The 136,597-nt window shown below is 39.2% G+C and overlaps 4 protein-coding genes across 6 annotated transcripts; 2 read left to right on the forward strand and 2 right to left on the reverse strand.

Annotated features, from left to right (window-relative positions):
• The first annotated feature begins 40,878 nt into the window (after nt 1-40,878).
• Nucleotides 40,879-68,979, forward strand: LOC106087341 (elongation of very long chain fatty acids protein 7-like). Its single transcript, XM_059368499.1, has 7 exons — nt 40,879-41,166; nt 45,766-45,846; nt 45,924-46,086; nt 47,466-47,602; nt 62,652-62,814; nt 67,854-67,990; nt 68,767-68,979. Exons 1-7 carry the CDS (start codon nt 40,879-40,881, stop codon nt 68,965-68,967), a joined length of 1,170 nt encoding a protein of 389 aa, XP_059224482.1. The 3' UTR covers nt 68,968-68,979.
• An 8,623-nt stretch (nt 68,980-77,602) lies between these two features.
• Nucleotides 77,603-87,910, reverse strand: LOC131994270 (uncharacterized). The gene is made up of 2 exons (XM_059360949.1): nt 87,461-87,910; nt 77,603-77,831 (listed from the first exon to the last, which is right to left on the reverse strand). The coding sequence occupies exons 1-2, from the start codon at nt 87,558-87,560 to the stop codon at nt 77,695-77,697; spliced, it is 237 nt and encodes a 78-aa protein (XP_059216932.1). The 5' UTR covers nt 87,561-87,910; the 3' UTR covers nt 77,603-77,694.
• Nucleotides 87,911-91,211: 3,301 nt separating this feature from the next.
• On the reverse strand, nt 91,212-106,846 carry LOC106087346 (molybdenum cofactor biosynthesis protein 1). Of its 3 annotated transcripts, XM_059360238.1 has the most exons (7): nt 106,805-106,846; nt 105,835-106,035; nt 105,651-105,753; nt 95,530-95,697; nt 94,776-95,456; nt 92,022-92,091; nt 91,879-91,966 (listed from the first exon to the last, which is right to left on the reverse strand). In XM_059360238.1, the coding sequence occupies exons 1-6, from the start codon at nt 106,829-106,831 to the stop codon at nt 92,036-92,038; spliced, it is 1,236 nt and encodes a 411-aa protein (XP_059216221.1). In that variant the 5' UTR covers nt 106,832-106,846; the 3' UTR covers nt 91,879-91,966; nt 92,022-92,035. The 3 variants fall into 3 exon arrangements, with proteins under 3 accessions (XP_013107814.2, XP_013107815.2, XP_059216221.1); XM_013252360.2 differs by lacking the exon at nt 92,022-92,091 and having other exon boundaries at nt 91,212-91,966; XM_013252361.2 differs by lacking the exons at nt 92,022-92,091; nt 106,805-106,846 and having other exon boundaries at nt 91,212-91,966; nt 105,835-106,390.
• Nucleotides 106,847-119,864: 13,018 nt separating this feature from the next.
• On the forward strand, nt 119,865-129,642 carry LOC106087347 (uncharacterized). The gene is made up of 3 exons (XM_013252363.2): nt 119,865-120,165; nt 123,957-124,165; nt 129,324-129,642. The coding sequence occupies exons 1-3, from the start codon at nt 119,978-119,980 to the stop codon at nt 129,491-129,493; spliced, it is 567 nt and encodes a 188-aa protein (XP_013107817.1). The 5' UTR covers nt 119,865-119,977; the 3' UTR covers nt 129,494-129,642.
• The last annotated feature ends 6,955 nt before the right edge of the window (nt 129,643-136,597 follow it).

The raw sequence follows: 136,597 nt of genomic DNA on the forward strand, positions 1-136,597 counted from the left end.
ATCCTCCACGAATTTGAAAAAAGGATTTTTGAGCAGTTCCTTGAACGTTTAACATAATCACACCTAGTTTGGAATAAGTTCTAAATTATCAATACAATAATGTGTGTTGTTGAAAATTTTACTTAAGCTATAGCATGTTTTTCATTGGCCGACATAGACATGAGCTACGTTTCGTGCGTTTAAGGTTGATAAGTAAAAAACCTTTAAATTCAGCTGGGCTAAATCTTATATATCCTCTATCGTAGATTGCCAGCAGATGCTAAAAATGGATAAATAGGAGGTCATAAAAAGGAGACCAAATGGAATTTCTTTTGAAAGTGCACGAGAAGAAAAATCCCAAGATGGGCTAATATGGCACCTTTATCAAATGATATACTGCACTGGACGAACGGGCCATCTCCGCAGTGCCTTCTTTAACGCTCCTTTATATTTTATTTGAGCTGTATATTGCACTGGAGGCCACCGTAGCATAGAGGTTAGCATGTCCGCCTATGACGCTGAACGCCTGGGTTCGAATCCTGGCGAGACCATCAGAAAAAATTTTCAGCGGTGGTTTTCCCCTACTGATGCTGGCAACATTTGTGAGGTACTCTGCCATGTAAAACTTCTCTTCAAAGAGGTGTCGCACTGCGGCACGCCGTTCGGACTCGGCTATAAAAAGGAGGCCCCTTATCATTGAGTTTAAACCTGAATCGGATTGCACTCATTGATATGTAAGAAGTTTGCACCAGTTCCTTAGTGGAATGTTCATGGGCAAAATTTGCATATTGCAATGATCGATATATAAGTCCTGTGTTGGTAGAGTTTTAATATGGGGACATTTCGCACCGAATGTGGATATCGAATTAGTGACATAGAAGCGCAGAGGTAAGCAAGTCCACCAATGATGCTAAACGCATGAATACAAATCCTGGCAACAACATTGAAAAAAAATTTAAATGGTGGTTATCTCCTCCTTATATAGGCGGCATTTGAGAGCTACTATGCCATGCATAGAAGTTATGTAAAAAGGAGGTCCTTTACCATTGAGCTTACACTTCAGACGGACAGAACTCATAGATATGTGAGAAGATGGCCCCCTGTTCTTTAATGAAATGTTTATGGGCAAATGTTTGCTCTAATCCCTTATACCTTTCTTTGGACTCTTATATTGTAGTGGGTAAAAAATATGTCCGGTTTGGGGGGTATTTGGGGAGTGAGTGCGTCGCCACTCAGACACTTGGCTCTAAAATTAAATATAAGCTTCGTGCTATACTCTCAAATACTTTTTATATGAGCCCAATATTACAATAGTCGATAAAAAAACGTCCTGTTTCCTTATTGCCTTACATTGACGTGATTCGTCTGCATATCCATTTAAAGGGCAGTGCTTTTTGGGGTTAGGATGATACCTCAGACATTCCACCTAAATATGGATGTCAAATTCGTGCTTTAATCCCAAAAACCTTTCTTTACTCCCGTAAACCTTTCATTTGAGTCCTATAAAGCCATGATCGGCTAATGTGCCCATTTTAGGAGTTTTTGGGGGTCGAGACACCTCCCATTACATGGACTTCTTTTTTTGACATATTCGTAATCTACTCCCAAATGCAATTCAGTTGGGTCCCATATTGTAATGATCGTAAAATTTAAGGAGGTTTTGGGGTTAGGGCGCCTCCCCCCCACCCCCAGTTACTTGGCCCCTATTTTTTAATACGAAATTTGCACTCTACTCTGGAATACCTTTTATTTGAATCCCATATTTACTCTATCGGTCCACTTTTATTTTTTGGTAGAATTTTTGGGGTAAAGGGGAGGGTCCACCCACTTCCGATATCACAAAATTATATCGCCTATGTTTAGTTCCAGACAAGCCTACACAATCTGTGAAAATTTCAAGATAATTGGTTCAGACTCATGGAAGGAAAGGGGGCGAACCCTCTTCTTACCCCAAAAGTACTGCCCAAAAATAAGTCTAGATTAAGCCACATAGTTTGGGAATGCTCACAGCCCCCTTTTTGTGACCATCTATCATTCGTTGTCCTTCGGGCCTGGTTCAGAAAACTTAGCTTACATGTCGCTAGAGGCATACCCACAGATTCCAGTGTTCCTGGAGTGTGTAAGGTAGTTCCTAGTATCGAAAGCTCGTCTGCTTTAGAATTCCCTGGGATATCTCTGTGGACCGGCACCCAGAACAGATGAATTTTGAACTGTTAGGCCATCTCGTTGAAAGATCTGCGACAGTCTAGGGCGGTTTTTGTGTTCAGAAATACGTTCGTCCAAGGAATTAATGGCAGCCAGGCTGTCTGAGAAGATATTTATGTGGAAGTGGTTCAACCTTGGTAATATGGGTATTAAATGAAAGGTATTAGCGAGTAGATTATGAATATGTCTAAAAATTTGACTCTGGAAGGACCTACGGGATCTTCAGAACTGTGAGCCTTGTTAACATGGGCTATATGGGTAACAAATAAAAGGTATGGTCGAGTAGATTACGAAAGTGGAAGAAATTATAGTCAAATGGATCCAAACAACGAGCTACTATTGTCGTTGGCGCAACCCAGGGATTACCGCGTGGAGGTGACAATCAGATTTTAATCCCTTTCGGAGTATATTTAATGTGGACTTCCTTTACAAACACAATGTGATGTCTATGATGATCTATACGGATATGATTGGATTTGGAACATTTTCGGTTCGAACATTGGCGGCCTAGGGCAACCCACTGTTCTAAATCTCTTTTCCAAATATAGTCAAATCTAGACTATATGCGATACGAACAACGGGCGGCCTATGGAAACTCCCTATTTGAAATTTCACCAAAATAGTGCAATAAATGGAGCTTTAAAGGGCTTAAGATCGCAAATGGGCATCAGTCGCTAAGGCAGTTTTATTTAAAACGGTTCCATTGGGAACCACTTTGAGTACCGTTGTCCTGACGTTTAATCTTACTCACTGTTGTAAATTTCAGCGAAATCGGTTGAAAATTGCGACTGTAATGAAGCGTTAGACCCTTTACCGGTGAATTGGTCTATATGACAGCTATGTCTGAATAAATCCGATTAGAATAATATTTTACAAGGATTTCGAGGGGCTTTATATAACTCAATGTTTCAAATTCGGACGAATTCGGGTAATAAATGGGAAATCGGTCTATATGGCAGCTTTATATAAATATGATCTGAATTGAGCCATACTCGGCAGAGAACTGCATGAGACCCAAAATTTGGCACTCAATAGCCACTTTGACGAAAGCAATTGTCTGTATCGCATGCCACATAAAAACAAAGTTAGCTACAAACACACGCACATATAAAATAGAGTGAGAGCGATGCGCCAACGGTTTAGTAATCGTTCAGTAGATGTGATCAATTTGGTCGACGGACATCGTATGTTGGTTGCAAATGATCATCACTCAGTTGAGTGTCATATGAAGTCTAAGCAAGCAGAGGAATAAGATATTAAGTTTTGAGGAGCTGCATAGATATACTCCGTTGTTTTTATATCCTACACCACTACTGTGGTACAGGGTATTATAACTTAGTGATTATACCGATCGACTATAGATCGTTTCGGATCATACTTGGCATGGATGGTGAAAGTCTTTACCCAAGTCTTTGCTTCAAATTTTAGCCAAATCGGATGAAAATTGAGGCTTTTAGGGGCTCAAGAAGACAAATCCGGGGATCGGTTTATATGGGGACTATATCTGTTTATAGACCGTTTCGGATTATACTTGGCATGATGGATGTTGGAAGTCTTAACCCAAATCTTTGCTTCAAATTTTAGCAAAATCAAATTTTAGTCGACCGGTTCTAGGGGGTCAAGAAGTTGAGGGTTCTAGACGCTCAAGGAGTCAAAACGGGGACCGGTTTATATGGGGGCTATATCTGTTTATAGACCGTTTCGGATCAAACTTGGAATGGATGGTGGAAGTCTTAACCCAAGTCTTTGTTCCAAATTTCAGTCACATTGGATAAATATTGAGGGTTCTAGGGACTCGAGAAGTCAATTTGGGGATCGGTTTATATGGGGGCTATATCTGTTAATAGACCGTTTCGGATCATACTTGGCATGGATGGTAGAAGTCTTAACCCAAATCTTTGCATCAAATTTTAGCCAAATCGGATGAAAATTGAGGCTTCTAGGGGCTCACGAAGTCAAATTCAGGGATCGGTTTATATGGGGGCTATGTCTGCTTATAGACCATTTTGGATCATATTTGGCATGGATGGTGGAAGTCTTAACCCATGCCTTTGCTTCAAATTTCAGCCAAATCGGATGAAAATTGAGGCTTCAAGGGGCTCACTAAATCAAATCCGGGAACCGGTTTATTTGGGGACTGTATCTGCTTACAGACCGATTCGGATCATACTTGGCATGGATATTGGAAGTCTTACCCCAAGTCTTTTCTTCAAATTTTAGCCAAATCGTATGAAAATTAAGGCTTCTAGGGGTTCAAGAAGTCAAATCCCGGGATCGGTTTATATGGGGGCTATATCTGTTTTTTGAGTATGATCCTATACTTGGCATGGATATTGGAAGTCCTAACACAAGGCCTTGTTCCAAAGTTCAGCCAAATCGGATGATAATTGAGGCTCCAAGGGACTAAAGAAGTCCAATCCGGGGACCGGTTTATAAGTTCAGATTTGGATATAGCCTATGGGGGGCCATTTCCAATTCTCAACGAACTACATGAGAAGTGTCAGTGCTAAATTTTAAGCGGCTAGCTTTACGGGTTCGACCTCTAAAGTGATTTCGACAGCTGGATGGACGGACATGGCTAGATCGACTCGAGATGTCGAGACGATCCACGACTCCACTTTATGGAGTCGTAGAGGCCACCGTAGCGCAGAGGTTAGCATGGCCACCTATGACGCTGAACGCCTGGGCTTGAATCCTGGCGAGACCATCAAAAAAAATTTCAGCGGTGGTTTTCCCCTCCTAATGCTGGCAACTTTTGTGATGAACTATGCCATGCAAAAACTTCTTTCCCAAGAGGTGTCGCACTGCGGCACGCCGTTCGGACTCGGAGGTTTCTTATCATTGAGCTTAAAACTTGAATCGGACTGTACTCATTGGTATGTGAGAAGTTTACCCCTGTTCCTTAGTGGAATGTTCAGGGGTAATATTTGCATTTTTGCATTTGCCTGGGGTCGTAGATCAATATTTCGAGATGTTACAAACGCAATGACTAAATTAGTATGCCCCCATCCTATGGAGGTGGGTATAAACACAAAGGGACGTTCAAATGTACATATCGTTAAACTGAACCAATAAAATTGTTATTTTAATGTCTGATTTATTTGAATTTTGATTTACGTCGTTCCGGTTTCTTACAACCAAAAACGATGTAAATCTAGGTATTACTGTATACCCCCTACCCCATGGTGATGGCTATAAAAGTGTTTAACAAGGTCAATTAAAAGCATGATATTGGTGGCATTGCAAATAAGCTTATAAAAAATTAAAAAGTGCAAAATATTGCAATCTTGTGTTATAATAGCTTGCCAAAATCCAATCTGCAGTGGCCTCGATTAAAAGTTCATCAACTCAAGAGTCATAAACTCAACTCTTTCTGGATTGCCTTAATAAAAAAAAAATAAAAGTGACTTTAATGACCTCCAGGAGATTGTTGGCTGCAGACATTTTTATACCCTGCACCATAGGATGGGGGCATACTAATCAAGCCACTTTGTTTGTAACACCTCGAAATATTGATCTGAGACTCAATAGGGTATGTATATTTTTTATCGTCTCGACATTTTGAGTCGATGTAGCCATGTCGGTAGGTCCGTCCTTTCGTCTGTCTGTCCGTCCGCCGGTGGAAATCAGAATAGCAGTCGAATGGGTGAAGCTAGCTACTTGAAATATTGCACCCAAACTTCTCAGTGATGTAGGTAAGGTTTAAGTGGCAGTGTGCCATCAGACTCACTTAGAGTTTATTGTCCATTGTGATACCAAAGGAACAGAAGAAGTAAGATGCCTTCTTGTTCCCACCGTTGAACAATCCAGATCGCTTTAAAAAGCCCAATAGCTTGCGAATGTTCACATCCGTTAAATCAAACATGGGCTCGAAGAAATGAGAACCTAAAGTAGAACCCCTTCTGACTACCAGGGCGGGACACACACAGAAGGTGTTCTATAGTCTCTGCTTCTTCAATGTCCTTACAGCTTCTCCAAAAGTCGTTGCTGCCAACCTTCAGTCGGTCAGCATGTTTTCCGATTAGACAGTGACCTGTCATGACGGACATAAGGACTGAGACGTCTGTTCTTGCCAGTGACAGCAAAGCGTTAGACCTCTTCAAGTCTAGATTAGATCACAACGTTTTGGAATTCTCACAGCCCGATCTTTGTGACCATCTATCATTCGTTGTCCTTCGGGCCTGGTTCTGAAAACTTAGCTTACATGTCGCTAGAGGAATACCCACAGATTCCAGTATCCCTGAAATGTGTAGGGTAGTCCCTAGTCTCGCAAGCTCGTCCGCTTTACAATTCCCTGGGATATCTATGTGGCCCGGCACACAGAACAGGAGAATTTTGAACTTTTCAGCCATCTCGTTGAGAGATCTGCGACAGTGGAGGGCGGTTTTTGTGTTCAGAAATACGTTCTCCATGGATTTAATGGTTGCATGGCTGTCCGAGAAGATATTTATGCCAATCGTCGTAATGACATTATATCTTAGCCATTCCACCACTTCCTTAATTGCAAGGATCTCCACTTGATACAATTTGCAGAGGTCGGATAACCTTTTCGATATGACCAGTTCTAGATCTTTAGAGAACACCTGGCCGTTTAGTTTAGAACCATCCGTATTAAAGTCAATGTAACTTCTATTACCAGATTTATCGTAGTTTCAATCGGTTCTATCAGGAACAGGTAGGGTGTAATCCACATTGCCTGAAACATCGCATATTGTATCAAGGATAACACAGTGTCCGTAGCCGCCACATGACGAAAGAGAAAGCTCCCTTAGCCACAATGTCCAGAGACATTAGATGAAGCATTAAATTCAGTGCATCACATGGTGTCGTCCTCAGTGCGGCTGTGCGGCACAAACAAGCCCTCCTTTGGATGTGAGTTGAGTATTGAACAGTAGGTGGACTTTTGAAGCGCTGTCCACCAGACCACAACACCATATAGCATTATATACCCAATGCCTAGCACGCGGTCTAAGCCCCTAACTTTTGTTAATGGCTCTCTTGCAGGTGTATAGGGCAAGAATTGCCGTTCTTGCCCATTCCAAAATGTTGGATTTGAAGTTCAATTTCCTGTTCAGCAAAACACCCAGGTATTTTGGGCTTTCTGTTAAAGGAACATTCCAAGTTCCAAGTGCCACTGTTGGCAAGTATTTTGGGCTTTCTGTAAATGGAACATTCTCTCCTCCCAAGGAGACATGTGCTACTGTGGGTCACTTGTATCTCCTGCTGAATAGAACTACTTCTGTATTGAACGGATTTATACCAAGACCACTTACGGTAGCCCACTTCGTTGTTGCACGTAGAGCTTCCTGAAGTATATCTCTTAGAGTGCTGGGAGACTTTCCCCTTACCGCAATTGCCACGTCATCAGCATACGCGACCAATTTTAGGCCTTCTTCTTCCATAGGCAATAATATATTGTTAATGGCTATACTCCACAGTAGAGGAGACCATACACCTCCTTAAGGTGTTCCTTTGCTGACCCATCTTATTAGATCCACAGATCCCAAGCCTAACGTAATGCATCTTTTAGTAAGTCAGTTATTAATAAACTATCTTAGAGTTGATGCCTAGAAACTCCAACTTCTCCATGAAGTTGCCACTGCGCCATTAAATCATCGTAACAAACAGTGCCTTTATCAAGCAGTTGGTTCAGTCGAGTGGAGTATGCCGCTTCCATCTGTTGTGTTGACAGCTTTTCAATGTCCAGCTTCCGTACAGTGCCAGATCGTACTTTCCTCGCCATGTCGAGTGCGAACCTTTGCTGCAACAAGGTAATGATCCGAATCTATATTCGCTCCATGGATCGATCGTACATCTAACACGCTGGATGAATGCCTTCCATCTATCACAACGTGATCAATTTGGTTTCTCGTGTTTTGATCAGGTGACAGTCATGTGGCTTTGTGATAATTTCTATGTTGAAATCTGGTGCTACTAACTACCATGTTTTTTTCCGCGGCGAAATCTATCAGCCTCAACCCATTACTGCAAGTTATCTCATGGAGGCTAAACTTTCTGACCGTTGGGCAAAAAATGGCTATCTTTGCTTTAAAATCTCCCAGAACGATATCATGGGCGGGGCAGTGGTCATATTCTCTCTCTAGGCGCTCGTAGAAAATATCCCTGGTCTGCTCGTCCTTGTCTTCGGTCGGGGCTGATGTTGAAGAATTTGGCTTTTATTGCGGATAGTGGCTAGCCTCTCATCCACCGGAGTAAAGCTGGAGACAATGTGTTTCAGTCTCTGACAAACCACAGCCAAATGCATGCCTCGTGTTATGGCACCTGTCACCATTTGGTGTTGTAGTGACGCCAATCACCTTCAGCATCCGTGCCAAGTATGGTCAAGTTCGATCAACAGCTTGACATGCTCCCATAGTACCTATTTCTCAATTTGATTTCTTGAGTAACTATGGAATGCAATTCTTATTCATTTACAAAAAACTTGACAAATGTGATCCATGGTGGAGGGTATGTAAGATTCGGCACTGCCGAACTTCGCACGCTTCAACTTGTTTGCTTCATTTTGTCGTTTTTTTGCATTTTTTGCGCAACGTAAATGTCCACCCGCAAACTTGTGGCGACCTTCAATAACTTTCTCCTTCAATTGATGAGTCCTCTTTGTGGTCGACATTTTTCGCAAAATCCTATTTGGCCAGTGGTGGCATCGTTAAGCTTCCGTTTAACCACATCCAACTTTGATGTGTCTTAATTATCTTTGGAATCGGGTTTTCACATAAAAGCCGCAAAGGAAGAAAAAAAAAACCAAAAGAAAAAGAAAAACTCTTCACTTTTTCTCTTTTGACTTTTTGCCAATTTGTCATATTGAAATTTGCTTTTAGCACTCAATAAGAAGCAAACAAAGGCAATGCAAGAAATTCCACAGCTGGCAGATAAAAGGAGAAGCTGAAAGAATGTGGTCAAAATGGAACTGCAGAAATTTGGGTTCTTTTATTATCGCCCACTCACTACTCGCATGGATCTAAGCTAAAATTCGCAAGCGCTTGAATGACAGAAGAAGAATTTTAATTAAGTCCCTAACGCTGTATGATTGCATTTCTTCTATTTTTTCCGGCAATGTTCAATTTGTGGGTTTTTCATATGCGATGTGGTCGAGAGAGAAGGTGTAGTGGTCACTATGGGAAGTTTGGGCAAAGGAGCAAAAACCAAATGCAAAAAGGATTCGAGCTTTGGTATCCAAACCATTATGGATACACAAGGATCCATACAATGATCCATACAAGGATCCATACAAGGATCCATACAAGGATCCATACAAGGATCCATACAAGGATCCATACAAGGATCCATATGAACCACTTGACGTCTGATTATTGCCTTTGCTGAAGGAGTTCTATACAAGTGTGATGTTTTATAATAACATCTGCCACAATAGTGGTGTAGCGTAAAAAAAATTGAATACCACTAAGGACTTGCTTTGAGCAACAAAAGAGGAAACTGAAAATCCAATGACACGATTTGTACAAATGCAAACTATCGCAATTGACAGCAAATAAAAACCACACAAAATGCAAGTACCATGCACAGACATTAAATGGAAGGATGCCTGTTCCAAAGGACATGTGTGCTGTGAGTTGTTTGGATCTTTTTTTTTGTTTTGTTTTTTAGTTAAGTTGAAACCAAAAGTTTTTCCACAATTTCTAGGGAATAAATGCCACTTGCCCTACATGACACACAAACAAATATTAGTTGGCAAAGGTTAAGCTATGCTGTTGTGGTGTGTGTGAGGTGGTGTGGCTTTAGAATTGATGGATTTTTTTGTTAAAAGGCTAGGGGATATAAATAAATATATATGTTGGACACACAAAGAACCACAATCCTCTAGAGATTAACGAAACTTTCATTTAAAAATAAAGAAAATCAAGTTGTGAGTTTGAGCGAGCCAAATACCACCTATTTCGAAAGAATAAAAACTCTAAATCCATAGAAAAACAGGGGAACCGATGAAAAATATACAAAATTTTATTCATGATGAATATCGTTCAAAATTTCATCAAAAATCCATCAAAATTCGAATTTTCATTAACAAAACTTTAAAATGGCTATATCTGCTAAACTATGCATCCTAGAGGGAAATGGACTATAGTTTGTGACTCCACGAAAAATTTCAAAATTTCATCAAAAATCCATCAAAATTCGAATTTTCACTTATAAAACATTTAAATGGGTGTATTTCCTTAACTATGCATCCTAGAGGGAAATGGGCTTTAATTTGTGATGGGCTTTAAAATTCGAATTTTCACTTACAAAACTTTTAAATGACTATATCTCCTAAACTAAGCGTCCTAGAGGGAAATGGGCTATAATTCGTGACTCCATCCAAAAAATCAAAATTTCGTTGAAAATTCATAAAAATTCGAATGTTCACCTCGAAAACTTTAAATGGCTGTATCTCCTTAACTATGTGTCCTACAGGGAAATAGACTATAATTCGTGATTCCATTACAAGAATTCCAAATATCATCGAAAATCCATCAAAATTCGAATTTTTTAAAATGGCTGTATCTCCTAATCTATGCGTCCTACGGGGAAATGGGCTTAAATTCGTGACTCCATCCAAAAATTCAAAATTTCGTCGAAAATCCATCAAAATTCGAATTTTCACTTTAAAAACTCTAAAAAGCTGTATCTCCTTAACTATGCGTTCTAGAGGGAAGTGGGCTTTTATTCGTGACTCAATCAAAAAATTCAAAATTTCATTGAAAATCCATCAAAATTCGAATTTTCACTTAGAAAGCTTTGAAATGGCTGTATCTCCTAAACTATGCGTTATAGAGGGAAATGGGCATTAATTCGTGACTCCATCGAAAAATTCAAAATTTCGTCGAAAATCCACTAAAATTAGAATTTTCGCTTACAAAAATTTAAAATGGCTATATCTCCTAAACTATGCGTCCTAGAGCGATATGGGCTTAATTCGTGACTCCATCAAAAAATTCAAAATTTCATGGAAAATACATCAAAATTCGAAAATTCACCTCGAAAACTTTAAAATGGCTGTATATCCTTAACTATGCGTCCTAGAGAGAAATGGGCTTTAATTCGTGACTCCATCCAAAAATTCAAAATTTCATCGAAAATCCATTAAAATTCGAATTTTCACCTCGAAAACTTTAAAATGACTGTCTCGTAAACTATGCGTCCTAGAGAGAAATGGGCTTTAATTCGTGACTCCATCCAAAAATTCAAAATTTCATCGAAAATCCATCAAAATTCGAATTTTCACTTACAATAATTTTAAATGGCTGTATCTCCTAAACTAAGCGTTCTAGAGGGAAATGGGCTATAATTCGTGAATCCATCCAAAAAATCGAAATTTTATCGAAAATCGATCAAAATTTTAATTTTCACTAACAAAAATTTTAAATGGCTGTATCTCCTTAACTATGTGTCCTAGAGGGAAATGGTCTTTAATTCGTAACTACATCAAAAAATTCAAAACTTCATCGAAAATCCATCAAATTCGAATTTTTACTCACAAAAATTTTAAATGGCTGTATCTCGTAAACTATGCGTCCTAGAAGGAAATTGAATTTAATTCTTGACTACATCATAAAATTCAAAATTTCATCAAAAATCCATAAAAATTCGAATTTTTACTTAAAAATTTTTTAAATGGCTGTATCTTCTAAACTATGCGTCTTAGAGGGAAATGGGCTTTAATACGTGACTCCATTAAAAAATTCAAAATTTCATCGAAAATCCATCAAAATTCGAATTTTCACTTACAAAAATTTAAAAGGGCTGCATCTCCTAAACTATGCGTCCTAGAGAGAAATGGGCTTTAAATCGTGACCCCATCCAAAAATTGAAAATTTCATCAAAAATCCATGAAAATTCGAATTTTCATTAACAAAACTTTAAAATGGCTATATCTCCTAAACCATGCGTCCTAGAGGGAAGTGGGTTTTAATTTGTGACTCTATCCAAAAATTCAAAAATTTCATTGAAAATCCGTCAAAATTCGAATTTTCACTTACAAAAATTTAAAAGGGCTGTATCTCCCAAACTATGTGTCCTAGAGGGAAATGAGCTTTAATTCGTGACTCCATCAAAAAATTCAAAATTTCATAGAAAATCCTTCAAATTCGAATTTCCGGACTTCGCAACATCTCGATTTGTTTAAGCTCACGTCTTTTTATTTCTCCCTTGATGTATGGTTCGTTGCGGCCTCCACTCCAATTTACAATTTAGCACTCCAAATTATTTTATTATGGTTTACCTATTCTTATAGGTTAAAAAATGCCTTTATCTTTTATTGAACCACAAAACTGTAAACTGCAATTTCTAACAAAACATTCAAGGACAAAAATTACCATAGTCAATTGCATGGTCATGGTCATGGCAAAAATTCTAGCCAAAGAATAATGGCCTAGTATTTGTTGTTTAACCAAATGACTTGGACTTTTATTGTTCGATCTACTAAAGCAGCCATAATCAAATGGATTTCAATAAATTATAACCCCCCTAGGCCCCATTTCACCATCACGTAGATAAATTCAACAGGTGTCAATTAGTATTCAATGGAATGACAAACTGTATTGGCTACTGAGCATGAAAGCAAGCATACACACCGACACCCACACCCACACAGGCACACACACACACTAAGGCCACAAGCAACCAAAATAAAGACATATCATTGGGAAAGTGAATTCCTTACCTCGAAATGTATTTATGAGGATATGTGGGTGATTGAGAGTGAATAAGAGTGTGGGGGGGTAAATGGGGGTATGAGCTTGTTGGCATGCGAGTGCCATGAGAAAAGTGGAAACATTTTATATCCTGTCAGCTTTAACATTGTCTGCTTCTGCTTCTGCTTCTGTCTCTCCCCAAACCATAACTTAGTACAAAAACAAAACCTACTACGGCATTTTTGCTGCTTGTTTGCCATGCGAGGGAGAGATGTCAGTGATTGGTGTTCCCCTTTGCCGCTGCTTCTGCTGCAGCTGTTGTAAGGAAACAATGAATTGTGGAAACGGAAATGCTTTTATCACAATGGGAAATACAATGGCAGTGAATTGCATGGCTGAATCCATAGTTGCAGGCATACAGCGAACCATGGACCAGTGCAAATTTGAGGGTCTGTTTCAAACCATTTGCGTTATTGGTGAGAGCCCTTGCTATAAATAAGGACTTTAAGGAGATAAAATGTTTTATTGCAGACGATAAAAACGCCCTTTGGAGGAAAAAAGGATATTGACTGTGACATTGAAAGCTCTTCAAGCAGCAATTAACTGATTTTGTTTAAGTCTCCAATTCAAGCAATTTGAACAAATTTAAAAAAATAACTTTTGCTGTAACTCGTAATAGGTCATTATTCTTGAAAGACAAGTAAAAGCGTGCTTAGTTGGGCCGGACAATCGGGCAAAAATTGGGCTCAAGAAGTCAAATCGGTAGATCGGTTTCTCACGAATAAATGATTCTATGTTGTCTACCAATGCGTCATTTGAAGCGGGCTTGTCTGTATAGACATGAGCTTTAACATAGCCCCACCAAAAATAGTCGAAAGGCGTTAAATCGCACGATCTAGGCGGCCAATGGGTCCCGAACGTGAAATGAAATGTTCACCGAACTCACCTCTCCATAACTCCATTGTTACGCATGCTGTGTGGCATGTGGCACCGTCTTGTTTAAACCACAAGTCATGCAAGTCAAGCTCTTGCATTTTGGGCAAAATAAGGTTGGATTACGATTAGCATAATCTTTGAAGAAGTACGGTCCAATGATGCCACCAGCCCATAAACCGTACCAAACTGTGACTTTTTCTGAATGCATTGGTAGCTCTTGCAATGCTTCTGGCTGATCTTAACTCCAAAATCGACAATTCTGCTTATTTACGTACCCATTGAGCCAAAAATGTGCTTCGTCGTTGTGACCAGTACCAGGTGGTCCTAGTACTAAGAAACTGGATTAACCATATGCTAAGGAACAGGTGGATAAAGTGCGGGTCCCATGACGTAAAGATAAGGGAGAAAGTGACACAGGGCACGCCAAAGGGGGGCATTTTATCGCCACTCCTATGGGTGACCTCCATAAATGACCTATTACGGATGCTGACTGAGGAGGGATTTGAACCCGTCTTCTATGCAGACGATGTTATAATACTTCTTAGCGGTAAGGATCCGAACCAGCTATGCCGAAGGGCCGAATGACTGGGCTAGACCCATATGACTGGGCTAGACCCAGAGGCCTCAATGTTAACCCAGAGAAGACTGAAATATGCCTGTTCACGAGGAAGACGAAGGTGGGCCAATTTACCGCACCACGTTTCCTCAATAAGACGATTTCGATATCTGACAAGGTCAAATACTTAGGTGTGATCTTGGACACGAAACTGAATTGGAAGTGTCACATTCAGGAGCGTATTGAGAAGGCTCACAGATGTTGGCCACTATGTAGACGGGCCGTAGGATCGAAATGGGGCCTGAATCCGAGCATAGTCCACTGGCTCTACAGGAGCGTAATAAGACCAATACTTACTTTCGCCTCAGTAGTTTGGTGGACTGGCGTAGAGAAAAAGTGCAACATAAAGACCATACAACAGTGCAACATAATGACCATACAACAAATGAGGACCACGCCCACTAGGGCACTGGAGACTATTTTAGATATCCGATCCATTGATATACAGATTAAGTGTGATGTAGCCACTGCGGCTATTAGACTTAAGGCGATGGAATAATGGATTGAGAATGAGAGCAGTTCATACCATAACGGTATAATCGAGGCGACGATAGGAAACATGGAAGGATGGGAAGAGGTTTCTGATCGGGTACCTGAGACGACACTTGAGGTTTAGTGCGAGGCACTGTTGACAGCTGCACAGTCTTGGATTGACAGAACCCTAGTATTGTCACCTGGAAGATCATGTTTCACGGATGGATCAAAACTAGGGGACAGAGTGGGCTGGGGCGTCTACATTGAGAACCCAGATACTGAGATCTATTTTAGACTGCCTGACCATTATACGGTCCTGCAGGCAGAGATCCGGGCAATAACGAAATGCGTGAGGTGGTGTCGTGTTAACGCGAGGACGTCGAACAGTTAACAGGCCATAAGGGCAATAACAAGCAGAACGGTAAGATCACGAACAATCTTGGAATGTAAGAAGGAAATGAACTGACAACTGCCGTCGACAAACTTAGTTAACCCGAAGCCTTTCGGGTCGACACTGTAACACTGTGGAACAGCGAAACAGTCGGTAGGACGGCGAAAATTCTATGGGGTGATCTGTATCGTGAGGGGGCGAGGCTATTACCGAAAGAAAGTAAGAAGGAGGTCAGTTGTCATAACAGGACACACAGGACTACGAGCTTACATGTTTAGGGCATGTGGGGAAAATGATGAGAGGTTGAAGCATTTCCTATGTCATTGCTATGTCATCGAGGTTACTTTTTAGCCTGCTGACGCTGGCTAGAACAGACGTCTCAGTCATTCCATTCGTCATGACAGGTCACTGTCTAATCGGTAAACATTCTGACGTGTAACTACTTCTGCTGAAGTTGTAAGGACGTCGAGCAATAAGAGACTGTACGTAGAATATTTACTGTGTGTGTGTCCCGCATTGTCAGTCGTTCAAGGAGTTCAACTTTAGGTTTTCATATCTTTGTGGATCTGTCTGATTTAGCGGGTGTGAACATTCCAAAGTAAGTGTGACTTTTAAACCGATCTGGATGGTTCAACGATAGGAACTAGAAGGCATCTTCCTCCTGCTGTACCTGTGGTATCACAGTGGACTAAAACGTCTAAGTGAGTCTGATGGCAGACTACCATATAACCCTAACCTAATCTAAGGCCCTAAAAACATATCGACAATGCCTCCACTTCAACCAAAGAAAAACAAATGAATAAATAAAATTTTCGCAGTATGTGGTGGAATGTGATTTTTACAATGCACAATGCATATTTCGTTACAAACTAATAAAGTTGTAGTAAATAGCCTTTACGCTGCAAATGAAATTTGCGAAGCACGTTTGTGATTTCAAACGAAACGAAAACATCAACTTTAAACGAGAGAAAGCTAAAATATTTCAATGCTGAGTGGCAATTGCTATCTTGAATGCATTAAAACAAGCCACAAACATCAAAAATGACTTCTTCGAGATTGGTGGTTGGTTGTTTTCATGAGATCTAAAGACAGCAAGGATTCAAAATTTTGTCTGTGGAGAAATTTTTGCTAAAAAATTTTCTCTAAAGACAAAATTTCCATGAAATTTTCTTTGAAGACCAAATTTCCATGAAATTTTCTCCAAAGACAAAATTTCCATGAAATTTTCTCTAACGACAAAATTTCCATGAAATTTTCTCTAAAGACAAAATTTCCATGAAATTTTCTCTAAAGACAAAATTTCCATGAAATTTTCTCTAAAGACAAAATTTCCATGAAATTTTCTCTAAAGACAAAATTTCCATGAAATTTTCTCTAAAGACAAAATTTCCATGAAATTTTCTCTACAAACAAAATTTCCATGAAATTTTCTCGAAAAACAAAATTCCCACAAAATTTTTTCTAAAGACAAAATTTCCATGAAATTTTCCCTAAAGACAAAACTTCCATGAAATTTTCCCTAAAGATGAAATTTCCAGGAAATGTTTAAATTTATTTCATTGCATTTTCTTAATTAGAGAACATTTTCGCAAGACATAAAATTAATAGGGTTTCTGTTAAAAATAAAATTTCCATGAAATTTTCTTAGATCAAACTCATTTTGCCATTGCTCGTGCCTCCTGTTGCCCAAAACAGTTTTTGAATCATTTCCTGTTTCGCCCACAAAGAAAATCTCGTTAAACCATCTAAAAACAGTCGATGACCTTTTAGATAAATCTCCAAAAATATTACATTAAAAATTTTCAACGAGGAAAACAAAAAGCTTTGGCATATCATTTACACCCAAAACCCTCGCTACTTTATGCAAAAAAAATATGCGTTTCCTTCCACTGGGAACTTCACCTCCATGTAAACGTGTTTTGCAAATCAAGGTGACCTTAATAGAGAATTAAAATAAAAATCCCAGATAATGTCCTTCAAATCCATTCAAAGTTGCTAAAATCAACACATCAATAATGCAAAAAAAAAAACGGGATGAAAAAGATATTCAAAAGATTGATTCATACAAAACCAAACTTGGCTCTAAGTTTGTCACTAATTTTATTGGCGCCTATTTGGTCCATTTGCCTCGAAAAAAAAAAAATAACAGCACAACACACAAAGAAAATATTAAAGCCAGTCGGCCGGTCGACCTATGGCTTTGTGTGCCAATTCCAATCAGCAGAGCAAATAACCATTGACCCCATTTTCTGTCAATGGGTCCCATTCCAATGGCACTTGAATAGCGTTCATCATTCACTGTTTGAATTTGTCACTAACGCCTGAAAGTATGCTTCAAATGTTGATTTCTACTCGTTTGGTTCGAATGCTTTTGAAATGTTAACGAAATGTAAAAACGCCCATTAAAATAAATACAACACAGTTTATTTTTGAAAGTGTCAATCTATAGAATCACCTTGTATAAAAAAAAAAAAAAAAAAAACAGAAAAAGAATTATCAGAATTCCTGCAAAGGTGAAAAGTTAAAGCAATAATAAGGTAGTAAAAAATTGCTAAACTCAAATATGAGAGTTAAAGAAGGTTAAAGAAATTGAGGTAAAAGAACTTAACAAACGAAAATCTGACTTTTAACTTTGACCAGTTGACAATATGGTTCTCAAATGAAAGACCATTTTGAGGAGAGTGCATGAGTAACATCTCGAGGAATGTTTTATTTTTGGCAATAACCCTTTTATGTTACGTTAGGTAAGGTTAAGTCGAACAAGTAAAAGCGTGCTAAGGTAGGCCGCGTCGAATCTTATGTACCCTCATGGCATGGATGGCATCTGTCAAGCTCTTTGCCCGGTAACTCTTAACAGGCAAACAAAGGATAATGGTTAAAAATTTCTATGCTTGTGGAGCTATATCAGATTATGGACCGATTCGGACCATACATGGTTTGGATATTGGAGACCATAGTAGAAGTCATTGTGCAAAATTTCAGCCATATCGAATAGATATTGCGCCCTGTGGGGGTTCAAGAAGTTAAATCCGGAGATCGGTTTATATGGGAACTATAACAGGATATAGACCAATTCACACCATATTTGGCACGGAGAAGTCTTTGGACAAAATTTCAGCCATATCGGGTAAGAATTAGAGCTGGCAAACTATCGATATTCGCAACATTCGATATTTTCGATAGTTTTAATAATAAATATCGATAGTATCGATACTATAGTTAATTTCCCATCACCTATATTGCAAACTAAAATGAGAAGTAAAAATCAGGAGATAGATTTATAAAGAAGCAATATCACTGCACAGACCAAATAAAACCAAAGGTTTATAAAGTCAATTGAAAGTCACGAGAGAAATCATTGTACAAAATGTTAGTCTAATTGGATAAGAATTGCGCCATCTATAGCCGCAATGTATTTTAAACAATTCGAATTTTTTATTGGGTTGCCCAAAAAGTAATTGCGGATTTTTTAAAAGAAAGTAAATGCATTTTTAATAAAACTTAGAATAACTTTAATCAAATATACTTTTTTTCTAAAGTAAGCTAAAAGTAACAGCTGATAACTGACAGAAGAAAGAATGCAATTACAGAGTCACAAGCCGTTGAAAAAATTTGTCAACGCCGACTATATGAAAAATCCGCAATTACTTTTTGGGCAACCCTATATTTTTGTTTAGTTTTCCAAAAATTTCACTTTTGCGATAGTATTCATCGGAAAAATATCAATCGATATTCAGTCAAAAAATTAAATATCGATAGTGCCAAGATATTTAGCCAGCTCTAGTAAGAATGCGCCATGTAGGGGCTTAAGAAATGAAATCGGGAGATTGGTTTATATGGGAGCTATTTCAGGTCATGCATTGACTCAGACTATATCTGGCACGTATGTTGAATGGCATAGGGGAAATGGTTGTAAAAAATTTCAGAAAAATCGGATAATAATTGCGCCCTTTAGTGGCTCAAGAAGCCAATATCCCAGATCGATTTATATGTCAGTAACATCAGGCTATGGACCAATTTGAATCATGTTAAGCACAGTTGTTGGAAGTCATAACAAAACCTATCATGCAAAATATCAGGCAATGCGGATAAGAATTGCGGCCTCTAGTGGCTCCAGAAGTCAAGATCCAAGATTGGCTTATATGACAACTATATCAGGTTATGGACCGATTTGAACCATACTTAGTGCAGTTGTTGGAAGTCATAACGAAACACGTCATGCCAAATTTCAGCCAAATCGGATAAGAATTGCGCCCTCTAGTGACTCAAGAAGACAAGATTCGAAATCGGTTTATATGGCAGCTATATCAGATTATGGACCTATTTCCACCATACTTAGCACAGATGTTGGAAGTCATAACGAAACACGTCATGCCGAATTTCAACCAAATCGGATAAGAATTGCGCCCTCTAGTGGCTCAAGATGCAAGATCGGTTTATATGGCAGCTGTATCAAAACATGGACCGATATTGCCCATTTACAATCCCAACCGACTTATACTAATAAGAAGTATTTGTGCACAATTTCAAGCGCCAAGCTTTACTCCTTCGAAATTCAGCGTGCTTTCGACAGACAGACGGATGGGCGGACATGGCTAGATCGACTTAAAATGCCATGACGCTCAAGAATTTATATGCTTTATGGGGTCTTAGACGAATATTTCAATGTGTTACAAACGGAACGACGAAATTAGTGTACCTCCATCCTATGGTGGAGGGTATACAAATCGGGACAAGCAAATCAGGATAGAAGCAATATCAATGCACAACCCGAAAAAAACCATATCTAATAAATTCAGTTGGAAGTCTAAGAGAAATCAATGTAGAAAATTTTAGCTCAATGAAAATTGAATGGATGAAACTTGCGCCCTCTATTGGCGCAATGTGTGTTATAAAAAACATTCAGCGTCGGATCGCTTATTTTTGTTAAATTTTACAAAAAATTATACTTTGCCGATAGTATCGATAGGAAAAATATCAATCGATATTCAAACAAGAAAAAAAATATCGATAGTATCAATAGTGTCATCGATATTTTGCCAACTCTAGCTGACGTTCCAATCATCGAGCTGACGCATACGCTTTATCAGCGTTTCGCCTCCAGTCTTAAATAGTTCAGCGGTCAACCCATCGGCTCCTGCTGCCTTATTGTTTTTCAGTGGGGTCGCTGCTACTTGGACCTCATTCTGACTAGGAGGTAAAAATGCTATACCATCAGCAGGGATAAGTTCTACTGACCTCCTTCTTACTTTCTTTCAGTAATAGCTTCGTCTTCTCACGATCTGCATTCCGCCATAGGATTTTCGCTGTCCAACCGATCGTTTCGCTGTTCCACAGTGTTGCATGCGCATTCGTCGCCCACTCCCTTAACTCGGACTGCGTCGACCCGAAAGGCTTCGGGTTTACCAAGTTTATTGACGGCAGTCCTCTGGCCTGCACCGCCAAATTGTCTGCCATTTCATTTCCCCGTACTCCGTTATGACCCTGTACCCAAACGATGCGGATTTTGCCATCCTCAGAGAAAGCCTGTCGGTAAAGATGTTCACACTCGACGTCCTCGCATTAGCACCACACCACCTCATGCATTCCATGATCGCCCGGATCTCCGCCTGCAGGACCGTATTATGGTCAGACAGTCTTAAACAGATCTCAGTCCCTGAGTTATCAATGTGAACCCCAGGCCCACTCTGTCCTCTAGCTTTGATCCATCCGTGTAACATGATCCTCCAGATGGCAATACTAGGATTCCGGAAATCTAAGACTGTGCCGATGGCAGCAGTGCCTCGCACTCGACTTCAAGGTTCATCTCAGGTATCCGATCGGAAACCTCTTCCCTTCTTTCCAGGTTTCCTATAGTCGCCTCGATTAAACCGCAATGGTATGAGCTTCTCCCATCCTCAATCCATTCTCCCATCGCCTTAAGCACAATGGGTCGGGTACCTAGAATAGTCTCTAGTGCCCTAGTGGGCGTGGTCCTCATCGCTCCGCCTACGCCAAGACAACATGTTCTCTGAACCTGTTGTATGGTCCCTATGTTACACAATCTCTCCATAGCAGTCCACCAAACTACTGAGGCGTAAGTAAGTATTGGTCTAATCACGCTCCTGTACAGCCAGTGGACTATCCTCGGATTCAGGCCCCATTTCGAGCCTAGGCCCTGTCTACATAGTGCCCAACGTCTGTGAGCCTTCTCAGTACTCTCCAGAATGTGACACTTTCAATTAAGTTTTCTGTCCAAGATCGCTCCTAAGTATTTGACCTTGTCAGATATCGAAATCGTCTTATTGAGGAAACGTGGTGCGGTAAATTGGCCCACCTTCGTCTTCCTCGTGAACAGGCATTTTTCAGTCTTCTCTGGGTTAACATTGAGACCTCTGGGTCTAGCCAAGTCATATGCCATATGCAAGACCCTTTCGACCATTCTGCATAGCTTGTTTGGATCCTTACCCCTGAGAAGTATTATAACATCGTCTGCGTTGAAGACGGATTCAAATCCATCCCCAGCCAGCATCCGTAATAGGTAATTTATGTGGTCACCCATAGGAGTGGCGATAAAATGCCCCTCTGTGACGTGCCTTGTACCACTTTCTCCGATATATTCATGCCATGGGATACATAATTGATACACCTGTTCCTTAGCATATGGTTTATCCAGTCTCTCTAAGGACCGGGCCCACCCGGTCCTTAGAGAGGACCTTTGGCCTTTGGAGTCACATAGCTTGCCTTGCCGGGCTTGGGTATAAACACCACCCTTGCCTCCTGCCAGGCTTTCGGAGTATATGCAAGTCCTAGGCACGCCGTGAAAATTTTGGCCAGATGAGGCGCCAGATAGTCTGCCTCTCTCTGTAGTAATGCCGGAAATATTCCATCAGTTCCGGGTGACTTAAATGGTTAAAAGCTCCTCAAGGCTTCATTTGCCAAAAATTCTATAATGATAAGCCTCCGATCAACCACATTATTCCAAGATTCCGGTGTTTCCGTGAGTCCCGTCGTATCCTGTCGAAAATGGTTTTTCATCAAAAGCCTCAACAAGTCCTCCCTTGTCTCTGCTCTCAATCCCATGTCGTCTACTAAAGTTTCAGTTTGGACATGAGTTTTTGAGAGAAACTTTTTCATCTAGGCGGCGTCGTTAACGCTATCGCTCTGTTCGCAGAAAAGCTTGTAGGAGGCACGTTTTGCCACTTTGATCCTCTTATTGTATTCTTTGAGCCGTGTGTAATACACATCCCAATACACTTCCGATATTTTACTATGTGCTCTGTTTTAAAATCTGCGGACCTCTTTCGAAATGTTGCAAATCTCCCCGGCCAACCAGGGTTCTTCTTGGGCTAATTTCCTCTCTCGAAGAGGACAAATATATTCAAAAGACCCCACCAATGCAGTCGTAATCATGTTGACATTTTCGTCAATGTCTTCTATTTTTGGACAATTTAAAGTATCTTTGCCCTAGGCTTCTTCTGAAGACTTTCGAATTCTGTCCAGTAGGTTTTCACCTTATGCCGAAAGCTTTTCGGATTCGGCGCTGGTCGTGGTATTCGTAACTAGGCAAGGTAATCTTTATGTGGACAACTTTTTTTATAAAAAATCTATTTCAACGAACCTCTCTTGAAACAGAACTCCGTGGATTTTTTTTAACAACAACTTAAAACCTTTTCCTTTATTGAGTGCCAACATTACTTGTCTGCAAAAGCCATGAAAATAAGTTGACAAAACAAAACCACAACACACCTCACCACACCATCTAAGAGTAGTTTCTGTGGGTTGGTCAGAGGGTGGGGACCTTGTATTTAATGTAAAGTCTTCCTTCTTCTTGCGTAATAATTTACCCGTCAAAAGCTTTAAATCCCTTAAGACCGCATAACCTTTAATTAGTCTAATGTCTAAGACCATTTATTTTGCTAAGCATTTAAGCATTCTTTATGCGGAAAGCAGCCAAGATATTTAAATGAGAATTATTTTGCGTAACGAGCCCCTTTATCTATCATGTAGACATTGCGTCTGGTAAAAAGGTGTGCTCGACTTATGTATGTACATTGTACATACAATACATTAAAGGGGTTTAAACCTAAGACATAGGAGGAGGGAGTAAAACAAAAATGAGGTTAAATTTAAGTACTAATGGCAACTGAATGGGTGACGCACAGGGGTATAGAATCGAAAAAAAAACAAAAAAAAACTCAGCGGTTTGAGAACGTGTAGAGATTACTCTTTGAGCGGTTAAAACTGAGGTGTGAACTAGAGCTGACACCTTATCGATGGCACTATCGATTTTTTATTTTTTGTCTAAATATCGATTGATCGTTTTCCTATCGATACTATCGGCAAATTTAAATTTTTTTGCAAAATTTAACAAAACTGTGCGCTCCGACACTGAACGTATCCTATAACATTGCACCTATAGAGGGCGCAGTTTTCACCTGATTGGACAAAGATTTTGTACAATAATTTCTCTGATGACTTCCAACTGACTTTATGAATATCTGAATATCGATTGATATTTTTCCTATCGATACTCTTGGCAAAATGATTTTTTTTGCAAAATTAAACAATACTGTGCGCTCCGACACTGAACGTATGCTATAAGATACATTGCGCCTATAGAGGGCGCAGTTTTCATCTGATTGGGCCAAGATTTTGTATAATGATTTATCTCATGACTTCCAACAGACTTTATTAAAATTTGGTTTTATAAGGTCTGTGCATTTATATTTATTCCATTTCCTGATTTTTATACCCTGCACCACAGGATGGGGTATACTAATTTCGTCGTTTCCGTTTGTAACACCTCGAAATATTAGTCTTAGATCCCATAAAGTATAAATATTCCTGATCGTCACTACATTGTAAGTCGATCTAGCCATGTCTGTCCGTCCGTTTGTAGAAAACACGCTAACTTTCCAAGGAGTTAGGCTAGGTGCCGGAAATAAGTACGCATAAGTACTTCTTATTAATGTAGGTCGGTTGGGATTGTAAATGGGCCAAATCGGTCCACGTATAGATTTAGCTCGGATACAAACCGATCTCCTGAATATACTTCTTGAGTCTCTAGAGGGCGCAATTCTTATCCGATATGAAATTTTGCATGATGACTTTTCCTTTGACCTCTAACCGATACACCAAGTATGGTTCCAAACGGTCCAAAATCTGATATAGCTCCCACATAAATCAATCTCCCGAATATACTTCTTAGGCCGCTAGAGGGCGCAACTCTTATCCGAATTGGCTGAAATTTTGCACGTTGGTACATCTATGACATCCAATAGATGTACCAAGTTTGGCTCCAATTAATTCTTAACCTGATAAAGCTTCCATATACACGGATCTCCCGAATATACTTTTTGAGGCTCTAGAGGACGCGATTTTTATCCTAAAATATAAAAAAACCCATGAGGATTTCTTGTTATGACCTCCCATTATGAGAGATGGGTTTCTACCGGGTAAATACCCAATAAATACCTTTTTAGGGTATTTATAATTTTGCAGATATCTTGGATATAAAATAATTTTCGAAAAAATTTTGGATGACTTCGTGTTCTTTGTATATAAACCTGACTTTCTGATCTCATAAAGTCGGATTTAAGTTATATATAGCCTATATAGCGGTTACCGATCTCCAGACTTAAAGTCTTGAGGCAATAAATTGGTAATTTTTCAACCGATTTCGATGAAATTTGGCACAATGAGTTCTGGTAGACCCCTATTTATTTCTGTGAAGTGCAGTTCAGGTCGGACTATATTTGGATATAGCTGCCATATAGACGGACAACCCGATCTCCCGATATAGGGTACAGAGGCCATAAAAATCCATTTATTATCCGAATTCGATGAAATTTGGCACAGTGTGTTCCGATAGACCCCTACCCATTCCTGTCACATGTGGTACAGATCGGACCATATTTGGATATAGCTGCCATCTAGACCAATCTCCCGATAAAGAGTATTGAGCCATTTTTCATTCGATTTTGATGAAATTTGGCACAGCAAGTTCCGGTACCCCTTCAAACCTTTTGTTGAATATCGTCCAGATCGGACCTTCAGGTGCTGATGACGGATGGTAGGTCATTAAGATGCAGTACGAATAGAATCGGCTCTATATGACTTCGCTGAGGGACCCCTCATGAGGCAAATATAGGACGGGATTAAATTCCTTTATAAACCACTTGCTGAGTCCTATAGGATAAATATGATGATACCCAGTTCAAAAGGGAAGGTGGAAACCCCAATTTGTCAAGTTTGAAAATCAGAAGGTCATGACTTATCTTATCGAAGGCTTTACTAAAATCAGTGTATATCGCATTGACCTGACACTGTATAGAGAAAGCCTCAAAAATGTGAGGCATAAATTCCAGGAGGTTAGTAGACGTTGGTCTTCCTTTAATAAATCCATGTTGAGACACTGAAAATACAGAGCTTAGCATATGAACGATCCTACTCGTCACCAATTTCTCAAACAGTTTTGGAATAGCACAAAGTTTTGCTATTCCTCTATCATTTTCCACGTTACCCCTACTTTTTTCACGTAATCAACACGCAGGGGATATGCAGTGCATTGCGTTGACAATTAGGAAAGTTAAGGGTTGGAAGGGGGAAAGAGGGAGTGGTGTTTATTGATATTAGTCTTAAATTTCTGAACGTCAATGTCGGTGGGAAAGACATTAGCCGGAAGTCGATTCTACATACGAATGGTTCGGCGAAAAATTAATTTTCTCGGCAATACATGGTTCGGTCGACTGGCCAATCAATTACAAACGGGTGTGAGTTCCTGGCAAGTCTTGTATTCTTGGTTAACATCCTAACGTCAGGGATAAGAAGACGAATATCCCTGGAGCACACGCCATGAAAATAACGATAGAGTAATCGATCGCTACCCACATTTCGATGATGTTCAAGAGAAGCAATAGAATTGGATATCCTACTGTCCCCAATCAACACCATCGCTCTCCGTTGAACCCGGTCAAGTAGCTCCAAGGATGATTTTGGAGCTCTTGCCCATATATGAGACTTATATGATGTAGGTAGTATAGATATTGAGAAAATTAGAACAGGTGAAATATTTCTTGCACCGCTTAAGAAAGCCCAAACACTTGAATGCTACTTTCGACATTTCGAATAAGTGTCTTGACCAACGGACATCACATTGTATCTTCATGCCCAGAACATCAAGAGCATCTGACTGTTCAATATGTCGTCGACAGATATCGACGATTGTAGTGGGCCAGTGAATCGCTTGTGAGATAAGAAACAGCACTGCGTCTTCTGTGCGTTAAAGTCTACTCTGTTCATTCTTACCCAGTCAGAAAAGGTAAACAAACCCTGGGAGAGCGTCTGATCCATAATGCCCCTCCTGTGCACAATTTCTTGAGGACTCGGCCTATGGTCGAATGAATATGAATGACGCAGACTACTGTAATCGGCAAATTAGTAGACTGGATTCGAAGTCTGACCCCAATAAATCGTCAATGAAAATAAAAAAAAGGGAAGTGGAAGGGACAGAGCCTTGTGGCACACCTGCGGTCAATATATACTCATCTGATGAGAACCCATCTACAATAATTCGTATAGTGCAATCTCTGAGAAAGCTCGATATAAATCGAACGAATTTATTACCGACTCCAAAAGCGACAAGCTTTGATAAAAGTGCACCGTGCCAGACCCTATCAAATGCCTTGGAGATATTCAGAGCCACGACCTTACTCTCACCAAACTGGTGGATAGGGCGACTCCATCGTTCCGACAAAAATGCCATTAGGTCTCCGGTAGAACGATTTCTGCAGAACCCATACTGTCTGTCGCTAAGAAGGCCATTGGACTCTAAGTATCTGACAAGATGATGGTTAACCATACTCTACATAACCTTGGAGAGCGCGGTAATTTGCAGGGTTGTTCGCCCCACCTTTCTTGGAGATGGGCTGAACGTTCGCAACCTTCCAACACGCCGGGAAAACACCCGTAAGGTAAGCAAGGTTGAAAAGGTTGCGCAGTGGACGAGCAAGCGTCGAAGAATATTTACACAGGACAAGTGTTGATATACCGTCCGGGCCCGAAGATTTATTAACGTCGAGATGCGCAAGGACCCTTTTAACTCCACGTGTTCGAAATAAAATCTGAAGCATCGAACTAGGAACATCATCAATCACGGGGAGTTGTTGATTGCTAAACGGCAAGGAAGAATTTCCTGCAAACATTTCAGCCAGTAGTTTAACCTTATCAATCGGGTCAGTGAATACCAGATCATCCTTAACAAGAGTTGGCATTGCCGATGGGTTGCCCTTTACTCTTTTTACGAATGGCCAAAAGCTCTTGCTTCCCCTCGGAGAAGCAATAACTTTGGCACGAAGACGCTGTTCGTAAAGAAACTTTCCTTGTCTAAGTACTCTGGCACACAAAGTTCTTGCCTTTTTGCGCAGCATTTCGCTATTGGCATTTTTGTTCAGACGCCAAGTCCTAAATGCATCCTCTTTTGATCTGACAGCATCTCTGCATGCCCACTTTAACCAAATTTTATCTTTTGATTTAACCGATAAATTCTTAGTCGGAATGAACGATCTCTTTTCTACAATATTAATATTACTTCTTGCACCATTTCGGCAGCAGCATTTACGTCACCGTTTAGAAAACAAAGTTTCCAATTAAAATGTTTAAAATCCTTTCTTATGAAGTGGGATAATACAGCTATCTTCCCACAGAGCAGGAAAACTTTCAGAGGATAAAGAGTAGTTGAATACATCCGTTAAGGGAACATGCCACAAAGTCGCACACTGCAGATGGGATTCCAGCTGGATCTGTATGGAAATCACGCTTGCACGTACGAAGTGCATTTAAGACCTCACATAAGTCAATCTCATGTTAGATATCGTGTTGAAAGTGTTTACCGCAAAAGGATACGCTGTGTCAAGCGACACATCCCTAATGTAGATGGTCTCGGCGAATAAATTCGCAATCTCAGCTATGTCAGAAAATTCAGTATTAAGATATTTAAGGGTGTTAGGAAGGCTAGTGCATTTCCTTTTGGAATTGATGAAACTAAAAAATTTCTTATGGTTGGCGTTAAGGTTATCTCTCATGCGATCCAAATATCTTCCATAGCAATCGTTACTAAAACACTGATACCTATATCGAGCATTAATATATCTTGCGTAATTTACGTTAGAGTTATCTTTTTAAACTTCTTAAAAGATCTGTTTCTGCAGTTTCTCAGGCTTCTTAAATCTTTGCAAGAACAGGGAGGACCGGAGGTAGAGTCACTCATTTGAGTGATTGGCATGAATAGTGTGAAATACTAACGCAATGTGTCGTAGAATGAGGACAACCAGATCAAGATATGTACATATAGCGAGGGCCAAGCGACTTAAGATAAGGAATTGCAAAGAATCGAGAAGTCTGTGCACTTGAAATTGTATCCAGTTTCCTTCAGATTTCTCTTTAATTGTCAATATTAATGGACGCCGTAAACGTGTGTTGATAGGTATCTTCAGGAGTAATAAAAGGCACCGTTTCAGAGATATCAACGTCTAATGAGTTAGAAAAAATCTGATCCAACAATTTACCATACATATTCTGAACGTTGTTACGTTGTTTTAGACAAGCTACAGAAAAAGTATCAAAAAACTCTTCATAAGCACCCAAGTTAGAAGGAATAAGTGAATAATCTTCTGAATCCGTTGACCAGCATACACGTGGAATGTTAAAATCGTCAAAAAGTAAAAAAACATGTTGGCTAAGCTTCAGGATCAGACCCGAAGGGCAACAAATTATAGATGGTCACCAAGGAAAAGGTTGTGAACATTCCAAAAATATGTGGCCTAATCTAGACTTGAAGAGGTCTATCGCTGGCAAGAACTGAGGTCTCAGTCATGACAGATCACTATCTGATCGAACAACATGCCGATATGATAAACTGAAAGTTGCAAATAACGAATTTTGCAGTAGCTGTGAGAACGTCGAGGAAGAAGAGACTATAGAACACCTTCTTTGTGTGTGTCCCATATTGGAGTTCCACTTTAGGTTATCTTTTCTTTGAGAACCTGTCTGATTTAGCGGATGTGAACATTCGCAAGTTGTTGGGCTTTTTAAAGAGATCTGGAGAGTTCAACGGTAGGAACTAGAAGGCAACTTCCTTCTTCTGTTCCTGTGGTATAACAATGGAAGAAAAAGTCTAAGTGAGTCTAATGGCAGAGGGGATGTGAACATGCGCAAGTTGTAGGGCTTTTTAAAGAGATCGGAAAAATTCAACGGTAGGAAGTAGAAGGCGTTTTCCTTCTCCCGTTCGTGTGGTATAACAATAGACGAAAAAATCTAAGTGAGTCGAATGGCAAACTGTCACTTAAACCTAAGATATCTCGCATTTGTATTAGAAATTCTTTTAATGGCTGTCCTTGACATTAATTTAGACCAAAACTCCATTAAAAAAACAAGAATATCCAACTCAAATGCAAGTTTGATTGCTAGAAAGCCCAATGGGGGTTTTTTTAACAATATTTTTAATTTCTTTTGTTTTTTCTTTTATGAGCAAAGGTGTTAAATTTAAAACATTTGTATAGAAATGTCATCCATACAAATCAAAATTGACAGGTTTAGTTAAAAATGTCACAATTATAAAGGTCACAAATGAGTCGCAAATCCGTGCATACAAAGTTTTGAATATTAAAATTGCTTGAACCACTGCCTTATAAATATTCATGCATGCATGCATTTCATTTAGTCATCGAAGTGATGTGAGTTTATGGAAATGAATTGGTTCAAATTCGCAACAACGACCGTAGTTGTGGTTTGAATTTATTATCCTGTGCCTCAACTTGATCGGCTAATTTATGAATTTTGCCAAAGAAATATCAATGGCATCAGAATGCGATGTCCGCAATTAAATGTTTAGTTTATTAACAAACTAAAATCGAGAATGGCTGCACTTGCAAGGCATTCAACTAGGAATTGGAACAAATGACAACAAGTTATTGACCTAACGATCAATGAAAATGTGTGGTTCTAGCTCTGAAATGGCCAGTTTTGTAGGAATTTAAGTTTTGTCGTGGCAAAACTTCAATTTCCATGTGCCATTTGGATTCAAGTTTAAATACTACAAAATAATTGGTCATGAACTTTAGGCCCAACAGACAGATTGTTAGAGAATAACACTACCCTACTGATCCCCCCCATCAGCTTTCACTCCAGTTTCATTTTTTGTTGTTTCCCTAAAATTTGAGGTATGAATAAACATGACTTTCCAGCGGGACAATATTTTTTCATTTTCCCACAACATGACCTAGCCAATATGAGCGTTTTTTTTTCATATAACAAAAGTTCATCTATCTATCGACTCTCTCATTCAAATGCTGGCGTACATTGGCTGTCCATGTAGCGGTTAAAGATTTGGTAGCAAATATCTCGATAAGATCCATAAATTATTGCAGCAGTCTTCAATGTGAGGACCCGACAACGCTCCTCAAAGAAAAATATCCGTAGCTCGGAATAGGTACTACCTATTACGAAAAAATCTTAAAGCCTTTTTGCAGTAGGCTCATAATGGACTCCAAAGACTCAAAAGATAAAATTTGGTTTAGCCGGGAATGTAGAAATGCTGTCAGATCAAAAGAGGATGCATTTAGGACTTGACGTCTGAACAAAAATGCCAATAGCGAAATGCTGCGCAAAAAGGCAAGAACTTCGTGTGCCAGAGTACTAAGACAAGAAAAGTTTCTTTACGAACAGCGTCTTCGTGCCAAAGTTATTGCTTCTTCGAGAGGAAGCAAGAGCTTTTGGTCATTCGTAAAAAGAGTAAAGGGCAACCCACCCGGAATCCCAACTTTTGTTAAGGATGATCAGGTATTCACTGACCCGATTGGCAAGGCTAATCTACTAACTGAAATGTTTGCAGGAAATTCTTCCTTGCCGTTTAGCAATCAGCAACTCCCCGTGATTGATAGTGCACCTAGTTCGATGCCTCAGATATTCTTTCGAACATGTGGAGTTAAAAGGGTCCTTGCGGATCACGACGTTAATAAATCTTTGGGCCCGGACGGTATATCAACCTTTGTAAGTGTTCTTCGACGCTTGCTCGTCCACTACGCAACCTACACAACCTTGCTTGCCGTGCGGATGTTTTCCCAGCGTGTTGGAAGGTTGCGAACGTTCTGCCCATCCCCAAAAAAGGTGGGGCGACCAACCCTGCGAATTATCGGCCAATTGCGATATGCTCCGCGCTCTCCAAGATTATGGAGGGTATGATTAACCATCATCTGGTCAGATACTTAGAATCCAATGGCCTTCTTAGCGACAGACAGTATGGGTTCCGCAGAAATCGTTCTACGGGAGACCTAATGGTATTTTTGTCGGAACGATGAAGTAGCTCTATCTACCAGTTTGGTGAGAGTAAGGTGGTGGCTATGGATATCTCCAAGGCATTTGATAGGGTCTGGCACGATGCACTTTTATCAAAGCTTGTCGCTTTTGGAATCGGTAATAACTTCGTTCGATTTATATCGAGCTTTCTCAGAGATCGCACTATACGAGTTGTTGTAGATAGGATGGGATCATCAGATGAGTATACATTGACCACAGGTGTGCCAAAAGGCTCTGTCCTTTCCGCTTCCCTTTTTTTTATTTTCATTGGCGATCTATTGGGTCAGATAGACGAATCCAGTCTACTCTTTTGCCGATGACAGTAGTCTGTGTCATTCATATTCATTCGATCATAGACCGAGTCCTCAAAAAATTAAGGACAGGAGGCGCATTATGGATGAGATGCTCTTCCAGCATTTGTTGGCCATTTCCGAGTGGGGTAGAATGAACAGAGTAGACTTTTAAGCACAGAAGACGCAGTGCTGTTTCTTGTCTCACAAGCGATTCACTGACCCACTCCAATCGTCCATATTTATCGGCGGTATATATTTAGCAGTCAGATGCTCTTGATGTTCTGGGCAGGAAACACGTATTCGAAGTGTCGAAAGAAACATTCAAGTGTTTGGGCTTCCTTTAGCGGTGCAAGAAATATTTCACCTCTTCTGATCTTCTCAATATCTATACTACCTACATCCGGCCGAGGATGGAATATAAGTCTCATATATGGGCAGGAGCTCCAAAATCATCCTTAGAGCTACTTGACCGGATTCAACGGAGAGCGATGGTGTAGATTGGGGACAGTAGGGTATCCAACTCTATTGCTTCCCTTGAACATCGTCGGAATATGGGCAGCGTTGTATTGCTCTATCGTTATTTTCATAGCGTGTACTCCAGGGATATTCATCTTCTTATCCCTGACGTTAGGATGTTCACCAAAAATACAAGACTTGCAAGGAACTCACACCCGTTTGTAATTGATTGGCCAGTCGACCGATCCATGCATTACCGAGAAAATTCATTTTTCGCCCGAACCATTCGTATGTGGAATCGACTTCCGGCTAATGTCTTTCCCACCGACATTAAAGTTCAGAAATTTAAGACTAATATCAATGAACACTACTCCCTCTTTCCCCCCTCCAAACCTTAACTTTCCTAATTGCCAACGCAATGCCAGTTGGCCAGTTGGTTTTACGGAAACTTATCGGATTCGACGCTGGCCGTGCTATTCTCAACCTAATGTAGCGATGGTCAGAGATGGAGTATTCCATGGAGACCCTCCAATTCTGAACCTCATCGATTAGATTTTCCGAACATATTGCCACATATAAAACCTGCTCCTGCGGCCCAATCTTTGAAGCCACAGTCCTCCAGACCATGAAGACTCAGGGGCCGTGTGCGCTTCCTTCATACCTGTACCGATTTTGTCTCCCTCCGCAGGACACTGTCTGTAGTCTCCATTGCGGGAGGGCTAGCTTGGTTTTTCCAGAGTACTTAAAGGGGAGCTTTTGCTGTGCTCTTCAGGAGGTCACCGTAGCGCAGAGGTTAGCATGTCCGCCTATGACGCTGAACGCCTGGGTTCGAATCCTGGCGAGACCATCAGAAAAAATTTTCAGCGGTGGTTTTCCCTCCTAATGCTGGCAACATTTGTGAAGTACTATGCCATGTAAAACTTCTCTCCAAACAGGTGTCGCACTGCGGCACGCCGTTCGGACTCGGCTATAAAAAGGAGGCCCCTTATCATTGAGCTTAAACTTGAATCGGACTGCACTCATTGATATGTGAGAAGTTTACCCCTGTTCCTTAGTGAAATGTTCATGGGCAAAATTTGCATTTGCAACAATAATACGGTGCTGCAGGAAGAGATCTGGGCGATCACGGAATGCGTGAGGTGGTGTGGTACGGGGAACGTCGAGTGTGAACATCTTTAAGGATAATAAAATGGCCATAAGGGCAATAACAACCAGGACGGTTAAGTCACGATCAGCCTTGGAGTGTAAGAAGGAGATTAACGCCTTCTCTGAGGATGGCACAATCCGCATCGTTTGGGTACTGGGTCCTAACGGAGTAAGGGGGAATGAAGGGACAGATGATTTGGCAATGAAGGCCAGAAAACTGCCTTCGATAAACTTGATTAACCCGAAGCCTTTCGGGTCCACGCAGACCGATTTAAGGACGTGGGTGACAAACGCGGGTGTTACATTGTGGAACAGCGAAACTGACGGTAGAACGGCGAAAGAAAGGGGTGATCCGGACCTTAGGAGGACGAGGCTATTACTGAAAGGAAGTAAGAGAGAGGTCAGTATAGCTATTGGTGCCCTAACACGACACATAGGACTACGAGCTCACTCATGCAAAATCGGTGCGGCAAGTGACAGCATGTGTAGGGCATGTGGGGAAGGTGATGAGATGTTGGAGCATTTCCTATGTCATTGCCCGGCTTTCGCGGCTAACAGACACCGGTATTTAGGTGGGAACACGATACCAGACATGAACCATCTTAGGGGCGTGTTATGAAAACCAATTAAGGATTTTATATGTAGCACAGAATTGCTAACTTAAAATTTTCTTTTTCGAGGTTACTTTTTAGTTTTTAGAGCGCACAACAAGCCGATTATTGGCTAAGGTGTATGTCTATAGTGGCATGGGGCAGATTAATATCTGCACCCTCTTTTCAACCTAACCTAATGTGTGATGTGTGGCTACGTCCTGTTGAAATCACATGTCGTTCAGGTCCATATTTTCCAATTCAGGCCAAAAACAGTCAGTGAACACGGCGCGGTAGCGTTGTCCATTCGCGGTTATGACGCCACCGGCATTCAAACAGCATCAATCTGTTATTTTTTGTGAATGAAGAATGAACACTTCATTCTTTAAAGCACATGTGGACTTTAACTGACCAATAACGCATATTGACGAACCCATAAAGCCAAAAATGAGTTCCGTCACTGAATATGATTTTAAGGTAATGACGCTCTTAAAATAACGGTACCCGACTCCGTTTTCTGTAGTAAATTTTTATGATTTGCAGACGTTGTTCGTTCGTCTACTTTACCATGATGAAAATGTTGAATTTACTGAATAAATTAATAGTGACAGTTCGATGATTAGATTAAAAGTTGTCAAATCCGTATTAAGAAACCCTTTTTATACTTTATTGAATCACAGATCAATATATCGATGAGTTACATACGGAATGACGAAATAAGTATGCCCCTATGGTGGAGGGTATAAAAATTATACCACCCTTTCTTCAATATAAATTAGTGAATATCTAACCTGCACTTGTTTGGGGCCACTTGAACTTAGTAACCATTTAATAACCATTACGATCATTTACAAGACAAAGTGTCTACTGATATATAAATGATGCAAATTTAAATAACCAGTTTAACAAATTAAATAACCCGCTCTTTTGTTTGATATCAACTTGTGGCTTGGTCACAAAAAAAAAATTAAATATTATCATATGTAAATATTTGAATATGTTGGAACACTGAAAAGAATTTATTATAACCTTTACCATAGTATGAGAGGTATACTAACTTCGTCACTTAAGTTGTAAGACTACGAAATAATGTAATGTATCCTATGAAGTACAGGGTGATTTTTTAACTTTGGCCTTTTTGGCAACACTGGTTTAAACAGCTCACGCACGTTTCGTATATTGTTTCACTGTCAAACATCTTCAGTTTGGTCTATAATTCAACCATGAATCGTCTTATTATCAAAATGCATGCTCTGTTAAGAAAGTTTCTCATGTTCAAATTGTGTCCAGCGACGAAGCTCATTTTTGGCTCAATGGGTACGTAAATAAGCAGAATTGTTGATTTTGGTGTGAAGATCAGCCAGAAGCATTCCAAGAGATACCAATGCATACAGAAAAAGTTACAGTTTGTTGCGGTTTATGGGCTGGTGGCATCAATGGACCGTACTTCTTCAAAGATGTGAATATCAGCCAGAAGCATTGCAAGAGATACCAATGCATACAGAAAAAGTCACAGTTTGTTGCGGTTTATGGGCTGGTGGCATCATTGGACCGTACTTCTTCAAAGATGATGCGAATTGTAACGTAACTGTGAATAATGAGCGCTATTTTGGAGGGAAGATCAGCCAGAAGCATTGCAGGAGATACCAATGCATACAGAAAAAGTCACAGTTTGTTGCGGTTTATGGGCTGGTGGCATCATTGGACCGTACTTCTTCAAAGATGATGCGAATAGTAACGTAACAGTGAATGGTGAGCGCTATTTTGGAGTGAAGATCAGCCAGAAGCATTGCAAGAGCTACCAATGCACCCAGAAAAAGTTAAAGTTTGTTGCGGTTTATGAGCTGGTGGCATCAATGGACCGTACTTCTTCAAAGATTATGCGAATCGTAACGTAACAGTGAATGGTGAGCGCTACCGTGAGATGATATCCAACTTTTTTTTTTGCCCAAAATACAAGAGCTTGCCTTGCATGACATGTAGTGTCACATGCCACACACGTGTCACAATGGACTTATTGAGATGCGAGTTCGCTGAATATTTTATTTCACGTTCGGGACCGGTTAATTGGCCTCCTAGATCGTGCTATTTAACGCCTTTAGACTGTTTTTTGTGGGGCTATGTTAAAGCCCATGTCTATACAGTTAAGCCCGCATTGGAAAACATAATGGAAGCATTTATTCGTAAGATACCGGACGAAATGTGTGGAAAGAGTATGCCAAAATTGGACTAAGCGAATGGACCATTTGAGGCACAGTGATGGTCAACACTTGCATGTAATCAAATAATAATTTGCATCAAATAAAGATTTCATGCATTTTTCTGTATTATATGTGATTTTTTTTTTTTTTTTTTGAAAAACTTTCCTATAGCTTTTAAAAAACTATCCTTTATATGTATTTGGATAAGAATTTTTCCTTTACAAGTTCAAGAAATCAAAGCAACAGATAGGATATATGGGAGTATATCAGGTTATTAACCATACTTGGATTAGAAGTTGTTCATAACTTAAGTCATCGTACAAAAATTTAATCAGTTATAAAAGCCATTTCAGGTTATGGACTGATTCGGATCATTTTAGTGGAAGCCAAAACAGAAGTCATCCTGGAAAAATCAGCCAAATCAGGAATGAATTGCGGCCTCTTGAGGCTCAAGAAGTAAAATGGGGAGATAGGTTTATATGGGAGCTCTAAGTAAACATCGACCTATTCGGTTGCCCAAAAAGTAATTGCGGATTTTTCATATAGTCGGCGTTGACAAATTTTTTCACAGCTTGTGACTCTGTAATTGCATTCTTTCTTCTGTCAGTTATCAGCTGTTACTTTTAGCTTGCTTTAGAAAAAAAGTGTAAAAAAAGTATATTTGATTAAAATTCATTCTAAGTTTTAATAAAAATGCATTTACTTACTTTTACAAAATCCGCAATTACTTTTTGGGCAACCCAATATTTGGCCCAAAGGATTTTATCTTAAAAAACATTTGGCTCACATCGAAATGCGGAAATTTCGGATCCTACAAAGTATATATATATCCCTGATCCTCGTAAAATTCTAAGACTATTTGACTATGTCCGTCCGTCCGTCTCTTTTTATAACTCTACAGCTTTAAAAAATTGAGATATGGAGATGATATTTTGCACAGATTCGTATTTTTTCTACACGCAGGCTAAATTCTTGAACGGGCCAAATAGGACCATATTAGAATAGAGACCAATCTGTCATTTCAGGGTCTTAAGCCAATAAAATGCGCAATAACTATCTATCCGTCTGGCCGTCAGTCTCTTGCAATCATGCAACAGCCTTCAAAAATTAAATATTGAACCTTAATTTTGAGATATTCGTATTTCTTCAACACGTAGGTTAAATTCTTGAACGGACCATAATTGAATATAACTGCATCCATACAAAAGTTGGTACCCAACGCGCTCATTTCAGTACGATACGGTATTGATAGTAAATCACTACCGTATGGTAACAAATTAATACCGAATGGAGTATAAAAAGAAAAGTACCGTTTGGTACTGGCCTTATTACCGAAATGGTATTGGTTTTAATATTAATTTGTTACTGGTTTTAGTACCAAACCGCTATTGAACATTTCACCCCCTTTCACCACTCGACCAATGTAAACAAGTAAAAAGGCAGGGCCGAACTTTGAATGCTCATCACCTCGGGTATATATGCAAACCACCTTTCGTCATTATCCGGTGAAAAATGCATAATTGCAGCTATATCGAGATATGGTCCGATTTGGACCGAACTCGCACGGACATTGAGTGGTCTAATAAGTACAAGTCATTGTTCATTTTTGTAGAACAAAATATTGGTTTTATTGGTAGCTATATCCAAATATAGACCGATCTGAACCAAATAAGATACGCATGTCGAAAAGCCTAGCATAAGTCACTGTGTCAAATTTCAGCGAAATCGAATTATAATTTCGCCTTTTAGGGGGCCAAGACTTTAAATCGAGAGATCGGTCTATATGGCAGCTATATCCAAATCTAGACTGATCTGGGCCAAATTGAAGAGGGATATCGAAGGCCCTCACACAACTCACTGTCCCAAATTTTGCCAAAATCGGATAATAAATGTGGCTTTTATGGGCGCAAGACCTTAAATCGGCGCATCGGTCTATATGGGGGCTATATCAAGATATCTCATCTTCGAACTTAACTTGCATATGGACAAAAAAAAGAATCTGTGCAAAGTTACAGCTCAATATCTGAATTTTTGAAGACGGTTGCGTGATTTCAACAGACAGACGGACGGAAATGGTTAGATCGTCTAGATTTTTACGACGATCAAGAATATATATATTTTATAGGGTCGGAAATGGATATTTCGATGTGTTGCAAACGGAATGACAAAATGAATATACCCCCATCCTTCGGTGGTGAGTTGTTGAAGCCTCCCATCATCCAACCAGAATAGGGTCCAGATCGGACTTTATTAAAATATAGCTCCTGCTATAGGCCGATCTGTCGATTAAGGATCTTAAGCTTATAAAAGCCTCATTTATTATACGATTTGGCTGGAATTTGAGACGGTGAGTTGTTTTAAGAATCTCGACTTCAACCAGAATATGGTCCATATCGAATCATATTTAGATACAGCTGATATATATCAAGATCTGCTGATTAAAGGCCTGAAGCTTATAACTGCTGTATTTATTAACCGTTTTCGCTGAAATTGGGAACAGTGATTTGTATTTAGCCTACCGACATCAAAACTGCAAAATTTCCAGATCGGACCATATTTAAATATAGCTGTCATATAGACCGATCTTCCAAATTCGGGTCTTAGTCCCATAACAAGTAAAATCCTTAAAGTTCGGCCGGGTCGAATCTTATGTACCCTCTGGCACCCTCGGACCATACTTGGTTTGGATGTTGGGGACCAGATCGGACCATATTTAAATATAGCTGTCATATAGACCGATCTTCCAAATTAGGGTCTTAGTCCCATAACAAGTAAAATCGTTTAAGTTCGGCCGGGTCGAAGCTTATATACCCTCTACCACACTCAGACCATACTTGGTTTGGATGTTGGGGACCATTATAGAAATCATTGTGCAAAATTTTCAGCTAAATCGGATAAGAATTACGCCTTTTATGGGCTCAAGAAGAAACATCGGGAGATCGCTTTATATGGGAGTTAAATCAGTTTAAGGATCGGTTCAGACGATAAGGTAATAGAAGAAGACATTGTACAAAATTTCACTCTCTAGAGGCTCAAGAAGTCAAGATCCGAAATTGGCTTATATGGAAACCGTTATGAACCGATATAGTTTATACTTGGCATAGTTGTTGGAAGGCAAAACAAAACCCCTCTTGCAAAATGTCTAACAAATCGGATAAGAATTGCGCCCTCAAGAAGTCAAGATCTGGGAACGGTTTATATGGGAGCTATATCAGCTTGTGAACCAAAATTGACCATGCTTAGCAAAGTTGTTAAAAGCCATAACAAAACACCTCATGCAAAATTTCAGACAAAGCGGATAAAAATTGCGCCCTAGAAGGGCTCAAGAAGTCAAGATCCGAAATCGGTCTATATAGCAACTATATCAAAACATAGACCGATATAGCCCATTTAGAATCTCAACAGGCCTACACTTATAAAGGCTCAAGAAGTCAATATCCGAGATCGGTCTATATGACAACTATAACAAAATATAGACCGATGTAGCCCATTTACAATCCAAACATGCCTACACTTATAGAAAGTATTCGTCCAAAATTTCAAGCGCCTAGCTTTATTCATTCGAAAGTTAGCGTGCTTTCGACAGACGGAAGGACATGACTTAATCGACTTGGAATGTCAAGGCGATCAAGAATATGTATATATACTTTATTGGGTCTCAGTTCAATATTCCGATGAGTTACAAACAGAATGACGAAATTCGTACACCCCATCGAATGGTGGGGGGTTTAGGTAAGGTTAGGTTAGATAAGATTGAAAAGAAAGTGCAGATATTAATCCGCCCCGTGCCACTATGGACATACACCTAAACCAGTAATCGGCTTGTTGTGCGCTCTAAAAACTATAAAGTAACCTCTAAAAGGAAAATTTTGAGTTAGGAATTCCGTGGTACTTATAAAATCCCCAATTGTTTTCAATACCACTCTCCTAAGTTGCTTCATGTCTGGTATTATGTCTCCACACAATGGTGAAGGGTATAAGAAGCGAATTTATTTCCCCATTTCGCTGAAACTGTGACTTGTATAAGAGTTCTCGGGATCTTAATCAAATATGATTCTCACCGCTCTTATTTGATATAACTATGGAAAGGGGTGGAGATATAGTAAAATTAGGTTAATGAATACATTCATGGTGATGGGTATCCAAAGTTCGACCCCGCCGAACATTAAGCACCTTAACTATTTATTTTGTTATTTCTTTTTAATTTAAACCAAATTTTGTTCTCATTAAGGCAATTCATAAAATGAACCGTCCGCCCTATGAACCTAGTCAAAAGAACGTCAGTGTGTGTCGCTACATAAAATATGTATGTAAATAAAAATGTTTGTTTATATTCACATCATTGGCGGATGAAAGAGAATATGCAAATATGTGATTATAAAACCTGCTCCCCATCTTAAACTATTACACTAAAGCGATAGTGAACCATTAGAAATATTTATGCAAACCAAAATTCCCAATTCAACCAAAATGATGGGTCGAGAGGCCTAAGCCAACTAATAGTCTATCCAGTCTTTTCTTGGCGCGCGCCCCGAACTATATCAATTTCCAATTCAAACGGACTATATCGCGGGCAAAAGACATTCCGTTCATACTCCATGCCAATGTCTTCATCGTCGTCGTCGATTAACCTTACGCCGAGTATAAATGGAACAGATGATCTCATTGCAGATCTGCTCAAGTTCTTTTTTGAGCCGGATGATCCTAGAGTGAAACAATGGTTTCTGGCAGGCTCCCCAGTGCCTTTGTTCACAATAGTGGGAGTTTATTTGGTGTTCTGTTTAAGGGCGGGTCCCTGGTTTATGCGCAATCGCAAACCCTTTGAGTTGAAGAACACGCTGTTGATCTACAATGGCCTGCAAGTGATTCTAAGTTGTGTTTTATTCTATGAGGTAAGTGTTGGTATGGGTGAGTGAACCCCAAAAGAAACAAGACATCTCTCAAACCACGTGATCAACTTTGTGTGCAAAAAAAAATTGATGCAAATTTTTTAAATTTATTGGCAAAAATAGAAACATGTGATAAAAACTTGGTTCGCAAAATTGTTAAAGACTTTGGGGGTTTTTAAGTTTCACCCATTGGAAAGTGTGACTAAATGACTGAAAGAATTATTTCTAAGCAATGAATGATAAAAAAACATAATGAACTATTATTGTCTGTTCAATGAAGTGAAAAAAATTTTTTTGGTTAAATTTATGAAAATTTTTGAAAATGATTGATAAGAACATAAATTCTGCGAGAATTAGATTACCTCGTATAAAAAAGCCGGACTTATGCTGGGAGGTGTGATTCTGAAAGTGACAAAAGCAAGTAAAACACCTAAACTCGTCTTGATGCCGCCATAGATGGAGTTCAGTTCAGTTAAAAGAGAGAGAGTTCAGTTTTAGGCGGAATTTAGAGACCCACATTTTTTGTCTTAAAGCACAGACAAGTCAAAAAATTAGCATTATAGTAATATTCATATAAATCTGAATCAATCTTTATTTATGCTGTAGAATTTGTGGAATTTGTTCATACAGGTTATAGGAATAACGAATAAAATTTTGTGTGGGAAAAAAGCTGGATTTAAACTACTCAAGGGTATGTGGAATGGAAGACACAGAGCCTGTATTCTTGCAAAGAATAGTCCAAATGTTTTTCTTCTTCCGTTGCTAAGCACTGAACGTTCAGTAGTAGCCACCCTGAAATTAAAAAGTCTCATAACTGGCTGGCCTCCCCATCTATGGCACACGATTCAGAAATGCCAACTTCAAGCCTTATGTTTCTGATTGAAGCCGCTTTTGCAGGCAAAAAGAGCCTCATTGTAGGAAATGATGCTAATGCACATCACCAGATATGGGGAAGTTCGGATATCAACGAATGAGGTGTGCTGCTTATCGAATATATTATAAGTTACAATCTGGCGATTTCTAATATGACTGGTTTCAATCCCGGCGAGAACACCAGGAAAATTTTTTAGCGTTGGTTATCCCCTAACTAATGCTGGCTCCATTAGTGAGGTATACTGCCATGTAAAAACTTCTCTATCAAGTGGTGTCGCTATGCGGCACGCCGTTCGGAATCGGCATTAAAAAGGAGGTCCCTTATCATTGAGCATAAACTTTTTAACTAGACTGCACTCATTGACATGTGAGAAGAATCCCCTGTTCCTTAGCAGAATGTTCATGGGAACTTTAGTAGTTAGTAAACCGAACAGGCAGGGGGTACTAAATGTTACCTTTTTATTGAAGGATATGCGACTAGGATGTATTGGATGACCACAGCTTCTCTTATCATCGCTTTATTAGTTTCAGCCTTGGAGAAAATACTGCCGAAGTAGACCCTCGGCTAAACAGAATAAAGGCGGATTGGGATAAATTTTGGCACACATTCCGCACGACAATGCACTCTAGACCTCAAATTAAGTGGAAACTGCGGAGGATATAGAAATAATGGTCAAGCGGATCACAAAGATCCTGAAGGACTTCCTTGTGTAAGCATGTCCTAGTGCCAAGCCAAGGGGCAAACTGAGAAAGGCTCAAAACAAATCTTGGAATGTTGCAGCTAAGTAGAGAATACACCAGAGCCCTTAGACTGAGAAAGATCCTATAATATCCTATCCTATCCTATCCTCGAAATCTATTACGGTGAGATATACTCAGAAGTCGGAGAATGTATGGACAATATCTAGTGAGGAAACACTAGAACTACTTGTTGACACACATTTCCCCGGAAACACTCCAGCGAACAAAGTGGCGCCAGATGAGGTTGTCACTCATATGCATTCGTCGGAGGTAAATGGGGAAATCATGTCTGAGTCGAATATCTTTTGGGCAATACAAAGTTGAGACTCCTTTTAATCGCCTGATGTATAACCGGTTGAATTACAACCTATGTCCGATAGAATGACACCGTGGCTCAGTGAGATATACCCTGCTTGTATCAGCATGTTGTGTATCCTTAGGGAATGGAGGGACCCAAAAGTAAAATGACCTTCAAAAGCACACACGAATTCAAAAGATTTTCGTCCTTTAGTGTGTCATTCTTAATGCTTAAGACTAGAGAGGTTGAAAGAAACACATCTTAGGGCAAATATCCCTGGAGTTTGACTGTCTCGGCAAAAACGTGCATATAGTAAGGAAAGTCCAACTACTATTCAATACTCAGCCGGTTGCAAAGGATGGCTTGATTGGGCATCACAGGCGCATTGAGGACGACACCATCTGAGGCACTGAACGTACTGCTACACTTAACGCCTCTGGGCATTGTGGATCGACATATTGATGCGACCACTGAAATAAGGCTAAGCGAGCTTTCTCTTTGGTCAGGCGGCAGCTACGGACACTGTATTATCCTTGATGCCAGATGCCCGATGTTACAGGCAGTGTGGATAGAACATTGCCTGAACTACTTTTTGATAAAAAGTAGTGTACCACAATTCCTGATAGAACGGATTGGAACTACGATATCCCTGGGAATAGAATATTTATGGTATGGATCAGAAGGAGTTCCACTTTAGATTCTTATTATTTTGAGAACTTGTCTGATTTGGCGGATGGAACATTCGCAAGTTGCTGGGCTTTTTAGAGCAATCTGGATGGTTTAAGGGTAGGAACTAGAAGGTATCTTCCGTCTTCAGTTCCTGTGGTATCAAAATGGACGAGAACGTTTAAGTGAGTCTGATGGCAGGATGCTAGGCTAAATCTTATAAACCCTCCACCAAGGATCGCATTTGTCAGGTTCTTTGCCCTTGGTTACTTGGTTAGGATGTTGGAAACCATAGTAAAAGTCATTGTCTCAAATTTCAGCCAAATCCAAATGTAGAAGAAGTCGTTGTACAAAATTTCAGCCAAATTCGAAGTATTGCGCCCTCAAAGGCTCATGAAATATAATCGGATAATCATTTTATATGGGAGCTATAGCCATGAACCGAGTTGTCGTACAACTTGTACTTGTCATAGTTTTCGAAAGTTAAAATAAAAGATTTCATGCAAAATTTTAGCCAAATCGGATAATAATTGCGCTCACTACAGGCTCTAGAAGTTAAGATCCGAGATCCGCTTATATGACAGCTATATCAAGTTATGAATCGATTTTTACCATACTAAGCACAGGTATTAGAAGTCATAACAAAACACTTCATGACACATTTCAGCCAAATCGGATAAGAATTGCGCCCTCTAGAAGATCAAGAAGTATAATCGGGAGATCATTTTATATAAGAGCTATATCAGGTTATGACTCGTTATTATGAACCGATTTACACCATACCTGGCATATTTGTTGGAAGTTAAAACAAAAGATTTCATACAAAATATCAGCCAAATCGGATAAAAATTGCGCCGTCTAGATTTTGCTCAAAAATTCAAAAAAGGCATATAAAAAGCCATATAAACCCAAGGAAGGGTTTATATGGCAGCTTTATCAAATCATGGACCGATATGGCCTATTTGCAATCCCAATCGACTTACACTAGTAGGAAGTATTTGTGCAAAATTACAAGTGCCTAGCTTTATTCTGACTAATATAGATACTCTGTTGGGTCTCAGATCAATATTTGGATGTGTTAAAAACGGAATGACGAAGTTAGTATACCCTCATCCTATGGTGGGGTATAATAAATGCTTCTAGGGGCCGTAGAAGACTAATCGAGAGATCCGCTTAAGACATCATCACAGTCTGTACACCGATTTGGACCATACTTGTCACGATTTTTGGAAACCGTAACAGAACACAGTGTGCAAAATTGCATCTCATTCGGATAAAAATTACAGATACTAGGGCTCATGACATCAAATCGGGAGATCAGTTTTTATGGGAGCTATATCAGAATATATTCCGATTCGAATCATTCTTGTCACGATTACTGAATGTCATAACATTACGATCAAAATTTAATCGGATAACATTAGCGGTTACTAGGGGCGCAAAATGGGAGATCGGTGTATATGGAAAAATATTAGGTTATGCACTGATTTGAACCATACTTAGCACGATCGTTAGAAGTCGTAACGACATACTACGTAATAAAATTGAGAGATCGGTTTACATAGGAGCTATATCAGGTTATGCATAGATTTGGAGCATACTTGGCACGATCTTTAAAAATCATAACGAAATACTACGTGCAGAATTGCAGCCCAATGGACTAATAATTGCCGCTTCTAGGGGCTCAAGAAATCAAGTCGAAGGACTACTATATCCAAATCTGAACCGATATGACTCATTTTCAATCCCCAACAACCTATATCAAAAAGAAGTGCAAAACTTCGAGCAGCTTTACGCGCTATTTCCACAGACGGACGGACGGGCAAACAAACATGGCTAGATCGACTAAGAATGTCAAGGCGATCAAAAAAGTATATACTTTAAGGGGTCGTAGGTTAAAATTTTGAGGTCTTACATATGGAAACCCTAAAAAAATAAAAGAAAGTATTGTCTAAATTATTTTAAACTATAATGCTTTCATATTTTTTCTTTTCATTTCTTTCTACAAATTTATCTTTTACCAGTTTTACCAAGCTGGCTGGGGTACACACTACAATTACAAATGTGAACCATTAGTCTTTAAGACCGATCCCCAATCCTTAAGGGTGAGTAATTGAATAAATATACATAGCTTAAATACCTTTTAAAAATACTATTTAATATTTGTTCTCTTTTCCTGTAGATGGCTAGAGCTGTTTGGTTATTCTATATAGCCAAAATCACTGAGCTATTGGATACAGTATTCTTTGTGTTACGTAAAAAGGATCGCCAAATATCTACACTACACTTGTATCATCATACCATTATGCCGTTGGGATTGTATTTTGCAGTTCAAAATTTTGCAGGCAAGTAGGCAAAGAAGAAGTAGTTACTTTTACTTCTTATTTTCCACTATGAATCGTAATTAGTGTAGGGCTTTTTGAAGATGCACATAATTTTTGAATAACAAACTCAAAAAAAAAACCGCCCCAGTATGAGTTGTTAGAAAGTTCCTAACAATGATTGTAAATCCAAATTTGATCATGTGCATTACATTAAGGAACAGGGGCAAACTTCTCACATATCAATGAGTGCTGTACGATTCAAGTTTAAGCTCAGTGATAAGGGACCTCCTTTTTATAGCCGAGTCCGAATGGCGTGCTGTAGTGCGACACCTCTTTGGAGAGAAGTTTTACATGGCATAGTACCTCACAAATGTCGCCAGCATTAGGAGGGGAAATCCACCGCTGAAAATTGTTTGTAATGGTCTCGCCAGGATTCGAACCCAGGCGTTCAGCGTCATAGGCGGACAAGCTAACCTCTGCGCTATTATCTTCTTATATATAAAATTGAATTTGTGTTTGTTTGTTTGCCGGTTTGTTTGTTCCGTATAGACTCAAAAACGGCTGGACCGATTACCTTGAAATTTTCACAGATTGTGTAGGTTAGTCTGGAAGGAAACATAGGCTATATAATTTTTTGATATCGGAAGGGGGGCGGACCCTCCCCCTTACCCCAGAAGTACTACCCAAAAATAAAAGTGGACCCATCGGGACAACATGGGACTCAAATGAAAGGTATTCAGGAGTAGAGTACTGAACTTCATATCCGACTATGGCAAATTGGAGCTCAAATCAACGGTATTTGGGGGTAAAGAACGAATTTGATATCTATTTTCATGGCAAAGTACCGGTGGCCGCCCCAGCCCAAAACACCTTCCAAACGGTTCATATTTGCCGACCATGGCAATAAGGGGCTCAAATTGAAGGGATTGTAGGGTGTTGCACGAATTTGATATTCATATGTGGGTCGAAATGTCTGAGCTGCCATCGCTCCCCTAAAAAGCACTTCTCATTGCCCTAATTTTTAAAAACACCAGATATCAGAGATTGGCGATAACTGTACCCTCTTTTTAACTTAACCTAGCGTAACCTACCGTCACCAAAAACAAAACTTAGTTTCTATTGTTGTAGTCTGGTGCCTCAGGAGCCGCCCAAAACCCCCCAAATGGATATATAGACCAAACACTACAATTCAGCGTCATAGGCGAGTATAGAATGGCACGAGTTCGATATTCACATTCAGAGCGAAGTGTGCACACCCTTAAAAGATATTAGAGAGTTAAAGAAGACGCAGCGGAGCGGGCCCGGTTCGCCTAGTTTTATATAAGACATTCTCTTTTAAGAATCTCTTACAAAATTAAATTTTTGTCTTCCTTTCTCTTCTTTATTTTTTCATTCTTTAGCTGGTCATGGTACAGTTATCTGCTTCGTTAACTCATTTGTCCACATCGTAATGTATACGTATTATATGTTAGCGGCGTTGGGTCCTAAAATACAAAAATATCTATGGTGGAAAAAATATATCACCATTTTACAAATGGTAAGTACATCTTTTGCAAATGTTGAATTAAAAAACCTCATGATTTTTTCTACCAATTAAAGCTGCAATTTCTGTTCGTTTTCCTGCACTCACTACAAGTACCATTAAGGAAAAACTGTTCATATCCCTTACCAGTGGCAGCTGTGATAGGCTTTAATGCTTGCGTTTTCTCCTACATGTTTGGTGCGTTTTATGTACAAAATTATCTAAAGGATAACTCTCAGAAGGTGGCTGACAAGAAGGATTAAGCGATAGTTGTGCCAAGAATTAAATATTTATTCAAAATACGTTATACTCGTATTAGCTTTAAGCTTAAATTACAATCAACCTATTTTGTTGTTTCCTAGTCGATGGACGCCAAAATCTTTGTAATTTGCCATGAATGTTCTTATATACAATATAAGAAATTTGAATAAAAAATTACTTACAACATTTTAAACAAAGATGTTGAGAATATAACCTTAAAACAAAAAAGTTTTTATAGGATTAATTTTTGAGAAGCGCCTTTCTTGAGCTCAACAAAGTTTGAAGATGCAGTGACATCTAACATAATACAAAAGTCAGGATCTTCAATAGTAGTATGAAATCTATTTTATTATCCAAGTTTTCATAAATCGCTTCCTACGACAAATACATTGAATTTTCTGGCCAAACTGCATTTCAAATAAGAACAAATACTTCCCCTGTCAATGTAGAAATTCGGAATAGAAATGGACTTGTTTGGGTCATATCCTACGCCGACCGCGCGATGATATAGCGAGAAATGTCCTAAACTGGAACCCGCAAGGACATTCCTCATTAGAGATTGCAAATGGGTCTTATCTATTTACATTTGGATATATCTCCCATATAAAGTGGTCCTTCGACTTGACTTCTTGAGCCCCTAGAAGCCGCAATTGTTATACGATTTGGCAGACATTTTGCACGCAGTGTTCAGTTACGCCTTCCAACACACGTACCAAGTAAGATTCGAAACGGTGAATTACCTGATGTACTACTACTACTACATTTCCCAGGAACATTCCATTTAGGGACAGAGGATACTTCTCTCATATTAATGGGTGCGTCCGATAAATGTTTAAGTTGAATGATAAGGGGCCTCCTTTTTTATGCCGGGTCCGAACGGCGTGTCGCATTACCTGGTATAGCTCCCATATAAACCAACCTCCAGCTTTGATGTCTTGAGCTCCTGGAGGGGGCAATTTTTATCTGATTTGGGTGAAAATTTACACAAAGGGTTTTTTGTTATGACTTCCAACATCCATGGTAGGTTTTGTCAAAATTAATTTATATTTAAGAACTAAACTTCTGCAAATGGAAGATAGGACTTACACCAAGGATAGCCAAGAGATAGGAAACTTTCAGATAGCCAGAAGAAGGTCTACGAATAAAATATATCATAATCACAAAGAGCTGTCTCTGCAGATGAGCTCATCGGGAACAAAACTGGTGAGAATGAAATAGTGTGGGCGGGTCACATTTTTTAGCCGGTTGAATCGGCGGGACTGAACGAAATCACTCGTAACTATCATGCCGGATATGGTACTTCATACCAAGGCCTTGGAGAGAGAAAGAAGAGAGAAAACAAGTAAAAAGGCATTGAGTTGGGACGGACCGATCTTTGGATACCCACCACCTCGGGTATATATGTAAACCACCCTTCGTCATAATCCGACGAAAAATTCATATCATAGCAACTATATCCTAATATGGTCCGATTTGGACCAAATTCGGCACGGACAGAGAGGTCTAATAAGTAGAAGTCACTGTTCAATTTTAGCTCACTATTGGTCTTTTATCAGGTATATCCAAATAAAGACCGATCTGAACCTTGAAGGACACGGATATCGAAAAGCCTAATATTATAAGTCATTGTGTCACATATTTCAGCGAAATAGGATAAAAAATGCGCTTTTTATGATGACCTTAAATCGAGAGAACGGACAATATGACATCTATATCCAAATCTGAACTGATCTGGGCCATCTTTAAGAAAGATATCGAGGGGCGCCTTTTATGGACTCAAGACCTTAAACCGAGAGATCGGACTATATGGCAGCTATAGCCAAATCTGGACCGATCGGAACCAAATTAAAGAAGAATGTTGAGTGGCCTAACACAACTCACTGTCCCAAATTTAGGCAAAGTCGGACAATAAATTCGACTTTTATGGGTCCAAAACCTTAAAGCGAGAAATCGGTCTATATGGCAACTATATCGAAATCTGGACCGATCTGAGCCAAATTGAAAAAAGATGTCGAAGAGCCTAACACAATTCACTCTCCTAAATTTCAGCGAAATCAGACAATAAATGCGCCTTTTATGGGTCCAAGACCTTAAATCGAACCGATGTGGGCCAAACTGAAGATGGATGTCAAGTGGCCTAACACAACTTTAATGGGCTTGTAACCTTAAATCGGCAGATCGGTCTTTATAGGGGCTATAGCCAGATATAGTCCGATATCCATCTTTGACGGACGGACAGACAGACCCCCATCCTAATTTGAGAGATCGGTCTATATGACAGCTATATCCAAATCTGAACTGATTTGGGCCAAACTGAAGAAGGATGTCGATTCTATATGGGGGCTATATAAATCGGCTGATCGGTCTATATGGGGGCTATATGAAGATATAGTCCCATATAACCCATCTTCGAACATAACCTCATTATATACGAGACGTCGTGCGACGTCTCGTATATAATGAGGGGACTTTTAACATATAGAGAGAATCGAAAATCGCCGGTCTAGTCCAGAGCGGCGATTTTCGGGGATCCACCTTATTATATCCCAAAGCACGAACAATATGCTATGCGGCAGGATTATCAAAGCAAACTTAGGTAATGACATGGTCTGAAGGCCGTTTGTCTGAGGCAAATAGTTAAAGACAAACCTTCGAGTTTGCATTTAAAATCCGAAAGTTCGATATTGGTTTAAGACCAAGAGTTTCTCTGTAAAAACTTTACAACATTAGTCGTAACATACGATTGTGACAACTGCTAAATTGATCCACCCTAATGTTCAAAGTCACACGGTGGAGGCCACCATTACGCAGAGGTTAGCATGTCCGCCTATGACACTGGACGCCTGGGTTCGAATCTTGGCGAGTCCATCGGTAAAACATATTCAGCGGTGGTTATGCCCTCCTTATGCTGGCGACATGAGGTACTATGCCATATTAAAACTTCACATTAAAAAGGAGTCGACACACTGCGGCACGCAATCTTATGGCAGCCGGTTGGACGTACCGGATTGATCCGATGGAGTCCTTCATCGGCAAGGGCTGCAGTATCTTTTCATCGAAGTCCTTACAGCTTCTACAAAAGTCGTTACTTGCAGCCTGTCTGTTCTAGTCAGCGACAGCAAAGCAGCAGACTTCTTCAAGTCTAGAATAGGCTACATAATTTTGGAGAGTTCACAATCCGCACTTTGTGCCTATCTAACATTTGTTGCCCTTCGGGCCTGATCCTGTAGCTTTAGCTTACATGTCGCCAGAGGTATACCTACAGATTCCAGTACCCCTGAAATTGGTAAGGTAGTTCCTAGTAACGCTTACCTCACACAGCTATGTTACAGTTCGCATCATCTTTGAAGAAGCACGGTCCAATGATGCCACCAGCCCATTAACCGAACCAAACTGTGACTTTTTCTGGATGCATTGGTAGCTCTTGTATTGCTTCTATCTGATCTTCCCCCCAAAATCGATAATTCTGCTTATTTACATACCCATTGAGCCAAAAACGAGCTTCGTCGTAAAATCGAAGAAGCACGGTCCAATGATGCCACCAGCCCATAGACCGAACCAAACTGTGACTTTTTCTGGATGCATTGGTAGCTCTTGTATTGCTTCTGGCTGATCTCCACTCCAAAATCTGCAATTCTTCTTGTTTATGTACCCATTGAGCCAAAAATGAGCTTCATTTTTAAATGGAAGAAGCGCGCAATGAACTTTCTTAAGAGAACACGCATTTTGATAATAAAATTCAATAATTTGCAAACGTTCTTCGTTTGTAAGACGATTCATAGTTAAATTATAGATCAAACTGAAGATGTTTGACAGTGAAACAAAACAAGAAACATGCGTGAGCGGTTTTAACCAGTGTTGCCAAAAAGATAATAGCTAAAAAATCACCCTTTACAGTCGACATGCTGATACAATCAGAGTATATCTCACCAAGCAGCCAGTCTAGCGGAGACAGCTTGTAATTCAAACGGTGATACATCATCAGGGCCTGGCGATTTAAAAGACTTATGAGCTCTTGAAAACTTTGAACCCCCATTTGTTGCAATTTGTTTCTAAAGTAAAAGGCACCAGGACAAAGTAGCATGCTAATATAGTCCAGAAAAGTACCTCTGGTTGCCCAACCATTTGAAACTTCCCCTTTTATGTACGGAAATACCATCAGTGAAAATTTTTTAAGAGTGAAATACAAAAAAATTCTTGTCTTTAGTAACAAATAATGAATCTCTCTAGGCATTGTTCCCTTCACTGGGAGAAGTGGACTTACCATTTCTATCTCTATTTACAAAATAAAGAAAATTTATGATGCAACTTACCTGAAACGAAAAGAAAAAATATATTTGTAAAAATTTCAATTAGAGTAAAAATTTCGGAGAATATTATCTTATATATAAAAAATGAATTTGTGTTTGTTGGTCGGTTTGTTTGTTTGTTCCGTATAGACTCAAAAACGTCTGAACCGATTACCGTTTAACATAGGCTATATAATTTTTTGATATCAGAAGGGGGCGGACCTTCCCCCTTACCCCAAAAGTACCATCCAAAAATAAAATTCTATCGATCAGGACAATATGGGACTCAAACGAAAGGTATTCAGGAGTAGAGTACGAATTTCATATTTAAAATTGGGTCCAAGTAATTGAGGGGCCCCCCAACCCCAAAACTCCCTAAAATAGGTTTATTGGACGAGCATGACAATATGGGACTCAAGTGAAAGGTATTCGGGAGTGGGTTACGACTATAGTCAGGAATGAGGAATAGGCTTTATAGTTTCTTGACATCGGAAGAGGGCGGACCCCAAAAACACCACCCAAAATCAAAAGTTGTCCGATATGGACAATATGGATATCAAATGAAAGATACTGAAGAGTAGAATACGAAGATGGTATTAAAAATTGGGTCCAAGTACCCAGGAAGTCGTCCTAACCTCAAAACAAAATGAACTCCCATATCAATATGGGCCTCGATTGAAAGGTATTCGGGAGTAGATTACGAATCTGGCTTACAAAATCAGATCGAAGTGTTGGGGGTTACCCCACCCCCCAAAAATGTCCCATATGGACCTTCATGACTATATGATACTCGGTTTGTTTGTTTGTTCCGTAGAATCAAAAACGGCTGAACCGATTTTCTTAAGATTTTCATAGATAATGTAGGTTTTTGTGGAACGAAACATTGGTTATATAATTTTAAGATATCGAATGGTGGCGGACCCTTCCTCTTACGCCAAAAACGCCACCCAAAAGCAAAAGTGGACTGATAGGCACAATATGGGTATCAAAAGAAAGGTATTGTTGACTAGAAAACGAATATGGTATTAAATTTTTGGTCCAAGTAGGATTGAGGATTAAGTGTCCCCACCCTAAATAGATTTTAGAGAGTTAAAGAAGTCGCAGCGGAGCGGACCCTGTTTGGCTAGTATTGTATATAACTTATATATACCTAACCAACATTGTCATGGTGGTAAAATACAAAAACAAAATAATTTGTATATATAAAACTTAAGAAGAATAACTAACCATTCATTTACCCCCTCTAATATACAGTCATAAAATCAAAATATTGACTTTTACGGTTATAAAAACACCGAGGTAACTGTATGATGTTCAACTGCCATTTTTTGCTTGACATCATTCACACCATGTACTATAACAACAAACAGCGAAGCGAAATGACTTGGCTGCCAACCAAGATCGGCGCTTTAGTATTCGAATTGTGCTGAGTTCAGAGTTCCTCTGCTACAAATGTTTTGCATAACAGCATACAAGCAAACTGTTGATGAAGCTGTTGATGAATGAAGTGGCTACTTCTGCAAGCGTTAAACGTCACTTTTTCGGCTCATCTGCAAATTCGTGCGAAGAAAAGATGAGTAAGTCATAAAATGCAAAAAAAAATGATTTTTGTTTTGGGGGTTTTTCGATATTTTTTTGGTGTCGCAGACAGGTTTGAAACCCCCCAATGACTTCTGTTCGATGTAGTATCCATCTAAACTGATACATTTGTACTTCCGGGTGTAGCATTGGAAACTACTGAAAGAAACAAAGCTGGTGTGTGTTTGCTTGTAGTTGATATCGTAAATTGATTTCTAAATAGCACCATGTTAAATGAGCTGTCAAATTAAATAGCCATAAAATGGAAGTTAAATGGCACACCATTCTACGTCACTACAACCTAATTAAACGGGGTCTTCGTTTTGAATGGTTAGCATTCTCAAAAACCGGTATCGAGAGTAAGACACGAAATAAAATGTTAAAACATGTGTCAACTGCAAACATTGCCCTCCACTCGACTGACTTAGGCCAACTATGACATTTTTCAAATCTTCGAAAATTAGCTGACTTATGTAGATGTTCCGACATAAATAATGCCAGAAAGCCGTTATGCCAAAAGAAAAGTGGAATTTTAATTAGTACAAAATACCTCTTTGTTAAATGTTGTATTGTTTTTAAACTTGTATGCCTTTTTCTTAAGTGGGACTTTGATATCGTCACAAGTCTGCCAACATTTAATTTATTATCAACTAGCTGAACCCGCTCCGCTGCGCCTCTTTTTACTTTATATGGAACAAAATTACCCTTTGAATATTTTCGGAGGTGAGGTGGTCCCCTAGACAACTTGGCCCTGAAAAAATCTCAGCATCGTGCTCTTCTCTCAAATACCATTAATGTAAACCCCATATTGCCATTGGTTTAAGGGGAGTTTATGAGATAAGGCGTCCCCCAAACACTTGGCCCCAAAATTTGTACTCTTTGGGGGGTGTTTTTGGGGCAGTGCCCCAAATACATGGTGCCAAATTTGAATATTAGATTCGTATTCTATTCCCAAATACTTTTATTTGAGCCCCATATGTCGATGGTCAGTAAATAATTGCTGTTTGTGAGGTGTTTTGGGTAGACCCCCAGAAAATTGGTCCCACAAGTGGGTATCAATTTCGTACTCTTCTCCCCAATACCTTTTATTTAAGCCCCAATACCTTTCATTTAACTCCCCCCAGATTCGTATTCTACTTGCAAATACCTTTCATTTGAGTCCCATATTGCCATGGTCGATAAATATGTCCGATTTAGTGGTGTTTTAGGGCTTGGGGTGGTCCCCCTAGCACTTGGTCCGACAATTGGATATCAAATGAAAATGCAAATTTTGCCCATGTACATTCCACTCAGGAACAGAGGCAAACTTCTCACATATCAATGAGTGCAGTCCGATTCAAGTTTAAGCTCGATGATAAGGGGCCTCCTTTTTATAGCCGAGTCTGAACGGCGTGCCGCAGTGCGACACCTTTTTGGAGAGAAGTTTTACATGACAGAGTACCTCACAAATGTTGCCAACATTAGGAAGGGAAAACCACCGATTAAAATTTCCCGCCAGGATTCGAACCCAGTCGTTCAGCATTATAGGCGGACATGCTAACCTCCCCGCTACGGTGGCCTCCAAATAGCAGATAGGCTTTCTAATCTTAAATACCTCTTTTGATTACTATAAGAGAGCACAAAAAATTTTGCTTTAATCGCCCCACCCATCTCCGAGATCTGTCGTTTCTGAAAATTAGGCTAAGGGGAAAGGTCCGTCCCCTTCAAATACCAAAAAAATTTAGTACCCTATTTTCACCACGTGATCATTATGCACCATCTGTGAAAATTTAAAGAAAATAGGTTCGGACGTTTTTGACTCTATACGGAACATACATAAAAACAAACATCATTTTTATACCCACCATCGCAGGATGGGGGTATATTCAGTTTGTTATTCCGTTTGCAACACATCGAAATATCCATTTCCGACCCTATAAAGTATATGTATTCTTGATCAGCGTAAAAATCTAAGACAATCTAGCCATGTCCGTCCGTCTGTCGGTTGAAATCACGCTACAGTCTTTAAAAATAGAGATATTGAGCTGAAACTTTGCACAGATTCTTTTTTTGTCCATAAGCAGGTTAAGTTCGAAGATGGGTTAAATCGGACTATATCTTGATATAGCCCGCATATAGACCGATCGGCCGATCGGCCGATTTAGGGTCTTTGGTCTATAAAAGCCATATTTATTATCCGATTTGGCTGAAATTTGGGATATTGAGTTGTGTTAGGCCCTTCGACATCCTTCGTCAATTTGGCCCTGATCGTTTCAGATTTGGGTATAGCTGTCATATAGACCGATCCGCCGATTTAGGGTCTTAGGCCCATAAAAGCCACATTTATTATCCGATTTTGCTGAAATTTGGGACAGTAAGTTGTGTTAGGCCTTTGAACATCCTTCTTCAACTTGGTCCAGATCGGTCCAGATTTGGATATAGCTGCCATATAGACCGATCTCTCGATTTAGGGTTTTGGGCCCATAAAAGCCACATTTATTATCCGATTTTGCTAAAATTTGGGGCAGTGAGTTGTGTTAGGCCCTTCGACATCTTTCTTTAATTTGGCCCTGATCGGTCCAGATGTGGATATAGCTGCCATATAGACCGATCCGCCAATTGAGGGTCTTAGGCCCATAAAAGCCACATTTATCATCCGATTTTGCTGAAATTTGGGACAGTGAGTTGCGTCAGGCCCTTCGACATTTTTCTTTAATTTGCCCCAGATCGGTCCAGATTTGAATATAGCTGCCATATAGATCGATCTCTCGGTTTAAGGTCTTGGGCCCATAAAAGGCGCATTTATTGTCCGATGTCGGCGAAATTTGGGACAGTGAGCTAAGTTAAGCCCCTCGACATACTTCTGCAATATGGCCCAAATCGGTTCAGATTTGGATATAGCTGCCATATAGACCGATCAACCGATTTAGGGTCTTAGGCCCTTAAAAGCCACATTTATTATCCGATTTTGCTGAATTTTTGGACAGTGAGTTGTGTTAGGCCTTTCAATATACTTCCTCAACTTGGCCCAGATCGGTCCAGATTTGGATATAGCTACCATATAGACCAATCTCTCGATTTGGGGTATTGGGCCCATTAAAGGCGCATTTATTGTCCGATGTCGCCGAAATTTGGGACAGTGAGTTAAGTTGAGCCCCTCGACATACTTCTGCAATATGGCACAGATCGGTCCAGATTGGGATATAGCTGCCATATAGACCGATCCGCCGATTTAGGGTCTTAGGCCCATAAAAGCCACATTTATTATCCGATTTTGCTGAATTTTGGGACAGTGAGTTGTGTTAGGCCTTTCAACATACTTCCTCAACTTGGCCCAGATCGGTCCAGATTTGGAAATAGCTACCATATAGACCGATTTCTCGATTTAAGGTTTTGGGCCCATAAAAGGCGCATTTATTGTCCGATGACGCCGAAATTTGGGACAGTGGGTTAAGTTAAGCCCCTCGACATACTTCTGCAATATGGCCCGAATCGGTCCAGATTAGGATATAGCTGTCGCGGAAATTTGGGACAGTGAGTTAAGTTGAGCCCCTTGACATATTCTTCAATATGGAACAGATCGGTCCAGATTTGGATATAGCTTTCATATAGACCGATTTCTCGATTTAAGGTTTTGGGTCCATAAAAGGCGCATTTATTGTCCGATTTCGCCGAAATTTGGGACAGTGAGTTCTGTTAAGCTCTTCGACATTTTTCGCAACTTGGCCCATAAAAGGCGCATTTATTGTCCGATTTCACTGAAATTTGGGATAGTGAATTGTGTTCGACTGTACGACATTTTGCTGCAACTAGTCCCAAATCGATCCAGATTTGGATAGAGCTGCCATATAGACCGATATATCGATTTATAGTCTTGGCCCCATAAAAGGTGCATTTATAATCGGATTTCACTGAAATTTGTCACAGTGACTTATGTTAGGTTTTTCGACATCTGCGTCGTATATAGTTCAGATCGGATTATTTTTAGATATAGCTACTAAAAAGACCAATATTTTGTTATACACAATTGAACAATGACCTGTACTTAATAGTATTTGGCCGAAATCGGAACATATTTCGATATAGCTGCTATGGGGCATAAGGTATGCATTTTTCACCAGATTTTGACGAAATGTGGTTTACATATACACCCGAGGTGGTGGGTATCCAAAGATATATATATATATATATATATATATATATATATATATATATATATATATATATATATATATATATATATATATATATAAGAAGATGAGTGTTCAAATAATACGACATATTATGAGATCGGTTAAGGATAACACGTGACACAACGGCGTCCAAAGTTGGATTTGGTGGTTTTTAAGAATTCTAGTTCAGTATTTTAGGTCCTAGCATGAAATTGATAAACAAAGTTTACATTCATATGGAATTTATTACAAAACCACAAACTGCACCTTGCACCACCACTGTGGCTGTAATAAAATTTGTAGTTGAACTCAGAAATTGCTGATTCGGCTTAGCCATGTTCGTCTGGCCTCTCTGTACTGAGAGTCCGTCTGTCGGTTTTTTTGTAACTAAGGTGAATTAAGTGGAGGCCAGCGTAGCGCAGAGGTTGTATGTCCGCCTATGACGCTGAATGCCTGGGTTCGAATCCTGGCGAGACCATCCGAAAAAATTGTCATTACCCAAAAGATGGATTCGCATCCAAATTCCACTTGGAACTGTAACCCTATTTACCACCTAAATTCTTTACATCATTTATTCTTAAAACTTTTAGCTAGATTATGGCAATTGACAAATTTCAAATTCCGATTAAAATGTTAATAAAACTAATTAATCGCAATTAATAAACTTCACAAATACTAGTCTTAAGTTTCAATTTTCTCTTTTTTATGTCTATATATTCAAATTAGTTTAAGAACAAGAACAAGGTTCTTGACATTTCATTGTTATTTAAATATTTTCAATAGTTGCAATTTATCACAACAAAAAGGAATTGGCAAACATTGGCTTAATTTATATTCACACTTGACCGTAAAACAAAAATGAACTTCATTAAGGGGCCAAAAATGTTGTTGAAAATGTTGCTAACATTTTTATGTCAATTCCAAATGAGCGTTCCAAAAAACAAAAAGACAATCAACGAAAGTGAAATGGGACAGACACCAAGAGTAATCATCAAAGAAATATGACATTTTATCCAGCGCGGCAACATTTTTATTATGTCTTAATTATAATAATGAAGATGATGGCTTTAATGTTACGTTACGCATTGTAAAAACGGAAAAAAGAAAAAAAAATGACACTAAAATAATTGCCCCCCAGACAAAGTGACCGATGCGGCTGTAAAGAATATCTCAACTTGCCAACAACAAATGATCGTAGGCAGCGCAGCGTTGATGGTGGGCTAAGAGATTTTTCAAAGTTACTGCCTAAATCATAATACCCTCACCAATGTTACGGGCAGATAGATAGACAGGCAGACAGACAGACAGCAACACGGACTGAAGCCGCATTCAGTGTTGTTCCGCAGTTCAAGGTGTAATCGAACGCTAGCACACAGCTAGAAATTCAACGCGTCGTCGAACAAACGCATAGACCAACATTAGGGGGCCGGCTTCTGAGTTTTAACCGACTTGAAATGATAATTTGATGCAATCACCATTGGAAGCATTGAAACATTGAACGAGTTTTATTCTTTTTTGTTTTGTTTTGCTTCCTCGGGCCTGTTAGACTTTTCTTGATTTATCTAAGAATATTCGCCGAATATTGTTTCATTTTACTGTTGACCAGACAACATCAAAGATGTCGTCCTCTCCATCCTCCTCGCTGTTTAAGAATGCAACTCGCGTTATCACTGAGGAATTTGTAACACTGCTAACCGCTCCGCGAGATGTACGAACGCAAGATTGGTTTTTGGCCGAATCGTTTGGACCCCTGCTGGCGATATTGGGTGTCTATTTGTTCTTTTGCATATATGGAGGTCCTCGTTATATGCGCAATCGCAAACCCTTCGAATTGAAAAATACTCTGCTTATCTACAATGCTGTGCAGGTTGCTCTAAGTTGTGTTCTCTTCTATGAGGTAAGGATTGAAAGTGGATGGCAGACTTATTGGCAGATTAGCAGCTGATATTTTGTAATTTATTTTTGGGAAATTCTACAGTTTTATGTCAGCGGTTGGGGGCACTACAATTACAGATGTCAGCCGATTAGCTATGACACGGATCCCAATTCGATGAGGGTAAGTTAAACAAATTTGGTTGTATGTCAAACTTACAGGAATATTAGTTGCAAGCACCTTATGGATTTAAAACGACTATGACGTTGGTGTGTGATAAAGTTATGTGAAATGTGATTCAAAATTGAAGGATTAATAATAAAAAAAAATAAAAAGAAGCTTGTATGATTAAAAAATTTAAAAGTGAAACTTAAAAAGAAACTTAAAATAGCTCACTGTGCCAAATTTCAGCGAGATTGAACAACAAATGCGCCATTTATGGGTACAAGCCCTTAAATCGGAAACTCAATCTATATGGCAGCTATATCCAAATATTTTCCGATCTGAATCATATAGGACTCGGATGTCGAAAAATCTGAAAAACCTCACTGTGCAAAATTTCAGCGAGATTGGACAACAGATGGGCCTTTTATGGGTCGAAAACCTCAAATCGAAAGATCCATCAATATGGCGGCTATATCAAAACATGGGCCGATCTAGGCCATATGGAACACGGATTTCAAAAAATCTGAAATACCTCACTGTGCAAAATTTCAGCGAGATTGGACAACTAATGGGCCTTTTATGGGTCCAAGACCTCAAATCGGAAGATTATTGACGGATCTTCCGATTTAAGATCTTGGCGGCTATATCCGAATATGGACCAATCTAGGCCATATGGAACACAGATTTCGAAAAACCTAAAATAGCTCACTGTTCCAATTTTCAGCGAGATTGGACAACTAATGCGCCTTTTATGGGTCCAAGACCTCAAATCGAAAGATCCGTCAATATGGCGGCTACATCCGAATATGAACCAATCTAGGTCATATGGAACATGGATTTCGCAGAGCCTAAGATAGCTGACTGTGCTAAATTTCAAAGAGATTGAACAACTAATGGGCCTTTTATGGGTCCAAGATCTCAAATCGGAAGTTCCGTCAATATGGCGGCTACATCCGAATATGGACCAATCTAGGTCATATGGAACATGGATTTCGCAGAGCCTATGATAGCTGACTGTTCTCAATTTCAGAGAGATTGAACAGCAAATGCGACGTTTATGGGTCCACGGTTTTAAATCGGAAAATCAGTCTCTATGGCAGCTATATCCAAATATGGACCGATGCAGGGCATATTGAACATTGATATCGAAAAGCCTAACACAGCTCACGGTGCAAAATTTCAGTAAAATCGGGCAATAAAGATGCTTTTATGGGCACAAGAACTTAAATCGGTATATCGGTGTATACGGCAGCTATATCCAAGCATATCGCGATCTTAACCATATACGGTACGAATTTCAAGTCGCCTAACACAACTCATTGTGCTAAATTTGAACGAAATAAATGCACCTTTTATGGGCCTAAAACCTTTAATCCGGAAATCGGCTTATATGCATCTGTATCCAAATCTGGACTGGTCTGTATTCAAATCTGGACTGGACGTAGGGGACCGTACCACAACTCACTGTCCCAAATTTAAGCGAAATCGCAACACAATAGGTACCTATTATGGACCCACACGACCTTAAATTGAGTGATCGGTATACCCTCGCCAGAATAATGGGAGGTTGGAGCACGAATGTCGACTAAAACCCAGATATATGCGATTAAGACCTAAACCTGCGAGGCCGAAGGGTGAATACAATGGGTCTGCCAACGCCTCCACATGTAAAAATCTACATATGAGTTCCAATTTAATCCCATGTATTTGGACGTGTTCACTTTTTTGGTTAAGAACGGTGCACTACCTAAAACTCCTTCCGGTCTATGAGTAATGACATACGGTTGGAAATGCATATCTACGTCGAGTTCGAGGTCTACCCGCGATCGGATACAAGCCGCAGCCTCCACGTTACTCCCTTTCACAGACTCCATGTTATCCCCTTCACAAACTCCACGTTACTCCCCTTCACAGACTAACCTAACCATTTTCTGGCTGGAAATGAAGTTCCCGGTGGTTCTGACACCCGTGGTACCAGATTAAAGTCTCTGGTCAGACTTCGCAGCCACAAAAAGACTACTACCAGTTGAACCCCTAACAGTTCCGGACTGATTACCTAAGAATAAAAAAGAGAAGTCGTCCTAACCCAACCTATAGCCAACATATAAAAAAAGTATAAAGACATGGACGATGTTATATAACAAATACAGGAAACGGCAGACCTCACGTGGTACGCAACACATATCCGCTATAACAAGGCCCGTCAAAAATTTGTCTCTAAAGACAAAATTTCTATAAAATTTTCTCTAAAGACAAACTTTTATGAAATTTTCTCTTAAGACAACATTTTTATGAAATTTTCTCCAAAGACAAAATTTCTATGAAATTTTCTCTAAAGACAAAATTTCTATGAAATTTTCTCTGATGACACAAAATTTCTATGAAATTTTCTCTAATGACACAAAATTTCTATGAAATTTTCTCTAAAGACAAAATTTCTATGAAATTTTCTCTAATGACACAAAATTTCGATGAAATTTTCTCTAAAGACAAAATTTCTATAAAATTTTCTCTAAAGACAAAATTTCTATGAAATTTTCTCTAAAGTCAAAATTTTTATGAAATTTTCCTATAGTAAGAAAATGTATCTAGAACGGAGCACCCTAGGTCTAAGTTCATCCTCAATACATGGTGGAGGCTATATAAGATTCGCTCCTGTCGCACTTTAGTAACTTTAATAACTTTCTGCCTTTTTGTTACACAGTGCAATTATTATTTTTTCTTCTTTTCTATCTCTTCATTCACAGATGGCCCGTGCAGTTTGGTTGTACTACATTGCCAAAATCACCGAACTATTGGATACTGTCTTCTTTGTGCTTCGCAAAAGAGATCGCCAAATTACCTTCCTTCATTTGTACCATCATGCGTCCATGCCTTTTGTCTCACTCATCGGTGTTCAATACTATGCAGGTATGTTTGTACTGAATTATGGGTATTTTTCTGCCGATCATTGACTTCTTTGTGGGAATTCAATGAATTTGTCGTTGTATTGACATTGATTGGCCATGCATTCTTGAAGTCATGGAACAGGTTTCATTTTTTCTCTAATGAATAAAATATATGTGACTTAGTTCCGGCCGGCTTAAAATCATTATCATACTATATTTAGATATCTAGCGTAAAGCAGTTGTTGTTGTTGTTTCTTTTACAAAAACGTGCTGTTAATTTATTGCTATTGTTGTTGTCATCAAATTTATTGTGTGTGTCAAAAATACCTCTTCGATCTTCAGGTGTCTCAATGCATTAGCTTTGACAAGTTGTTTTAACCCTCATTCATGTTGTATTAGATAGCAATTAATTGATAAGTCCCCCAGGTGTTAAGTGCCTAGAGGAAATGATATGAGACCTCACAGTCTTTGGATAAGATTTAATATTTAATTTTTAAAATGGGATTAGGCAATGAAGGTCTTTCGGTATCAAAATTGAGAACTAGGGGTCAGTTTTGTAGCTGATTATGTTTTTAAAATTTAAGAAAATCAATAAATTTTCTAACAAGTACACAGTCGTTAAGTTCGGGCCGAACTTTGGATACCCACCATCTCGGGTATATGTATATGTAAAAAAATTCATACCTTATGCCCCATAGCAGATATATCGAAATATGCTCCGATTTTGACCGAAAACTTATAGATACAAGACATTGTTCAATTGTGTATAACACAATAATGGTCTTTTAGTAGCTATATCTAAAAATAAACGGATCTGAACCATATACGACGCAGATGTCGAAGGGCCTTACACAACTCACTGTCCCAAATTTCGACGACATGGGACAATAAATGCACCTTTTTATGGGCCCAAAACCTTAAATCGAGAGATCGGTCTATATGGCAGCTATATCCAAATCTGGACTCATCTGGCCCAAGTTGAAGAAGGATGTCGAGGGGCCTAACACAACTCACTGTCCCAAATTTCAGCAGAATCGGATAATAAATGTTGCTTTTATGGGCCCATAACCTTAAATCGGGAGATCGGTCTATATGACAGCTATATCCAAATCTGGACCGATCTGGGCCAAATTGAAAAAGGATGTCAATTTTAAAGTTTTTTTTATGAAATTCCGACATCCGGTTTGGGATTGGGCATCTGCGAGACTACCGATTATCCCGCAGACGAGTGTATGATCTTTCAGGCAGAGATCAGTGCTATCAACGCCAAAGAAAGGGATCTCAGGATTTTGTGAACGGTATGGCAGAGCATAGGGATTCGGAACAAGTAACATTGAGTTTCTTTATATATGGCATAAGATTTAGAGATGCCGTCTTCAAGCCTTAAGTTGTTATTCTGCAGGCAAAAAAAGAGCCTCATTATGGGAAGTGATGGTAATGCACATCACCAGATCAGGGGAATGGGCATCCTAGTTAGGATGCTCCCACTAGGATTACGAGAAGGTGCAGGAGCTCGCCAATAATTTCAATTGCATCCCTTGATCTTTTGAATGGCGTATCCTGGCAAGCCGCCATTTTTTTGGGGTCAGACCACCTCCCCATAATTCTTAACATCGACCGACCACCCTACTTCATAATCTCCAAACGCCGAACGTTTATCTCACAGAGGAAGGCCGATTGGGCTGGCTTCAGAGAGTATACCAATCGCCGCTTCAGTGAACTGACACCCCCGCGAAAGTGCCAGTTGCCGAGAGGAAATTTCAAGACCGGTCAAATACAAAGTGCGTCCCATTTCCCAACGCAGACAATTGTACTCGAATACGGGTGTGATGGAATTCATTGCACGGACCCGCTTACCCCAGAATCAGCTGCTGAATCTGGAAATAAACATGACTACCCTGTTTATAAGCGGAATTTGTGGCTGGAACACTTGGGGCAATGTTACTTAGGTATCGGTGTAGGCAAGCTGTTGTCTACTGTTAGGCCACTCTCGAGCCCCGGTCGAGGGGGTGATAGGACCTAACTAACTTTTGGAAACGTAACCGTACGCCAGGTTGTTCAACCGTCAATTTATTGTGCATCTCGAAAGTGACAGGGCTAGGAGGAGAGCCATTCGTCATATTAGTGGTCTCCGAGCCGTAGGAGCGTTGGGTCCCGACGGAATCTATACACTTATGCTGAAGTATCGGGATCTACCTGAAGTCGAGTTTGGGGAAATCGTACAAACCGATCTCTCTTCTCTCACCAATAGCCATGACGCTTGAGGGACTACTAGTCCCGAGCCTCGTTGAAGAATATCCATTCGCCAAGCATCAGCATGAAAATTGAAGACTTCATAGCACAACAACTGCTTTGCATGCCATCACCACACACACATTTGCCGTGGCTTCAATCAGCCCATGCCGTGTGTGGCACTGGACCTATCGAAGGCATTGGACACGATCAGCCATGTCAAACTATTTGAGGACATCGCCAATACATCCCTCCTGTCAAACTAAGGAAAACTATTATCCACAAAAACTTTTATGGTGGGATATAAGTCAGAGAATGCATGTCTAGTGAGAAAACACTAGAAATACTCGTTGATACACATTTGAAGAGAAACTCTCGAACGGACAACGTGGCTTCAAAAGAGAATATTACTGATGTTGAGGAAACTTTGCCTGAGTCGGAAATCCTTTGGCTAAAAGTTTGTCTCCTTTAAATCGCCATGTCCTGGTGATGTGATATACTTTGCTTGTATCAGCATGTCGCATATACCGGTGGGTAGAAAGGACCCAAAGATAAATTGACCTTCCAAAAGCAAGAAAATCTTACCACACGTAGGCGAATGATTTTCGACCTATTAGTAATTCATCTTAAATTTCGAAGACTCTAGAGAGTTTGATAGAAACTGATCTTCAGGCTACATAGAAGGTTCTCTCGCTGTTAAGGAAAACACAATGGTAGCATTTCTTGACATTGAGGGTGCGTTCAATAATGTAACACCAATTTCATGAGGCAGCTGGAGTTTCTAGACATCAATACTAAAAGATGCATTACGACAGGCTTTAGATCTGTAGATCTACAAAAATGGGTCAGCAGAAGAACACCTAATGGAGGAGTTTTGTCTCCTCTACTTTGAAATATAGGCATTAACAATATATTATTGTCTCTGGAAGAAAATTATTAAAGTGGTCGCCTATGCTGATGACGCTATAGAGGTTAGGGAAAATTTTCTAATAACTCTTAGAGATATACTTCTGGAAACTCTACGTACTCCAGCGAAAAGGGTTCCAGCACGAGATGACTATGAGCATCAGACAAGGGGGAACTTTCAGCTCTAATATTTATGGTGTTCTTTAATATCACGGGAAGCTTAACTGGGAGCTACCGTCCATAGGTTCGGATAATGGAATGCTCCATACGGAGTAGATATAACTGCAGTCACGGATAATCGAGTGGAGAATCTCAGTTAGAGGCCGGGTGGCACCGGCTCTTGCTTAAACACTCAGTGTCTATGAAGCTTGATACAAGGCACGATATTGGCGCCTTTAAATAACCAATGGCCATCTTGTTTCAGCGGCGATCGGTCGCATAGACCTGAACGAGCTCCTCACCTATACGAGCTTGACGAGGATCGCCACTTTCACATGAAATGTGGCTACAACAACAACAACAGCAGATATGCATTCGTCGGAGGTTATTGGGGAAACTGGGTCTGAGTCGGAAATCCTTTGGATAAAAGTTTTGACTCCTTAAAATCGCCAGACCCTGATGATGTATCACCGGATGAATTTCAAACTGTCCCCGTCAAACTGGCTCATTAGCGTAGGGAGATATACTCTGCTGTCGGCATGTCGTATATAACTGTGGGATGGAGGGTCACAAAGGTAAAATGACCTTCTAAAAGCAGGAAAACCTTACCACAAGTAGGTTAAATTGCTATAAGCTTCACACAAGCTGAATCTTTGTGCTCCGATCTGTGTGTTGTTCTTTGTTATCGTAAGAAGCGCGTCCACAGATTGCGGATAGTGGAATGCTGCATACGAAGTAGTTGCAACTGCTGTCGTGGACAATCAACGGTATCGAATGGAGAATCTCAGTGACGGACCGGGTTGCACCGGCTCTTGCTTAAATACTGAGATCCAATGATTCTCGATACGACAGGGCGAGATATTGGCGCCTTGTTTAATGGTTATTTAAACCAATGGCCATCATGTTCGATAGTTCGTAAAGACCGGAACGAGCTTCCTCACCGATAAGAGCTTGTCGAAGATCGCCACCTCCACATGCAAATGTGGCTACAACAATAACGAAAGTGATCTAGGCCTTAATACGTCTAAGACGGAAGATGTTCTTTTCAGAAGGACATACAAGTTACCTACAGTGGCACCTGTCTCCTTGGGAGGAGAAAATGTTCCATTTACTAAAAGCGCAAAATACCTGAGTACCTAGGCAACTCTTGCCATATACACCTGCAAGAGAGCCATTGGCAAAAGTTGAGGGTTTAAACAGCATGTTATGCACTAGGCATATACTGCAGTTGTCCGAACTAAAATGCTATATGGTGTTGTGGTCTGAAGGACGGCGCTTTAAAAGTCCATCTACTTTTCAATACCAAGCCGTATTGGCTTGTTTGTGCATCACAGCCGCACTGAGGCAAACACTTTCTAATGCACGTAATGTATTGCTACACCTAATGCCTCTGGACATTGTGGCCAGACAAATTGCTGCTACCACTGCAGTGAGGCTAGGGGGAATTTCTCTTTGGTCATGTTGCGGGTGCGAACACTGCGGACATTGATTTAATGCTCGATGTTCCACTTAGTGTGGATTAGACATTGTCTGAACTGATACTTGGTAAAAAGTACTGTATGTTGCTGTAGTAAAATTCAATGTTTTTGAGAAATATTTTTTTGTCTTTGGTAAAAATATTTTTTCAGTGAGGCGCTTCGTGATTTGCATTTATTGAGATTTAAAATTGATTATTTTATTAAAATGAACATACCTTAAAAAATCATTAGAAAACATTTAAATTTGTTGTAAGTTATTAAAAAAAAATATTTTTTCCTTTAATAGGTGGTCATGGAACAATTGTGTGTTTCGTCAACTCCTTCATTCACATTGTTATGTATGCCTACTATTTGTTGGCTGCCATGGGTCCAAAGGTACAAAAATACTTGTGGTGGAAAAAATACATAACCATGATGCAAATTGTAAGTACACTTCCCAATTTATCGAGAAAAAAGGAAACTATAAGGTTGCCCAAAAAGTAATTGCGGATTTTTTAAAAGAAAGTAAATGCATTTTTAATAAAACTTAGAACGAACTTTAATCAAATATACTTTTTTTACACATTTTTTCTAATGCAAGCTAAAAGTAACAGCTGATAACTGACAGAAGAAAGAATGCAATTACAGAGTCACAAGCTGTGTAAAAATTTGTCAGCGCCGATTATATGAAAAATCCGCAATTACTTTTTGGGCAACCCAATATATCGCTGGCTATAGAGTAAAAAAGAATTGAACAAAATATATCTTTACTAATTTCTGGTGCTAACTCTTTACTGGATAGTATCCTAGCCGTCTTTAATGTACAAAAATATATTTTTTTAAAAGATTTTTTTTGTCAACTTGAAACCTTTTTGGTATCTACACTGAGAAAATGTGTGTACTAATTTTAAAAATTACAGTCAAAGATTAGCAAACTTTATTAAAGATGATCAATATTCCAACTTTTTAAGAAAACATTCCATCTGGTACGATCAAAATTTGAAACGAAATTGAATTTAAAAAATCCTACGAATAGTGAAAAATCTTATATTTTGGGCCAACTTGTTTTCAGTGTATTTATTTAATGATGTTAAGCCTAGAACAATTTTAAAAATTTTATATTTTTATAAGTTTTTTTGTTGTGATTTTAGTCGCCTATTACAATTTATACAACTGCTGATTGTCTTCAACATTCTTCGTTTTGCTATTTTCAATTTCAGGTCCAATTCCTTATTGTCTTTGTCCACACATTCCAAGTGCAGTTCCAACCTACGTGCCATTATCCCAAATTGATAGCAATTGGCTTAAGTTTAAATGCCAGTCTTTTCATCTACCTCTTCAGTTCCTTCTACATTCAAAGCTACAAGAAGGATGCCGTACAAAATGGCGTTAAAAAAGCTGTATCTCAAAAACAGGATTAAGTTCATATCATCTGTTAAGCTCATCATTATCATCATTTCGTGTCCATTTTAGATATTTAAGGTATTTTTAGTGATAAATAAATAATGTTAGAAATGAGAGTTGTACATATGAAAATGAAAAATGTTTTATTTCCTGCAGTGGAAACCGCAAAACCGGTATATTTATCGGCAAACTATAAAAAGCGCCAATCTAATGCATCAAATAAAAAACTCTCGAAAGTGACTTGCTAAACACGTTTTACTTTAATTGATTGATTAAAGTGAGGAAATACTTTAACATTTGCAAAAGAGGAATCTGCATATAAGAGTTTAAAGTTTTCGAATGACATAATGGAAGTTAGTGATAATTCTTGTTTGAATGCAACATATCACCTTACATACCGGTTCTTAAGAATATCTAACTATACTCCGGCCTACGCCTTACGACATTGTTGAAGTTGAAATCGATATGCAGTTAAAATGGAATGGTGCTAAGTTTGGCCGGGCTGAATCTTGATATAGGGCTGTCGAAGGTGACTTTGTACTAAAAAAATGGTGATAATTGTGGATTTGTTTCTCATGAGTCTTTTCCCGTAGTTGACGTACAATATGTATTTGGTCTATGGTGGCTTGTCTAAGTCTAAAGCCCCCTTAATGAATTCCAATTATCTCGTTGACTTTGATTTCAATCTCTAGCACAGTACAATCGAAACTTAGTCCTCACTAGATGCCACTTACTGTTTTCCGTCCTGTGAAGTGGAGATCGTATGCTGAGGTTCCAATCATAGGGTATGTGTTCTTCTAGATAAGCAGACGAGCTAATGCGTGCGTCTCAAAAGCGTCTCGATTCCGGTCTTAAATGATTCAGTTGTTAGCACATCAACTCCAGCTAACTTGTTGGTCCGCAGCAGAATCACTTCTATCATTTTGACTAGGCTTCAGCGAATGGCTCTGGGGTATATCGTACTCGTGACAGACGCGTCTTAATCATATACTCCATTCAGCATATTTTTTAGAAACCAGATTGCAATCCTAGTCTCTACCGGAGGATATGCCCGCATCAAAAACCTAAATTGAATTTCCTGACTTCATTCTGACTTCCCTCAAGTTGATCTAAACTTTTCCATTTTTCGCTTCTTCCTGTGATGTAGATGTTTCTCTTCTCTCCGTTTCTACCCATATGTCTGCATTGAAGTAATCGTTTGTGTTTGAATCTTTGTTTAAATACTGCTACTTTGCTGTTGATTGAATGGTGAAATATTGGCTTCGGCATCTTTTCAACATTTGGGCTCCTTCATGGGTTCTTTGAGAGTGGCATTTGCAATCTAAATACATATTTCACTAAATGGAGTGACAAAAAATGCGTTGCATTTTGCTTGCGTTTGTAGCTTTCCAACGTTTCTCGCTATGCGGGTGAATGCGAACTTTTACAACAACAAAATAATGATTCCCATCTTTGTTGCTTCGTCGGATCGATCGTAGCTCGAACATGCTAGTTTTCATTTCGATCCCCATTGCAGTTAGGTCAATGTACCGGGATTTACATAGGATCATTACTGAATCATTACATCCACTCCGTAAATGTGGGAAAGGGTACTAAAACTAACCTTTCCTTGGAAAAAAAATACTTAAACTAACATTTCCCTTAAACTACCTTTTTCCTTTGGGAAGTGTACCAAGCTACTCCTTACAATGAGAAAGGGTACTAAAAACTTTGCTCCGAGAAAGGGTACTTAAACTACCCTTTCCTTTGAGAACGGGTACTAAAACTCCTCTTTCCTTTGAGAAAGGGTACTTAAACTACCCTTTCCTTTGAAAACGGGTACTAAAACTCCTCTTTCCTTTGAGAAAAGGGTCCAAAGCTACCCTTTCCTTTGGAAAAAGTTACTAAAACTCCTCTTTCCTTTAAGAAGGGGTACTTAAACTACCCTTTCCTTTGAGAACGGGTACTAAAACTAACCTTTCCTTTGAGAACGGGTACTAAAACTCCTCTTTCCTGAGAACGGGAACTAAAACTATCCTTTCCTTTGAGAACGGGTACTAAAACTCCTCTTTCCTTTAAGAAAGGGTACTTAAGCTACCCTTTCTTTTGAGAAAGTGTACTAAAACTACTCTTTTTTGAGGGAAATGGTACTGAAATTATCCTTTTCACTAAAAATATCCTTTCCACTGGAAAAGGACTCTTTAAACTACAGTGGACTTAAGGCTGGGATACTAAAAGTAACCTTTCCTTTGGGAAAATTTACTAAACCAACCATTTCATTTGGCGAAGGGTACTTAAACCACCATTTTCTTTAGGAAAGTTTACCAAATCTAACCTTGTAAAAGGCCACTAAAACTAAAATTTTCTTGGGAAATTGTACTAAATATATAATTTTTCTGGGAAATAGTATTAAAACTAAAATTTTACTAGGAAATAGTACCAAAAATAGTTTTTCGAAAAAAGTACTAAAACTGTCACTTTCATGGGAAATAGTAATAAAACTATCGTTTTCTTCGGAAATAGTACTAATACCATTATTTTCTTAGGAAATAGTACTAAAACAATAATTTTCTTAGGAAATAGTACTTAAGCTATCATTTTCTTGGGAAATAATACTAAAACTATATTTTTTTTGGGAAATAGTACTAAAACTATAAATTTATTGGAAAGTAGTACTAAAACTATAATTTTCTAGGGAAATAATACTAATAAAAAAAATCCTGGAAAATAGTACTAAAACTATAATTTTCTAGGGAAATAGTACTAAAACTACAATTATCTTGGGAAATTGTACTAAAACAATTATTTTCTAGGGAAATAGTACTTAAACTCCAATTTTCTTGGGAAATTGTACTAAAACTATAATTTTCTTGGGAAATATTACTAAAACTATAATGTTCTTAGAGAATAGTACTAAAACTAAAATTATCTTGGGAATATGTACTAAAACTACCCTCTCCTTTGGAAAAGTGTTAAAAACCTACTCGTACCATTTCCTTTGGAAAAGTGCAATAAAATTACCCTTTCCTTTGAGAAAGGGTACTAAAACTACCAATTCATTTGAGAAAGGGTACTAAAACTACTCTTTCCTTAGAGAAAGTATACTAAAACTATCCATTCCTTTGAGGAAGTATACTAAAACTACCATTTCCTTTGAGAAAGTGTACTAAAACTATCCCTTCCTTTGATAAAGGGCACTAAAACTATCCTTTCCTTTGAGAAAGTGTACTAAAATTACCCTTTCCTTTGAGAAAGTATAGTAAAACCACCCTTTCCTTTGAGAAAGGACACTAAAACTACCATTTCCTTGGAGAAAGCGTACTAAAATTGCCCTTTCCTATAAGACTTTCCTATAAGAAAGAATACTAAAACTACCCTTTCTACCCTTTCTTTCTTTCCTATAAGAAAGGATACTAAAACTACCCTTTCTTTTGGGAAAGTGTTTTAAAACTATCCTTCCCTAGGGAAAGGGTACTAAAACTACCCTTTCCTTTGGTAAAACTAACCTATCCCTTTGGAGAGGGTACGAAAACTACCCTTTCCTTTGGGTAAGGTTAGCAAAACTACCCCTTCCATGGGAAACGATACTAAAACTACCCTTTCTTTTGGGAAAGTGTTTTAAAACTATCCTTTCTTTTTCTTTGGGAAAGTGTTTTAAAACTATCCTTCCCTTGGGAAGGAGTACTAAAACTATTCTTTCCCTTGGGAAAGAGTACTAAAGCTACCCTTTCTTTGGGAAAGGGCAATAAAACTACCTTTTCCTTTGGGTAAGGTTAGCAAAACTACCCCTTCCATGGGAAACGATACTAAAACTACCCTTTCCTTCGGGAAAGGTTACTATAACTACCCTTTCCTTTAGTATAGGATACTAAAACTACCCTTCCTTTGGGAAAGGGTACTAAAACTACCCTTTCCTTTAGGAAACAGTACTAAAACTACCCTTTATTTTGGGAAAGGGTACTAAAACCACCCATTCCTTTCCCAAAGGAAAGGGTACTGAAACTACCCTGTCCTTTGGGAAAAGGTATTAAAACTACCGTTTCTCTTGAGAAAAGATATTAAAACCTCTCTAAAGAATTTGGAAAAGGGTAGTAAAACTAACCTTTCCTTTGGAAAAACTAAAACATTTCTTTGAAAAAACTAAAACTACCCTTTTTTGGAAGAGGGTACTAAAACTGCCCTTTCCTCTGAGAAAGGGTACTAAAACTGGAATTTCCTTTGGGAAAGGGTACTAAAAGTATTCTTTTCTATGGGAAAGGGTACTAAAACTCCCCTTTATTTTGGGAAGGGGTACTAAAGCCACCCTTTCCTTTGGGAACGGATTCCAAAACTAACCTTTCCTTTGGTTCTAAAACTACACTTTTCTTTGAGAAGGTGTTATAAAACCACCCTTTCCCTTGACAAAGGGTACTAAAATTACCCTTTCCTTTGAGAAAGGGTACTAAAACTACCCTTTCCTTTGAGAAAGGACACTAAAACTACCCTTTCCTTTGAGAAAGGGTACTAAAATTGCCCTTTCTTTTGAGAACGGATACTAAAACCATCCTTTTTTTTGGGGAAGGGTTTTAAAACTACCCTTTCCTTGGGAAAGAGTACCAAAACTACATTTTCTTTGGGAAAGCAAACTAAACATGCTCTTTTCTTTGGGAAAGGGTACTAAAACTTAACTTTCGTTTGGGAAAAGGCACCAAAACTTTCCTTTCCCTTGAGAACGGGTACTAAAACTATCTTTCCTTTGGTAAAACTTACCTATCCGTTGGGAAAGTTTACGAGAACTACCCTTGCCCCTTAAGAAAGAGTACTAAAGCTACCCTTTCTTTTGGAAAAGGGCACTAAAACTACCCTTTCCTTTGGGTAAGGATAGCAAAACTAACCTTTCCTTCGGGAAAAGGTACCAAAACTACCCTTTCAATTAGGAAAGGGTACTAAAACTACCCTTTACTTTGGGAAAGGGTACTGAAACTACCCTTTACTTTGGGAAAGGGTACTAAAACTACTCTTTACTTTGGGAAAGGGTACTAAAACTACCCTTTACTTTGTGAAAGGGTACTAAAACTACCCTTTTCTTTGGAAAAAGGTACTTAAACTACTCTATCGTTTGATAAAGGGTACTTACACTACCCTTTACGTTGGGAAAGGGTACTAAAATTACCCTTTCCTTTGAAAAGGGTACTAAAATTACGCTACCTTCTACTCGGGAAAATAATGCATAAACTTTCCTTTTCATGGAAAAAGTACTAACTAATACTTTTCTAGTCAAAAAGTACTAAAACTGCAGTATCCGCGAGTCAAGTAGTACAAAAACTGCAGTATCCTCAGGTCAAGTAGTACAAAAACTATACTTTCTTTTAGCAAAGAGTACTAAAGAGTACTTTTAGTACCCTAAACTAACCTTTCTTTTGAATAGGGTACTAAAACTAACCTTTCTTGTAAAAAGGGTACTAAAACTATCATTTCCTTTGAGAAAGATACTAAAACTACCTTCTACTTGGGAAAATAATGCATTAACTATCCTTTTCGTGGAATAAGTACTAACTACACTTTTCCAGTCAAAAAGTACTAAAACTGCGAGTCAAGCAGTGCAAAAACTGCAGTATCCTTACGCCAAGTAGTACAAAAACTACACTTTCCTTTAGCAAAGAGTACTAAAGAGTAGTTTTAGTACCCTAAACTAACTTTTCTTTTAAATAGGGTAGTAAAACTAACCATTCTTGTAAAAAAGGTACTAAAAATAAAAGGTACTAAACTACCTTTTACTTGGGAAAAGATTACATAAAATTACCTTTTTTTCTGGAAAAAGTACTAACAACACTCTTTTGAATAGGGTACTAAAACTAACCTTTCTTGTAAAAAGGGTACTAAAACTAACATTTTCTTTGAGAAAGATACTAAAACTACCTTTTACTTGGGAAAAGATTACATAAACTTCCCTTTTTCTGGAGAAAGTTCAACAACAACATTTTCCCAGACAAAGAGTCCCAAAACTGCAGTATCCTCCGATCAAGTATTACAAAACCTACACTTTCCTCTGGCAAGGAATACTAAAACTATAAAACTAGACTTTCGCAGACAAAGAGTTCTAAAACTGGAATATCCTTCGGTCAAGTAGCACAAAACCTACACTTTCCTCTGGCAAAGAATACTAAACTACGCTTTCCTTTGGGAAACAGTACCAAAACTACACTTTCTTTTTGAAAAAGGGAATTACAACTACTCTTTATTTTGGGAAAAGATGCTGAAGCTACTCTTTCCTATAAGAAATTGTACTAAAACTATGATTTCATATGGAAAAGTGTACTTATGGTTGCCCAAAAAGTAATTGCGGATTTATCATATAGTCGGCGTTGACAAATTTTTTCAACGGCTTGTGACTCTGTAATTGCATTTTTTCTTCTGTCAGTTATCAGCTGTTACTTTTAGCTTACTTTAGAAAAAAGTGCGCGAAATTTTGTTTACATTTGTTTGTTTGGCGTCAATTTTAATATGGAGCCCACAAAGGAGCATTTTCGTCATATTTTACTTTATTATTTTCGTTACGAGATGTGTATGGTGATAAAGCCAGTGTCAAAATTGGTTTCGCAAATTCCGTTCTGGAGATTTTTCACTTAAAGATGAGCCACGTTCAGGTCGGCCAAATGAAGTTGGTGATGACCAAAACAAAGCATTAATCGAATTGGATCGTCATGTAACTGAGCGTGAGATAGGAGAGAATTTAAATATAAAAAAGCTTGATATTTGGGTACCACATGTATTGAAAGAAATTCATTTAACAAACCGAATCAACGCTTGTGATATGCACCTTAAACGCAATGAATTCGATCCGTTTTTAAAACGAATCATAACTGGAGATGAAAAATGAATTGTTTACAACAACGTTAGTCGAAAACGATGGTGAACCAGCTCAAACCACTTCAAAGGCAAATATCCACCAAAAGAAGGTTATGCTGTCTGTTTGGTGGAATTGGAAGGGTGTGGTATATTTTGAGCTGCTTCCAAGGAACCAAACGATTAATTCGGATGTTTACTGTCAACAATTGGACAAATTGAATACAGCCATCAAGGAGAAGCGACCACAATTGGTCAATCGTAAAGGTGTCATATTCCACCAGAACAACGCTAGACCGCCCACATCTTTGGTCTCTCGCCAAAAACTGAGTGAGCTTGGCTGGGAACTTTTGATGCACCCACCATATAGCCCTTACCTTGCACCATCAGACTACCATTTATTTCGATCTTTGCAGAACTCCTTAAATGGTAAAACTTTCGGCAATGCTGAGGCTATAAAATCGCACTTGGTTCAGTTTTTTGCAGATAAAGGCCAGAAGTTCTATGAGCGTGGAATACTAAATTTGCCAGGAAAATGGCAAAAGGTTATCGAACAAAATGGCAATTATATATTTGATTAAAGTTCATTCTAAGTTTTATTAAAAATGCATTTACTTTCTTTTAAAAAATCCGCAATTACTTTTTGGGCAACCATAAACCACACTTCCCTTTGGAAAAGTGTACTTAAACCACACTTTCCTTTGGAAAAGTGTACCAAACTACTCTTTCTTTAGGAAGGCTACAATTTCGTTAAGGATAGTGCAAAAACTAGACTTTTTGTTGCGAGAAGGTATAAAAGTACTAGGAGAAGAGTATCCTTTTCTTTGGAATTTTTAAATTTTGTCATTGTTACATTCACCGTAGGCCTGTGGCTGATGGATTAAAAAACAATCTTACCATCAAAGAAATTTTTACTCAAAATGAAAATATTTTTAAATAAATTTAAACATATGTATATATAACTTGATTTATTGCATATATAGGTAAACAATAAACGCACGAAAAATAAACAATGATTTATTTATTTTAAATATTTGTAAGTAGGTAGAAAATATCTAAGTAACTAAGTGTTATTCCGTGTATAGAAAATAATTCATTAAGAGAGAGAGAGATTACTTAATTGTTTTGTTTTTAATCATTTCGTGATTATTTCTTTCTTATGCAGCTATTACATCATACATTGGATTTTTGTGGGACTTGGATCTTAAGGTTCTTCTAGGTGTGCTCAGAAGACAGACAGTAAGAATGGTCTTCAAAAATTATAACTCTACAGAGAGGTGGGTGTGTTGGAAGGATGGTGTGCTGAGAAGATATTCAGTAAGAAGGAGTGTGTGGAAAAACAAAAACTGAAGGATTTGTTTTTAAAATTATTATTTATACTCTTACTAAAGTAATATCCTAGAAAAAAAAGGTGGGGAGTTGTTGCCCAGACAATTCGATCTGGTATATATATAACTGTTGACTACGGTATGGATGTGGATTGATTTGGAATCTTGAAATTGTGTTTTTGTTTTTGTTGTGGGAGAAAGTTAAATGTGCAAAATTCTAAGTTAAAAGTACCATTTGTATATAGGTATGTATGTATGTCTGTATATAAATATATATATATATAATATGTATTTAAGGCTTCTTTAACATTCAGCTTTCTAAAGTTACTCCGCTTTGGCATGTATCTCTAGTGTGTTTTGCATTGATAAATAGTAAACCAACAAAAGATTCTTCGTTAACTCTTAGCTTTTTTTCTTCTCTTTTTGTTTTGCTACAGGATTGTGTGATTTTTCTGGTTTAGTCTCATTTTTTTTAGTTTTGCGTAACTTATGGAACTTACGACATTCGTTTATTTAGTTGTTATTTTCGTTTTTTTTTTTTTTTTTGGTAGGCTTCTTGACTAAAAACTATGCGTGTCTTAACAAATTGAAGGCTTATAATTATTAGTTGTGTTACATAACTTTGGTGCTACTTTGCGCCTCCATTAGCGTTGACATGGGCGTGACACCAAATAGACTTCCAGTCAGTGAGAGCAGGATCGAGTAGTTAAAGTACCAGAAGAGTATAAACAATATCGCAAAGATGATATCTATAGAAGACCAGCATGTGAAGAAAAACGATGTCAGCCGGGGAGGAAAAGGGATGACAGAAGATATCAAATCGCATGATTTTTGTTTTGTTGTGCAAGTGAGAAAAAAATAGACATTTTTATACATTATTTTTTTTTAGAGTTGACGCAGTGCAGTTTATGATGAACAAGCGATAAAACTATAACACATACACATAAAATTAAAACTTAATGCAAGGTTTTAGTTTTCAGGTTGAACCACCAACCACTTAATTTAGAATTTACCAACACCAACTTATAACTGTCCGATAGTGTGAACAAATCCGATTGGAATTGAAGTGAATATTTCATTTTATTCTTTATCTTCTAGCAGCGAGTCAATAACTGATTGCTTTCAATAGCAGAAATATTAGAATTTGTATACCCTCCACCATAGGAGGGGGGTATACTAATTTCATCATTCTGTTTGTAACTTCTCGAAATATTCGTCTAAGACCCCATAAAGTATATAGTCTTGATCGTCATGACATTTTAAGCCGATATAGCCATGTCCGTCCGTCCGTCCATCTGTCTGTCGAAAGCACGCTTACTTCCGAAGGAGTAAAGCTAGCCGCTTGAAATTTTGCACAAATACTTCTTATTAGTGTAGGTCGGTTGGTATTGTAAATGGGCCATATAGGTCCATGTTTTGATATAGCTGCCATATAAACCGATCTTGGGTCTTGACTTCTTGAGACTCATACGATTGAGTGAAATTTCGCACGACGTGTTTTGTTATGATATCCAACAACTGTGTCAAGTATGGTTCAAATCTGTCCATAACCTGATATAGCTGCCATATAAACCGATCTTGGGTCTTGATTTCTTGAGCCTCTAGAGGGCGGAATTCTTTTCCGATTTGAATGAATTTTTGCACGAAGTATTTTGTTATGATATCCAAAAACTGTGCCAAGTATGGTTCAAATCGGTTCATAACCTAATATAGCTGCCATATAAACTGATCTTGAGTCTTGACTTCTTGAGCCTCTAGAGGGCGCAATTCTTATCCGATTGGGATGAAATTTTGTACGACGTGTTTTGTTATGACATCCAACAACTGTGCTAAGTATGGTTTAAATTGGTCCATAACCTGATATAGCTGTCATATAAACCGATCTTGGGTCTTGACTTCTTGAGACTCATACGATTGAGTGAAATTTTGCACGACGTGTTTTGTTATGATATCCGACAACTGTGACAAGTATGGTCCAAATCGGTTCATAACCTGATATAGCGGCCATATAAACCGATCTTGAGTCTTGACTTCTTGAGCCTCTAGAGGGCGCAATTCTTTTCCGATTTGAATGAATTTTTGCACGAAGTATTTTGTTATGATATCCAAAAATTGTGCCAAGTATGGTTGAAATCGGTAAATAACCTGATATAGCTGCCATATAAACCGATCTTGAGTCTTGACTTCTTGAGCTTCTAGAGGGCGCAATTCTTATCCGATTGGAATGAAATTTTGCACGAAGTATTTTGTTATGATATGCAACAACTGTGCCAAGTATGGTTCAAATCGGTTCATAACCAGATATAGCTGCCATATAAATATATCTGGGGTTTTTACTTCTTGAGCTTCTAGAGGGCGCAATTCCTATCCGATTTGGCTGAAATTTTGCAAGACGTATTTTATTCTTACTTTCAACAACTGTGTCAAATAAGGTTCAAATCGGTCCATAACCTCTTGATCTTGGTCTTGACTTCTTGAGCCTCTAGAGTGCGCAATTCTTATCCGATTGGGATGAAATTTTGTACGACGTGTTTTGTTATGACATCCAACAACTGTGTTAAGTATGGTTCAAATTGATCCATAACCTGATATAGCTGTCATATAAACCGATCATGGGTCTTGACTTCTTGAGCCTCTAGAGGGCGCAATTCTTTTCCGATTTAAATGAATTTTTGCATGAAGTATTTTGTTATGATATCCAACAACTGTGCTAAGTATGGTTCAAATTGGTCAATAACCTGATATAGCTGTCATATAAACCGATCTTGGGTCTTGACTTCTTGAGCCTCTAGAGGGCGCAATTCTTTTCCGATTTGAATGAATTTTTGCACGAAGTATTTTGTTATGATATGCAACAACTGTGCCAAGTATGGTTTAAATCGGTACATAACCTGATATAGCTGCCATATAAACAGATCTGGGGACTTGACTTCTTGAGCCTCTAGAGGGCGCAATTCTTATCCGATTGGTATGAAATTTTGCACGTAGCAAATTGTTATGATATCCAACAACTGTTCCAAGTATTTGTTTAAATCGGAACATAGCCTGATATAGCTGCCATATAAACCGATCCGGGATCTTGACTTCTTGAGCTTCTAGAGGGCGCAATTCCTATCCGATTTGCCTGAAATTTTGTACGACTGATTCTCTCATGACCATCAACATACGTGTTTATTATGGTCTGAATCGGTCTATAATCCGATACAGCTCCCATATAAATCGATCTCTCTATTTTACTTCTTAAGCCCCCAAAGGGCGCAATTCTTATTCGAATTGGCTGACATTTTTCACAGGTCTCCAACATATAATTTGATTGTGGTCCAAACCGGATCATATCTTGATATAGCAGAACTCGACAAATGCGATCCATGGTGGAGGGTATATAAGATTCGGCCCGGCCGAACTAAGCACGCTTTTACTTGTTTAAGTTGAATTTGCACCGCAGGCATAGGCGGAGTACATTCCAAATGCAAATTTAGCCCATGAACATTTCACTAAGGAACAGGGGCAAACTTCTCACATGTCAAGGAGTGCAGTACGATTCAAGTTTTAAGCTCAATGATAAGGGGCCTCCTTTTAATAGCCGAGTCTGAAAGGCGTGCCGCAGTACGACACATTTTTGGAGAGAAGTTTTTTATGGCATAGTACCTCACAAATGTTGTCAGCATTAGGAAGGGAAAACCACCGCTGAAAATTTTTTCTGTTGGTCTCGCCAGGATTCGAACCCAGGCGTTCAACATCATAGCCGGACATGCTAACCTCTGCGCTACGGTGTAATCCTCCATAGGCGGAGTACCATGCAATAAAATTATAGTTAATAAAATTCAAAATAGACCACCCAACCAGGTAAAGGCCAATAAGGAAGCAGGAGCCTATGGATTGCCGAATTAACTTCAACATAGCGGATGAGATACACTGTTAGCTCATAAGCTTGAATAACACATAGCCACCAATGATTTCATCTTTAGTATACTGTGCCCAGTATACAAGAAGAGTTAATAAACAGAATGTGTGCCAACCAGTGTTGCCACACAAGAAAATTATTTCCTAACAAAATTTAAGAAAAATCCTACCAAACGCGACCAAAACCTACCAAATGTTTTATTAGCAAAAAATGTTGCATATGTATTCACATCCACCACCGAAGAGTTAGCCATTTCGTCATTCCATTTGGAATACCTCAAATTTTACATTTTCAACGCTACAAAGTACTAGATCGTCGTTATTCATATAGGATTTAGACATATCCGTTTTTTTTTTTTTTTTTGTGTCAAAACCAATCTAAAGTCTTAAGTCTTACGTTCAAAGATAGCCTATATCTTGATGTAGCACCCTTTATTCCAATCTCCCGATATGAAATTTGAGTTCAGAATGTCGTAGTTTTGCCCCGATTTCAATGAACAACCGCTCCGAGTAGATAGAGATTTAAAACCATCTCCCGATTAAAATGTTTGAGCCTAAAAATTCGCTTTTCTACCCTTATCTGATGTAACAGTGAGTTGGATGGACCCCACATCTGAGCATGGACTAGATCTGACCACATTTGTGTGCAGCTGCCACATAGCCCTGATTTCCGATTGAAGGCATTCAATGCACAAATGCGGCATTTCGTAGCCAGAATTTATCAAGTTTCGAAGAAATCCACTAACATTTGTACCAGTTATAGTCAATATCAGAATTTGGGGGTTTTTTAGACCCCTTGTAATAGTATTTGGCCCCTCGACATCCATGGTTTCGTTCTGCACTCTTAACGATTGCAGTGAAGGGAAAGTTAACCTTAATCAGCAGAGACACAAACCCATTCACTTAGCAACGCTCCGTTACGAGTTTAGCAGAGTTATGCTACCAATCTAATAGAAAATATCTAAAATCAAGTGAAAAGGTGGCACCGGTCGAACTTAGGATACCCACCACTATGGATATATTAATCTTCCTATTTTATTAAAAATGTCGGGACGTCGGGAGGCTCACTGTTTCGTGTTTCAGCGAAATTCGGTAATACAGGGTGGCTGATGAATATTGCTACAATGATGAATATTGCTACATTTTTTTTTCGGTGTATGGAATACATTTTTCTTTTATTCATGTTAAATTAAATTATTAAATTAATTATTAAATTATTATTAATTAAATTAATTAATTAATTAATTAAATTAATTATTAAATTATTATTATTAAATAGAAAAAAAGTTATTACATTTTTTTTTGGTAGCGGCTTTCATCAGCCACCCTGTAGATGCTGCTTTTATGGGTTGTAGATCCTAAATCGGTAGATCAGTCTATATGGCAGCTATAGCTAAATACAGTCCGATCTGAACTATATTTGAGTCGAAAGTCGGGAGGCTTAAAACAACTCACTGTTTCAAATTTCATCGAAATCGGATAATAAATGCAGCTTTTATGGGCTTCAGGCCCTCAACCTGCAGATCGATCTTTATGGCAGCTATATGTAAATATTGTCCGATCTGAATCATATTTAGATATTTGTACCGGATGTCGGGAAACTTTCAAATTTCAGTGAAATCGGGTAGTAAATAAAGTTTTTATGGGCTTCAGACCATAAAAAAAAAAAAACTGCCATATAGACCTATCGGCAGATAGGTCTATATGGCAGCTATATCTAAATATAGTCCGATCTAAAACATATTTGGATCCGATGTCGGGAGGCTTACACCAACTAACTGTTTCAAATTTCAGCGAAATCGGGCAGTAAATAAAGTTTTTATGGGCTTCAGACCACTTATCGGAGTATCGGTCTATATGGCAGCTATATCTAAATATAGTCCCATTTGAACCATATTTAGGTCGAAATCGGGAGATTTTAAACAATTCACTCTTTCAAATTTCAGCGAAATCGGGTACTAAATAAAGCTTTAATGGGCTTCAGGCCACTTATCGGCAAATCGGTCTATATGGCAGTTTTATCTAAATATAGTCCGATGTTCACATATTTGTATCGGGAGTCGGGAGGCTTTAAAGAATTTGACAAATGCGATCCATGGGTATAAAAGATTCGGCCCGGTCGAACTTAGCACGCTTTTACTTGTTTATTGTCTCGACGTTCTGCCTCGATCTAGCCAAATCCGTCCGTCCGTCTGTCAAAATCACGCTAGCGGACGAACGCGTAAAGCTAGCCACTTGAAATTTCGCACAGATGCTTAATATTGATGTAGATCGTTGGGCAATGCAAATGAACCATATCGGATAAGATTTAGATGTAGCTCCCATATAAACTTATCTCCCGATTTGACTTCTTAACTCCTTTTAAGCCGCAATTTTTTTCCGATATGGCTGAAATTTTGCATGTAGTGTTTTGTTGGGTCTTCCAATAACTGAGCCTAGTACGGTCCAAATCGGTCTATAACCTGATATAGCTCCCATATAAACCTATCTCCCAATTTAACTTCTTGAGCGCTTACAAACCGCAATTTTCGTCCGGTTTGGCTGAAATTTAGCATGGTGTATTCTGTTATGACTTTCAACAACTGTGCCAAGTACGGTTCAAAACTGTCTATAACCTGATATAGCTCCCTTACAAACCGATCTCCCGATTTGACTTCTTGAATCCTTACAGCCCGCAAATTTTGTCTGATTTTGCTCAAATTTTGCATGCCGTATTCTGTTGCGACTTCCAACAACTGTGGCAAATGCGGTTGAAATCAGTCTATAACCTGACATAGCTCCCATGTAAACCGGTCTCTGATCATCCTTGTTTGGTTCCTAGAAGCTTTAATTTTTGCTGGTTTGACAAAAGTTTGGTATGTAGAATAAAATTATGCCCTTCAACTAAATTTATTTTGTATAAATTTTTAGCAGAATCCATGGTGGTAAGTTCCCAAGATTCGGACCGGCCGAACTTAGAAAGCTTTTACCTGTTTTTTCTCATTTTTGGCTCCATGGCAAGAGCTACCAATGCATCCAGAAAACGTGACAGGCAAGCCCGCTTCAATTGTTGCATTGGAAGACAACCTTGAAGCATTTATTCGTGAGATACCGGCCGAAATGTTGGAAAGAGTATGCCAAAATTTGACTAAGCGGATGGATTATTTGAGACGCATTCACGGCCAACATTTGCACGAAATAATCTTCAAGCTTTAAATTATATGGACCGTACTATCGATTCTGTTGATTTTTGTTTGAAACCTTCCTTCCGTTTATATACTTAGTAGATAAAGCCGAGGTTAGCATGTCCGCCTACGACGCTGAACGCCTGGGTTCGAATCCTGGCGAAACCATCAGAAAACAAAATTTCGGCTGTGGTTTTTCCCTCCTTCCTGAAAGGTCGGCTCTCTCTTTTCCATTGAAACGGATTGAAACTTTAGCACGGCAACCGGTTGTACGTACCGTATTGACCCGCTGCATTGTGCAAAACACTGCTACAACAACAACAACAAGGATTTTTTTCAGGAATGCCCTGGGGCATAAGAACGTCGTGACGGAAAACCTGTAACCCAGGCCTCCTGATTATTGGGGTGATTGCTTGAGCTATGGGGTTTGCCCCATACCGCAACAGTTCGGCAGGCATATTATCAACGCCGTTGGAAAGTTAGAATGGAAGGTAGGTAGAGGTTAAATAGTGCCAGGATATAAACCCGCCGTGGGGAACTCCCTGTTTCACTCTACGGTGCTTCGACTTCTTATCCCTAAATTCCGCAAAAGACTGGCGACCACACATGTAATTCGCCACCCAGCGTTTCAGGCCTGGCTGGAGAGACGTGTTGGCAATGTTCTGAAATAGTTTGACATGGCTGACCGTATCGAATGCCTTCGATAGTTCTAGTGCCACGAGGAGCGCCCTATCATATGGCCTGGGCTGATTGAAACCAAAGTGCGGTTCATGGCATGCAAAGCGTTGTCCTTGTTGTAGCTGTATTCTGTCTTTTATCTGCTTGATTCTGTTGAGTATCTAGATCCAGGTAATCTGCGACTAAGATGGGGTGCGTCCAGAGGGATCTGGGTCAGAGTCCAGTGGGTCTGGCTGGGCAGTTAAGCAGGTGAAGTGTGTCGTGTGGTCCCAGATCACAATAGGGACACACATCCTGCACGTTGGCATTAATCCTTGCTTTGTAGGAGTTGAGGCGGCTGCATTTGCTGAATTGTAATTGAGACAGAACTACTATGGTTTACCGGGGGAGGTTAATTTCTTCATGTACAATGGGAGCTATTCACCGCATCTTCTACCGTGGCTGCATTAATGTTGTCTAGACCAGCTTGATATACCGCTTTATCTAGAAGTTCTCTCTTGTAGCGCTGAACCTCACGCTCTTGATCATATAGATCTACCTTAAGGCTTCAGAGATGTGGATACTTATCCACTAGATAATGATTTGGATGGTCAGTGCGATAAAATCTACAAAGTTCAGAAGGTATAGCAGAAGGTACAGCATGTAGTTAGATCATATAGATCTACCTTAAGGCTTCAGGGCGGTGGATACCTATCCACAAGATGATGATTTCGATGGTCCCTGCAATAACAGCTACGAAGTCCAGAAGGTACAGGACGTAGTTAGGTCTTTGCACGGTTAGAATTTTTGTCTCTTGATGGAGGTGGTGCCCGTGAGAACTAAGGGGACAGCCCGTCGCAGTTCTATGGGCGGCATTCAGACAGATATGAATATGATTCCTTTGCGTGTCACAGTTCCGACGAGACCACACTGACGCTGCATAACCTACCACAGACCGGACAATTTCTTTGGGTGTGGTTTTTGTTGTTGTTGTAGCCATATTTTCATGTGATGGTGGCGATCCTAGTCAAGCCCCTGTAGGGGAACAAGCTCATTTCGGTCCAAAGGACCGATTGCCGCGGGACCAGAGTGGCCATTGGTTTATTAAAGGCGCCATTTGCCTTTCCTTGGCATATCGAGCATCATAGACACCCAGTATGTGTGCAAGAGCCAGTGCCGCCCGGTCTCTTACGGAGACTCTCCGCTCGATACAGCTGATTGTCCGCGATTGCCGTTGCAGCTACTCCGTATGGAGCATTCCACATTCCGCAAACTGTGACCGCGCCCGGTAGCTCGCAGCTAAGCTTCTCGTGACAGCAATGAACACCACACAGATCCAACCTCAATGTTCCAGCCTGTGTGGTGCTCACAGCTATCCCGTACCGGGATTATTCCACTGCGTGTCACAGAGCTGACGAGACCACACTGGCACTGCATAACTTACCACAGACCGGCCAATTGCTTCGTACGTGGTCAACATTATTATTAAAAATTAAACGAAAATAAGCAACAGCATTACTGGTAAAATTGGTTTTTACATTGGTAGGAATTCAACATTGTGTGTAACTGAGTAGGCCACCGTAGCGCAGAGGTTAGCATGTCCGCCTCAGAAAAAAAATTTTAGCGGTGGTTATCCCCTCCTAATGCTGGCGACATTTGTGAGGTACTTTGCCATGTAAAAACTTCTCCCCAAAAAGGTGTCGCACTGCGGCACGCCGTTCGGACTCGGCTATAAAAAGGAGAGCCCTTATAATTGAGCTTTAAAACTTGAATCGGACTGCATTCATTGATATGTGAGAAGTTTGCACCAGTTTCTTAATGGAATGTTTATGGGCAAATTGACTGAATAAAGCATGTGACTGAATAAGGGTGAAACCCCTCTCCATGGCCCAAGATAGATGCGACATTTTCCAGTTTATGAAAGGGAGAATGAGGAGTCAAATTTCTACTTCACTTCTCTCTCTCAAACAATCTTGGAATTCCGACAAGTTCAATTTCCTATTCTAAATTGGAACTAACACTCCAAATCGATTCGACTAAATTCTATGGGGAAAGATATGTGGCTACTATTTGAGTTTGATAATTGCAGACTGATACGGCTTTGGCGACAATAAAAGCCACGAACAAATAAATTCATACATTCAAGATTACAAGGGCAATAAGAAAAAAGTTTTACCAGCGCTCATAGAGGGAAGATATGAGAAAACAGTACTTGAAAATGGTTTTCCACAAGATTGTGCCAAGTCCAAAACAATATTGAATTTAATATTCTTAGGCTAACATTTAGTCGTCTAGCATACAAATATTTCTAATATTAGAACCCTCTCATATTTGAATATTGTTGGCAATGATAAAATTAACCAAACATCAGATGCGGAGCACAGAGAAACACAAGGTTAATTAAACAACATACACACGAACACACACTGTTCGTGACTGACAGACTGCTTGGTTACTTCTATCTTTCATCAAACCAATGACCACATATACAATGGAATTTGTTATACACACCACTCGTTTTAAACAATTGTTCGAGCTAATGGAACTGTCAAGTTACCCCATGCCCATTATACATACTATATGCCCAAAAGGAGAATACAACCAAAAATAAAGTTATGGAATATCATATTGCAAAGAGACTGGACTAGACTTACGTATTGTGACCCGCTCCCACTTCTCGACCATGTACAATTCGGTCACCATTAGATATCGGAACCACCAGTAATTGCAAAAATCTATGAGATTCTGTAGCATTTTTCTTAGCTTCTTTTCTTTCGTAAATCTCCTCCTCTTCTTTTTTTTTTGGGCAAAAAAAATCAAAATTTATTGCTTCACTTCGCCTTCGCTGATGGCCGCCAATAGAAAGACGCACTGCACTGATTGTTGAATAGTTATTTACTCTTGTTTTTACTGATAATTGTAGATTTAAGTCTATCGCGTCTATTGATTTTTGAGTACTTTGTGGTATGTATTAATTGCTTGTTCTTGGCTACGATAAGAACAAATATTTGTTTATATGATGATTAATTGCCGCAATACACACAATTATTTCTTTAGATAAAAAAAACAAGGTGTTTATTAGCCACACGATTTATAAACTATTGTGAATTGATTAACAACAGCTGTGCCCACCAGGGATGCCAATTTAGTGTTTTTTTCCACTAAATTATTAAGTCACACAAAAATCGAAAAAGTTGCCAAAACTTAAAAAGGTAGTACCAAACAAGAAAAAGGCTCTACACTTACCCTTTTTGAAAATTTGATTTTTTTAATCAAGTCAAAATTTTGCTGTAACTTTCTGCCATGCCAAACATTCCATTAAGGATTTTTCTCTCATATCAACGAATGCAGTCCGTTTAAAATTTTAGCTAAACAGTGGGTGAATTTTTTGGTCGAGTCTGAACGGAATGCTGCTTCACGATACCTCTTGGCATCGAATTTTTTGATAACTGAATTTTTCCGTCGCCATTATTAATGAGAGTATAGCCACGACTGAACATTTTTTTCATTCGAACTGGGATTTGAACATAAGCGCTCTGCAGGTTTAAACAAGACAACATCTGGGCGGTCGAAACGAAAATATTCAAAGGCGATGTAGATATATTGTGAGTCTATTCGTTCAAGGCTTGTGATTTTCTTGGTGTTTAGGTTTACTCCAACAGCAATCCAAATACACATCTATTATTGGAATAACCCGGCACGGGATAGCTGTGGGACATTGAGGTCCGATCTATACGGTGTTCATAGCCGTCACGAGAAGATTAGATGCGAACTAACGGGCGCGTCCACAGTGGCGAATAGTGGAATGCTCCGGAGTAGCTGTAACTGCAGTCGCGGACAATCTGCTGATCGAGTGGAGCGTCTCAGTGAGAGGTCGAGTGGCATTGGCTCTTGCATAAATACAGAGTGCCTATGATGCTCGATACGACAAGGCGGGTTATTGGCGCCTTTAAATAACCAATGGCCACCATGTTCCCGCGGCGATCGATCGTATAGACCGGAACGAGCTTACGCACCTACAGGAGTTTGAGGAGAATCGCTACCTCCACATGAAAATGAGGTTACACCAACAACAACATCGGAAAGACTTCCTTAAAAGTATATATTTGTTTGTAAAATTTCCGAAAATAGTTATTCGTTAGTTAGTGCTTTTTAATCTTTTTTTTACACAAAATCGAGATAAATTCACTTACAGGTAGTGTACCGCAAACAGCTGAGTACAATATTTTACGCGGAGTACACTATCTATCAACGAGTTTTCACGACGTTTGGTTGCATGTGTGGGTTATTGTCTAAGACCATACATACACAAACACGAAAAATGTCGCATAATAGCAACATGCAAACAGAGCTGCACCAAGCACTAGTTGGCATCACTGGTGCCCACTATGCAAAATAGTCATTCACAATGTAGTGCGCAAATACCCATGGTTGTGTTAAATTGGTACGATTATGTTATCGATTTATCGTGATTCTTCGAAATAACGGTATTTTAAGTTATTCAGCAAGGCGGATTTAATAAGGTGGTCTCACGCGAACATCTGTTAGCAGCCGGCCAGTATTAAGATGACAGATTTTTGTATGAATTCTCTTTGTTGTTATCTTCTTTCTCGCATATTCTCTGCTCATGTACGCACACGTATACACACACGTACATAAATTTATTTATGTGTGTTGGCAAAACGTCGATCAGCTTTATGGCGGATTGCACCTTATGATTTGTGGCTGTTGTACAAATGAGACCCCCTTTATTTGTTTCCCCATAGTTATTCAGTTTCTTTGCATCAGTGGACAGAAATTGGAAAAAATTGGAGTTGTGTTTTATAAATAAAAAGTATAATAACGAGAAAAGTTGGCATTTCTTCAAAAAAATAAAGTGGCCGCACGTGTTGGCAGTAGTACGTGTTTACGCATTTATTCCGCCGATAAATTTTTGTGCACACGGTTGAAATGTCACTCCTATCAATCCTATTCAAGAACAGAGACAGCTAATAACTATGATGTCAGTTTAAGTTCGCAAGCTGAATTGTTAAAAACCTTAGATACGACCAATGTACTCCACAAGTCTTGGACTGCAAAGTAAGACTCAAAGGCTGGTGACACACAGAAAGAAAAATGTTCATGATACTAATTATTTTGTCATAATATTTATGAAAAAAAAAAATTTAAACACATCCCAATGAAATTGTTCTTAACATTTATGAAACACTTTTTATAAATCTCAATTTAATGAAACATGTCATAATATTTATGAAAATCAAACATAGTTTAAGAAAAGTCATAACATTTATGAACAACTTTCTTAACATATATGAGTATTTTTCGTTACAATGAAGAAAAAAATCAATGACTGCTGTCCGATTCAAGTTTAAGCTCAATCATTAGGGCCCTCCTTTTTTATAGCCGAGTCCCAACGGAGGGCTGCAGTACGACACCTCTTTGGGGAGAAGTTTTAACATGGCAAAGTACCTCACAAACGTCGCCAGCATTAGAAGCATTTCGGATGTTATCGCCAGGATTTGAACCCAGGCGTTCAGCGTCATAGGCGTACATGCTAACCTTTGCCCTATGGTGGCCTTACAAGATGAGCCGAAATCTGCGGATGCGGTAGGAAGACCGGGAAAGTTTCAGAAATTTTGTCTTTAGAGAAAATTTCACTGAAATTTTGTCTTTAGAGAAAATTTCACTGAGATTTTGTCTTTAGAGAAAATTTCACTGAAATTTTGTCTTTAGAGAACATTTCACTGAAATTTTGTCTTTAGAGAAAATTTCACTGAAATTTTGTCTTTAGAGAAAATTTCACTGAAATTTTGTCTTTAGAGAAAATTTCACTGAAATTTTGTCTTTAGAGAAAATTTCACTGAAATTTTGTCTTTAGAGAAAATTTCACTGAAATTTTGTCTTTAGAGAAAATTTCACTGAAATTTTGTCTTTAGAGAAAATTTCACTAAAATTTTGTCTTTAGAGAAAATTTCATAGAAATTTTGTCTTTAGAGAAAATTTCATGGAAATTTTGTCTTTAGAGAAAATTTCACTGAAATTTTGTTTTTAGAGAAAATTTCACTGAAATTTTGTCTTTAGAGAAAATTTCACTGAAATTTTGTCTTTAGAGAAAATTTCACTGAAATTTTGTCTTTAGAGAAAATTTCACTGAAATTTTGTCTTTAGAGAAAATTTCATGGAAATTTTGTCTTTAGAGAAAATTTCATGGAAATTTTGTCTTTAGAGAAAATTTCACTGAAATTTTGTCTTTAGAGAAAATTTCACTGAAATTTTGTCTTTAGAGAAAAATTCACTGAAATTTTGTCTTTAGAGAAATTTCACTGAAATTTTGTCTTTAGAGAAATTTCACTGAAATTTTGTCTTTAGAGAAAATTTCACTGAAATTTTGACGTACAATTTTTGCTTTTTTTTAAAGTGCATTATGTTTTTTATTAATTCCTAACAAAAACAATATAAATACGTATACACAGGTGCATAGTAATTCTATATACAAAATATTTAAAATTATTGTCTTCGAAAGTCTCCTCGCTGGCCACCGGATTTCGATACCAATTGTATGTCTTTTATGACCATGTCATGGGTAATGGCTTTGCACATATCATAAACGGTTAGAGCTGCAATGGAAACCGCAGTCAAAGCTTCCATCTCAACGCCTGTTTGACCAGTACACCTAACTTTAGCTTCCAACAAAACCATATGAGCATCCAAATCCAGGGTAGCATTGACTTTTACCGATGATATGGTGATATTGTGACACAGTGGTATAAGATCCGAAGTCTTTTTGGCACCCAAGATACCTGCCAATTGGGCCACGCTCAAAACATCACCCTTCTTGAGATTATTCGAATGTATAAGGCGGGCAACTTCGGCACCAACATATATGTGGGCTTTGGCTTCTGCTGTGCGCGTTGATATGGGCTTTTGGGAAACATCTACCATAGATGCTTTACCTGTGGCATCTACATGGGTCAAATTATTGCAGTTGCTATCGGAACTATAGAAACGAGCTGCTGTAGCTGTGAAGGGTTTGTGTTTTAGATTTGAACTCAATAAGTGGATTATTGATGATGATGATGACGATGAAAAGGGATATGTGGGACTCGCTTGATAAGGGGGGGCATGAAGATGATTTCCATAGAATGTTGATGTCTGGGAAACTATAAAAAAAGAAAATATTATAGATTAACTCAAAACCATCTTCCAAGTACGCACCTTTTGAGCAGGGGCTATCCACCAATCAAGATCATTGGACGATTTTCCATTTGCGACAGATTCAACATGCCTATAACAATAACAATTATTTTTTCCTCATTAACAAATACAAAGTCTTCCAATGATGATGATTGCAAAAAGCAAAGATTATGGCAAGGGATTGAAATTAATGAACCTTTACATGAGAATGATAACGTGGTTAATTTTAACTCCGCTACTTGAAAGAACACAAAAACGAAATAAGTTCGGCCAGGCCGCATATTATACGTGTGCCGATTGTGGGACACAGCTACCAAATGTGGCCAAGCTTACAACCCCGACATAAGTGGGTTGCTATCTGGCCATAATCGCCTGGGTCTAGGGGATTTTAATGCGCATCACACTTCATGGCATTCTCCTCTAGGAAACGACCAGCGTAGCATAGCTTTGGCAGAGCAGATTGATAGCTCCACGTTTTGCACGGTGAATGAGGATGCCCCCACTAGGATTACGAGGAGGTGCAGCAGCTCGCCAGACATCTCCATTGCTTCCCCTGATCTCCTGAGTGACGTATCCAGGCAAGCCGTCATCTCTTTGGGGTCAGACCACCTGCATGCCATCACCGCACACATTTGGCGTGGCTTCAATCAGCCCAGGCCATGTGATAGGATGGTCCTCGTGGCACTGGACCTATCGAAGGCATTCGACACGGTCAGCCATGCCAAACTATTTGAGGACATCGCCAACACGTCCCTCCAGCCAGGCCTAAAACGCTGGGTCGCGAATTATCTGTGTGGTCGTCATTGTGGAATTTAGGAATAAGAAGTCGAAGCACCGTAAAGTGAAACAGGGAGTTTCCCAAGGTGAGGTTACATCTCCGGCACTGTTTAACCTCTACCTATCCTCCATTCCACCCCTTCCAGACGGCATAGAGATCGTATCATATGCGGACGATTGTACGATCATGGCATCAGGCCCCCCACCCATTGTTGAGATCTGCGATAGGTTGAACGTCTACCTCAACGAACTTGCCTCATATTTCGCTGCAAGAAATCTGAAGATATCTGCCACCAAATCTTCAGCCACATTGTTCACTACAAATACGCCTGAGGTGAGTCTCAGTGAGATACCGGGCGGCACTGGCCCTTGTACACATACTGAGTGCCTATGATGCTCGATATGATATAAAATAACCAATGGACACTCTATTTCCGCCGCAATCGGTCCTTTGGACCGAAACGAGCTTTCTCACCTACAGGGGCTTGACGAGGATCGCCACCATCACATGAAAATATGGCTACAACAACAGTAACAACCACGCCCAAAGCAATTGGCCAGTCTGTGGTAGGTTATGCATTCCCAGTGTGGTGTCGTCGGCTCTGTGACACGCAATGGAGTAGTATTCAGATCTGTCAGAATGCCGCCCATTGAACTGCGACGGGCTGTCTCCTCAGTTCTCACGTGGATCACCTCCATCAGGAGACAAAAATCCTAACCGTGAAAAGACCTAACTACTGCTGTGCCTTCTGCAATACCTTCTGAGTTTCGTAGGGACCATCCAAATCATCATCTTGTGAAAAGGTATCCACCGCTCTGAAGCCTTAAGGTAGATTTATGTGATCTAGAGCGTGAGGTTTAGAGCTACAAGAGAGAACATGTAGATCTAGTGGGTCTAGACAACATTCATGCAGACACGGTAGAAGATGCGATGAATAGCTCCCATTGTACCTGGAGAAATTGACCTTCCCCGGCAAACCAGAGTAGTTCTGGTTCTATTAGGATCCGGCAGATGCAGCCGCCCTCCGAACTGCGACGGGCTGTCTCCTCAGTTCTCATGTGGACCACCTCCATCAGGAGACAAAGATCCTACCAGTGCGAAGACACAACTACATGCTGTCTAAGCACTACATTTTGGGCTGTTATCATAGAGACCATCATCTAGTGGATGGATATCCACCGCCCTTAAGGTAGATCTACATGATGTAGAGTGTGAGGTTCAGCGCTAGTGGATGGATATCCACCGCCCTTAAGGTAGATCTACATGATCTAGAGCGTGAGGTTCAGCGCTACAAGAGAGAACCTCTAGATCTAGCGGTATATCAAACAGGTCTAGACAACATTCATGTAGACACGGTAGTAGATGCGGTAAACAGCTACCAAGTGAATGTAGTCCTTGGAGAACGACCGCCACCCATTGCACCCGAAGAAATCGACCTCCCCCGGCAAATCACAGTAGTTCTGGTTCAATTAGGATCCGGCAGATGCAGCCGCCTCAATTCCCACAGAGCTAGGATTGATGCCGACGTGCAAGATGTATGTCCCGAATGTAACCGGGGACCGCACGATACACGTCACATGTTTAATTGCCCAGCCAGACCCACTCGACTCAGACCCAGATCCCTGTGGACGCACCCCATCTTAGTCGCAGAGTTCCTGGGTCTTGACACTCGACAGAATCAAGCAGACGAAAGATAGAACACAATAAACTGCTACAACAACAACAGTGGCAATCTTAGGGTAGCTATTCTGACCAACGACAGCAAAGCGATAGAGACTCTGTACAAACTCATTGGCTAAAACAGTCAGATGACAAAGCTGAGTTGAACCTACAGCTTCTATAGTTGATTTAAAATCTTACTCCCAAATCATAGGCTATTAAATCTCATCCAACTATAAAAAATTTTCTGCAGCAAAAAGTTTCATTTGTCATATAAAGGCTCATTAACTTCCTCAACTTACCACTCCCTACTCGATTTATGATTAATGCTCACTTACCTGCATGTTGCTTCTTTTTCCTTTTAACTGCTGCCGATATCAGTGCCACTAAATCATCCTCCGATATGTTGTTCCTTAAAGCATCCTTAAGCGAAATTTCCTTATTGCCAAACAGACATACTTTCAAATTACCATCGGCCGTAAGACGCAAACGATTACAGGTGCCACAAAAGTGCTCAGTCATGGAGGTTATAAACCCGACTTGTCCCTGAAAGCCTGGAACTTTGTAGGCCTTAGAAGTATCATTAGGACCATTGGGTAAGGCTTCAAATTCCGGCCATTTCTGGCGTATCAGTTTTAATGTCTCACCAAACGACAGCAATTTATCCGTTTGCCATTTGTTGCCCATAAATGGCATGTATTCGATGAAGCGCACATCTACATTGCGATCACGGGTGAATTCGACGAAATCACAGATTTCGTCTTCGTTGAAGTTCTTCATGAGAACACAATTGATCTTAGGCTTATAACCCAGTTGGACGGCCAAATCAATGCCAGCTATGACACGCTCCCAGCCTTTGCGTCGCGTAATCTCTTCGAAACGCTTTGGCTTTAGAGTGTCCAAACTAATGTTGATAGCATCCAGGCCCGCTCTCTGCATTGGCACCAACAAACGAGTCAGCACCAAGGCATTTGTGGTAATGCCAACATTTTCTAAATTTGGTATTTCCTTGAGTTTGGCTAGAGGGGAATACAAAATATTTGTACGATTAGATAAGAAATGTTAGGTAATATTGACTTGTGTTTACTTCACCTATGATATCGACTATATCGCGACGTACAGTCGGTTCACCTCCAGTCAATCGTATTTTTCGCACTCCCTGTTCAACAAAAATGCGGGCAAGATAGAATATTTCCTCTGTGGTCAGCAGATTTGATTTGGGCTGTAAAGTAACGCCTTCAGCTGGCATACAATATTTACCTGGAAGGGTTTTGTCAAAAATAAATAAAAGAAAAATAATTTTACATAAAATAATAAAATTTTATTTAAAATTAGATTTTTATAAAAGATTTTTCAAACAACTGATTTTTTTAGAAGTCTTTATTAAATTAATTTTTTAGGAAACTTTGTTGTTATTTTATTTTAATAGAAAAGCAGCTGGACCGAACTGTTTCGTATAGACTCAAAAACGGCTGAACCGATTTTCATGAAATTTTCACAGATGGTAGTTCGGGCCCAAGGTGAAAATAGGATACTAAATTTTTCGAAATCCGAAGGGGGAGCAGACCTCCCCCATACCCGAATTTTCAAAAACGCCAGATCTCGGAGATGCATGGACCGATTTAAACGAAAGTTTGTATGCCACCTTATGGTATACAATTTTTTGGTCACAAAAGCCTAGGGGGACGCCCCATCTCAAAACCCACCCGGACAGACATGTTTACCGATTGGGACAATATGGGTATCAAATGAAAGGTATTTAGGAGTAGAGTACGAATTTGGTACACAAATTTTGCACAAAGTGTTCGGAGGGTCCCCACCCCCAGAAAACCTCCCAACAGGACTCTTTCATCGGTTTGGGCAATATGGGTATAAAATGAAAGGTATTTGAAAGTAGAGTACCAATTTAATATAAAAAATTTATTCCTTGGAGTTTGAGGGGTGTATCGGTGTATATGGCAGCTATATCTAAATATAGTCCAACCTCAACCATATTAAGCTCGGATATAGGGAGGCTCAAAACAACTCACTGTTTAAAATTTCAGCGAAATCGGTTAAAAAGAAAAGCTTTTATGGACTTCAGACCCTTTATCGGCAGATCGGTCTATATGGCAGCTATATCTAAATATAGTCCGATCTGAACCATATTTGGATCCTATATTGGGAGGCCTAAAACTACTCACCGTTTCAAATTTCAGCGAAATCGGGTAATAAATAAAGCTTTTATGGGCTTCAGACCCTTAATCGGCAGATCGGTCTATATGGCAGCTATATCTAAATATAGTCCGATCTGAACCATATTTGAGACAGATGTCGGATGAGGCCTAAAATTAGTCACTGTTTCAAATTTCAGCGAAATCTGATAAAAAATAAAGCATTTATGGCCATTATGAGCTTCAGACCCTTTATCGGCAGATCGGTCTATATAACAGCTATATCCAAATATGGTCCGATTTAGCCCGTTCGAGAACTTAACTAGCGTACATCAAAAAGACGTATCTGTGCCGAATTTCAGCTCAATATCTCAATTTTTGAAAGCTGTAGAGTGATTACAACGGACGGACGGACAGACACACGGACATCGTCAAATCGTCTTAGAATTTTAGGACGATCCGAAATATATTTACTTTGTAGGGTCGAAAATTGATATTTCGATGTGTTGTAAAAGAATGACTAAATAAATACAACCCCTAGATAGTAGATAACGAATTCGATATCCAACTTTGAGGCCAAGTGTTTGGCGCCAGCTCCAAAGCCCGCTAAATGAAATACAAACCAATAATGACAATATTGGGGGCTCAAATTAAAGGTATTTGAGACTAGAGAACGAATCTGATATATGACGGTCCACCATATCCCCAAACATACTTATTTACCGACCACAGCAATATGTGTCTCAAATGAAAGATATAAGGGAGTAGAGCACCTATATGATATCTACATTGGGGCGAAATATCTGAAATGCCGTACCAGTAACCCAAAACAGGACTATTTTTCCTGACCGTGCCAGTATTGGGCTCAGATAAAAAAAAAAAGTGAGAGAAGTCGCAGCGGAGCGGGCCCTGTCCAATTACTTATTTAAAAATGTATTTAACTGTTTACTATCCTTTCATTAGAATCCCATGTTGTCCCGTTTGGCATACATTTCCATTTGGGGCATAATTTTGGTGTGGGCGCCCCCCGGGAATTGACCCTAACTTTTATATAAGTTTTGTATTCTACTCTCAAATATCTTTCGTTTGAGTCCAAATTGTCAAGTTCGTTCCACATGCCCATTTGGGGTAGGGCGACCCGACTGGGAATAGACCTCCAAATTTTTTATATAAGTTTCGTCTTTTACTCTCATGTACCTTCCGTTTGAATCCCATATTGCCCCGATCGACTTTCATGTCCGTTTGGACTGGTTTTTATGGGGGGCGGCCTTCCTCGGACTGGACCCAACATTTTTATTCAAGTTTCTTATTCTACTTCCATTTACCTTCCTTTACTATCCATGTCGTTTTTGGGCGGTTTTTGAGGGTGGGGCGAGACTTGAAGTCAAATTTTTATATCAAGTTCGTATTCTACCTTTAATTACCTATAATTTGGGTTTTGGGGAAAGGTATCCCCCACGGACATTTGAACCCAAAGTTTTATGTGTTTTGCGTTGCCTTAATGAGGCATAAAAAACTCCGAGATCTGGCGTTTTTGAAAATTGAGGTAAAAGGAAGGTCTGCCCTCCTCGTGGATATCATAAAATGGCCACGGCCACGGTAAATTGTGATGGCTCCTAGCCTTGTCACTCTCAGGATGCATAATAAATTAACAGTTGAACAACCTGGTGCATCTCTTCAGTCACAGTTACGTCGCCAAATATGAGTGGGTTCGAGAGTGACTTAACAGCAGACCACAGCTTGCCTAAACCGGTGCCTTAGTTACGTTGCTCCAAGTGTTCCAGCCACAAATTCCGTTTATGTTCGTTGACTACCCTGTTTTTTTCCAGATTCAACTCACTGATTTTGAGGTTAGTGGGGTCCATACAATGAATCCTATCATGCTTGTCTGCGAGTACTACTGCCTGCGCCGGGAAATTGGGTCGCACTAAGGGTATTCGACCGGCTGGTATAAAGCGAACGGCTGCTGCGTTAATGGTCTCTCGGAATTTCCTCTCGCTAGCACATCCGAGGGGGTGGCAGTTTACTGAAGCGGCGATTGGTATACTCTCTGAAGCCAGCCCAATCGGCCTCTTCTGATTGATAAACTTTCAGAGGTTATGAAGTCGGCTACGCTTGTGACCCAATGCTGGCTATATTCGCACGGCAGCTTGCAATATATCCAGTATGACTGTACTCCCGTAGTGAAGTGATGCCAGAGCAAGATCGGAATGTACCCACACCATGCACCGGTTACACCTTACCGACACCGACCGATGATGGAGGCGGTTCTGGCAAACCGAACAGAACCAGTGTCCGGGGTTCTTTCAATCCCGGCACCGAAGCGTGCGGAGAAGGAACTACGGGATGTGCCTCTCCCATGACGAAAAAAGACGAACACGTACACTGAGGCGGCAGTCCGTGCCGATGAAGGGTTCCATCGGGTAAATCCAGTGCGTACAACCGGCTGCCATGGGATTGAATGTACTTCACCCAAGACAAGACAAAAGGGCAAATAATGTACACCGAGGCAGCAGCTAACGGCGGAGGTATGGTCGAAAACTTGGTTGGGAATATTAATCCGCCCCATTACACTATGGACGTACACCGGCTGGATGTGAGCTCTAAATCCGAAAAGCTTCCCCGAACAGATCTATGTCACTGTTGAATGTACTTCACCCAAGACAAGACAAAAGGACAAATAATGTACCCCGAGGCAGCAGCCAACGGCGGAGGCATTACGGCTGTAATGCTATCGTAGGCCATATTGACCTCCTTCCTGTTTCCTCTCTACAACAGCTTCGAATTTTTACCCTAAGAATACCCCATAGTGTTTTCGCCAATCTATCGACCGTTTCTCTGTTCTTCAGTGCTACATGCGCGTTCGTTGGCCTCGCCCTTAACGGGGACATTCCCCCTTGCTCCGCTATGGCCTGTTACTCAAACGCTGCTGATCGTGCACTCCAATACTGTTCGTGACTTTACGTGGCATTATCTATCTCAACCCATTATTCAACAAATTAAATGTTTTTTGACAACATTTTTTAGACCTATGGTAAAAAAAAAATTTCAGCTGCTGATTAAATTTTATAATTGACTAAATACCCACATATGACATGTTCCTGAAAGCAATTACATCCTAAGCCGGTTTAGTGATGCCCTCATCCGAAATAGAATATATACATCAATTTGCAATTATTAGGTTTTGTTTATACTTAAATATTTTCGTCTAACAAGAAATAAAACAAAGACATCAAGGCGTATTTAATAAGGTGGACGCATCGGCGAATTGCTACAACAAAGCATCTTTTTTGGGAACTTGATATGTTTAAACAGGGCGAAGAAAATTCGTTTCGTGCTGACATTGAAAACTTTGGGCAAATTTGTTTCGACTAATCAGATCAAGAAGAAAGAAGTTTATTAATTTTTGGGTATCAAGCAAAAAAAACACATATTTTAAAATTTTCAAAATTCCAATTAGCTACAGAGGTTTTACCCACAAAACTGGTCCGATCTGTATGGTGTTCATTGCTGTCACGAGAAGCTTAGCTGCGAGCTACTGTGCGCGTCCAAAGGTTGCGTATAGTGGAATGCGCCATACGGAGTGGCTGCAACGGCAGTCGCGGTCAATCAGCGATATCGAGCGGAGAGTCTCAGTGAGAGGCCGGGCGGCACCGACTCTTGCACAAGCACTGAGTGCTTATGATGCTCGATATGACAAGGCGAGTTATTGGCGCCTTTTAATAAGAAATGGCCTCCCTGTTCCGGCGGCGATCGGTCCTTTGGACCTACTCCACATGAAAATGTGGCTACTACAACAACATCAACCCACAAAACCACTAAGATGACAGGTTCAAATAGTTTCATAAGGTTATTTTAGCCGTAGAAAGCTACCAAGTGAATGCTAACAAATGATTCAAAAGTAAGATTGTGTACCCCTTTTTGGCTCTGGGGTATCTGTCGCATTTGCAGGACATTGGAAAAGGACTGTTAAAGTTTGTTATCATGGTGTGTGGCCGTTCAGTGTTCATATAGTATGCTGCCAAAATACTAGGTAACTTGGTATGTTCAGGGGTCCTCTTCTAGATGGGATGGAGCTGCCATTCTCTCTACTGAATGTCCTGAAAAGCCTTTGCAATGTCAGGATTTTTACCTTTCGCAAGTCACATGGCGGACTTAAGTTTGATTTGTGGGGATGAGATGTCATATAGGGTTGAGCACCTATTGTGAGACTGCCTGAAATTGCGACACCCTCTCGCAGGATTATGGCTACACAAAAATCTATTTCCTGTCTAAATCATTTTCATGCAACAGTCCTTTCGCCATTATTGACTACTATAGCTTTAAATTGCATATTGGAGGAAGCTTCTCACAGACTGCCTGGCCGTTTTGTCATGCATGTTGGTTCGTAATCTTCTTCAATTTAATGTCTGGTATTGTACTGACGTAAATTTTATCAGTGTTCTTCTACACTTTTTACCCGAGTGAAACTGATAGTGAATGAGGTTGCCAGACGCGTGTCATTATATGCCATAAGTTTAAAAACCATAACAGCAGCAAACACAATTTTTAAAATATTTATATTTTTGTACGGCGAATTCAAAAATGAGTTGACATATCAAATTCTTTCAGCTGAGTTAATGCGGCCACCGGATAAATACGCCTTGAAAGACATATTATGAGATCTCAGATCGATTTATATGGCAGCTATATCAAGTTATGGACCGATTTGAACCTTATTTGACATAGTTGTTGAAAGTCATAATAAAATACATCATGCTGAATTTCAGCCAAATCGGTTAGGAATTGCGCCCTCTAGAAGCTCAAGATGTTAAGTCCCTAGATCGGTTTATATAACAGCTATGTCAGGTTATGGTCCGATTTGAACCATACTTGGCACAGTTGTTGGATATCATAACAAAATACTTCGTGCAAAATTTCATTCAAATCGGATAAGAATTACGCCCTCTAGTGGCTCAAGAAGTCAAGATTCAAGATCGGTTTATATAGCAGCTATATCAGGTTATTGACTGATTTGAACCTAACTTAGCACAGTTGTTGGAGGTTGTTGAAAGCGAAACACGTCGTGTAAAAATTTCATTCCAATCGGATAAGAATTGCGCCCTCTAGAGGCTCAAGAAGTCAAGACCCAAGATCGGTTTATATGGCAGCTATATCAGTTAATGGACCGATTTGAACCATACTTGGCACAGTTGTTGAATATCATAACAAAACACAAATCGGATAAGTATTGCGCCCTCTAGAGGCTCAAGAAGTCAAGACCTAAGATCAGCTTATATGGCAGCTATATCAAAACATGGACCGATATGGCCCATTAACAATTCCAACCGACCTATACTAATAAGAAGTATTTGTGCAAAATTTCAAGCGGTTAGCGTTACTCCTTCGAAAGTTAGCGTGCTTTCAACAAACAAACGGACGGACAAACGGACGAACATGGCTGGATCGACTTAAAATGTCACGACGATCAAGAATATATATACTTTATGGGGTCTCAGACGAATATTTCGAGTAGTTACAAACATAATGACGAAATTAGTATACCACCATCCTATGGTGGAGGGTAAAAAACTAAAAAAAACAACAAGTTTTACGTTAGGTTAGGCCTAATGACAGTCTGAAATCAGACCACTTTTCCGTTTTAGTCCTTTGTGATACAACAGGAACAAGAGAAGGAGGATGGCTTCTAGTTTCTATCATAGATTGGCTTGTCATGAAGGTCACCATGACTGAAACTTCATGTAGCAAACAAAAAATTTAGACATACATAACAAAAATTTTGCCCATGAACATTCCATTAAAGAACAGCGGCTACATGACAACAAACGTTAAAAGTTTCAATGTCATCCTCAGTTGTTATTTATTTTTAAATTGAAATTACCTAGTCATTATCTGCTGTTGACTTTTTCCAATTGAGTATATCATAAAACAAAAACAAATTTTTTTCTACCTACCCCAATCAGCTTTAACTGATTCAAAAGAAAAATTAATAGAACTGTTAATAGCCTCACGCGTATGGTTTTTGTGCCCTAACACATGTTACAATTAAGAGGTAGCGTAATTAGCACAAAAACAAAAGTCTAACCCAACGGGACTACCTTGATTGGCAAATGAAATAACTTCAAATGTCAAAGTGGTTGCAGAAATAAACTTTGTTTCAAAACTTATCTTCTTCAAATGTGTTTTATATTTGCATTTTAATCATTATAAGGCTGTTTACTCAAATTGGATAAGAATTGCGCTCTCTAGAGGATTAAGAAGTGTAATTGGGAGTTCGGTTTATATGGGACCGATATGGGCCATTTACAATCCCAACCGAACTACACTAACAAACGCCTAGTTTCACTCCTTCGAAGAGAACGAGCCTTCCACAGACAGACAGACGGACGGGCGGACATGGCAAGATCGACATAAAATGCAGTGCCGATCATGACTATATACTTTATGTGGTTTTAGATCAATATTTCGAAGCGTTAAAAACGGAGGCTATACAAATAGAAGAAGTTGTTAGGGGCCCAGATAACAATAGTATTCGACTTTGTCCGACATGTCTGCACATAGTCGGACGAAACATACGATAATTCCCACCAAATACGGAAAGGATTCTGTTCGACAAGTCTAGGTTAGGTTGAAAAGAGGGTGCAGATATTAATCCTCCCCATGCCACTATGGACATACACCTAAACCTTACAAAATCCTTAATTGTTTTCAATAACACTACTCTAAATTGGTTCATGTCTGGTATTGTGTATCCACCTAAGTGCCGGTATCTGTTAAACTATAAATGCTCCAACGTCTCATCATCTTCCCCGCATGCCCTAAATATGCTATCACTTGCCGCACCGATTTTACATAAGTGAGCTCGTAATCCTATGTGTCCCGTTATGATACCAATAGCTATACTGACCTCCTTTTTGCTTCCTTTCAGTAATAGCCTCGTCTTCTCACGATCTGGATTCCCCCCATAGGATTTTCGCCATCCTACCGAATGTTTCGCTGTTTCAGACGGTTCCATGCGCATTCGTCGCCCACTCCCTTAACTCGGACTGCGTCGACCCGAAAGGTTTCGGGTTAACCAAGTTTACTGATGGCAGCCCTCTGGCCTTCACTGCAAAATCGTCTGCCCTTTCATTCCACCTTACTCCGTTATGGCCCGGCACCCAAACGATGCGTATTTTGCCATCCTCAGAGAATACGTTAATCTCCTTCTTACACTGCAAGACTGTTCGTGACCTTACCGTCCTGGTTGTTTTTGCCCTAATGGCAATTTTACTGTTTACTGTTAGCACCACACCACTTTACGCATTCCGTGATCGCCCGGATCTCCGCCTGCAGGACCGTATTATGGTCAGGCAGTCTAAAACAGATCCCTGGGTTCTCAATGTAAACCCCCAGGCCCATTCTGTCCTCTAGTTTTGATCCATCCGTGTAACATGATCTTCCAGATGGCAACACTAGGGTTCCGTCAATTAAAGACTGTGCCGATGGCAGCAGTGCCTCGCATTCGACCTCAAGGTTTATCTGAGGTATCCGATCGGAAAACTCTTCCCTTCCTTCCAGGTTTCCTATCGTCGCCTCGATTATACTGCGATGGTATGAGCTGCTCCCATCCTCAATCCATTCTCCAACTTAAACTGTATGTCACACCTAATCTGTATGTCAATGGGTCGGATATCTAGAATAGTCTCTAGCACCTTAGTGGGCCTGATCCTCATCGCTCCGCCTATGCTAAGACAACATGTGCTCTTATGTTGCACTCTTTCCTCCATAGCAGTCCACCAAACTACTGAGGCGTAGGTAATATTGGTCTAATCACGCTCCTGTAGAGCCAGTGGACTATCCTCGAACTCAGGCCCCATTTGGAGCCAATGGCCCGTCTACATAATGCCCAACATCTTTGAGCCTTCTCAGTACGCTCCTGAATGTGACACTTCCAATTCAGTTTCCTGTCCAAGATCACACCTAAGTATTTGACCTTGTCAGATATCGAAATCGTGTTATTGAGGAAACGTGGTGTGTTAAATTGGCGCACCTTCGTCTTCCTCGTGAACAGGCATATTTCAGTCTTCTCTGGGTTAACATTGAGACTTCTGGGTCAAGCCCAGTCATATGCCATATGCAAGACCCTTTCGGCCCTTCTGCATAGCTCTTTCGGATCCTTACCCCTTAGAAGTATTATAACATCGAAGAAGACGGGTTCAAATCCCTCCACAATCAGCATCCGCAATAGGTCATTTATGGTGATCACCCATAGGAGTGGCGATAAAATACTCCCCTGTGCCACTTTCTCCCTTATATTTATGTTATGGGTCACACAATTTATCCACCTGTTCCTTAGCATATGGTTTATCCATACAAGTCTAAGGAAATTTATTTTTTCTATTCCGACATTTAAGAACGAAATCGTAACGATTTCTTTACGGCATGTCGGAGGGATGTTTTGTTTGTTTCCTTTTTATTTTTTGCATAGCAACATTTCGTTATCACGTGTGTGGAATGCACACAGGCGGTGCAGTGGGGTTTTTTTGGAATTGTATGTGGTTCTGTTAACTGAAGCCTTCTGAACGCAAGAAATCGGCTTTTTTGCTTATGTGTAGAATATCGGATCAAATAAAACATCGTTTTAAGATTTTCGAAAAAAAATTCCGTTCATAGCAGCTGGAAATATCAATCTGCGACTGACGTTTATAGGTATGCATATTCGTGATCGCCTTGACATTTTACGTTGATGCAGACATTTTTGTTCGTCCGTCTGTCAAAGCATCCAAATTCTCAAAATCCTAGAGTCACTCTGGGTCAACTTGTAACTTTTTCACCAAAAACGTGTTTTACGCAAAAGTTTCTTCAGTTATACAACTACCTATATTGCCAACTTTATTAAATTTCAATAAAATATCCGAAATTGCTATTAAAAAATATTTGTTTCGCTATTATTAATTTAGTTGATAAAATGTAATTTTTGTTTCCTTTTGAATGCAGTTATTTTTAATCGTTTTTTTAAAAACACTTTTTTTATAATTTTTTTCAATACTTGGCAACTCTGTTCACAAAAATACTTACAGCGCAAATTACAGCGTTCCGTCAATGAAATTCGTAAATATGTATGATAACGGCCAAATGTATCTGTTAGGGTAGCTGTTGACGTCCGATTATCCGGCATAGCCTAGAGTAGTACATTCGATATGTCATTATTATCCAAAATATGGAAATTTTTGAAATAAACGTTTGCCAAAAACAAAAATACCTTTGCGTGTTGTAGTTTTTGCACTTCATTAGTGGCTGTTGCCGTCTCCAATGTGACAGCTGGTTGAGCACTTGTTGTTGATTTGGTTTTTGTAATGGAAAACGAGGGAAATTTGTTGCCGCCGCCGGTTAGAGTTGTGGCAATTGCTCGTTGAAGCAGCGAAGACATGTTGTGAGTTTCAAGAAAACAACACCTGACTGACTGGCCACGAAAGGAACACAATAGAAATTAATTTTATAAATTCACAATTCACTTGACAAAAACAAATTTAACTTCTTTCAATCTCCCCGCATGTGAATATCATCTATTCATCCACTCAGGTATATCGAAATTAAGCAAAAACAAAAATCAATTATCTCGAATTTCCTGAACCGAAACCGCTCGTAAGAAACAATGTTTTTGACTTCATCTATTAATCGGCGACGTACATGCCGAAATTTTTGTGTTTTTGTTTTGATGATAAGGCGTTGTTGTTGTTATTTGTCTGCCAGTGTGTCATCCGCTTATATTTCGCTTTGACTGTTATTCGTGAGAGCTAAATTTCATACTGAATTAAAATTTGCGGAGCACAATGCGTTCTACCTCGCACACACACACACACACTCTCCCCATGACATATGGATAGTTGGATGAATGAATGTTGGGGTTCTCTCATAAGCGATAAATGTAAATACACAATGGTAAATATTGAAAATAACGTAAGTCATTAAATAAATAATTAGTATTATCTGATAAAGTATCGCAATAATGGAATTTTGCTACACTCAGAAAAATAATATATAAAAAAAATTTACCGCCAATAACGGTTAAATTAAATAGAAAAGTTACATTCACAGGTTATGGCTGGTACTTTGTTCCCCTATATGGAGAAATGTCCTTCAGAATGTAATCCATATTTAATAAAAGTAGTCACGAAAAATTTTGCGAAAGAGAATATAGTATCCGCTTTTAGGTTGAATAGGTTACTCACCATTGAGGTAAGTTTACTGTAGCCCATTGTAAAACCTCAGTGGGAGGACAATCAAGCCTAGAAACAATTAAGAGAAATAACAAGTAAAGGCGTGCTAAGTGCGGCCGGGCCGAATCTTATACACCCTCCACCATGGATCGAATTTGTCAAGTTCTTTGCCTGGTAGCTCTTTATAGGTAAACATAGGATAATGTTGTTGTTGTAACCACATTTTCAAGTGGAGGTGGCGATCCCCGTCAAACTGCTGTAGGTGAGCAAGCTCGTTCCGGTCCAAAGGACCGATCGCCGCAGGAACAGAGTGGCCATGGGTTATTTAAAGGCGCCAATAACCCGCCTTGTCATATCGACCATCGTAGGCACTCAGTATTTGTGAAAGAGTCGGTGCCACCCGACCTCTCACTGAGACCCTCCGCTCGATACCGCTCATTGTCCGCGACTGCCGTTACAGCTACTCAGCAATCCAGCTTGTGTGGTGCTCACAGCTATACCGTGCCGGAAAACAAAGGATAATAGATCGGAATTGCTATGCTATTGTCATAGTGCCACGAGGACCCTCCTATCAAATGACCTGGGCTGATTGAAGCCACGGCAAATGTGTGCGGTGATGGCATGCAAAGCTGTTGCTGTGCTGTGCAGTCTTCGAAATCCATGCTATATGGTGTTGTGGTGTGGTGGACAGCTCAAGCAGTTTTCGGGAAATTATATGGCCACAGAAAACCAATCCCCAAAATTTTTATGTCAATTTCGAACTCTATTCAAAAATGAAGACCATTTTGGGCAAATTAAATTTTCATTGCATTTTGATATTCTAGAAAATTTCGACAACAAATTAATTACATAGAAAATTTTGTCTATATGATTTTAACGGAAATTTCAGGAACATTTGTCGAATTTTGCTGTTTGATGTTATTAAAAAAAATTATGTAAATAAACTTTAAAGTTTGATTTTTACAGAAACTTTTTTTGCATAAAAAAAATTGATTTATTTTCGAAAAACACATTTTGTTGGATAATTTGTTCAAAAAGTTATTTCCAAAAAAAAATTCTATAGATTTGATTATTTAGAAAATTTCAGTATATTTCGATTTTCATCACAAAACTGCCGAAATTTTACTTTTAAATAAATATGAGGACAAATTTTTTTTGCAGTGTAACATTGCTGTGCTTCGCTTCAAGCAAACTAAAAATTCTATAACTCAGTTCTACTGATTTATTGCTCACGTTAATTAAAACTTATTTTCGGACTGTTTAAAAACAAAAACACAAAGCGATAGCTTATAAGTAAGAAATAACGTACAAAATTTAAAAACACGTTTAGGGTATTCCTTTATCATATATGCAAAACATACATTGGATGTTGCTGTTGATCAAGATTTGCCAATAGTATTTTTTTTAAAAATCTAAGGGAAAAATAAAAATGATACAAGCAAATAAAACTGATTCGCCAATGAAGACATTGATGGCTTCAATACCAACACACCCTTCTGTAGAGCTAAAGATGACAATCTGGTAACAGCAGGAGCCGATGGGTTACCAACTTTGAAAACCGGAGGTGTAGGTATGAGTTTTTTAAAACAAACTGGTGTAGATACAAGATAGAAGATAAAGAAATACGCGTGAACTACATTTCATGGCCTCGTGTACTTTAAATCAGCTAATTGCAATGAATCTATTTGAGTGTACCATCCTAAGATTCTTGATACATTTCGAAATGCGAGAGAAGAGTCACCCCTGGAAACCCAGAACTAGATGTAACCTCAATATGCCGAGAATGATTATTCGTATTATCACCATATTTTTTTCTAGTTCTAAAATGAATTATTATAATGTTTATCTCTTTCTGATTTATAATCGTTTATATTTTACTCTACATACTATGATCATTATCTCAAGTCTTAATTGTACATAGCTTTCGTTTCTTCCACCCGAGTACATTGTAGATGCTTCTATACTTTTATATACCCTCCACCATAGGAAGGGGGTATACTAATTTCGACATTCTGTTTGTAACACCTCGAAATATGCGTCTAAGACCCCATAAAGTATATATATATTCTTGTTCGTCATGTAATTTTAAGTCGATTTAACCATGTCTGTCCGTCCGTCCGTCTGTCCGTCCGTCCAACTGTCTGTCGAAAGCACCCTAACTTTCGAAGGAGTAAAGCTAGCCGCTTGAAATTTTGCACAAATACTTTTTATAAGTGTAGGTCGGTTGGTATTGTAAATGGGCCAAATCGGTCAATGTTTTGATATAGCTGCCATATAAACCGATCTTGGGTCTTGACTTCTTGAGCCTCTAGAGGGCGCAATTCTTATCCGATTTTATTGAAATTTTGCACGTAGTATTTTGGTAGCACTTACAATAACTACGCTAAGTCTGGTTTAAATCGGTCCATGTTTTGATAAACCGATCCTGGGTCTTGACTTCTTGAGCCTCTAGAGGGCGCAATTCTTGTCCGATTTAACTGAAATTTTGCACGTAGTGTTTTGGTAGCACTTCCAACAACTACGCTAAGTATGGTTTACATCGGTCCATGTTTTGATATAGCTGCCATATAAACCTATCCTGGGTCTTGACTTCTTGAGCCTCTAGAGGGCGCAATTCTCTTCCGATTTAACTGAAATTTTGAAAGAAGTGTTTTAGTATAACTTTCAACAATTGTACTAAGTATGATTCAAATCGGTTCATAATCTAGTATAGCTGTCATATAAACCGATCTTGGATCTTGACTTCTTGAGCCTCTAGAGCTCGCAATTCTCATCCGATTTGGCTGAAATTTTGAAAGAAGTGTTTTAGTATAACTTTCAACAATTGTACTAAGTATGATTCAAATCGGTTCATAATCTAGTATAGCTGTCATATAAACCGATCTTGGATCTTGAATTCTTGAGCCTCTAGAGCTCGCAATTCTCATCCGATTTGGCTGAAATTTTGCATGAGGTGTTTTACTATGACTTCCAATAACTGTGATAAGTATGGCGTAAATCGGTATAGAACCTGATATAGCTGCCATATAAATCGACATGGGATCTTGAATTCTTGAAACTCTAGAGGGCGCAATTCTCATCTGATTTGGCTGAAATTTTGTACAACGGCTCCTCTCATGACCTTCAACATACGTGTCTAATATGGTCTGAATCGATCAATAGCTTGATACAGCTCCCATATAAACCTATCTCTTGATTTTGGTTCTTGAGCCCCTACAAGGCGCAATTCTTATCCGAATGAACTGAAATATTACACAATGACTTCTACAATGTTCAACATTCATTTATGGTCCGAATCGGACTATGACAAGATATAGCTCAAATAGCATAACAGTTTTTATTCAATATTCTATGTTTGCCTAAAAAGAGATACCGCGCATAGAACTCGACAAATGCGATCAATGGTGGAGGGTATATAAGATTCGGCCCGGCCGAACTTAGCACACTCTTACTTGTTTACATTACCAATGATAACAGCCAATAGTGGAGTTGGTTCCAATGACCCTACTAAGAACATAGAATTTTAACAACGTAAAGATATCAGGGCTGGTCACAATAATTCACAAAGTTTGGTGAACAAAATCGATGAGTTTAAAATTATTTTTGAGAATTCTGACATTGTTGTCATATGCCTTTCAGAAACCTGGCTGAAATCGTCTATTCCTGATAGTTTAATCTGTCTACGGGGATATTCGTTTTTCAGATAAGATCGAGAACGGCGTGGAGGAAGCCTTGTAATTTTCGATAAAACTAATTATAACGCTAAGCTACAATTAAAATCCAGCAAAGGAGATGATATCGAACACCTGTTTATTGAATTAAACACCTGTAATGCGAAAATGTTTATTGGTTGTGTTTACAGACCAGAGAACCGATTGCTAACATTCGCCTGTATAACGCATTCATATTTTTGTTGCTTTTGACTTGCCTTCATTCAACAATAATATGCAATGCTGTGCTTTCAAATGCATTCATTTTTTGATGATTGTGTTTTTATGCATTTTTATACCCACCGCCGAAGCATGGGGCTATACTTATCTAGTCATTCCGTTTGTAACACCTCCTAAGACCCTATAAAGTATATATATTCTAGAAGTCGATCTAGCTATGTCCGTCCGTCCGTATATCGAAAACACCATAGCGGTCGTCCAAATCGGTCTATAACTTGATATAGCTCTCATATAAACATATTTCTCGATTTGGCTTCTTGAGCCCTTAAAATCTCCAATTTTTCTTCCAACAACTGTACAAGACCGTTCTAAATCGGTCAAGAACCTGATATAGCTCCCATATAAACCGTCCTTCCGATTTGACTTCTTGAACCCCTGGAAGCCTCAATTTTCATCCGATTTGGCTAAAATTTTTCATATAGTCTTCAGTAACGACTTCCAACAACTGTGCCAAATATGGTCCAAATCAGTCCATAGCCTAATATAGCAATTTGTGCCCGATTTGGCTGAATATGAATAATTTTGTTATGACTTTGCCAAGTATGGTCTAAATCGGTCTTTAACCTGATATAGCTCCTATATGAACCGATCGGCCCACTTCTATTTTTGGGTGTTGCTTTTGGGGCAAGGAGGGTCCGAGCCCTTTCCGATATCCATAAATTCCAGATCAACCTACACAATCTGTGATAATTTCAAAGAAACCCGCTTTAGCCGTTTTTGAGTCTATACTGAAGAAACAAATTTACAAACCCGCTCCCAAATCCGTTTTATGTAAACTCATATTGGCCTATATGATTCTGATCAGACTATATTTAGATATAGCTGTCATATAGACCGATCTACAGATAAGGGGTCTGAAGCTTATAAAAAATTTGGGTGCTTAGATTATTGAATTTTCACCGGATTGTGACGAAATGGGATTTACATATATACCCGAGGTGGTGGGTATCTAAGTTCGGCCCGGCCAAACTTAATGCCTTTTTACTTGTTTTTCAATAATCTGTATAAAGTTAAAAAAAAATACTGATTTCATCAGATTTTCTTGTATTTTAACAAATTTCTCTGTGTGTATTTTTCAGGTTGAGCTGTCAATCTATCTTTCATAAGCGTACAACCAATACACACTGAGCAATACAAAATGTTCTCAACATTTGTTGAGGGGGACATGGGATTTAAGGATATTGGCAGGTTATTCTCTATCTTAATTCTGACGTAGTATGTTACTTGGGAATTTCGACAAATGAATCGCTTCTGGACATTCCCAGGTAAATGTGGTCAGAGAGAGCTGGAGCAGAAGAGCACAATACTGAATCTTGTAGAGAAATTTACTTTGTTTGCCCATAAGTCGTTAATGACATATCCTAACAGGCTTTTTGTTGAATGTGCAATAATTCGCCCGTTCAGCTACCTGCGTTACTACTCAGTTTCTTCATCCTTGAACAAACCTTTTACATTTGAATATGGACCGCAGGTAGTGTTAATATGACCAATAATTGAATGAGAATGCATTTCTAATGTATACGGCAGCAGCACAAATTAATACCAATGGCCTAAAACAACAGGCCTGTAACTCCAAGGCCTCTTCAAATAAAATACCCCACGTCTCCTATTACATAGGTATTTTAGTTTTGTATACTGATAGAAAAAACACGTTGCAAATTCTTGCAGCAATGGTGTCATTATCATGCACAGACGTCACTATCAACATGCGGGGTTGATCTGATAACAGCTGTGTGTTGATTCAGTTTTTGAACCAATGTGGTCAATTTGTCAACGCCGTATGACTGCGCCCCCAACTCAGCTATAATAAGTAAAAGCGTGCTAAGTTTGGCCGGGCCGAATCTTGGGAACCCACCACCATGGATTCTGCTAAAAATTTATATATAATAAATTTAGTTGAAGGGCACAATTTTATTCTACATACCAAACTTCTCTCAAACCAGCAAAAAGTAAAGCTTCCAGGAACCGAGCAAGGATGATCGAGAGACTGGTTTATATGGGAGCTATATTTGGTTATCCGACCGATTTGAAACGTACTTGGAACAGTTGTTGGAAGTCGTAACAGAATGCCGCATGTAAAATTCCAGCCAAATCAAACAAAAATTGCGGGTTATTAAGGGTAAAGATGTCACATCGGGAGATCGGTTTATATGGGAGCTATATCAGGTTATAGACCGATTTGGATCGTAATAGGCGCAGTTGTTAAAAAGTCATAACAGAACACCACATGCAAAACTCCAACTGTGTTGACTTTCAGTTGTTGAAAGTCAACACAGAACACTATATGCAAATTTCGGCCAAATCCGATAAAAAATCGCGGCTTGTAAGGGCTCAAGAAGGCAAATCGAGAGATCGGTTTATATGGGAGCTATATGATGTTCATGAGCGATTTGCACCGTACCTGGCACAGTTATTGAGAATCATAACAGAACACTATGTGCTTCCAGGGGTTCAAGAAGTCAAATCGAGAGATCGGTTTATATGGGAGCTATATCAAGTTCTTTAACGATTTGAACCGTACTTAGCACAGTAGTTGGAAGTCATAACGGAACACTATGTGCAAAATTGTAGCCAATCGGACAAAAATTGCGGTTTCCAGAGGTTCAGGAATTCAATTCGGGAGTTCGGTTTATATGGGAGCCATATCAGGTTATAGACCAATTTGAACCGTACTTGACACAGTTGTTGGACGTCATAACAAAGCATCATGTGCGAAATTTCACCCAAATCGGATGAAAACTGAGGCTTCCAGGGGTTCAAGAAGTCACATCGGAAGATCGGTTTATATGGGAGCTATATCAGGTTATAGATCGATTTAGACCGTACTTGGCACAGTTGTTGCAAGTCGTAACAGAATACTATGTGCAAAATCGGACAAAAATTGCGGCTTCCAGGGGCTCAGGAAGTCAAATCGGGATATCGGTTTATATGGGAGCTATATCTGAATCTGAATCGATATGGCCCATTTGCAATCCCCAACAACCTACATCAATATAAAGCATCTGTGCAAAATTTAAAGCGACTAGCTTTACGCGTTCGACCTCTATCGTGATTTCGACAGACGGACGGCCGGACATGGCTAGATCGACTGAGAACGTCGAGACGATCAAGAATATATATATATATTCTTAGATGAATATTTCGAGGTGTTACAAATGGAATGACTAGATTAGTAAGCCCCCATACTATGGTGGAGGGTAATGTCATGTGGACATGGCAAGCAAAAACTGTTAATCAAATCCATATCTATAATCGACTTTACACGTCAGATGTTAATAATGAAAAAAGTCTGGAAACCTATTTTTTTAATTTCACTTTAAATCCCTATTTCATACCAATCCAATCATAAGTTCAAAAGACTTCTAAAACATTATGAAAATTTGTGGTTGATCTGATAATACAAAATTTGCCCATAAGGGAGCATTAAAGAACAGGGGCAAATTTCTCACATATCACTGAGTGCTGTCCGATTCAAGTTTAGGCCTAATGATAAGGGTCCCCTTTTTTGCCGAGTCCGAACGGCATGCCGCATAGCGACACCATTTGGTAGAGAAGTTTTAACATGGCACGTGACATGCCATATTAACACTTCACTAATGTGGCCAGCCTGAGTTATGGAACAACCGCAGCTGGACATTTTTCTGATGTTGACGCCGGAATTCGAACCTGGGCGTTCAGCGTCATAAGCAGACATGCTAACCTCTGCGCTACGGTGGCCTCCAGATCTGATATGTTAATTCCGTTTTATGAACCAATGTGATTAATTTGTCTTCAACGTGCAACGGCGCACCCAACTCGGCTATTAAAAGGAGGTTCAAATACTGAGTGCCTATGATGCTCGATACTTCAAGGCGAGTTATTGGTGCCTTTAAATAACCATTGGTCATCACGTTCCCGTGGCGATCGGTTGTATAGACCGAAACGAGCTTGACGAGGATCATCACCTCTACATGCAAATGTGGGTACAACAACAAAAACTATATCTGACAATGACCCATCATATTTATACGACAAATTAAAATCATATTTGTCAAGGCTCAAAAGTCGGGATTTCCTCACATTTTTCTCAAATAGTCGAAAGTCGGCCCAGCCGCAGAAAGTGGGGATAGTCCCCGGCAATCTGGCAAGCCTAGGGGGCACTAGTCTCAAGTTTGTTATGTTTTTACAAGACATCTTGCACATTTTATATGGCGCTGCACAGTGGGCAGCGCGATTTTAAATTGAACAAACATTTTTCTCCATACTTCTACACGCATATTTTAAATTTTCTCTTATGTACACTTTAATAACTACATATATTATAATTATATATTTTTTTTATACCCACCACCATAGGCTAAGGGGGTATATTCATTTAATCATTCCGTTTGCAATAATATCAATTTCCGACCCTACAAAGTATATATATTTCGGATCGTCGTAAAATTCTAAGACGATTAAACGATATCCGTGTGTCTATCCGTCCGCCTGTTGTAATCACTCTACAGTCTTCAACTATTGAGATATTGAGCTGAAATTTGGCACAGATACGTCTTTTTCATGCGCGCTGATTAAAGTCTTGAACGGGCCAAATCGGAGCATATTTGGATATAGCTGCTATATAGACCGATCCCCCGATAAAGGGTCTGAAGCCCATAAAAGCTTTATTTTTTATCCGATTTCGCTGAAATTTGAAACAGTGAGTTGTTTTAAGCCTCCCACCATCTGACCGAAAGATGGTTCAGATCGGACTATATTTAGATATAGCTGTCATATAGACCGATCTGCCGATAAAGGGTCTGAAGCCCAAAAAAGCTTTATTTTTATCCGATTTCGCTGAAATTTGAAATAGTGAGTAGCTTTGAGCCTCCTAAGATCGGACCCATATATGGTTCAGATTGGACTATATATAGATATAGCTGCCATATAGACCGATCTTCCGATAAGGGGTCTGAAGCCCATAAAAGCTGCATTTATTACCCAATTTCGTTGAAATTTGAAATAGTGAATTGTTTCGAGCCTCGCGATAATCGACCTTCATATGGTTTAGCTCGGACCATATTTAGATATAGCTGTCATATAGACCGATCTGCCGATAAAGGGTCTGAAGCCCATAAAAGCTTTATTTTTTATCAGATTTCGCTGAAATTTTAAATAGTGTGTAGCTTGGAGCCTCCTTAGATTGGACCCAAATATGGTTCAGATTGGACTATATATAGCTGCCATATAGACCGATCTTCCGATAAGGGGTCTGAAGCCCATAAAAGCTGCATTTATCACCCAATTTCGTTGAAATTTGAAACATTGAGTTGTTTTGAGCCTCTCGATAATCGACCTTTATATGGTGCAGCTCGGACCATATTTAGATATAGCTGTCATACAGACCGATCTGACCATAAAGGGTCTGAAACCCATAAAAGCTTTATTTTTTTATCCGATTTCGCTGAATTTGTTGTGAGTTGTTTTAGGCCTCCAGATATCCGCCCCCAAAATGTATCAGATTGAACTATATTTAGATATAGCTGCCATATAGACGGATCTTCCAATTTAGGGTCCTAATCCCATAAAAAGCAGATCTATTGTCTGAAAATGTTACTTGTATATGGGTTCTCGAGACCTGAGACCAGCCCCTATTAAGATATAACTACGGAGTAGTGAAGTTAAAATTAAATAGGACGATTATTATGTCCTTATTAAATTTGGTCCAGATCGGTCAAGATTTGGTTATATATACTCGCTTCAGGTTTAACTTTCAATTGATAATAATAGGCAGAAATATTAGTCCAACGCCTGTCTCTAGACCAGAAAACAAATTCTACCGGAATCTAGCAATCAGTTTTGTAATAATTCGATAAAAATTCAATTTTTAATGAAATAGCCCCCAAAAATGCTTTTGGGCATTATGGACAGTTACCTATTGTAAAAAGTTGTGGACTTATTTTCAATTTTTTCCACGTTTTACCCACTGTGCGCTGAAATTTTGCGACTTGTATGGATAATCTATGGAATAACTCATTAGTCAGTTTGTTGTTATAAGTTTTCCGCACATCCAGTAAACTCTTACACTCAATATATGTGCTCTTTGAGTGAAATCTTCAATCACCCATATGCTCATTTTGTGTGCGTTTTTTGTGTAAATATTCAAAATTTCCGTGGTTGTTTATCGACCACGAAGAAAAAGGTCTCTTTAAAAAGAAATTAAGAGTGATGAATACACTTTGTGTTAGTTGGATAAGGACGCCCACCGGAAACGGCATTTTACAGCTCAAACCAAATTTAAAAGACAATATTGTGTATGGAAAAAAACATATCGGCATTTTTAGTCGATTTACTCTTTTCCATCCATCAGTCGGTCGAAATCCCGATAGTGTTTGAACGAATGAAGATATCCGTTTGAAAATTTGACATAAATAAATACTTCTTATTGAAGTAGGTCCTTTGGGGATTGCAAGTGGGCCATATCGGTTCAGATTCGCATATATAACCCTCATATAAACCGAATCCTAGATTTGACTCCTTGAGCCCTTAAAAACTTCAATATTGCTCCAATTTGGATGAAATTTGGTATGATAAAGTAGAATAATGCTCTCCAATCACATCAAAATCCATCCAGATCTTCAGCCCTTAGAAGCATCAATCAATACCCGATTTGATTGCTATAAAATATTTTATATAGAAACTTAGTTAATTAGTTCTAATTTATACCAGATCCCATGGTGTAGGATACCCATTAGGCCCGTCCGAATTAGCTCGTTTTTAATTCTTACCATATCAAAATACCGATCTGAGACCCAACAATGTACATACATACGTATATATTCTTGATCGTCTTGACATTCTAAGTCGATTTAGCGATGTCCGTCCGTCCGTCTGTCTGTCGAAAGCACTGTAACTTTCGAAGGAGTAAAGATAGGTGCTTGAAATTTTGCATAAATACTTCTTATTAGTGCAGGTCGGTTGAGATTGTAAATGGGTCAAGTCGGTCCATGTTTTGGTATAGCTGCCATATTAACCGATTTCGGATCTTGACTTCTTGAGCCGCTAGAGGGCGCAATTTTTATCCAATTAAGCTGAAATTTAGCATGAACGGTTTTAGTGGGACCATCAACAACTGCGCCAAGTATGGTCCTAATCGGTTCAGAACCTGTTATAGCTACAATATAAACAGATCTCCCGATTATGCTTCTTGAGCCTCTGGGGGAACAATTCTTATCTGATTTGGCTTAAATTTTCCACAACAACTTCTTGTATGACCTTTAAAATAAGTGTTTAATATGGCTTGAATCGGTCTATAACCTGATTTGGCTCCCATATAAACAGATCTCCCAATTGTATTTCTTGAGCCACGATAGGGCGCAATTCTTATCCGATTTGGCTGAAATTTTGCACAATGAATTCCACTTTGGTCTCCAATAGCCAAGAAGTATGGCCTGTTTATTGTTTTTCAAAATATTCCCAGATCTATACACTTTTGCATGCATTTGAACCAATTGTCGAAGCACTATTGCCACTCTGATTAAGGCATCCCCAAAACATGCATTCTGAACATATCAACCGCCTCTTAAGGTGTCGAAAAACCATGATCTCTCATTTTATTTTTTACGTACCGGAATGAAAAGAAGTCATTCGGTGCCAACTCAGGACTATACGGCGGATGACTCATCAAATCGACGTTTTGAGTGCTCAAAAATGCGGTTGTTTAAACCGATGAGTGAAAGCTCGCATTGTTGTGGTGAAGAGTGATCCGTCTTCGGCTGTTGGTTTTCCTGATTTCTTGGAAGACAGCTGGCATCCAAATGGATGTGTTCCACTCAGAATTGATTTTTCTGCGTATTTCTAGTGGTACGATTGCGACATGTCCAGTTTTTCCGAAAAAACAGGCGATAATTTGCCTGGAAATGCTTCGTGCGCGAGCAACTTTTGTTGGATTTGGCTCATCTTGAAACACCCATACAGTCGACTGCTGTTTACTTGCGTGCTCACACGCGTACATCCACGATTCATCACCTGTCGCGATGTCATGGACGTGTTTCGAAACACTGCGATCTTATTTTGGGAGCACTTCTTTGACCAATCGACACGAGCCTTTTTTATTGAGCGATTGACAAATTGTGTGGGATCCACCAAAGCGAACAAATTTTTTTTTGCGGTCAAACGTTCATGCAATATTGAATGTATGATGGTCCCACTAATGGCTAAGGCTGTCTTAATTTCACGATAGGTCACATGACTATCTTGCAATATCAGTTGCCGCACAGCATCAATGGTTTTTGGAACAACAACTGATTTTGGACGACCTTCACGAAATTCGATTTGCAGTGAAATACGACCTCGGTTGAATTCACCATGCCATCGGTAAACACTGGTTCGTGTTGGTGCTTCATTGCCAAACATTGGATTAAGTCAATCGATGCACTGTTGTTGATTTAATTCACGTCGAAAGTTGTAAACAATAATCGCACGAAAATGTTTCACGATTTAATTCCACTTTTTGGGCGAGATGAAACAACACAAATAGCGCTCGTATTTCAAAACGTTCCGAGTACGTATAACCTCAACAATGTCAGCTTTACGATAGAGCTGTCAGTTGGCAGATTGCAGCGCAAGTGTTGTCCAATCCCAAAATATAAAAGGCAACCCTGGTATAAGATTCGGCCCGAGGGAAATTAGCAAATTGTTTTAAACTACTTCGCCACCGCCGTTTTTGTCAGTTCGCCAACCCTTTGTACTTATTAACATCACCCACAGTATAAGATACAAGCGCATATGTATTTGTAACGAATTGGCCATGTCAAAGTTAGGTATTTGTGAGCACCACGGATAACCGATGTATAAACAAACCAGTGCGAATTATTTTAACTCATACAAACGGGGATATAGACATCTGCATCTTGTTTGTGTGTATGTGTAAGAGTGATCATAAAATATACATTCATTCGAATACAAAAGAACATAAACATCAACTACTGACCGTAGCTACCACTGCCACCAGCCAGCCAGCCAGCATCCATGCGATAAAGGAGTGTAAACATGCGCGGGTGGCTGGAACTGAGTAAAATTGTAATTTCAAATGAGATGAATTTTAAATGTTGTTTCTTCTTGTGCTGCTCCCTATGAAATATTGAGACAAATTTATTTAGTTTCTCGCAGACTCTACTCGCACTCGCATTTCACTTCAACATTCGTTAGTGCACTGCTCATTGCAAAGATTATTTAAAATTAAAAATATAATTGTAAAATTTCCTTAACACTAGATATGAAACGCCATCGTTTGAATATAAAAAATGTCTCGGTAGCCATCATTATTCTAATGGGCTTATACTTGGTGTTCTCAAGTCGTTATCAAAACTATGAAGCCGATGGCATTATCAAAAATACCCAACCGGAAGATGTTTGGAATTATGTGGCCGATTTTAGTAAAATGAGACTTTTAAATCCATCCATGTATGTATAACTAAAAAGTGAATACAAAAATACCAGCTAAAATCTAGATACATATGTTAGATGCAGAATATCATTAAGACTTTCAGACAAACTATATTCAAATTCGGTTAATAAAATCCAAAAATTTCAGAAAGCCCATCTTTTAATTCCTGGTTAAAAAAAAGAGAATTTTTAATAGTTTCCTCAAATTTCTATGGATGTTACCATAGTTAAAATTTCAAAATATTCGTCTTATACTCCTTAAAATTTTAGCCTAATCGGTTACAAATTACGCTCTTCAGATGCTAAAGCAGTCAAATCCAATCAACCTACACTAATAAATAGTGTTTGTGGAAAAATTACAGTTCCTTGCTTTACTCCTTCGAAAGTTAGCGTGGTAAAGGATCAAGAGTTTATATTAGGGGATCGGTTAATATGGGAGCTATATCAAGTTATGGACCGATTTGAATCATATTTGTTACGGTTGTTCGAAGTCATAACAAAATACCCTGTAAAAAATTTATCAAGTAAATCAGCAAAATTGCTTGTTCGAGAGGTATATAGAAGACATTCGAGAGATCGGAGCCGTATTTAAATATGGACCGATTTGGCCGATCTAGAATAACAAGAAGTATTTACATTTGTGATTTCGAGCAATTGGTTGTGCTCGTTCGAAAGTTGACGTGCTTTTGGCAGACGGACGGACAGGTATTTTAAGCTATGTCTGATTTTGGTAATCCTGCAAAAGTGATACGAATTTGTAGGATGATGCTTGCTGATACACGCTCCTCAGTTAAAATAGGAAAGAAGCTCTTTAAATTGTTCTTGGTTATGAATGAACGAGGTTTCAGGCAAGGAGACAGCCTATCGTGTGGTCTCTTTAATATCCTACTGACAAAGATTTTACGAGAAGCAGGTGTAAATAGGCATGGCCCAGTACTCACATATGATACTCGCCTATGCCGACGACATCGATATTATGGGTCGGTCACCGGAAAAAGCAATTGCAGCCTTTGAAAGTATCGAGGGAGAATCGACGAAAGTGGGTTTAGTAGTAAATGGAGATAAAACAAAGTGGATGATATCAACCACAAAGCCCTGTAAACCCGAGCAGATAAAAAAAATGGAGAAAGTTGGAACTACAACTTTGAGATAGTCAGCAACTTTATCCACCGTTACCGAAACCTAAACAAATGAGGCCACGAAGGATAATATAAGCTAATAGATGCTACTTTGGGTTAAGCAAGCAGATGAGGAGAGGATAGCAATTAAGTCCGGTACTGCCAAGATAGAGCTATATAATGGGTACATACCGCCGGTTGGTAGTTGTGACCCAGTCTGGCCACAATCGCGTGGTTCTAGAATGTGCATCACGTTTCATGGCATTCTCCCTTAACGGTAACAACCAGCGGGGCATAGCTTTGACATAGCAGATTGAAAGCTCCACGTTTTGCACGGTGAAAGAAGTTGCCTCCACTAGAATTACGAGGAGATGCAGCAGCTCGCCAGACATTTCCATTGCATCCCCTGAGTGATGTATCCTGGCAAGCCGTCATTTCTTAGGAATCAGACTACCCCCCATAATTCTCAACGTCGACCGACCACCAGACTTCATAACCCCCTACAGCCGGACGTTTATCAATCAGAAGAAGGCCGATTGGGTCGGCTTCAGAGAGTACCCGCTTCGAACGTGCTAGTTGCTCGCTTTATACCAGCCAGTCGAATAACATAAGTGCGGCCTAATTTCCCGTCGCAGGCAATGGTACTCGTCGACGAGCGTGATGGGATTCGTTGCATGGACCCCTGTGTTTTACACAAAAATCTACTGGGCTGTCGAAGGCGGCTTATAATCAATGAAAAGATGGTAGGTTTTGATTTGTCCTTCTCGGGTTTTCCAGAATTGGAAGCAGTGTAAATATCTGGTCTATGGTTGATTTACCAGGTCTTAAGCAACAATGATAGAGCCCAATTATTTCGTTGACTAAGACATGGCTTGAAATACATTTGAACCTATAGGGCTGTCGAAAGCGGCTTTGTTGTCAATGAACAGATATAGGTATTGATTTGTCCTTCTCGGGTTTTCAGGATTGTACGCAGGATAAATATCTGGACTATGGTTGATTTACCGGCTCTAAAGCCACACTGATAGAGCCTAATTATTGCGTTGACTTTAGACTTTAATCTTATGCACAGTACACTCGTTAGCACCTTGTATGCGATGGGGAGGCGACTTATTCCTCTGTAGTTGACACATACCGTCTTATCCCCTTCTTGTGCACGGGACATACAATGCGGAGGTTCCAATCATCGGGTATGCGTTCTTCTATCCAGATTGAGGAGACGAGCTGATGCATACGCCTTATCAACGTGTCGCCTCCGGTCTTAAAAAGTTCAGCCGCCAACCCATCGGCTCCTGCTGCCTTATTCTTTTTCAGTCGGATTACTGCTGGTTCTGTGGCATACTCATAGTAACCATATTCGGATACCAGCAGCTGAGAAGTGTTTTTTCTATTTCTTTCCTTCTTTTTCTCTGTAGGAGTATGTGCGTGCACCAAAGCCATCGGTTTTATGTTTAATTCTTTGGTAGAATTTTCGGACTTCATTCTGGCGCCTGAGCATCTCGGTTCGCTTACACTCAGTTTCCATTTGCTTCATCTTCTTGCGGAAGAGACGTATTTCCTCTCTCCTTTTCTACCGATACCTCTCCTTCATTTGGTGCATTGCTACTGACTGTTGGGTTCCCCTGAACATCTTAATTCGCTCACATTCACGTCTTTCCTTTTGCTTCATCTTCTTGCAGAAGAGACGTTTTTCCTCTCTCCTTTACTCCCGATACCTCTCCTTCATCTGGTGCTTTGCTACTGACTGTTAGGTTGCCCTAGAGACCACTGTAGCGCAGAGGTAAGCATGTCCGCCTATGACGCTGAACGTCTGGGTTCGAATTCTGCCGAGATCATCAGAAAAATTTTTCAGCGGTGGCTTTTCCCTCCTATGCCAGGTTAAAATTTCACTCCAAAGAGGTGTCGCACCGCGGCACGCCGTACGGACTTGGTTATAAAAAGGAGGCCCCTTATCATTGAGCTTAAACTTGAAACGGACTGCACTCATTGACATGTGAGAAGTGTGCCCCTGTTCCTTAGTGTAATGTTCATGGGGAAAATTTGCATTTGCATTTGTAAGGTTGCCCTGTATGGCACTCCTGGTCGTACCATGGGTTCCTTGGGGGTGATTTTTGGTACCCAAGTACGGATGTTGTGGCTCTTTCTATAGAGTGGGCAATGGTTTGCCATTGCGTTGCTATACTATCGGGACATGGAGTGCTTTCCTCAAGCAATTAGCTCAGTCAAGTGAAAAATACCGTTGCCAACTATTGTGTTTTTACAGCTTTCCGATGTCTAGCGAAAAACGTACGATCTGACACTACGCGAAGTGTCAGATCGTACGTTTCTCGCCGCACTAAGGCGAATTCGAGATTTCGCTGCAACAAGGTAATGATCTGACTCCATGTTCGCGATTCTTGAGTCTATTAACCTCAATCTATTATCGAAAGTTTCTTCGTGGAGGCCACATTTTCCGACTGTTGGGCCAAAGATATTTTCCTCCCATATTTTCGCAATAAAATCTCCCAGAAAAAAACCCACCAAAATGTATCGATCTATAAAAAAATATTATACAATCATCAATCAACTTGCAAATGTATGCATTGAATTAAGTGTTCTGTTAACGTTTCTTATTTATTTCCATGATCTCTAACCGATGCGTACCATCATTACCACCTACCACCACCCTGCGTACTTGTTGCCTGTTCGCAGTTTGAATTTCAGAATTTTGTCGGATGGTGGCCACACACACGATTTTCGTTATACCGTTGAATACACAGAACGCCTATCACATTGGCCCTATTGGCTGAATAAAGCGACTGCTAATTTTAAGGTTGTGAAATCGATGCCGCATGTTGAACCGCAAGTCTTTTCCATTGAATCCAAACATGAGACATGTTTTTTCAAAGGCCTCTATTGTTGTAAGTATAAAAATGAATGCAATTGCTGGTAGAAGTACTAGTTATTAAAATAATAAAAAAAAATATATGAACTTAAGGAAATGAATAATTAATGAAAATTATATGCACACACAACATTTGTAGCATTACTAATACTAAACTTACCATAAACATCGCATTTGCGAACAGGGGATAATTCTCATTTCCAGCATTACCTTAGAAAAATTAAAAAAAAAATTAATAACATTCTCAATTTTTAATTAATTTTAAAATGTTTCCTTATCCTTCGGTGGATGGTATGAAAGTTAATTTTGACTAAATTTTCTACCCACTGCCGAACTCAACTGGAAAAATAAAAATAAAATTGTGAGAAAATGTCCACGAAATTTAAATGTTGACAAAAATTTCCATGACCATCAAATCTTACTAGGATGTTATCCAGATGTAGACCATATGGTTCTTGAATGTATTTAAAAATAATAAAACAAAATATTTTCTCAACAATGTAGGCTAATCGCTCCTGTGTAAGAGAGAACATGCAGTGGGGTAGGAAACAAAACAAAAAAAGGGGGAAAATCTGTAATTTTTAAAGATGGGTTTCTACCGAGTAAATACCCAATAAATACCTTTTTGGGTATTTAAAAATGTTCAGATATTTTGGTAGTTGAATTCATTTTGAAAAAAATGTATATCTTCTTATTCTTTGTATCAAAAATGAACATTCTGATCTCATAAAATCGGACTATAATTCTATATCGTCGCTATATAGACCGATCTCCAGATTTAAAGCGTTGAGGCAATTAATTAAAAATTTTTCATCGGATTTCGATAAAATTTTGCACAGTGTGTTTTGGAAGACCTATACCCATTCTTGTGAAATGAAGTTCAGATCGGACCATATTGGGATAAAGCTGCTCTATAGACCGACCGCCCGGTTTCCCGATAAAGGGTATTAAGGCTATTAAGGATCCCTTTATTACCGGATTTCGATGAAAATTGACGCAGTGAGTTCTGGTAGACCCCTACCGATTCCTGTCAAATATGGTCCAGATCGGACCATATTTGGATATAGTTGCCTTATTGACCGATTTCCCGATAGAGTGTATTGAGCCTATAAAAGGAGCATTTTTCATCTGATTTCGATGAAATTTGAAACAGTAAGTTTTGTTGAATATCGGCCAGATCGGACCATATCTGGATATAGACGATACTCAACAAAAAGGTGTAGAGGTCAATCAAAACTCACTATTTCAAATTTCATCGAAATCGTATGAAAAATGCTCCTTTTATAGAGGTTCAATACTCTATATCGGGAGATCGGTCTATATGGCAGCTATATCCAAATATGGTAAGATCTATTGTAGACGATATTCAACAAAAAGGTGTAGAGAAGTACCAAAGCTCACTGTTTCATATTTCATCGAAATTGGATGTAAAATGCTCCTTTTACAGTTTCAATACTCTATATGGGTGGATCGGTCTATACGTCAGTTATATCCAAATATGGTCCGATCTGGACGATATTCAACAAAAAGATGCAAAAGTCTATCAAAACTCACTGTTTCGAAATTTCATCAAAATCGGATGAAAAAATGCTACTTTCATAGGCTAATACACTATATCGGGAAATCGGTCTATATGGCAATATTCAAACTGGTCCAATCTGGACCACATTTGACAGGAATAAGTGGGGGTTTACTAGAACTCACTGTGCCAATTTTCATCGGAATCGGGTAATAAATTGATCTTTTATGGCCTTAATATGCTATATCGTAAGACCGGCCGTCGGCCTATAGGACAGCTATATCCAAATATGGTCTGATCTCGACCACATTTCACAAGAATGGGTAGGGGTCTAACAGAACTCACTGTGCCAAATATGATCGAAATTGGATGAAAAATTACCAATTCTTTGCCTCAAGACTTTAAGTCTTGAGATCGGTCTATACAGCCCCATTTTTTGAGATTGGAAGGTCAGGTTTATATACAAAGAATACAAAATTATCAAAAATTGTTTGAAAAATATCTGCAAATAAAATACCCAGCTTTTGGGTAGATATGGGTAAATTCCCGGGTATTTACCCAATTTACCGGGTAAATACCTTTTGGGTATTAACTCATCCCCATCTCTAGTAATTTTGAAAGATAATAGCTGAGGTGTTAACCAGATGACTCGATTTATTCATGTCCCTATGTCTGTAACAGCGAAGTGGGCTACCGGATTTACATCCGTGCAAGACAGAAGTTTTGCCATAAAAATGTTGCCCATAAAAATTCCACTAAGGAACAGCGGCAAACTTCTCACATATCAAGGAGAGCAGCCCGATTCAAGTTTAAGCTCAATGATAAGCGACCTCCTTTTTATAGCCGAGTCCGAACGGCGTGCCGCAGTGCGACACCTCATAGGAGAGAAACTTCACATGGCATAGTACCTCACAAATGTTGCCAGTATTAGGAGGGTAAATCCACCGCTGAAAATTGTTTCTAATGGTCTCGCCAGGATTCGAACCCAAGCGTTCAGCGTCATAGGCGGACATACTAACCTCTGCGCTACTGTAGCCTTTTCTTTTCAATAGGAGATACAAGTTACCCACAATGGCACCTGTCTCCTTGGGAGGAGAGAATGTTCCATTTAAAGAAAGCGCAAAATACGTGGGTGTTTTGTTGGACGGGAAATTGAACTTCGAGGGCAAGAAAGGGCAAAGAGCAAGAAATGCAACCCTTGCCCTATTCAACTGCAAGAGAGCCATTGCCAAAAGTTGGGGGTTAAGACAGCGCGTCATGCATTGGCTATATACTGTAGTTGTCAGACCTATAATGCTATATGGTGTTGTTGTTTGGTGGACGGCGCTTCAAAAGTCCACTTACTATTCAATACTCAACCGGATCCAAAGGATAGCTTGTTTGGGCATCACAGCCGCACTGAGGGCGACACCATCTGATGCACTAAATTTACTGCTACATCTTATGCCTCTGGACATTGTGGCTAGACAAATTGCTGCCACCACTGCCGTGAGGCTAAAGGAGCTTTCACTTTGGTTATGTGGCGGCTACGGACGCTGTGTTATCCTTGATACAATGTCCGATATTCCAGGCCGTGTGGATTGAGCTGCTTTTTGATAAAAAGTACTGCACTTAGACACTTATAGAACCGATTGGAACTACGATATCCCTGGTAAAAGAAGTTACATAGATTTCTATACGGATGGTTCGAAACTAGACGACCAGGTGGGCTTTAGTGTCTACTCTTTAAGATCTAGAACTGGTCATATCGAAAAGGTTACTCGACCACTGCAGTGTGTATCAAGCGTAAATCCTTGCAATTAAGGAAGTGGTGCAATGGCTAAGATATAATGTCATAACGACGATTGGCATAGGTATCTTCACAGACAGCCAGGCAGCCATTAAATCCCGGGAGAACGTATTTCTAAACACAAAAACCGCCCTCGACTGTCGCAAATCTCTCAACGAGATGGCTGAATAGTTCAAAATTCACCTGTTCTGGATGCCGGGCCACAGAGATATCCCAGGGAAAGCGGATGAGCTTGCGAGACTAGTAACTACCCTACACATCCCAGGGATACTGGAATATGTGGGTATGCCTCTAGCGACATGTAAGCTAAGTTTTCTGGACCAGGCCCGAAGGACAACGAATGATAGATGGTCACAAAGAGGGGGGTGTGAGAACTCCAAAACGTTGTGATCTAATCTAGACTTGAAGAGGCCTAACGCTTTGCTGTCACTGGCAAGAACAGACGTCTCAGTCTTTATGTCCGTCATGACACGTCACTGTCTAATCGGAAAACATGCTGACAGACTGAAGGTTGCCAGTAACGACTTTTGCAGAAGCTGTGAGGACATCGAAGAAGAAGAGACTGTAGTGTTCTACTCGTGTGTGTGTGTGTGTGTCCCGCATTGGCAGTCAGAAGGGGTTTAGGTTCTCATTTCTTTAAGAACCTGTCTGTTTGAGCGGATGTGAACATTCGCATATTGTTGGGCTTTTAAAGCGATCTGGATAGTTCAACGATAGAACCTAGAAGGCATCTTCCATCTTTTGTCTCTGTGGTAGCATAATGGACGAAAACGTCAAAGTGAGTCTGATGGCAGACTGCCACTTAAACCCAACCTAACCTAAACTATGTCTGTCCATACAAATTATGCACAAAGTACAGATCCTAATTTCGGTTAAATTTGCTTGAAATATGTCACAATATTGAATTTTTTCCAAATAACTCTTAACTCAGCAAGGCAGAATTGAAGATTTTCTAAACACGAAACTCTTTATGCAGCCAGGCTGAATTGAAGATTTTCTAAACGAAACTCTTAATTTAGCCAGGATGAATTGAAGATTTTCTAAACACGAAACTCTTAATTCAGCCAGGCTGAATTGAAGATTTTCTAAACACGAAACTCTTAATTCAGCCAGACTGAATTGAAGATTTTCTAAACGAAACTCTTAATTCAGCCAGGCTGAATTGAAGATTATCTAAACACGACACTCTTATTTCAGCCAGGCTGAATTGAAGATTTTCTAAACACGACACTCTTAATTCAGCCAGGCTGAATTGAAGATTTTCTAAACACGAAACTTAATTCAGCTAGGCTGAATTGAAGATTTTCTAAACACGAAACTCTTATTTCAGCCAGGCTGAATTGAAGATTTTCCAAACACGAAATTCTTAATTCAGCCAGGCTGAATTGAAGATTTTCTTAACACGAAACTCTTAATTCAGCCAGACTGAATTGAAGATTTTCTAAACACGAAACTCTTAATTCAGCCAGGCTGAATTGATGATTTTCTAAACACGAAACTCTTAATTCAGCCAGGCTGAATTGAAGATTTTCTAAACACGAAACTCTTAATTCAGCCAGGCTGAATTGAAGATTTTCTAACCGAAACTCCTAATTCAGCCAGGCTGAATTGAAGATTTTCTAACCGAAACTCTGAATTCAGCCAGGCTGAATTGAAGATTTTCTAACCGAAACTCTTAATTCAGCCAGGCTGAATTGAAGATTTTCTAACCGAAACTCTTAATTCAGCCAGGCTGAATTGAAGATTTTCTAACCGAAACTCTTAATTCAGCCAGGCTGAATTGAAGATTTTCTAATGGAATTTCGTGTAATAATTTGATTTGGTTTTGTGATTTTATTTTTGTTTTTTTTTTCTTAATTCTTGCAGTGCATGCTGAAAGCGAAGCCAGTTTTATTGCCCGCAAAAATGACACCTACTGCTCTGAGAAAATCCGCTACGAATGTCCTCCATTTATGGGTATCGCTTGCAAACGGGAGCTAGAATTTCAGCGTAAGGCTGTCCAACACAATTTGACAGTGATATTTAACAAAAAATAGCAATAAGCACAAGTTTTTTTTTTTCCATACATTTTGTTTTTATTAAAGTTTTATTTTTTTTTTTAATTCAACCAAAAAAACTTTAAACAGACTAATAACTAGTTTTTTTGTAATAAATTTCAAAGTGAACGAACTTAATAGTTATAAAAGTTTTTGTGTGTTTTTTTTTATATAAAAATAGTTTAAGAGGGAAGAAACATGAGTGTTAAACAATTGTAACAACTTTAAAAAGAGGATAAGAATATTTATAACTTGATCAAATAATCATGGTAACACTAAACTACTGTTTAAAAATATGCTTTAATATACAATTAAAATTACAAATAAAATTGTCTCCTTTTTTTGTTTTATTTCAATATAATTTCGGCATGGATATTTTTTCAATTTAGTCTTTCTGTTGGGGGGGATAAAAACGACAACGAAGACTTTTGTGATTGATTTCATATAAATGTGCTTTAAAATACTAATTTGTGCTAAAAATATTACTGTTTTTTAGATTTAAAACCAATTTGTTTATCTTAGTAATTATTTTAACTATACTTCTGGCTTTGTTTAATTCACATTGCTAGAAATTCTTCTAAAAAAAATTGAATAAATGTTTAACAGTTTTTTCTTTTCTATCTATTACAAAATTTAGATATATTTTTGTTTTTTTTTTTCGTATATATGTATGTATATATGTTGAGCAAATGTTTTAAACATTCGATATTATTATTGTTTCCGTTTCGAACTCAAAATAACTGTTGATAGTTTGAATACCGTTGTTTATTGATGATTGCTTTGTATTATTAAAACTTAATCAAAGTCTATATGTATAAAAATATATAAATTTTTTCTGAATGGGGGATGTAACAAAATATTTGTAAGCTCGATTTTTGTGAGGGTTTATGGTCAATGTTGTACTGAAACCGGTGTTTACTAGAGTGGCTTAGCTAAGCCAATACTATTTGATATTGAAAATTATGATTTTAATTTCTATCATATTTTCGCAAGAAAATACACAGTTATATATAATTAAAAACTGTTTACAAATATATTTCAAAAAAACGGGTTTCAAATCTTCATATTTTTTTAATTATATTTTTTTCATTTTATGAATTATGTTCGAGTAAACAAAGTCACGAGAAAGAAAGTATTCATGACCAATGAAAGAATTGACAATTCGCGAAAAATCGCAACATAGAAAACAAACACGACTCATTTTCATTTCATAAGCAATGTCACGTTTATGAGAAAAATCGCTAAAACTGGTCCAACAAATGTTGTGTGAAAAATCAAACTCACAAAAGTAGTCACGAATCATTTTCATGTGAGCTTTTTTTTCCGTGAGTGTTTTCTTCCATTTTAAGTCTGGATTTATCTGAAGAGAATCATGATAATATTTCTAAGTGGCGATTATTTCCGTTAGTTTTATAATGAGCGTAAATTTTTTGGTGAGTGTGAGCATGAGCTCTTTGGTCACGGCCGAACGAGATAACTATGAGCACCATAGTTGAGCTTTCTTTGTGCTTGATCGTTTTATTGAGCTTTGTGTACATTATAGGGCAGGCAAACTAGCAGTGGGAGAGAACGTACCTTTCATGGTACAATTAGTAACATTTGGTACTATCTTTACTCATTGGTATTAGAGTATCGTGATAATATTTCTAAGTGGCGGTAATTTTCGTTAGTTTTCATAATGAGCGTAGGAACTTTGGTGAGTGTGAGCATGGGGGGTAACTATGAGCACCATAGTTAAGCTTTCTTTCAGCTTGATCGTCTTATTGAGCTATGTGTACATTATAGGGCAGGGAGAAAAAAACTTACTAGCCGTGGGAGAAAACGTACCTTTCATGGTACAGTTGGTTATATTTGGTACTATCTTCACGGATAGAATCAGACCTCGCAAATTTTGTATATATTTGAGCTTTCTTTCAGCTTGATCGTTTTATTGAGCTTTGTGTACTTTATAGGGCAGGGAGAAAAAAAACTTACTAGCAGTGGGAGAGAACGTACCTTTCATGGTACAGTTGGTACTATCTTCACAGATAGAATCAGACCTCGCAAATTTTGTATACAGTCACACCTTAACAATTTATATTGGACATGTTGACTAATTTTGGTAATTTTTTTTAATGAATTATGTTTGAGTAAGCAAAGTCACGGGAAAGAAAGTTGTCATGACCAATGATAGAATTGACAATACGCGAAAAATCGCAACCTGGACTCATTTTCATTTCATAAGCAAAGTCACGTTTATGAGAGAAATCGCTGAAACAGGTCCTGTGTTGAAAATCAAACTCACAAAAGTAATCTCAGATCATTTTTATGTGAGCGTTTTTTCCGTAAGTGTTTTCTTGGATTTTGAGTGTGGATTTTAATGAAAAGCATTGATATTAGAGTATCGTGATAATAATTGTGAGTGATCGTCACTCACAAATATTATCACGACACTCCGTTTTCCGTTAGTTTTATAATGAGAGTAAATTTTATGGTGAGCGTGAGCTTTTTGGTCCCGGTCGAAACGGGATAACTATGAGCACCATAGTTGAGCTTTCTGCTAAGCTTGATCGTTTTATTGAGATTTGTGTACATTATAGGGCAGGAAGAAAAAAAACTTACTAGCAGTCAGAGAACGTACCAGTTGGTAGCATTTGGTACTATCTTTACGGATAGAATCTATGAGCGTTTTCCGTTTTCCGTTAGTTTTATAATGAGAGTAAATTTTATTGTGAGCGTGAGCTTTTTTGTGAACATGAGCTTTTTGGTCCCGGCCGATACGGGATAACTATAAGCACCATAGTTGAGCTTTCTGCTGAGCTTGATCGTTTTATTGAGCTTTGTGTAAATTATAGTGCAGGGAGAAAAATAACTTACTAGCAATGGGAGAGAACGTACCTTTCGTGGTACAGTTGGTAACATTTGGTACTATTAATACGGATGGAATCAGACCTCGCAAATTTTGTATACAGTCACACCTTAACAATATAAATTGGACAAGCAGACTAATTTTGTTATTTTTTCAATAAATTATGTTTGAGTAAGCAAAGTCACAAAAATTTTTTGGTGAGCGTGAGCTTTTTAGTGAGCATGAGCTTTTTAGTGACTGTGAGCTTTCTGCTGAACTTGATCGTTTTATTGAGCTTTGTGTACATTATAAGGCAGGGAGAAAAAAAAACTTACTAGCAGTGGGATAGAACGTACCTTTCGTGGTACAGTTGGTAGCATTTGGTACTATATTTACGGATAGAATCAGACCTCGCACATTTTGTATACAGTCGCACCTTGGCAATATATATTGGATCAGTAAACTTATTTTGGCACTTAAGAGGACAAAGACGGTATGAAACAGCTTGTCTTCGCCCACGCCGAATCCGAAGGTTTCTAGAACTACGAAATTTGCCTTAAATGATCGTAGTTTTGGGTAGGAAAAATGGAAAATATGGTAGCGAAAGTGGGAAAAACGTATATTTAGTGGTGCATTTGGTACTATTTGGTGGTACCTTCTTTACGAAGAGCTTTGCGATTTTGAAGAAAAGATGAATTTGGGTAATCTAAATAGAATAATCTAAAGGAATTTTTAGAAGAAAGAACGGAATTAGACATGGGAAATATGCAGTCACACCTTGGCAATATATATTGGACACGTAGATTAATTTTAGTACTTAAGAGGACAAAAAAGGTATGAAACCGCTTTTCTTGACCCACCCCGAATCCGAAAGTTTATATAACTATTTAAGTTATTTAAGATCGTAGTTTAGGGTAGAAAAAAAAATGGTTCCAAAAGTGGGAAGAACGCATGCTGCATTTGGTACTATTTGGTGGTACGTTCTTTACGAAGAGCTTTGACATTTTTAAGAAAATGTGAATTTGGGTAATCTAAGTAGAATGATCTAAATAAATTTTTGGAAGAACTGAATTAGACCTCGCAAATATACAGTCACACCTTGGCAAAATATATTGGACACGTAGATTAATTTTGGTACTTAAGAGGACAAAAAAGGTATGAAACAGCTTGTCCTCGCCCATGCCGAATCAGTAGGTTCCTAGAACTACGAATTTTGACTCAAATGATCATAGGGTAGAAAAAAATGGTACCAAAAATGACGAGTACACTTAATCTGGTAAGTAGCCATATCTTTGAAATTTTATGAGTAGATACTCTAAGAGGCCGATTATGGATTGCATCTCAACTGCAGTTGCGTTGCCAGCAGATAAAACCTTGATATAAAAAATAGTATAACATTGGAAATGTGCTGTCAATATCAGTGCTTTGAATATTCAGCTACTAAGTAAATTGTAAAAAAGTATGCAATTCTATAAAAAAAAGGAAATTTTTATTACAAATTTGCCTGTTGGCAGTGCAACTAAAGTTGGGTTGCTATCCATAATCGACCCCCAAGATTCCGAAGCGGGTGCTTATATGGATTTTGTAAGTGAAAGACTTAGGAGACGATTCTGGATTGCAACCGAACTTTAGTTGAGTTGCCAACAGGCAAGAGATCAATGCTGATTGATGTTTGAGCTCGACAACGAGATACTCGTGGCCATAAGCACAGATATATGCAGGTATTTTGCCGTAAATAACAAGAGACAATGAAACGGACAAAGAATCAGTCGACTTCCGGAGAGATGTCAAAGCCAATAGAAATACCGCTGGATATAAAGATCGCAAAATTATTACGCCCCCGATAATTAAAATATATTCCGGCACAGAATAACTATGAGCATCACACAGCTGGTAATTTGGGAAGCTCTGCTGAAAGCTCGGTAGCTTTCAGCGTACACAGAATACGGATTGAGGAATGCTCAATACGGAGTAGCTGCAACTGCAGTCGTAGACAATCAGGGATACCAAGTTTAGAGTCTCAGTGAGAGGCCGGGCGGCAACAGATCTTTCTGAAATGCTGAGTGCCTATGATGTTCGATATGACAGGGGGAGATATTGGCGCCTTTAAAAAAGCCAACGGCCATCATGTTCCCGCGGCGATTGGTCCTTTGGACCGGAACGAGCTTGCTCACCTAAAGGAGATGGACGAGGATCGCTACCTCCAGATGCAAATATGTGGCTACGATAACAACAATACATCGCGCCGACACTACTAAATACTTAATTCCTATGAACAATCCATTTAGGAACAAGGGATACTTCTCTCATACCAATGAGAACAGTCCGATTAAAATTTAAACTCAATGATAACGGCATTTCTTTTTAATGCGGAGTCTAAACGGGGTGCCGCATAGCGACACCTCTTGTTAGAGAAGTTTTAACATGGCAGGATAGCTCACAAATGTAGCCAGCATTAGTAAGGGGAAAATTTTTCCCTTGTTCACACTGGGATTTGAACTCAGGCGTCCGGTGTCATAGGCATACATGCTCACCTCCCCGACACGATGACCTCCATGCTGACGCAGACTCACCAAAAAATGACTATTTTTGTATATTTGTTATCTGGAGGTCTCGACCTCGAGCTCGAATTTTCAATAAAAACAACAAATATTTTGAATAAAACGTTTGAAAAGCTTTAAAACATGATAATTTTTACCACAGAGATTTTTTTTATCAAATAAATAAGGCACTGTAAAAATAAGATAAAAACAATAAGTGTGTGCACTAGATTGTCCCACACTATAAAACAGAATTTTATTGCAATTAGGGAAATGCAGCTAAAGGTTGCTGGAACAAAAGTTTCCAATAAAGTCGGCATACCAAAAGCCCTGAGATTGGTTTTCAGATAGAACGACATTAACCCGTCAACAAGGATGATTTCCACTGTTATATAATTCATAGCGCCACACATAGTACGCCGCATTACCATCCCCTAGCCGAACACAAAAATACACATAGTTAAAAAAACGCCAGGTTCCTGAATTCCTCAGGCTAAGGGCGATCTGAATGCGCATTGAGTGCAGTATTTTCCTGGTTTTGACTAGGGTATCGGCCGAAGGAATATCTGTATATTCAGCGCCCGTGGTACGGGGTAGCTGTGAGCACCACACAGGCTGCAACTTTAAGGTTCGATCTGTATGGGGCTTATAGCTGTTAAGAGAAACGTCAACAGGTTTTTGATAGTGGAATACTTCATACGGAATAGTTGCAACGGTAGTCGCAGCCAATCAGCAGCATCGAGCGGAGAGTCTCTGTTAGAGGCCGGGTGGCACCGGCTCTTGCATAAATACTGGGTGCCAATGATGCTCGATATGACAATGAGAGTTATTGGCGCCTTTAAATAACCAATGGCCACCATACAGGCTAGAACATTGAGGTCCGATCTGCGTGGTGTTCATTTCTGTCACGAGAAGCTTAGCTGCGAGCTACAGGGCGCGTCCACAGGTTGCGGATAGTAGAATACTCCATACGGAGTAACTGTAACAGCAGTCGCGGACAATCAGCGGTGTCGAGCGGAGAGTCTCATTGAGAGGCCGGGCGGCACCGGCTTTTGCACAAATAGTGAGTGCCTATGATGGTATTGCAGATATGACAAGGCGGGTTATTGGCGCCTTTAAATAACCAATGGCCACCCTGTTCCCGGGGCGATCGGTCCTTTGGACCAGAACGAGCTTGCTCACCAACAGGAGCTTGACGGGGATCGCCACCTCCACAAGAAAATGTGGCTTCAACAACAACAATGTTTCCGTGGCGATCAGTCCTTTGAACCAGAACAAGCTTACTCAACCACAGCATCCCGGGTGTTTGACCGCTGTAGAGATGATCTGCTTCGGTCACAAGAGAACCATTGCTTAACTTTATGCTGGGTAACAGGGCAATGGGATACAGCAGGAAACTTGGATGCAACTATGCTTGGGAATCTGTGAGGGAATATGCCCATTAGACTGTCTCACGCTATAAAGGAGATTTTTTGTTTTGCAAACAGCGAATCCCATGCCTTCCAATTTTCTTTACTTTTGATCCCAATAAGCATAACACGAAATATTATGGCGATCGGTTAACGATAAATCGTGCCAAGACGACATCCAAAATTGGATGTGCTAGTTTCTACAGACCATTTGAGAATTGTAGATCCTAGCATGAATTTCGTAAACATTTGTATGGAATTTATGGTTAAAACATGCACTTTACCTTAGGCCACAACAGTGGCTGTGGTGCAGTGAACGGTTGGACTC

Source organism: Stomoxys calcitrans, chromosome 1 (genome assembly GCF_963082655.1).
Source record: "Stomoxys calcitrans chromosome 1, idStoCalc2.1, whole genome shotgun sequence".
Taxonomy (NCBI): domain Eukaryota; kingdom Metazoa; phylum Arthropoda; class Insecta; order Diptera; family Muscidae; genus Stomoxys; species Stomoxys calcitrans.

Bases quoted from the DNA above. Each gene is read 5' to 3' on its own strand.
- LOC106087341 (XM_059368499.1), top strand. From the start codon at position 40,879: ATGTCTTCATCGTCGTCGTCGATTAACCTTACGCCGAGTATAAATGGA. The intron at 41,167-45,765 runs GTAAGTGTTGGT...ATCTTTTACCAG, and splicing joins GTTGTGTTTTATTCTATGAG to TTTTACCAAGCTGGCTGGGG. The intron at 46,087-47,465 runs GCAAGTAGGCAA...TTCATTCTTTAG, and splicing joins TGCAGTTCAAAATTTTGCAG to CTGGTCATGGTACAGTTATC.
- LOC131994270 (XM_059360949.1), bottom strand. From the start codon at position 87,560: ATGCTACAGAATCTCATAGATTTTTGCAATTACTGGTGGTTCCGATAT. The intron at 77,832-87,460 runs GTAAGTCTAGTC...GGTCTTCTATAG, and splicing joins GTGGGAGCGGGTCACAATAC to ATATCATCTTTGCGATATTG.
- LOC106087346 (XM_013252360.2), bottom strand. From the start codon at position 106,831: ATGGGCTACAGTAAACTTACCTCAATG. The intron at 95,698-105,650 runs GTAAGTATTTTT...AAACCCTTCCAG, and splicing joins GGAACGCTGTAATTTGCGCT to GTAAATATTGTATGCCAGCT. The intron at 95,457-95,529 runs GTGAAGTAAACA...ATTCCCCTCTAG, and splicing joins CGATATAGTCGATATCATAG to CCAAACTCAAGGAAATACCA.
- LOC106087347 (XM_013252363.2), top strand. From the start codon at position 119,978: ATGAAACGCCATCGTTTGAATATAAAAAATGTCTCGGTAGCCATCATT. The intron at 120,166-123,956 runs GTATGTATAACT...GCCTGTTCGCAG, and splicing joins AGACTTTTAAATCCATCCAT to TTTGAATTTCAGAATTTTGT. The intron at 124,166-129,323 runs GTAAGTATAAAA...TAATTCTTGCAG, and splicing joins TTTCAAAGGCCTCTATTGTT to TGCATGCTGAAAGCGAAGCC.